The sequence below is a fragment of the Castanea sativa genome, chromosome 10 (genome assembly GCF_040712315.1).
Source record: "Castanea sativa cultivar Marrone di Chiusa Pesio chromosome 10, ASM4071231v1".
In the NCBI taxonomy this organism is placed as follows: Eukaryota; Viridiplantae; Streptophyta; class Magnoliopsida; order Fagales; family Fagaceae; genus Castanea; species Castanea sativa.
In genome coordinates this window covers 11441485-11565542 of record NC_134022.1, presented here as the reverse complement: position 1 = coordinate 11565542, position 124058 = coordinate 11441485, and the positions used below count along the sequence as shown (strand labels likewise).

Here is a 124058-nt window from a genome sequence, read left to right as displayed (position 1 = left end):
ATAAAACATATGGAAAAGCTTTTTGGAACACCAGGGGATCGAGTGCAGTGCAACACAAGAAAATGGATCACTTTTTACGTGGAATAATAGAAAGATATATGCATGGATGGCATTAGTTAATCCATTATTCCAACATATATCAGTCTAAAGATATGCAAGATAAGGTTTTTGAGAGGGGAAAAGGAAAACGAAAACGAAAGATGAAAACCCATTTCGGAGGCATTAATTATTTAATAAGACTTGTTTGTCCGTGTCACTTCACTCCCTTCTTCAAACAATTTACAAGCCATTTGTTGCTTGCCAAAAAACATTAACATTATATTATCCTATTTTCCATTGATGCAATGAACTTAAGATGTGCAGTATGCGTTTCACTTTTGGAATTTTCCAGAATAAAACCCTCGCTTACTTTTGTTTATGTGTTTATATATAAAAAATTGCGACAAGTATTTATTCTAGGCAGTTACCGACACACCTATCTCACCTGCCAATTGAAAGTTTTTTTTTTTTTTTTTTCTCTCTCTCTCGGAAAAAGATAGATTGCAAGTTGATGAGTAATTTGTAAGTAAAATCTCTTTTCAAAAGATTTTGTGCGAGGAAATAGTACTGTTGCAATAAAATTTGTTGTTCATTCATAGTTACATATTTTAAGGAAAAGAAAAATAATAGCATGAAACTTCAAAAAAAAAAAAAAAAAAAAAAAATTAATAATAATAGCATGACCCCTGCGACAAGCCATTAGCTGTCAGATTCAAAGGTCAAGCTTCTCTGTGTCAGATTCAGAGAAACTGCAAGATGCATGTGAAAGAAATATTTCAGCAATCTATTTCCGTCTTATTTTCTTGATGAATATCAAGTTATAAAATTCAATCAGCTCAATTCGATCGTCTCCTTCTTGCCCAAAAGAAAACAAACAGATGACTTCTTTAGTTTTAACTATCAAAACCTTCTGTATAACAATTTAAAAAAAAAAAAAGTAATTAAAAAAGCTTTATTATTTAAGAAATTTTACCAGTTAAATTATTTGAAACTTACTCTAAAACCTATATTTTCATTAGAGTTTCTTTTTTAGTAAAATTTTTTTAGTTGAGTTCAAATTACTCTTACTCCCTCCATTTATTTATGATGTTTTAGATTATTTAAGACATTAATGACTAATTTTTCATATATATATATATATATATGTATATTCGTAAATTTGATTATATTTCCTAAATGTTGTTACTTTGTATGGAACACAGTCAGATTTATATTTTCTCCTAGTTTTGTACTTGAATTCATCCTGTTCAAAGGAGAAAGTATCATTATTTTCCATCAACTATATATTGAAAGATTGCTGATGACTAGCTAATAGACAATGTAAATTAAGCAATGTACTTACAGACATGACCAACTGCCTTTCTGATCCTACAATTCTTAGTTACCACACATTTATAGATGCGCAGGAACTATACAGTACACTTCTAACTATCATAATAAAACTCAGATGGAATAAGATAAAGATACCTGCATGCCTCCCCCATATGGTACAAATTGATTGGACTCATGAATTATTGCTTTCAAGTTGCAACAATAAAAGACCCAAGCAACAATATATTGCTCCAAACACGATTCAAGGAATATGATTTTTTTTTTACTTTGTGTGGCTTTTTAACCTGGCAATGTGATTAGCAACAGTCACAAACAAGAATGGAAGAAGAAATACCATGATTTTCCATTCACACAGGAATATTCCAGTCAAATATTGTAGGGCTATGTCGCCATAGGAGTGTCATGCACAACTATAATTAGAAAATTTTGTAATATATAATGGTCTAAAATCAAAGCTGGCCACACTAAAGCCTTCAATAGTTGAAACCTGTCACCAACAAGGAAATTGAATCTACTGTGTACAAAGATTGTACCACTTCAAACATTTTTGCCTCGAAAGAAAGATAGCTAGTATGGGCAGGCACATGCTTTGCTGGTGAGAAACATTTTGATATTATATAAAATAAAAATTTGATATGATTGCGGAGCATTGGAGTGTATTGCTCCATCCATAGAGGACATAAGCAGCAGTGGGGACCTGTTGCTAGTGCTTCAATGAGTTGTTTCCCAACTGGAAGTTTGGTTATCTCCATGGAGAGAAATTGTTCATTGCCTGGTACTTGAGAAACATGGATTTGATTGCCCCTGTTGTTGCTTTCTTTCCAATTCCAACCCTTAACCTACCGTCACGGTTATTTCATGCCATAATTCATTATTTTTCATCAACTTTTTTTTTTTTTATCTGTATTTTTCGTCAACTTTATACACCACATTGGATGCCCCACCTCATCAAATCCAAACTTGGTGCCTTATGTTTTGAACTTTATATATCTTCACAAAGTTAAGAGCTTAACTCCATTAATGCATGTGCACCTCAGAATGTAGTACCTTGATTTGCTTCTATCACAATTTTTTATGTTTCTGCAAGTTTTCACCGCCACTGATCTCGTGTTAGCTGTATCAGTAGGACGAGGGAGTGGGACAGACTATGCCTGTCCATTAAAAAAGAAGCAACAAACACTAGAAAATATCAAAATAAAGAAGTTTGTACTTCAATAATCAAACAGGAATTATACTTGAAATTGAAAGACTCAATTTTATGATTAGGATTTTAATCAGTTGATCAAATAATGTAAAGAGTATCACGTAATTTAAAATTTTAAATGAAGTCACTTGAATACACTTATAAATTTAAAATATTTGATTTTTTAACACATCAAGCAGTGGGAAGTTGGAAACCAAAACTCTATTAGATCAACTAAAGAGAGAGCTTAAGATCATTATAAATGAACTACGGTCCAGCAACTGTTGGATATTGACATCTCGAGTGGATATGATCATGGTTTTTTGTGAACTAGAGGTCCTGTGTGGTCCATGATATCCATGGCTGTACTAAGAATCTATATCGTGGTAGCTAGGTTGAAGGATCAGACTGTCTCAATATGAAAGCCAGCATTTTGTTATGTCCTCTAGTCCAACAAAATGCTGCTATAAATTATGATTATGTCCAATAGAAGCATTTCTTAGTTCCTCGCTTAGTTTATATATTTGGTAATCATATATCTAATTAGCTTGATTCCATCAGATTCTGACCTCAGTTCTAGCAGTTGATTTGCGAGAATACAAAAAAGGAAAAGAAAAGAACAAGAACTATCCCCCGAGTACAAAGTACAAACTACAGAGTGTACAACCCACATGAGTAATATTACCTTTCTGTTTTTTTGTTTTTGTTTTTGTTTTTGGGAAGAATTCAAATTACTAACTCTCCCCTTTTTTTTATGCTTTCATGTCTCCTGCTTGAGTCATCACTTGCCAGCATGATTATATACAATACTCAACATATCCTGCATAAAGCTTCCTTTAATAATGCGTATCATTTTAATAATGAAGTGTACACTCTCCCATATAACTTGGAAATGATGCTCCCATACTTGGTGCTTCCAAATGTACCAACAAAAGCAAAAGCTATTCTCATTTAGTTGAAACCATAATCTGAATAAAGAAGACGTCCATTCAGTCCACTTTTAGAAAGGTCACGTACTCACATAGAAACTCGAAGAAAAAGAAAGATAAAGGTAATTTACAAATTACAACTAAGCTTAAACCCTTGAATGCTACATTAATAAATTTTTTTTTCTTGAATGAATACAAATGGTACATTACTCTTCTGATGAAGACGCAATCCTTTTCCTTATCGTTACAGTGGATACCGAGACTAATTTATACAGTTAATACTAAAATATGAAACAAAAAATAATTATCACCGTGTTGGATTTCCTACAAAGTTTTCAAATACCAAAAAGTATCCGGATCAAATAACTTTTTAACACAGTTTGCTACGTTGCAATCGCTCATCGATTCGTTAACTATTTGCTTCAATAAGGCTGTGGCTTTAATAGTTCACCGCAATGACCTTGCCACCACAAAACTTCTACATTTTGGGCTGTCTAGCATCTTTGAAATTGATTTTTGGGTGGAGACTATTCTAAAGGGAGAAATCTTGATAATGATAAATAGTGTTGTACGTGCCATGTGCTATACATATGCATGCAATAAATATGTTATATTGTCTGTGTTTCTTTAATATATGCATTGCAACCAATTACGCCTTGCGTCATGAAACCTTTTGTGGGGCTCTTTCTTTCTTTCTTTATTTTTTCTCCCCCTGATAAACCTAATTTTTAGATTCCATATTGATGATATGAAGAAAATCAGTAGATTGGATACTTCGAATTTGAAAGGCCTACTTGCTGTCTTGATAGTCTGAAAAAGAAAGAACAATGATCAAAAGTGACCAAGGTTGCCAACCAAAAACCCTCCGATGACAAAACTAGTTTTCTCTCTATAATTTTGGCGTTCAAACTTTTCAGGAAATGTCAAAACGTACATTTGTTTGGTCTAAATGAGCGTTTATATAATGTCCTAGAAACAGTTATTAAACTTGTAACCTTCCATGGATTTGAGGAGGTGTGAGGGCTCAAGGATAACTTCCATAACTATTTAGGAGTTACATTTTTCTCACATAACGGTTACTGAAAGTTATACGTGTGATAAGGAGTTGTAGTACACATTCAAGAATTTTCCTAAGTGTCAAGGGCTCGTCCAGGGGTCCTCCTGTCGAGCGCACCTTGCTTCCAAGGAAGGTCGTTCCTCTATGGACGACCTTCTTCAGGACGAGGTTGATGGCTCCCTTGGACGAGACGATGTGAAGCTCGTCCAAACATCTTCCTGCAAGGACGAGCTTTTTATAGATGAGATTCTTACAACCTTTGCTTTCCTAGTCTTGTCCTGGACGACCTTCATGGACGATGTTGGAGTTATATTTTATCATACCCCATCACATATTATCTTATTAGAAGAGTACAAAGATAAGGTAAGGAAAAAGCGATTGAAAATAAAGCGTTCTTTCTTTTCTCATATTTTTTGTAAAGTTGAAATGGTAGAGATATTTTTAATATCTATAAGCTTGCCACTAAATTAGCTTATATTGATGAGTTGAATTGTTTATTTGTTGAAAATTAACAAAGCATATAGTTCTAAGAAAAAAATATATATACATAGACAAATAACTTAATAATTAGGGCATTAATTCTCACATGTATGTTCTTTATTATACATCTTAAGTTCCATGTACACATATACACACATATATACACACATATATACACTTAGATTAAGTTAGAGTGGAATTTCTATTTTGTAAAAAAAAAAGTTTAATGCACATTAATAATTTTGTGTTTTAAATGTGAAATTTTATATTAATTAAATATAGATGATTTTATTACGTACATTTATGGAGGGTACATCAATAAGCGTTTGAGAAAAATTTCTCTAATAAATAACAGAAAAATAAAAAAGGCATATTAACTAACAAGTTGCAGCTAGCTTCCATTACCAGTAATGAGTGCATTAATACACGACACTCTGGTTGAGAGAGAGAGAAAGAGAGAGAGAGAGAGAGAGAGAGAGAGAGAGAGAGAGATCTATGGTGATTTCACATCATTATTCAACCCTTGTGTTAAGGCGTCCTCCCCTCCTTTAAACACATGACCATGTGGATCCCCACCTCTATCAGCCTCAAAACCCCACAAGCTTCACTATTTAGACCAATATTTTACGTTCTAGATAGTATAAAACAAGCATATACCCATCTCAATCAGTGCAAGTTGCCTTCCAAGAGAATGAAGAAAAAGACTAATTCATAAAAGTTGCAAAGATAAGTAAGAAAAAAAAATCGATAAAAAATTTTTTTGATTTAGTTTTATATGGTTGTGAAGTGAGATTTAGTGTTCCCCCATGCTTAAAGAAACTAACTTTGCCTTTTGAAGATGATGGTTCAGAAGCGACTTGTGATTGGTACTATCTTAAGCTTCGGTAGGGCCACTTAATATAGGGTATTAACACACTCTTAATACAGACACATGGCTAGAAGATAACAAGGATAGTTTTGGTCTCACAAAGAGATGACACCATTATTGTTAAGGGGTATACGTAAGTTAAGTGTTGCGATTTTATTTGCTTATTTGATTGATATGTATTAAATTGAACTGCATGATTGATTCTGTGATTCGTGGGATTATTCATATAAGACATGCAATCAATTTTTGTATTTTTTTTTTTTGTGGTGTAAATTAATTGTAAGATATAAATTACATCTAATATATATAACTTTATGAAATGTTGTATAATTGAACAATAAGATGTCCTCTTAACATATTTTATCCGAAACTGTTGTGTTTAATAGTTTTTAAAATTAAAAAGACATAAATTTAGATATTTTAAGAAGAGATAGTTTTTAATCTCATTTCATTTTGTTAAATGAGTATGATACACATATAGAGGTCATATAAATTAATGGTAGGTTTGACAAAATGTTGATCTAAAGAAAAGTTATAAAGATTGCAATATTAAATTTTCAATATATTTAACTTGAAACTTACCTCTTTTTTTTTTTGTTAATAATTAGATGAAAACCGTGCTACCTACTTACCTCCTTAAACCCACTTTAATCTGTTTTGAACTTGGGGCTTTCTGAATGAGTTAAGCAACCAATAGTCCCTGATTCCCTGAATAGTAATGCACCCAATTATTTTATTTTTTTAATTTTTGGTTCTTTGATTAGATATAAAACTAGTACTAATTTTATTCCCATTCCATTGCTGTGCACTTACAATTTTTAATCTATTGAATCAATTTTTTTATTTTAATTATTAATTAATAGTAAGAATTAAATCATCAAATCATATACTCTTTACCAATCAATGCCTATATCAAAATGCTCATACGTGGAAATTTGTCATTCAATGGAAACAGTCCTTCTTTTTCCATAAAGCATCATCAATTCACCATGTACTTTTTAATCACCCAGAGAGAGAGAGACCCTTTTTCCACTTAAGCATATGACAGGTATATTCCTCATTACGGATTGCGGCTCTAAATCTTGTAACTCATTCCATAAAATAAATATAAAAAAAAAAATAATCTTGTAACTCATCGTCTAGTAAGGGTGGCAAAATAAGCCCAAACCCATTTGCCCACCCAAACCCACCCACTTTAATTGAATCCAAACTCACCCAATTATTAGTTAGATTAAATGGGCATCAACCCAATTAAACACAGTAATTATTGGGTTTTAACTAAAAACCCATTGAACCCTATTTAACCCAAAAACAATATCTCCAAATTCAACCCAACTCTTCTCATAAAAAAAAAAAATTTTAAAAATTCAACCCTCAGACATTTCAGTGTTTCACGAGGGTTCATTTTCAGATTCAAAAACAAAACTTTTCTTTTCCCAAATAGTTTTCTGGGAAACCAAACACATCTTTACCACAAAGAAAAATCGGGAAAAAAAAATTATAACTGATGACGTACATAGAATCGAGACAAGCCACAGCCATGGCTTCACGGAAAATCGTTTCTCTCATATCTAAACACCGGAAAAATAAAAACAGAAATAAAACCCAAAGCCAGACCTTGAAGCTCTTGACGATCTGAACCTTGAAGCTCTTGACAATCTGCCATTGGTGGTGAAGTAGAGGAAAATTCGACAAAACCCAAAGCCGGACCACCTGATCATCGCCGGCCACATCTCAGCCCCCCCCCCCCTCTCTCTAAAGTCTAAACCCAGATCATTCTCTCTCTCTCTCTCTCTCTCTCTCAAGTCTAAACCCAAATACAAATATCTGATTTTTTTTTTTGAAAGCAATATCTGATTTTAAGATTTAAAAAATTAATTTAATTAAATTTTAAAATATTATAAATTCAGAATTTTATTTTTTATTTTTTGACGTGACTTTTTAAAAAAATTAAAATGTTGATGTGTCATTTAAAAAATGCAAATTAAAATATTTTGGTCATTTTTTAAAATTTTAGAGTAATTTGGTCATTTTCACTTTAGGGGCATTTTGGTAATTTTGATAATTGGTAATTGGGTGGGTTGGGGTTTACCCATTATAATTGGGTTGGGTTGGGTTTGGGTTTGGGTTTGGATTAGAAACAATTAGTTAAATGAGTTTTAACAAATGAATGAGTTTTATATACCTAACTCATTTATGTTCACCCCAAACCCACCCATTTGACACCCCCATCGTCTAGTGAGGGGAAATGACTTACCTGAAGTGGTGCTCATAGCCACATAAGATTATAACTATGATGTGATTGATGGAGAAGAAGTAGTAGATCTTATATGTGAAAGTAATTATCCATCACTTACAATTAATTACTTCAACAAGTTGTAACTAATGATATAGTCTTGGAAGAACTTGATAGACAAAAGAAGTACACAACAAAGGTCAAATGTGCAAATTTAATAACTTAGGCTGCCCTCTGAAAATGTTTGGAGAAAATAATTTGTTTTTTAGTGTTTAATTGTGTTCCTAAAAATTCTCTAAAAAATATGTTGGAAGTGTTTGGCACGTATGGAAAATTTTTAAAAATTGAACACAAAATTCATCATGCCAACAAGGGAACTCGATTAGAGAGTCACGGCGGTTGAGACGGCAGCTGAGAGTTTTAATCTGGCTATAGATTTGTTGCAGGAGCAGGGGTGCTCAATCTGTGCTAGCTTTTTCCTACACTCAGAGGGAGAGAGAGAAAGAGATGAGTTTGTCGCTCATTTTAGAGGATCCTCGTTGGTAATGGCTAGGCCACTAAGGGTTGTCACCAATCATGGTGGGTTGTGGTGGTGGGTAGTTGACTCAAAGTGAATTGCGTTTGGGGAGGGGATAAGATCAATTTGTCTTAAGGGGCATAAACCATTTTACGTTGCATGAGGCAAAATGTAATGATTAGCCTGAAAAAAGTTTCAATTTGACCAACATTTTCATCCACATAAAACACATAAAATTGAGGAAAATATTTTCAAAAAAATTACGTCAAAACATACGTAAACTTAATTACAAACACAAGAATTAGCAAAACTCGTTGAGTCTCAAACAAACAGTTCAATAAAAATGAAGGGCATGTATCATAGATAACTTCTGTTCCTTCTGGCAAGGTCTCATATATGCCAAAAAAAGTGATTCTCTCCATTTGCTTAAAATAGAGATAATGTATTCCACAGTCAAGATTTTATTTATTGAATATAATATGATATGAGAATGATAAAATTTTAAGTGACGTACTATTTGTCTCTCTCTCTCTCTCTCCCTCCTCTATTGGTTTTGCTCTTTTGTATGGATTGTTAAAAAAAATTTAACAACAACATTTTTGTGTAGTTCCCAAAAAAAAAATCACACAGCCCATTCCAGTGTTAGTTTGTATGCTTTTCCCTTTGAAATCTTACAATGACTAGATTTATAATTCCAATATTTAGTTTCTCAAGTGATTCCATCCAAACAAAACACACTTCTACCAAAACCTAATAAATCCCTAACCTCCTGGTGCCTTTCTTTTTTCTTTTCTTTTTCTAAGAATACAAAAGGGTGCTATTCCTTGTGTATTCCATTGTGAAAGTTCATATTCACTCTTTCTTTTCTTTTTTCTTTTCTTTTTTTGTAAAAGTTCATTGTGCGTTGCTCAAACTGGTGGTTTCTTATTCTTTTTTTCCCTCTCATTCTTAGTCTTTAAACTTCATATTTTTATCTCTCTCTCCTCATCATCGTCATCATCTCCCCCAACCCTTAAAATTAATCTTTTTCTCATCATCATAAAAAATTTTCCTCATATTCATAGCTATATATATTTTTCTCATTGTCATCATCTCAAAATTTTCTCCTAGTTTACTTTTTCTCTTACTTTTGGGGTTAGGTGCCTGATAAGTTGTAACAACATTGATCAGTTTCTATAATGTCATACTCATACCTACAATTATTGTTATGGAGTTCTTTTTATTAAAATCATACCAAAATCGACTATTGTATGAAATTTTAAATTGAAAAATATACACATAGCCTTCTTAATTTATGTATATTAAGTCTTGAAAACTTGAAAAGTGTTCAAGGATTTAGGTTCCACTTATGCTGAATAACCAATTTTTTGGCCAAGTTGATTATTAATTCAATAGTGCATAGATCCTAATTGATAAACACATTCACCATACCACATAAGTAAAGGGCACAAAGACACACAATATGGTAATGCAGGAAAAGCCAATAGAAAAACTGCTTCATAGTAAAAACCACTGCGAGAGCTTAACTTATAAACCCTAGATGCAAAACGAATCTACTATGTAGAATTGAAGTTCATATAAATAGAATAACTCTACTTTAATTTGCTACCTTCTGTAGTACTTATAGACGTAATCACGCACAACTCTAAAACCACAAACTCTTCTACTAGTGATCTTCGTTGCACATGAATACTCCATTCAAGACTTCAAGTACCCACTTGAAGATTCACAATAGCAACTATGATGTAACCAAACTGCAACAACTTTGTCCTGATCATTGGATCTTCAAAAACTTGAACTTGGAACACTAGTTGATGCTTCAAGAGATTTTGAAACAACTCCTATGCTTGTGTACAATACACGGCTCTCCAAAATTCTTGGATAACATACCCTAGGATTGCTTTTATACCTTGGTTTGAAAACCATGAAACCATAGTTCATGATGGCTGATTGAAACATATTAGAAAAATTAATCTGTGTGAATCTTGATGAGTTGAGATAAGCCGAGCTCAATCGGTCTAGTAGGGATCAAACTGGAGTTGAAATTCCCAAAACTCTGATCTTTTTAATGCTTGAACCTATGACTTATTTTGAACTTGAAATAAACTTCAAATAAACTCAAGACACACAAAGATTCCTAATACTTGTATGGTTACGGTTTGCCAACCTAGTCCTATGAACTCAACAATCTTTCCCTTTGGAAATCCATGGCAAAATCCAATACAAAAGATAACCCAATTACGTAGTTAGCCTAAACACATAATACAATCCTAACCTACTACACTTCAACCTGAGAAACTGTAAGAGTAATGTTGAATGTCTTGACCATAAGTTACATGTCTTACCAAGAACGCTCAAAGAGCACATTACATGCATGTGTGAAAGCAAGACAAAATACAAACAAAGGCATAACAAAAAGAAACTCGCCCTAACAACAAGAATAGTAAAAAAAAATCTCCTCCCAAAAAATAATGAGCACAAAGCTCCTCCTCAACACACTCACTCCCCATTTTTGCCACTATTATCAAATGGATCACTCATCATCATCATCATCTTTATCCTCTCCAGCAACAACAGAATAAGTAAATGCACTATCCCCTAGGTGGTAGAATGACTAGAATCTCTTATTCAACCGGCTTACAGTGACGTGTAAGTCGTCAATATCATCAGCCATGTTGATATAAAAGCTAACCATGAGTAGCCTGTGTCCGTAATAGATTGCAAAAAAAGTCATGATCGAGTGAGGAGATGGATTAGCATCATTTCAAATAGCTTCTACATTAGTAGCCTTAAAAGCTTTATTTGTGGCTTGCTGTTATTAAATTACTAATTCTTGCAAATGTTTAAATTATTAAAAATGGTAAATTCAATAATTTAATCACATAATTTTAACAATCTCCCTCATATATGGGTTCAAACTCCATTTTAATAGGTGAAGCTTAACAAGTAAGATTTTTAAACAAGATGAGACAAGAAACTTTTGGGATGATCGAAAATTTAACTTGTTATCAGAGCATAAAATCTCAAGTTCAATTTGTGTCTTAGTTTTGTGTGGTCTTCTTGAAATTTTAAAACAAGAAATAAATAACTACACTGATTGATCTTCAATTTCCTTAAAAACCTCTAACTACTGGCCTATATGTCGCCAACAATTGCCTCCAATAGTGTGGTAAGTTTGGCACCGGTCGGATTTCTCAATTATAGTCGAAACTTGTATGGGCATATCACATAAACCAAATACTCCTAAAAAGTTTTTTTTTTTTTTTAATCATTTCTCTTCTCATTTGTCTCCTCCCTTTCCTTTCCCTTTCCTCCTTTATGTGTTTAGTCAAGAAAATGTTGATTAATAGAGAACCAATAATAGGGTTTTTGAGTGGCAACATTATTATTTAAAGGAAAAAAGTTAACAAATGTCTGTAGGACATTTATTAGTGAATTATTTGAAAATATATATATATTAGAGAAAAAAAAAGTAATTAATATTTTGACAATTTTTTTAATTTCTCATAAAAAAATAATTTTTTTTTCATAAAATAGTTTATTTTTTTTAGAGAAACTCATAAAATAGTTTATTAGAAATTGTTGAAAGAAGACGTTAACTTTACCCTTATTTAAATTAATATGTTATTCTCTCTCTCTCTCTCTCTCTCTCTATATATATATATATATATATATATATTTGTAGCACTCAATTAGATATCACGCGCTTCACCGAACGGTAGTATGAAATCGCAGACCTCGAGAGGAGAAAAGAATGCCGAAAGGGTGTGAGAACTGAGAACCGTGTGGAGTGGAAGGCCGAGCCACAGCCACATGTGGCAGAGAGAGAGAGAGCAGCCAAATTTATTCCTGATGTTACTTCAGCTTTTGCTGACAGGTTTCAGTGGATTGTTTTTGTTTCACCACCTACTTCGGCCCTTTCTCGCCGGACCACTATCGCATTTTGTGCTCATGCAAATGCAATCCAAGGTTGCACAAAATTCCTTCCACGTTTCTTATGTATATTGTTGCAGTACTCGCACTAGCTTACAACTTCTTTGTTGTATCCATATCTTTGTCTCTTTCATCTACATATGCAATATTGCAGTGATACTTTCTTCAAAAAGCCATTTTCCTATGTCGTATGTATTTGTATGTTTGTGCCTATTATAGTAGATAGTTCAAATTTTTTTTTTTCACCTTCAAAGTTGTTTTCTTGTGAGGGCACTACTAGCTATGGGGGCAGCACAGTACGGACAGTGGTTGAATCAAATAAAAATTTATAAAGGGATCAAAACCTAATGGACACGGGTGATTGAGTATAGATTGGCCAATACTCTTGATATGTTAGTTTTATTTTAAGAAGTTGTTTTTGTTTTTTGAGAAACAATTTCAAGAAGTTGTTGAGTCACAATAATTATATATCATATTACTTTTGAAAGAGAATTGCACCAAATGATCGAACATAATTAACTTAAAAGTTAAGGTTAAAATATGAGAGGAATTATATTTAAATTACAAGTAGTCAACATGCAAAAAAAAAATTTGTTTTTTTTAATTGACTTTCCATTAAAAGCTTATTTTGTTTATTGTATAAATGTAAAGTTGTACTTACAAAAAAAGTGAAAATCTAAAAAAAAAAAGTACATAAGATATAAGTAAAATAAGTTCGATCATCAATATAAATTTTAAAAGCATTCCCATCTAGAGATCTAAAAAAAAAAAATCAATTCTACACTCTAAAAACCTACTTGATTTATTTTACCATACCATTTTACAACTCACTAAATATCTTAGTTTTTATTTTAACATACAACTCAGTAAAATATTATAAACTACCCTATCAAATAATATAAACAATCCACTTCTCTCTCTTCCCTCTCTTTCTCTCTTCCTCCATCAAACCCACACAACCAGCAATCACCACCAAATCTAGTCCCACGATTGCCAACAACCACCTACCACCAAAAGTCAACCATCACTACCACCACTAAAATACCACCGAATTGAAAAAGGCAGAAATCACTTTTTCGTCCCTTGTTGGACGTGTTCTACCTCCGGGGCTGGGTGGGGTTGTACGATGGGTTTTACATCACGGTCGAGGCAATGGGTCTCTGTGGCTTGGCCGATACGTTGGTCCAGGGTGGTGTCATCGGCGGCGCCGGTGAAATGCCTGAGCAAAATTGGTCTAATTTTTTGTCCATTTTTCAGAAAATGCAAGAAAGGAAAAGTAAAATTTTAATTTTATGGGCAAGCTTAGTTGGGAAGAACACATTTTCTAGGCAAGCTGAGTTTTTCATGTTCTTCCAAAAAAAAAAGAAAAAAAATTAATTTAACTAATTTCTTTTTCTTTTTTTTAAATAATTAGGTTAGAAATTTTTATATTATTTTTATCTAATATGGCTTTTTAAAAAAAGTTAAATGGTTGATGTGGCATTTTTAAAAACATAAATAATTTTTTTAATATTATTTTAATGGACACGTCAGCATTTACTGTTGGACCGTTTGCCATGTAGGATAATTCTGTTAAATGAGTAACGGCAGAGACCAAACCGGGAAGCGTTTTTCAGGCTAGGGACTAAATCCGGTAAAAATAGAATGTAGGGACTAAAGTGAGAATTGATTGAAAATGTAAGGACGAAAAAGTGATTTTCGCTATTGAAAAAAAAAAAAAACCGCCACCGAACCGCCCAATTGAACCAGCTACCTATCGAACCACAACTAACCACCACCATTAAATCACAACAACCCACAAACCACCAACCACCACAATCACAACATTGCCTCACCACAAACCTAGAAAATCAACAAAATTTTCAATTACCACTGTCAAACCCACCACTGAGATCCATCATCATTGTTTTAAATCCCACTCCATTTAAAACATGCTCCGCGAACACCACCCAATCTTATCGCCGCATCACCACCCACTACTGCCAAACCCACCACCGAGATCCATATATACCCACCAAACCCAACATTCAGATTAGAGATCCACTTCATTTAATACATGCTCAACCAACACAAACGTAGAGACGACTGACATGAGAGAGGCAGAGAGAAGTAGAGAGAAAGGAGTAACTGATTTGTGAGTGAGAGAGAGAGAGAGAGAGAGAGAGAGATTTGTTATTAAAATAATATATATTAATTGATATATTTTTGAATTTATTGTTCACAATTGCTAAAACAATTTAGTAATATACATTCTGGTAAAGCTTATTTTAGACATGTCTATTTGTAAAATAGTAATTATAAGAGAGTTTTACACTCCAATGCTAATCTACGAGAAATAATGCGTATATAATAGGATTAACAATAGATTAAATATCCATACGAAAAGATTCAAAAATCTAGAAAGAATCACCTCTAAATAATGGGAGTACGTACGTAGACCATAGATTCTGGATCACACTACTAAAGGTAGGTCTGAGAAGTCATAGAGCAATGGCCCCCTCCCCCTGCCAGCGTTGTTGGGCGTTGGCCCACAGAACTCTCACATGCAAATATAAAACTATAATTTGTATATCTCGGGTTAATTATCAGGATTACACACACTAATTTTTATTTCTTTCCGTGATATTTTTTAGCAGGGTAGCTGGGTGGGGGTAATATAGGCATCCAAATTCATCTCTTAAATATATTTATTATTTTAAAAACTATTTTCCTTGACACACTCACATATCTATAATAACCAAATTAAGGTAATTCTATCAAAATGCGAAGTCTCATACAAGAAAGGCATTTTTAAGGTGACAAGATTTCAAAAAAAAAAAAAGTGGACAAATTTTCAAACAAAATTTTGGATGATTAAAAAGGTGGACAAATGATGTGTAATAAGTTGTAAAACTTCATGGCCCACTGATTGAATGCACTTTATGCCAGGAGCACGCTCGATTTAAATCAATGAAACTTGAAAATGCTTCAGGTTTTTAACCTTTATTTCTTTCCTGTTTATAAGAATACAACTGTATCTTTTCAAAAAAAAAAGAAAAAAGAATACAACTGTATGAAATAAATGCCGAGGTTGAAACTTGAAAATTCTTCGAGCTTTGGAATACATCTATATTTAAAACAGATCTACATCTACGGGCTCGTGGGTCGTGGCAATGTGTCCCGGAGTTTTAAGGAGGTGGGGAGCTACCGAACTAGCTAGGAGCTTATTAAAGTTTGGTACTGTGAAGCATGTAACGAGAGCTTGACTAATAGCCATACGGCGCTTTTATTAATCAAACAGCTAGCTAATAAGGCAAACAAATGATAAGGACATCCTTAACTGAAAGTTATCGTGTAACGCTTACGTACATTGGAGCAATTAATATATATTTATAGGCTATATATGTTACACATTGAAAGCCTACAGTGTGTCATAGGTGCCTAGCTGAAGCAACTGGAGTTGGAAATGTTCAAATGTGACAGTGAACCAACCACCAAAAACTCTCCCACTTGTTCCAATTGTCATTATTGCCTTTTCTCCCTTTTGCCTATTGCTGGCAATTAAATTGGCATGGCCTCATGATACTTAAATTTCAATTTTAAGACACAATTTACACATTTATTAATGTATGATTGATTTATTATTTATATGTGGAACCACCATTGGTATTTGTAAAAATTAACCTAATCATAATTTAACATGTGTACTAATTATGTCAAATTGCGTATTTCTGAACTTTTTACTCTAAATTATAGCCTTATATATTCATACTTTTGTCATTTCTAACCCCCACTACTAAGGTTATAAACTTTTCATTTACAGTAGTATCCACATTTATTAGTTTAATCATTCATCATACCAACTGGAGTAGATTGCCATTTGCCTAGGCGCTTAACTATTTGCCTTGGCTCTGCATTAATTTACCAAGTTACAATGTTCTCTTACCCTACTTGCTACAAGCTAACAGCTTGGATTTTGTTGTGTACCACCTAATTTGTCAAGCGTTGGAGGGCACATTGCCATGTCAAAATATATATTTTAGTCCAGATTCTAATTAATCTGATTTATGAATTATCAATTATTTTAATTCAATCAAGATTTTAAAAATCTATTTGTTATCCTTACTTTTTATATATATATATATATATATATATATATATATATATATATTCCGATGACAAAGTGTAGAGTTTCTGTACATAAAACACTTGCGCTAGAAGAGTAGACAGACTTAAAGAAACGGTAAGGCAGAAAGGTTTGTGAAGTCTCAAGAAAATTAACTCCAAATATATTTATTCAGGCCTAGATCATTTGTACATAACAATTTTTAGGGTAAAACTCATCCAATTTGGTCAATAAGGGAACCCCTAGTCTTTTTAAGTGTTTAGCATAACTCTTTTCTTTTTTTAGAAGATTTTTAACATAACTCATTAGATTAGACCGTATACAAATTTTACAAGTAAAAAACGATGGAGAGTATACTACTGACTTCTTCTTCTTATTTTATTTTTAATATACTAACTAACTCTGCAACCTATAATAAGTCAGATAACGTGTGTCCTAACATGTCATTTTAGCACTTCAAGAAAGTGTGTAATTTACAAAAAATTCTATTTTACTATCTCAAAACTCATTTTATCATTTTACAATATACCTAACATCCCAACTTTTATTTTACCATTCTACACATTAAAATAATATAAAAATATTTCTTACTTCTCTCTCTGATCTCTATTTCTCTTACTCTCTCAACCACCACCACCGTCCAGCTTCTCAGTTACACCACCGACCTCCACTGAGCAACATTGTTACACCACCCACCCACCCACCCACCCACCCAAAATCCTATTCTCGTCACTCAACCAAAATCCATGGCAAAATCCATAGCAAAATCAAAACCCAAAATCCATAGCAAAATCAAAATCCAATATCCATAGCAAAATCACCACCACCACGCCAACAAACCAAAATCAAAAAACCACCAATCACCAACAAACCAAACTCCAAAATCCATAGTCTAACCCCAACAAACCACCAAATATGAGAGAGAGAGAGAGAGAGAGAGAGAGAGAGAGAGAGAGAGAGAGAGAGAGAGAGAGAGAGAGAGAGAGAGAGAGAGAGAGAGAGAGAGAGAGAGAGAGAGAGAGAGAGAGAGAGGGTCATACTTCATTGGCGGCGGCCAAGCCACCAGGCCCATGCCACCACAATCCCCTGCCCTTGCCACCGCTACACCACTTGACCTACGACCACATTAGTCACAAACCTACAATCCCCTGCCGAATCGGTCTCAAAATTTTACCCAAAAAGACACAAAAGCTTAAGCTTGCTCCGAATCGAGCTCTCTGAAGCTTGAGGTTGCTATCTAGTGTTTTGTCTCTGATGTGGTTTTGTTTAGGTTTGATCATTGATGTGTGATGTTGGATTTGGGAGGAGGATGGTGTTCGGGTCTAAAGAGAGGAGAAAGCAGATGAGAAAGAGAGAAGGTAGAGAGAGAAGAGAAGAGAAATAATGAGAGAGAGGAGAGAGAAATTTCGGAATTAAAAAAAAAAAAAAATCCGTACATACCATAGTGCTACAGTACCTTCATATATTTACGATGGTACTGTAGCACTATGGCAATTTTTTTTACAAGTTTACATGTTTAACATTTGGGTTGCTGAGCTATTTGGGCCAACTATGCTAAATCTTTCTTACATTTGGAATTTGGCAGTTGGATTGTGGATGCTCAATAAGCAGTCTACCATATTATTATTATTATTATTTGAGATAGAAATTATATTTTAGTCTAATCTAAGTGTATATGTGTGTAAAACTCCCTCCTTAACCCTTGCACTTACAAGTATTTATATTTGTAGAGTGACCATTACGCTAAAAGTGTGCGGTGGTACCATATTATTATTAAGTGTTTTCATATATATTTTATTTTTTTTTTATTTTTTTAAAAATTTATAAATTAAAGACTAAAGAGAATCCATTGATAGTTTAGGATAAAAATAGACTATACTACATTGTTCAAACATAATTGAAAGCATATTTTGGACTTTTATTGAAGGGTCTAGTTAATGATGTTCTTAGGATATTTATTAATGGACAATTTTAGGAAATTTTTAATATAATTTTTATGAAAAATGTAAATAGCCATAAAAAAATTAGTTTTTTTTTTTCATAAAAAATTTCTAAAAATATATTTTAATCAATGCCTTTAGGGAATTCGTTAACTAGCTATCTCTTCAAATATGGCAAATTAGAGCATCTCCAACATATATCTCTTCAAATATGGCAAATTAGAGCATCTTTAAAATATGAGACATATTTCCGAATAAAATTAACTTTTTTTTTTTTCGTTTTACTTACTTTTTTTTTAAACATACTTTCCAACTGGTTGTATATATTTTCTCTTTTTCATTTATGCTTTATTTTTTTTTTTTGTGAAAAAATAGAGATAAGGATGAAAGATAAACTATTTTTGAACTCTTTTGAAGGAGTATTTTATTTTTATGGTTTTACCTTCTAAATTTGAGAGGATTTTGTGAGATGTTGGAGATGCTCTAAGTAAAAGACACAACCAAGAATCTTTTAAGTCAACTCATAATTCTTAGTATTTCTAATGAAGACATTCAGGATTCAAATCCTCTATCCTATATATATATATATGTGTGTGTGTGTGTGGTCCCCAAACCTGCTTAAACTATGGCACTAACAACGGATTCGTGGGCTTCACTGCAATCCTATAGGTGAAGCTCTGAACCTCAGCTAGGTAGTCCCAACTATCCTCTCTTCCAAAGAACCTTTGTTTGATCCTCACACTCTCCCCCTTTAATCGTTCTTCCCACACTGTGTTTTATCACTCTCTCTCCCTCTGTATTTTCCCCTCTTTTTCTTCTTCCTACCACTGTTTCCTTGTGTTTTTCCCTCTCTTTCCCAGTGCCTCTCCCAGTGTTTTCTCAACCAAAAAACCCCTTCATTTTCCTTCTTCCCCCTTTTATAGTCTCTCCTTAGTGGGACACTCATCATTGTTATTTTCACCAATTCATACATATCTCCACTTACTCTAGAATCCCAAGGAATCATCACGCCTTCTTTGGATTCCCTTGAGCGTTCGGTGGCGAGTTTCCCAAAGGCATTAAATGTGCTTGGTTACCGGTCTGAACTTGTACGTTCCCTTGACTGACCCCCTCGGTTTATTAGTCAGTATTAGGCCTAACTTGGCCTCGAGCATGATAAGATTCTCCCGAACGATAATCATTGGTCCTTTGCACATTTATCAGTGGGCTAGTTCCTAACCCTACAATGTTAGGCCTTGGTCACATGGGTTGTAATTGGTTACTTGAGCCCAAGCCCCTACAATATATATCAACCAAGTCATGCTCAAGCCAATCTATTTTTTTTTTAAGTGTGGCTTTTTCATTATTTATGAATAATTAATAATGAGTTTAATAATAACTTTCACTCCAAACCTACTTATTGAGTTCAAACATGCAAAAGAATTTACCGGTTAAGCTAACCTGACTCTCATTTGATTATTTCTCAAAAAAAAAAAAAAAAAAAAGACTCCCATTTGATTGCTATTATTATTTTTATATTAAAAGGATAAAAAGGCAAGATTTAATTCAAATGTAGCTAATAATTGATTTTCCCCTTTTTTAAGTGCAAAAAATTAGAAAATTTTGTGCACGTGAATCTAACGTTATAAACATTTCATTTTCTATTCTTTAAAATATCAATACATATACCGGTCATTTTGTTCTTGCTTAAATGTCTTTTATTTAAAATTTATTGAACTATATAAAATTTAAATCCTATCCTATCTATTATAATAAAGATGATTTTAAAACTTTAGCACCATGACTCAACGTTCAACCCTTGCAAGTTGCAATTTATTTATTTATTTATTTTTCGTACTATTGTTCTACCACGGGTTGGGTCTGGCAGGCGTGTGTTTCACCTTTGAATTATGAGAAAAAATAATGCTTAATGTGCCAACTGAAAAAATAAGTTCACATCTTATTCGTCAAAAAAAAAAAAACCCAGCTTAAAAAAAAAACAGTAGTACTATTCTCCAACAAGAAAAAGTTTAACACCACAAAATTTTTCATAATTTTTATAAGTAAAAAAAAAATTTTTTACTACCATAAAATTGTGGTAAAAAAAGTTGTGAAATGATTTAGGATAGTAATGGTCAAAGCGACAGATTAAAAAAAATCATGATTTGCGCAGCAAATTAATGCCATTGATAAAAGCGCCTCAGTTTCCTATTCATTAAAATCACTCACTGCCACACTCACCATCGTCTTTGCTTATTTATCCCAAAACTCATCCACATAAAAATAGTGTTAATTATTTACTACCAATTTAAACACGCCCATCACAAGAGAGAGTTTCAACAACAAAGAGCGAGTCGTTCTCAACCTTTTGGAAAAAAATGTTAGCAGTAGTGTTATTCAACAACAACAACAACACTATTTAATTACGTTTCTGCCACCGCCTTTATTTCCAACTGTTCCTCAACACACAGAGATACAGATATAAATATTTGGCGTGTACTACTTTGCCACCAATTTAAGTAACAAAAACCCCCATTATTTTAAGTAAACAAATCCCTCAATTTCTTTCTCTTTCTCTCTCAGTTTCAGAGCTCAATCTCTTTCTTTCACCTTCTGATTCTTCTCTCTCTCTCTCACATTTTGATGCTTCTTGGTTTTCGCTTATGGAATAAGTGGAAAAACTGAATGAGATTTGGTGCAAAAAAATGCGAGTGAAGGAAATGCACCCGCTGTGTTGTATTTCGCTGGAGAGTCCCGGAGGTAGTATTAGGGATCAATCGCCGGAGCCGCCATTGTCGGCGTCGCTATTGAGAGCGAGGAGTTTGCCGGCTACGGCGATGGCCGGCGGATCTGACGGCAATGCGGGACGATCGGAGGCCTCGGTGGCCGGAGTCCTCTACAAGTGGACCAATTACGGCAAAGGATGGAGATCCAGGTGGTTCCTTTTGCGTAACGGCGTTCTTTCCTATACCAAAATCCGGCGGACCGAGAATCTCAACCTCCTTGTGTCTCCGACCTACGACGACGTCACGCTGATCGGAGAAATCTCCGCCAATCGGCTCTCGAGATTGGACAGTAGTGGCAGACGAAAGCACCACCAGAAAACCGTTGGCATTGTCCATCTCAAGGTACAATTTTATCACCGATCGAATCGCCGCGTTTGGCACAGAAATAGTTCCATTGTTTTCGTCTCTATCTGGAGATTTTTCTTTTCCTTCATAAGAATCTGATTCAATCAGAAAAAAAAAAAAACAAAAAAACAAAAACAAAAAGAGTACTAATGAAAACAAGGCTTGGATATCCGAGCGTGCTTTAAGTTTATGAACCAATGGTTTCTTGCTTTGTTCGCCATGTTTCTGTGACTCTCTCTGTTCGTTGGACTTTTTGTTAATTAAATTTCAATTTTCCACTTTGTATTTTTTTTTTTTTTACAGTTTTAAGTTTTAACTGGTTGTCAATGATATAACTATAAAAAATAAACTGTTTGTCAATGTTGAGTGGGTCACATCAACAGGTGTTGAAATAGGGGGATTGTGATAGGCTACTTTGTAGGCATAGGTTTTATTATCCTGTGGTCACATCAGCGATCGATTTGTAATGTATTGGTTTCATTTTTGAGCTCTCATTCATATGTGAACCTTCTTTCTCAGATTCATATATATATTTTTTCCACAAATGCCATCTCGTAAATAATCTCTCTCTTTTTCTCGTTACGTTCGGTAGTCTTTTTCTTTTCTTCTACTTGTTGTAAAGCTTTCTGGGTGCTGTTTTTTTTACTCAAAGGTGAGGAGGTTTTTCAAGTTTTTTGTTTTTATTTCTCTTTTTGGGGTGCGTCTATAATTTTCTTTAAAAAAATAATACTAGCTTTCGTGAACAGTGTAGTGATCAGAATCAGACGGTAGGGAATTAGGGAATAAAGTGGGTTTGCATTTCTTACTTTCTTTGAGTTTGACTCATAATTGGGTTAAATGGATTTGAGTGGTTAGTGGTTGCCATTAAGTTTTAATTAAACATCATGATATTTTTTAGGTATGATTGGGTCTGGTTTCTAGCGTTATAAATGAAGGGAAATGTGGGGACTTGACACCACGAAGTGGGGTTTCAATCTTTTCAATATTGAATTCTAAGCTATACCACTGTTTAGAGACGGGAAAAAGAATAAAGAATATGTATTTTAAATCTGGGTCTACTTAACTGGTTGTCTTTATGGTCAAAATTCCAATGGTGCTTTACTTTGCGTTTTTGAGCAAAGATTTGGTTGTAAAAAGAGTGAGATCCCCACAGTTGATTATTTTCTGGTAGGTGGATAGACCGAGTCTCAGCTTTGCTTTGTCTATAATTGCTGCATATCGTAGTGTGTCTATTAATATACATTATCTGATACAGACAATATTTATATTTTATTTCATTCTCAAGGCAATTTGTCTTCGATTAGTTACTCTCTTAATTGCTTTTGTTTTCTGAATTAGTGTTAATTTTTTAAGAGACATACATGTTTATCAAATGTGCTGGTGGTGCCACTCTTATCTGTGTAGCAGATCTCATCTTTTCGGGAGAGCAAATCTGATGATCGAAAGTTCTACATATTTACAGCCACAAAGACCCTGCATCTGAGAACTGATTCGAAGAGCGATCGGGTGGCTTGGATTCAAGCCTTGGTATCAACTCGGAGCCTATTTTTACTTAGACCAATCAATGACAATCTCTCCCTTGTGCCAAATGATATATCTATATCAACCGAAAGGCTTAAAAGACGCTTACTTGAAGAGGGAATAAACGAGAACCTTGTAAATGATTGTGAGCAGATTATGCGTTCAGAATTCTCAGAAATAAAAGGACAAGTTCAAGTTCTTTATGAACAGCGATCCAATTTGCTTGACACGTTAAGGCAGTTAGAGGTAAATTAGTAAATTGCTATGCTTTGTCAATTTATGCAAACTTTAACTATTTGTTTCTGCTAATTGTATGTTCAACCTAGGATCCTATTAAGTGACTGGGTTTTTGAGGGTTGTTAATTTACTGAACACCATGCTTTCCTTAAATCCTTGACCTTGAGCTTCTTATGGTGCCAATACTGATCCAGAAAACTGTTTAACCATTATTTTGTTTTTGTTTTTCCCCTAATTCTTTCTTCTTTGGATTCATCTTCTCTTTCCATTTGCACATCTCAAATTTTTTGTTTCTCATTTTGTAAACATATTACTTGATTGCCATGGGGTATAATTAATGAGGGCCTGGGACAGGCTAGGGAGGAACGGAATGGGGTATGGAACCCACCATTCCTTGTTTGAGATTTTTTTAATAAATAACACAAATAAAAATAGAAAGGATATGATAGTCAATTCACATACTTCTCCTTCCCATTATTTTATTTTATTCCCTAATAATTCATCTTTTCTTTTTTATTCCAATTCTTTATAAACTCATAAGAGCATTAAAATTTTTGAACAGTTCTTTAAATATTCTTTTTGCAAAAAGAATCTACATTTTTAATTAAATGATGCCCCCCTTGTCATATTATATTGTCTAGGCACAATTTGAAATGAATAGAAATTCTTTTTCAAAGTAAAAAATATACTTTCTGAGCAACTGTTCTTTCCCTTATTATGTTATTAAACATCAGAGACTATTATATCATATTATATGCATCATAGACAACATTTATAAGGTCATTTAGATGATTAATATTATTGGAATATAGGGATTTTCAGCAATTAAATAATTTGGCTTTGGTTCTACTATTATTACTGCTTCTCATGGTAATAAATTGGACTAGAACTTTGTTATAATACCACCATGCACCCTTGGCGTGATGGTCACTTCACAAGAACTTTGGGGGGTGGGGGGAGAGGGGGCTGGGGCAAGGGCTAAGATTTAATTCTCTAAGAGGGAGCTTTAAACACATATATACTTAGATTAGGCTAGAGTAGAATTTTTATGTTGTGTATATATATAAAATTAAAAAAAAAATCTTCATGGCACTTAAAAATAGGGTGCGGGACTCGCCAATTTTTGAAAAAGTAGGGTTCAGGTGCGGCGGGTGTGGCGATTAAAAAATTATTGAAAATATTTATATTTTTTATATATTGCTAAGCATATTTTTTCATATAATTGTAAATATATACCAATTTAAGAGTAATAGTAGATAATAACTAAAACATGATATTCATAAATTAGAATACAACCCACAAGTTTATTTTTATTATTTTTTTAACATGTATTTCGGCCATGATTTCGGCTGATATCATATCAGCTGGTTTTGGCTGATTTCGGCCGGAATTGGCACGAATCGGCCTGTATTGGCACGTATTGACTCGAATCGAAAGAAAAGAAAAGAAAAGAAAAGGCCAAATCGGTGTGTCGGAGGAGTGTCGCCATGTCGCTGCGAGTCCGATGCGGGTGTGGTGGCCTTGGAGCCACACCCGTGCTTTCTACGATTTTGGTCTAGTATTGCATCAAGTTGGTTCCATGATGGTCTTAATTAGAATAATTGGTTCAATGCCATTTATTTTTAAATTTCTAAATGTGATGAATTTTCATTCTACCATTTCTTTATGCAGTGAACATATGATTCCTAGAATTAGCTTGTTTATCTAATACATATACTTTGCATATGCAGGCAGCTAATATTGAAGCTGAGGCCTCTGGGATTCATGATGGTGAATACCAACTGACCAAACATGAGTTTTCTGGTCTAGGGCGTGGAAAATACAGTGGTATGTATTATATGTATACTTCTAATGCTTTCATTTCTTTATACTCAGTTACTTATATGCATTAAATTTTCACTTTGGTTGGTTGTGGAAAAAAAGAAACTAGTCATTGTTGGGTAAACAGAGTTAAGTTGAACCTATATTCAGGTCGTGATGATCAAGAACACTGGAAATGGAACATTTTGGCATGCCTCACATCAAATAGCTTGCTTGAAGACTTTTCTTATCTGATTTTTAGCTAAAAATTTCATCAAAATTTGAAAATAAATTCACTTAAATCTTATAGCTTTTATATTGAAAGTCTGTTTTATGAAAATTTTGCTGGCACCATATAATTGTTCTGTCGAGACTTTTTATTTATGTATTTATTTTTTCCTTTTTCCTGTCTATTAGCTTTCTGAGTTCTACCTGTAAATTCTAAATAATCTATACATTATGTATCCTTTTGATGATGAGAATAATAACCTTTGTATTTTTTAACTATCTCTCATAGATAGAAGTTTATATTCTTAAGAACTATGCTAATCTATCGTATAGAATTCCACTTGTATTTTGATTTATTAATGGTTTGTTTGACATCTGATGATTGAGCACTCTCATGGAGTACTAGGTAGACTGTAGACTCTCTTTCTGCTTCAATAAGAAAAGGTTACTTATTCACTTGTGGTTTTTAACTTTGGCCGTGATTGAATTAGTTAAAATTGGAAGCCAAATGGTATATTTGTCTGATGTTTCAATTGTCAAGACCAAAACTGGTCAATTCATTGATTTCTGCTCTCTCCAAACTGCTCAATAAAGTCATCTGTGCGTATTGCATGGATGATGTGGCAAGTTTTCACTTTCTACAACTGCCAACATCCAATTATATATTCTTGCTTCTTGGCATGTATACCTATTTCTTGACATTTATGGTTTGTAGAATGCAGCACGACTGAATCGTCTGATGATATTGAGAAACAAGAGCTTGAGGAAGTGTCAGATGAAGATGAAATGTCCTTTCATGACTCAAAAGAGTATTTTACCGAACCCAATGTTAGCTGTGAGTCTATAAAAGAAGTTTCCAGTCACCTCGATAATTATAGAGAAGCTGAAAGTCAATGTGATGTGGAAAAAGTTCAGAACAAGAGTGAAGTTCAAAATTCTAGATATCCACACATTGAAAGGCGGATAAAGCTTCCGGATCCAGTTGAGAAGGAGAAGGGGGTCAGTCTTTGGTCTATGATCAAGGACAATGTGGGAAAAGACCTCACACGTGTTTGCCTCCCTGTTTACTTTAATGAGCCAATATCATCTCTTCAAAAATGTTGTGAGGACTTAGAATACTCTTTTCTTTTGGATCAAGCATATGAGTACGGGAAAGCGGTAAGTAAGATTGATATACATTACTTATCTTTGGATCAGTGATATGAATTTAACAGTTTCTTGGCATACGTTTACTTGTAATATGACTTAATGTGTTTATGGTTGTCCAAGCTGTTGTGCTCCTTTCCTTTTACTCTCTCCTGAAATTTTTTCTTTTAAAGGATTTTTTGTGTTCTGCAATATATATAATGCCTATTAATAACCATCATAATTATTTAATTTCATATTTAGACAAAAAATATAAGCAAGAAAAAAAAAATTATGTTAAACTGTCCCGTGCATTGCACAAGTTACTGACTAGTATTTGCATAAAAGAATTGCTGCAAGATATTGGGTGAATGACTAGTGGGGTATGTTTGCTGTAGAAGTTGATTGGGTCCATTATGTTTCACATAGTAATAGAGATTAGTTGTTTGGGCTTTTGGTAAAGGCTATAATTTTTTTTAATATTTTTTTAACAAAACAATTTGAGTGAAAGATTGTGTTATATCTTCTGTCACTGTGCCTGTCATCAAAATAAATGCTAATTTTTGAGTAGCCTCTGAAAGAACATAAATTTATTATCGCTGTTCCGTTAATTGCATGAGTATCTGCCCTAAGTAACTACTAGTATACCATATTCAATTCATTTTCATATTGGATTGTTTAGGATTGTGCATGCATGCAGTCCAAGCTTGGCCTATGATGATTATGAATCTATGATCTTCTAAGTTCCAATGCTTTTCATAAGAAGACCATTGTAATATTTAAAACCTCTCTGTGCATTCTTTATAGTGTAATTTTCCTACACATTTAGACTGGTATTCCTATTGTTGGAGATGTTTCTATCTGTAATTGATTGTTCTTAAAATGTGCATTTTTCTATGACTTCTTTGGCATGTTTAGTGCAGTAAAATGCTCTGAGAGCATCAAAAAGGTAACTGTTCAGAAATTGTGAATCTGACAATTTGCTCCCATGGGTTCATGCATTGTGTAATCAGGGGAACAGTCTTCGGAGGATTCTGAATGTTGCTGCTTTTGCGGTTTCTGGATATGCTTCCTCTGAAGGTCGACATTGCAAACCATTCAATCCTTTGTTGGGGGAAACTTATGAAGCTGACTATCCTGAGAAAGGAATTCGCTTCTTCTCTGAGAAGGTACAATATTTAACTAGTTACTTTACTGAGAAAGGAACAAGTAGCAGTTACAGTGATCTTAAAATGGAAATTGTTTGATAATTCAGTTGAGGTCAAGATATGATTTTCAGTTTTAGCAAGAATTCAGCTTTTGGCTTCATAAGAAATTCTGTAACTTCGATAAAGAAACTTTGGTTGGAAGATTCTCAATCATGAAGAGCAAATTGGCAGGATGTATCATTTTCCAGAAACTGAGAAAAATGATGTATATTAGCTGTGAGAAGAACATGATTTACAATTGAAGAGACAGGTGGCACCAACTTTAAGTAGTCCAAATTCCACAAATTCTGATCCATTATGAAAAAAGAGAGCTCCAGTTGAAACCCTTACTAGTTGTTTGGTTCGGGATAATCTTTTGCGATTTCCAAGAGTACTTTTAGGATTCCCAAGTATTTCTATGTTTGGTTGCAAATAACTCAAGATTAACTATATGCACTTGGAATCCCATTTTGGGGGTTTATGAATTCTCTTTTAAAAATGTGGGCACCCACATTCCCATCGCTTGGGAAGTTATATTTTTTTAAAGTGACGATTATACCTCAAATTTAATATTATTTTAAATATAACTTTTTCTAATAAAGTGTTTATGCTACGTATTCAATTTTTTTTAAAAGTATTATTGTTATATTTACCTTTAAGAATTTTTTGTTTAACTTCAATTTTTAATTCTGTTTGTAATTTTGTAAGAAAATATATAATTTTGATGAAAGAGGCACGGTGCTTTGATAAACCATAAAAAATTGGAAAAATTATTTTGGTCTTGTATGTGACGATTGGAAAGTGACGATTGGAAAAATTGGAAGTTATATTTTTTTTAAGTGACGATTATACCTCAAATTTAATATTATTTTAAATATAACTTTTTCTAATAAAGTGTTTATGCTACGTATTCAATTTTTTTTAAAAGTATTATTGTTATATTTACCTTTAAGAATTTTTTGTTTAACTTCAATTTTTAATTCTGTTTGTAATTTTGTAAGAAAATATATAATTTTGATGAAAGAGGCACGGTGCTTTGATAAACCATAAAAAATTGGAAAAATTATTTTGGTCTTGTATGTGTTAATTTTAGACTCCTTTTATTATTATGTAAGATTTGACTTAATTCACGGTTCATATTATTTTTCTTATTATTTATTTGATGAGTAATACTTTTACATTGTATTTATAAGGCTAAAGATATTATGAGAAGAATAAATGATTCCTATAATGTTTATAGGAATAAACCAAACACAGAGATCTTACATTTGTGGAAACCTATTTAGATTGCTAATCAAACCAAACATGAGCATACTTACATTCTCAGGCATCCAGGTTTATTGGAATCACATTTCTAAGAATTTCGATGCCAGAGGGGATATTAGATTCCCTGAGTTTCAGTCCAATGGCTATTCCTTATGACAAGAAAAATTCCATGAATTTTTGCTCTAGGAATTTTGAAGATTATGTTTGTGTTTCATGAGAATAGCAAAAGAAATAAATTAATTGAAATGTGATGTGTTTTTGAGAACTTAATCCATATGAGGAGGCTTAATTACACATGAAGAATATGTAATGCTGCTGTATGTAAATGTATGTTCTTCAGTCTTTTAATCACTTTCGCTAGTGTTCATTTGAATAAATACAGTACTCATAATCAAACAGTTAAATGTAATCTTCAATCCAAAGTAACTTGATATCATGTTGATTGCAACAGGTCAGTCACCACCCAACACTCATTGCCTGCCACTGTGAAGGCAGAGGGTGGAAATTCTGGTGTGACAGCAACCTCCGCACAAAATTTTGGGGGCGGTCAATTCAGCTTGACCCTGTTGGAGTCCTTACCTTAGAGTTTGATGATGGTGAAATTTTCCAGTGGAGCAAGGTGTGCATTGTTGTGTGATTACATTTGTGCAAAATATTGACTGCTCAGTCGTCTTGATCTTGTGCTTTTCTTTTCTTTTCTATTGGTGCTTCGTTGATATTCTAAAACATGATCATGCTATTCTTATTAGGTCACTACAACTATTTATAATCTTATCCTCGGTAAAGTTTATTGTGGTCACCATGGGACAATGCACATACATGGTAATCGCGAATATTCTTGCAAACTCAAGTTTAAAGAACAGTCTCTTCTTGACCGAAATCCTCGCCAGGTTAGTACTGCATTTTACTTGTAGAGAATTCCATTCATATGCTTGCATCTTGACCAAAATATCTGGAAAAGTTATAAAAACTTTTAAATTCCATTTACTTTTTGATCACCGTATATCTGCATGGGCTACATGCTGTATCACTATTCCTGATAGAACCTATTTGTCTAATTTAATTGTAATTTACTGACATGATTAACAGATTCATTTAATTGTATCCTACATCTACACAGGTAAATGGATTTGTTGAAGACGTTATGGGAAAAAAGGTTGCCACATTATTTGGGAAGTGGGATGATAGCATGTATTATGTTAATAATGATGGGAGTGGCAAGCCCAAGGATTGTACTTCCTCTTCTGATGCATCCTTGCTATGGAAAAGGAGTAAGCCGCCTCCTAATCTCACTCGGTACAACTTAACTTCGTTTGCAATCACACTAAATGAGCTGACACCAGGACTACAGGTAGACATGATGTATCAAATCAATTTTCTCAGCATTTTCATTTCCCTCTTATGCATCTCTAATTGTTTTTTTTAGTTGTGTCTGATCCCGGGTATTTGATCACGGATTAAGGAGAAGCTCCCACCCACGGACTCGAGGCTTCGTCCAGATCAACGACATTTGGAAAATGGTGAATATGAGAAGGCAAATGCGGAGAAACAGAGGTTGGAAAAGAGGCAAAGAATGGTATGCTTAGTACCTCTTTCTCATGAACGCTCACGCAAACACATCTTAGCTTCATTTGCTAAATTGTGTGTTCCTTTTTCTTGTCTGATTTTTACACTCAGAAGGCAAAAAATGTTCAGATTGCTGAGGTGGCATGTTTTGATTGGTGAATAATAAAAGTAATGTTAGCGGTCGGCCTATGTGAGAGTGATATTACACCAATCACACCTTGTCACTTTAGCAAGTTGTGAAAAAAGCTGTCCATAGCATTGCTCTTCTCAAAGTGGCATTGACAAATGTCAGCCACAGGTTGGGTAGGCTTTTGCTCTTAATGGCACTTGCCTGCCTACCTAATGATATGATTTGCTGATCTTGCTTATTAAACTTGGTTTTGTACCAGGGTTTTCTTAATTTCAGTTTAAGTCTCCCGTAATGGGTTCATGTAAGCTACACTGTCATCAGCTTATATAAATATTATGTTTGCTATACTTAATAGTATGTACATCTAAAGTCCATGCTATGGTCAGATATATTTATGATGTATCTTTCTCGAAACCAAGTCTTCATTCTAGAATGTAATCATTTTTTTTTTTATGAATTGATAAAGAAAGCCTCAGTTACACTGACATGAATGTCTCTAGATTTATATCTGGACTCATCATTGAATGTCTCTGGTTCTGATTTCTGTTTATAATAGCTTTATATCAGATGCCAGTGGCTGGTTACAATATATGTTCTATGAAAATTTAGCAGTTGTGGACAAAAAATCTGCGTATGCACAATCATTTTGATGTGGATTTATGCTGTAGCTTTTAATTTATTTAAAGCTGGAAGCTTAAGGAATTAGGAAAATATTGTATCATGGTTTCCATAGAAAATTAGATAACAATTTGTTTGTTGTTGGCTTCTACTAAGATTAGATCTTGAGAAGGGGATGCTGAATGGTGTGAAATTCTGCAAATTAGCATGTTTTGATCTTGTCATACTATGTTATTGGATTTTGTGCATTATGGATAAGAAGGGGATGACCCATATATGTCTGTAAAGTTGTATTCCTTGGACTAAATTACCTCTGTTGTTAAGGCCATTATCAGTTTAACCTGACTCTTTGAATACAACTGTACCTCCCTGCACCTTGGACTAAAAGGCAATATCATGTTTTCATCCAAATTGATGGAAAATAATATCAAAATGACAAATACATGCATTTCCCTTCCAAAAACCTGTAACACCAAGAAATGGTATTTTGTCATTTTCTTGCCATTTTCCGTCAATTTGGATGGAAAATATGACTTTGCAATTTAGTCCAAGGTACAGGGAGGTAAAGTATAACATTTAAAAATTCAGGAGGGTAAACTAATAATGGCCCTAATCACATGGAGTTATTTGTCATTTACCCTCAATGTATATAGTCATATGTTGTCTTGCAAGTGCCACAATAGACTGAATTAATAGTGAATAGTGTGGCTGATAGTTACCAGTGTAAATTGAAATGAGTCTTGTAACAAGTGACATGAAATTCTCAGGTTTTTCTGGGATCTCATATGTCCCCCAAGAACTACATGCTGATTCCCCCAGCTCTATTGATTCTGGTTGTCTTGTTGTACTTCTCTGATCTGTTTTACTGTTTGTTTGTTTTCAGTTCTCTTTGTGGTGATTTTTTTTTTTTGCGGGAAAAAGAAAAATATAGAGATTATTAAATTTGAAGAATCGTAAAGCCTATATCTAATTTTACTTAGGCAGGCAGGAGCTGGTTTAGGTTTTGTCCATATTCATTAAAGCATCGTTATTTATCTTTTATCAGTGATTCATTTTACTCATTTGACAGGCAAGGAAAATGCAAGAAAATGGGTGGAAGCCCAGATGGTTCCAGAAAGAAGAAGGTGATAATGGACCCTTCCGCTATGTTGGTGGATATTGGGAAGCTCGGCAGCAGGGCAAATGGGATGAATGTCCAAATATATTTGGTGAATTCAATGAAGACCTTGTTGATCCTTTAGAAGTGTCATGATCTTAGTTCAGGTGTGTATGCCATCTGGCTAACCATTTGTTCTTGAAGTTTCAATATGCTGCTATCTTTTGCTGCTTTCATTAAAAATCACTTTTGTGACAAAACCTAGCATAATTGTGCTGTTTATGCTACTACCACAGCTCAACCATAACTCAAAAGGCTTTTATCAAAAGAAAAAGATCTGTCATCCAGTTATCATATACATTCATCACTTAATCAAAATTGCATTATACAGGCATAATTTAACTATGCCCCTCTGCAGCTTAGGCCTAGCACATGTCACTGAATGTGTTCATTACTCATTAGAATTGCCCTGAAAAGTTGTTAGATTGATTGTTTTGCTGATAATGCAGGATAGGTAGAAAACCTTTACAACTGTTAGAGAGTAAGCTGAGCAAGAAATGACGTGGTTGTCCATGTTTTTCATCCGTATGTACCAGATTCCTAGTCTAAAGTTGGCAAAATTGATCCCCACATGCATTCGAGTGAAGAAATCATCTTTCAAGCAGATGGCAATGGTTAGGTCAGAAGTCTAGTGTATCTTTTTAACATTGCCCATGTCTGCAGTGGGGGTTAGCTTGCGTAATGTAATCTCTCTCTCTCTCTCTCTCTCTCATTTTAAACTGTGCTAGCCCTTGGCTGAGCATTTATTTCATATTTATTTTTACTTTCTTTATTTGAGATAATAAAAAAGAAACAAAGATGTATTTTTTTTCTCCATAATTTCGAAACTGCAAGTTCCTTGTTCAGGCGAATAAGAATGTCATTTCTTCTTGACTATCCAACGTGCTAGCAATCAACCAATAAAATCCGGAAATGACTGATGTCATAAAATTATGCCTTGACCAGGAGCACTTCATCGTAAATATCTTGTGACCAGACCTTTTGGTCCTCATGCCTCTTGATATTTGACGGGCTGCTAGATTTTGCGTTCTTATTTATGTGAAGCAGACTTGAAGCAAGTCTCATAATAGGAGCTCAATTATTGTTATACTCCATCTTAGATTAAAAAATTTACATTAATTCACAACTTAATTTAGTTTTAAAGAAAAAAAAAATTAAGAAAAATATTTTAATTTTATTGATATGCAAAACATTTCATTAATTTCTATAAAAAAATGTTACAAGGCTTTGATCTTAGGTTACAACCTAAAGAAAACAAAAATTACATGGCTTTTGACTTTGTTACAATCTAAATAGAGCAATATTTCAAGGATAAAACTTTATTTTACATCTTTAATCCGAAGGATAAATTAAAATGTAAAAATCTATTAGGAACTTTCTCTATCAAATCCAAAAATAGGTCCCTTGATACGTAATTGTCGTTGACAATCTACCCATATACAATTACAACACAAAAAGAATTACAAGAGAAAAGCGTTGATACCGTCACAAGTCATGGGAACAACACAAGTGACATAAATGATAGAAAAGAAAAGATTCTTTTATCATGAGCAAAATCAAGGTAAGATCAAAATATGAAATTGAGTAACCTTTAATTTATCCCATATACAATGATGCATTTATTTATTTTAACTATGCATGAACATGATTTTAACGTAAGAAAATCTCACAATATGATGTTTTGACTTAAGACTTCATCATGAAAACCTAAACGCCTATGTGGATGTCATAATTTCATGTATCACTTTTCAAAACTAATAATGTCAATTCTACTAGCTAGGTAATGCGTGTGCATGTTATAATGATAATGGAGATCACTTCATGATATTTTCTTTAGAATTGACCTTTGTATTTTAGTGCATTTTTGTCTTAAAGTTTAAGAACTAGTCATAATTAATCATCACAATCATTTAGTCCTAGATTTCAAGAATTCATCTTGTCTTTTGAATCAATCGATGGTTTGATTTTAGCACTCAAAAATCAAAATGTTGTTTTGATTGTTGTATGCTCTAATGTTGTTTGAAATTAAGTTTTTGTTCATCTAACAACTCAAATAACATTTTTACCATATATTATTTTATTTTTGATTCATGAACCGACTTTCCGGTTATAAAATGGGGTGTTCACATTGGATCAAACACGACTTGTCAGCTAAAGAACCCTTCTCGAGTTCAACCTGATTTATTAACCAACCCATGTCTAACTTGATTAATTAAACCATCCCAAATCCACTAGGCTCATTAACCTTCACAAGGCCAACATTCAGATCACCCATACCTTACTTGGTTTAGAAACATTTCCAAAACCATCAAACTCAACCAAACCCAGTTTAGGAGCTAGTATATGGTGTACCCGGCATATATGCCGAGTCACTCACACACTGGCGGGTCCCACACACTGTGGGGCCCGCCTCTGTGTGAGAGACCCGGCATATATGCCGGGTACAACATATAATTTTCGCCAGTTTAGAGCCAACTTAACTCATGCTCTAGCCTTGTATTAAAAACTGTTGGAGAATTTTTATATTAATTAATTAAAATGAATAAATATTACAACATAAATGTGAAGATGTGGGAATGAATATGGAAGATAAGGAGCTAGTAAAAACGTTTAATCCCTCATTGAAAAGGAGAGAGACTAATATGAATTGAATTAGATATTGGGCTAGATATGTGCGCAAGGAGGAGGTGAAGGGTGGAGGTACCATTTGGGCCTTTTCATTCTTCAGAAACTTCTTATCTCACCATTAATTGTGTGATTCTAGCCCATCAGATTAATATCCAGCAATTAATCTTGTAACACCCATTAGATCAAAATTATATACCTAATTAATCAGATTAATTTGGGTAGTAATTTCGTGAGGCCCATTAAGCTTATAAATAGACTTATTTAGACCTATAACACCCACTAGATCAGAATTACAGACTTAATTATTCAGATTAATATGGGTAGTAATTTCTTGAGGCCCATTTTTATTTCCAATATTATTATTGTGTTTACACCAACAATTTTAAGGAGATTCAATACATGGAGCCTACACAAGAGAAACCAAATGAGCCAGTTGGAAATCTCAACAAGCCCTTTCGCTTTAAGGGAGCCCTCTTCAAGAGGTGGAAAAGAAATGTCCTCTTCTACTTGAGTCTTCTCAAAGTCGCCTACATCCTCACTGACAAGAATCCATCAAAGGTTTCTACTGATGAGATGAGTGAGAAAGAATTTAGTCTTCATCAAGAAAAAATAGATAAGTATATAAAAGATGAATATAATTTTTTCTCTTATCTTTTGAATTGTCTTGCCGATCATTTCTATGATTATTATGATACAACTTATAATTCTGTTAAGAAAATTTGGAAAGCTTTACAAAGCAAGTATGAGGCTGGTGCAAAAAAGTATGCTGCTAGTAGATTGGTGGTGGATCAAGCACAAGGCTTCCAAATGATTGTGGCAAAATTGAGATCCGAAGGCATAAAGATTGGAGACAATTTGGTAGTAGCTGGCATAATTGATAAACTACCACAATCTTGGATGGAGTTCCAAAAGACTTGCGGCACAAACAAAAGGAGACATCCTTAGAGACTTTGATCACCTGCATTCGTGGAGGAGGAGGCTAGAGGACAATATACACTCATGACACAAGAGAGTAATGGTAATTCCACCACAAAGGTAAACCTTATTTCAGCCAATAATAATATGTCCAAAAATCATTTTCCTAAAAATGGTCAATTGAAGCCTAAAAAAAGAGCCTTTAAAAATAATAATAGACCTCAAGGAAGGGGAAATCCGAATAAAAATTACAATAAGAACCAAGGACCCCCTTCACAAGATCAATTTTAATAGATCCTGTTTTGTCTGTAGCAAGAGTGGGCATATTGCTTGATTTTGCAAATTTCGGAAACATGAATCTGTCCCACAAGCTAACGTAACCGAAGAGCCTTTAGTGGCTATGATTACAGACATCAATATGGTGCAATATGTTGAAGGGTGGTGGGCAAATTCTAGTGCTAATAAGCACAATTGCTATGACAAAAATTGGTTCAAGTTGTACACTTCTTTTAAAGAAGAAAAAACTGTTATGCTTGGTGACTCTAGCAAAACTAAGGTTCTTGGGAGTGGTGAGGTTGATTTGAAATTCACTTTTGGACGTGTGCTAACATTAAAAAATGTACTTTACACTCCGTCTATGAGAAAGTTTTTTTGCTTAACAAGGCTAGTTTCAACTTTCAAGCAAACTATGGAATTTGATAACTATGTAATCACTAAAAAAAGATTATTTGTGGGTAAGGGTTATGCTTGTGATGGAATGTTTAAATTGAATATTGAGAATAATAAAACATCTACCAGTTTAGTTTATATGCTTTCTTCTATTAATTTTTGGCATGCTCGTTTGTGTCATATAAATAGTAGATATGTGGGAATCATGAGTAGTTTAAGATTAATTCCAAGATTGTCAAAATATTTTGAAAAATGTGAAACTTGTAGTCAAGCTAAGATTACAAAAAGGCCTCATAAAAGTGCTGTAAGAAATACCAAATTGCTTAAGTTAATTCATTTCGATTTATGTGAATTTGAGGGAATTTTAACTTGTAGGGGAAATAGATACATTATCACTTTTATTGATGATTTCTCAAAATATACAACTATTTATTTGTTGAAAAATAAAAGTGACGCTTTTGAAAAATTTCAAGATTTTTTAAAAGAAGTTGAAAATTAATTCGGTAGGAAAATAAAAAGAATAAGAAGTGATAGAGGCCATGAGTATGAATCAAGTGCATTCAACTCATATGTTCAGTATTTGGGAATTATCCATGAAACTATTGCACCATATTCACCTGTTTCTAATCGTGTGGCTGAAAGGAAAAATAGAACTTTAATTGAGTTAATAAATGCCATGTTAATTGAATCTAGTGCACTTTTACATTTTTGGGGTGAAACTATTTTAACTGTATGTCATGTTTTGAATAGAGTGCCACATAAAAAGTCACATACCACACCTTTTGAGATATAAAAATGACATAAGCCAAATTTGGGATAATTGAGAGTATGAGGTTGTCTTACTTATGTAAGGCATACTGACTCTAAAATATCTAAATTAAGTATAAAGCTACTACTTGTGCTTTTCTTGGTTATGCGATTAATAGTGCAGCTTATAGATTTTTTGATCTTGAAACAAAATAATTTTTGAATCTAGTGATGCAATTTTTCATGAAGAAAAATTTTCTTTTAAATTGAAAAATAGTGGTGGTGAAGAATATTTTGTTACAACCTAGTTCTTCTACTTTTCATTTACAAAATTAAGAAAATTTTGAAATGGAACCTAGAAGGACTAAAAGAGCTAGAGATGAAAAGGATTTTGGTCTTGATTATTATGTTTTTAACATTGAGGAAAATCCCCAAAATATAAAAGAGGTTTTAACATCACATGATACTATTTTTTGGAAAGAAGCTGTAAATGATGAGATAGAATCTCTAATTTTTTTTTTTGATTGAAGAATCTCTAATTTCTAATAGAACTTAGAAGTTAGTTGATCTTCCACTGGGTTGTAAGATCATAGGTTGTAAATGGGTCCTTAGAAAAAAGTTGATACCGGATGGATCAATTGATAAGTTTAAAGCTAAACTTGTTGCAAAAGGATTTAAAAAAAAAGTTGATCTTGATTTCTTTGATACTTTTTCTCCTGTAACAAGATTTACATCTATTAGATTGTTAATTGCTATTGCTGTAATTTTTTATTTGAAAATTCATCAAATGGATGTAAAAGCTGCTTTTCTAAATGGGGATCTAGAGGAAGAGATTTATATGGATCAATCTGAAAGCTTTGTAGAGCCTGGACAAGAAAGCAAGATATGTAAGCTAATTAAATCCCTATATGACTTAAAACAAGTACCTAAGTAGTGGCATGAAAAGTTTGATTCCCGCATGATTGAGAATGACTATAAATCAAATGAATGTGATAAATGTATTTATTCTAAATCATGGAATAATTTATATGTTATTATTAGCCTCTATGTAGATGATATGTTGATTTTTGGCTTAAATATGCATGTTATAAATGAGACAAAAAATATGCTTAAAAGTCATTTTGATATGAAAGATCTTGGTGAGGCTAATTTTATTTTGGGCATGAAAATTACAAAAACATGTAATGAAATATTTCTTGATCAATCACATTATGTTGAGAAAATATAATTTTCATGATCACAAAAGTGTAACTACTCCTTTTGATTCTAGTGTTCATTTATTTCATGTGAATAATGATGATGAAATTTTTAATCAAAAGGATTATGCTAGTATCATTGGCAGTTTGCGATATGCTACTGATTGTACTAAACCTGACATTGCATATGAAGTAGGAGTGCTTAGTAGATTTCTAGTAAGCCTAGTAAAGATCATTGACTAGCTATTGAGCGAGTTATGAGATATTTAATTGGTACAAAAAACTATGGCTTATTTTATAAAAAGTTCCTTGCTGTGATTGAAGCTTTTAGTGATGCCGATTGAAATATTTTGTTAGGTGATTCTCTCTCTACCACTGGTTATATTTTTACCTTAGGTAGTGGTGCTATTTGTTGGAAATCTAAAAAGCAAATAATAATTGCTAATTCAACAATGGAAGCTGAATTAATAGTATTAGCTTCAGCTAGTGAAGAGGCAAATTGGCTTAGAGACTTGTTATATAAAATTCCACTTTGGGAAAAGCCAATTTCACCTATATTGGTTCATTGTGATAGCATTGCCAGAATTGGTAGAATTAAAAACCGTTACTACAACGGTAAATCCAGACCTATAAAAAAAAAGCACAGTATTGTGTGATCTTATTTGAGTAGTGACATTATAACTGTAGATTATATTAGATCTAATGATAATCTTGTAGATCCATTTACCAAGACTTTGGCAAAAGATAGGGTTTGGATTACATCAAGGGGGATGAGACTAAAGTCTAAAGAATCATGAGTCATTTATAAGGATACTCAGCCCAAGGACCAGAGATCCTGAGAATTGGATTCAATGGGAAAATAGAATCATACGATGGTCATAAAAAATACACTATTTATTTATTTATTTTTGATTATTTATTTTGTAAATAATTTTTTAAATTGTTCATCCTTATGATGTAAGGGAATTTATGATCCATTTATGAGGATACCTAACCCAAGGACCAGAGATCCTGAGAATTGGGTTCATTAGGAAAATCGAATCATACGATAGTCGTAAGAAATGCACTATTTATTTATTTATTTTTAATTATTTATTTTTTAAATAATTTTTTACATTGTTCATCCCTATGATGTAAGTGCATTTATTCTGTAATGTAGAGAGGTTGAGTAAAAAACTATTAATAAAATTTGTAGCTCATATGAGTGGGGTGTCAGAATTACAGGAGCACCCTTAACAAAATTTCACCTATGTGAGTGTGGGGGTGTGGCCACTCCTTATGAGATTTGGACTTAATCTCAAATATACTCATGAAATTGGGATCAGCACACGGCTGTAAAATGCTAGCTATAAAAGCTCATGTCAATACTTGGATTGTTATGTGTAAGCAGTGATGCTTAATTTCCCTAAAGCAATCCTAGTTCAAATTGAAGACCACTACAACTCTGGAGTTGAGATCACTGTTTTACTAAGTGAAGGTTCAATGCAGAGCACACCTTCATGATGCATAGTGACCCATCTTTGCTTGGTAATCTCTCTTTAACTAAAAAATTTAATATTAAAATGAGTGGGGGATTGTTGGAGCATTTTAATATTAATTAATTAAAATGAATAAATATAACATAAATGTGAAGATATGAAAGTGAATATGGAAGATGAGGAGTTAGTAAAAATGTTTAATCCTACATCGAAAATTGGAGAGAGACTATTTTATTTTTTTTAATTGTGGTGATTAATGGGCTAATATGAATTGAATAAGATATTGAGCTACATACCTGCGTAAGGGGGAGGTGTTCTTTTTGGTGGAGTTTTGGGCTTTAACACTTTGTGCATAAGTTGTTTTAGCCATATGACACTTGTTAGGCTGTTGTATCTTGAGGGAGACAAGTTAGAGAAGGTCTACACGGGTTACAAAGTTTAGCCAACCAAAGGCTTGAATCTCCTAAAAGAGAGCGAGTGCTGCGCCTCAGTCCAAATAGTGTTGTGTAATTTTTGTTCTTTAAATTAATAATATTAAGAAGTATTATTCAGTTTCTCATTGTGTTATTTCTATTATTAATGTGTTTGCATGAACAAAAACTAAACTAACAGTTCTTTAGTATAAAACCTTGGGAAGATAACACTTTAGGGAGACGTCAAGTTTGTCTTTAATATATTATGTTGAGACACCATTTAATCTAAAACTCTAAGCTTATGAATTTGGAAAAAGTTGTATTATATTGAATATTGATTGTACTCCCATCCCCACTCTATTTCTAAAAGGGATCACCATCATCCATCTTGATGATCTTGCCACCTTGTACTATCACTTGTTAGGAAGATAATGTCTTGGAAAAATTTCACGTGAAGCCTTAATATATTAGAACACTAATTATCTCAAGAAATTAATTTTATGGGTTTGAGTTCAATTATGCAAAGTATATTTCTCTCTCTCTCTCTCTCTCTGCAAATACTTATTGCTCTTTTTTTTTTTTGGTTAAATAAAAATTGAAAGTATTCACTACAAAAAACGCGGGCTATAGACCTATCAGACCCATAGTCATGTGGTATAGGCCATGTTTAAAAACGTGTCTATAGAAATGCGGCTATAGACCAAATGAGGGCCATAGCTATATTTTTAGGAGTTATAATTGCGTTTTAAAAATGCGGCTATAGCTTGCGTTTTTTTGTAGTGATTCGACCCTAGATCTAATTTTACCGCTACTTAATTACTACACCATGATTCTTGAGATTTTTTCCCCTTCTATATTAATAGTTTTTGCATCATTGCATGGTTATGGGAAATAATCATACTTTTTCATTTTTTGGTTCCGACCAAAAAATTCGTTCTTCTGGAACTTTGGGGATTTTATCCTATGGCCAAGAAAGCTATTGGTACATGACAAAAACATTTTAAAGGCATCTTGTTTAATATATTTACTTAGCACATTCTACTTTAATCCCACTAAAACTCTAAAGATATGATGTAAGTGAAAAGCCACAAAATAGAACACATCTTCTTTAAGATGATAGTCCTTGAATCTATAGAGAGAATTCTAGAATTCACTAAAAAATAAAGGATAAAACTCTCTGAAATTTTACTAATGAGAAAACTGATTTGCGGCTATAATGCACTTAAGTAGGAAAAAAAAAAAAAAGGTCTTAGGGTTGTTATGAAGCTCTTAGAAAACTCAAAAATCACTCCTAGGGTAGCTAGAAAATCCTAACTCATATTAAACAAGAAATTAGGCTAGAAAATAGGAAAATTAGCCAAATACTACAAAATTGAGAGAATTACAAAATTAAATTCTACGGTTGCTAGGAAATGTCCTAGAACAGCGGAGTTGTGGGCCTTAAGAGATGGTATCAGGCTCTGTATTGCTTTAAAAATTCCTGCGGTGATCATTGAGTTAGATGCTCAGGTAGTGGTAGACCTCTTGAAAAAGAATACTAACCATTTAAGTGGCATTGGGGCTTTGGTAAGTGATTGTAAGAATGACCTGAGGGAGATCCCAATGGTCCAAATAAATTCAACATTGCTACTGGGAAGCAAACAAATGTGCTGATACCCTTGCTAGGAAGGGTGCTCTTTTGCCCCAAGATTTTGTTATTTTTTAGAACCCCCAGCTGAGTGCTGTTTTTGTTTAGTTTGGATTTTTCTGGGATGTACTCTTAATGTGTTGTTCCTGTTGCTTAGTTTTTAATAGAGCTTCCTTCCTTTCAACACACCCCCCCCCCCCCCCCCCCCCAAAAAAAAAAGCAATTAAAGCCGTACAAAAAGCAACCTTTTCCCCCACAGCATCAAGATAACATATTTTATTTAACATAAAAAAAAGAGTGAAACTTTCATAGTCTGGATAAACTTGTCTTATATATATATTCGAGACCTGGCCAGTTGGTACCAATGCTTTTCTCTCTCGTGGAGGTAAAAAGGTTTTGCACTCCACTTTTGAAAAAAGTAGACCAGGCTAATGCATGGTTTGGTGGTAGTATCATGAACACAAGAAATGATTAGTGAGTATTAGAAGGAAAGCTAATTAATATGAATGTGCGGGTTTGGTTGTTGAAATTGACATTTTATGTTGAACAGTCCTAATCCTAGTAGTCCTAGTACATTTTCAATACGAAATGAATAGCTTTACAGTCGTTTGACAGCAAAAAGATGAATTGGTCTTGAACATCTTTAAGTCAACATTCGCTCGCATAAATGAACTACACCTTGCATGATTCATCATTTATTTATTGATTTAGCTTGCGTGATCGATTGTAATGCTACTTTATGTGGTCCTCGAATTATTGAGAGGTTGAGAGGTAGACTAATTTGGGCATTCATGCTAATGATTTTTATTTTATATTTGGATGGTGGGACTCTATCTCGATTTTTTTTACATGACTGGAAAACAGTGCATGTTTACCAAAAAAAGAAAAAGTTTCACGTAGTCTCACATTGCTAAAGGTGTATTATTCTCTTGATCTCGGCCCAGTTAATACCAGCCTTGGAGATCACGATTAAGGATTTGGTTGATACCAATCTTAGAAATCACGAGCAAGGATTTGGTGTGTTGTCATTCTTTATGCAATTCCGTGGTCTGCAGAAACATGGTGCTGCTTTTGATAAATATACAGAATCTGGTTAAAAAGTGGTGTACAAGATGACAGTGGCAGAGCCACTTGAGGACCCAAGGGGCCTTGGCCCCCCTCCAAAAGTTTTGAAAAAATTTAAAATTTATTTTGAAAATATTCTAAATAATTTGTAAATTTTTTAAAAAATCTTATACATAATAATATACATATATATATATTTAAGAAATTTTAAAAATAAAAATAATTTTTATTTATATAAAATATAATTTATAAATATATATGTCAAAAAATTATAATAATTAAACAATCAGCATTTTTAAAATAAATATTTTAATAAATAAGAGTGAAAAAAATTATATTTTTCATCCAAACACATTTAGCGCTTTCTTATATACAAACAGTAGAAAAATTGAAAAGTCAAAATCTTTGTTGCTGTGACACGCCACCAAGTCTCCCACACGATTACAAAAACATTCTTTCTCACACAATACTCTCTCTCTCTCTCTCTCTGTCTTCGTTGGGGACTAGACTTCTTCTTCCTTTTCTTTTTTGCCTTGCCTTCTTCTCACCATTGCTTTCAGTTTTTTTTAAAATTTTTTTTGGCCTTTTGGCTTCTTCTCACAACTGCCAGACTGCCTTTGTCTTCAATTGGCTTCTTCTTTTTCTTTTTTTTTTTTCTTTTTTTTTCAGACTTTCAGTTCTTTTCTTTTTAGACTTTTAGTTTGTTTATTATTTGTACTATTTGTTCAAATTACTACTAGACAACTAAGACAAGAAAGAAGAAAGAGTGGCTCAATTTGTGATTTGTCATTGTCTTTGTAAGTGCTGTGGGCTCCTCAATTTATGACTCAATTTGTGTGGCTGTGGTTGTGCCACAGCCAGCGTCTCGACCAATAAGATGATGTCATTTTATGTAAATGTATGTGTGAGCTTCCTAATCTATATAAGGAATAAAAAAAAAAAAAAATACCAAATGACCTAATAAATGTATGTGTGATACTTCTAGTGGACCTGATAATTTCTCCAACCCCTCATCCTTGACTGTCACACTGTGCAGTGCTCTATCTATGCCCCTACTTAAGACCAGTTGACCCATAAAACTCTTTCCCAGGTTAGGTAGTTTGCATTTGTATTGTTTTGATTTTTATTTTACTTTACTTTTCATAGCTTTATTTTTATATTCCTTATAATATATTATTTATTATTATAATAATCAATATATTATATACAGTATATACTACTATACTAACATGTATTTAGTTGTTTTTTTATAAGGACTAAAAATCATGCATAGGACTAATGCCCACTATGAATCCATTAATTTAAGGTCCAAAATAAAGAATTTGTAGAGCGAGAACAAAACAACAAAGGACAATAACATCCTGAGGATTCCACTCAAAGTGACAAGAAATAGGAAACGCTTGTTATTAGGTTTTCCCGAGGAGGAATCCTTTACATTCTAATATCAATATTCTCTTTACTCTTAGAGATGTGTTTCACCTCTCCTCTCCTAGCCTCTTTATCCCTCTTTATACTCCTTGCTCTTGTCATCTCAACCATCCATCTCCCACTTAACCCTATTCTTTTGTTGACACTTGTACGGTTGCTTGTAGAAGGTGGTGGAAAGAAGCTGCCTAGCTATGATTTGCACTGTTCATGTTACCTCTACATCAATATAGCTAATAAAGCCGTTGTTCCTAATTTAATGCGGTTAGGAAACTAGGTACAAAGTATTCAATGTGGAGTTCACAAGCTATCTACCCTCAACCTTGATATTTTCACTTTCTTTGCCATATATCACCAGTTCCTTTGTACTTCTCCATGCAACCACGTCCTTACGTCCTTGGGTCCTCGGGTTCTCGGCCCTCATCCTAATTAAGATCTTCTTCGCTCCTTGATCTTCATCCTCGGTCCCTGGGCCCCCACATTTTTTATTATATTTTTTTATGCATTGACATTTGAATGATTGTTTGTCTTTTATTTAGCAATTTTTTAACTATTAGTATTTTTTTAGTATATTTTTTAAAATCTCAGTCATTTTATTTAATGAGTGATAATTTAATTTGATAAATCTAGGTTTATGGGCAAGTTTAGGACTATTGACTCATTCTTCCAAAAAAAAAAAAAAAAATGAAGACGGTAATTCAGAAAATAGTACACTTTTTGTTTATAGTATATATTGAGTTATAAAATATTGTATATTACTATTTTACATTTCATATACAAAATAAAAATTATATATAGCCCCCAAAGATAAATTCCTAACTTTGCCACTGCAAGTTGATATATAATAATTAATTTATGGGCTTTGCACAAATTCCTCATCAAATTGAGCACCTCGTTAGGCTCGTTTGAAAGAAAAGTTCCATACTTCCTACCCCAACCCACCCATATTGTTTTCCTTTCCATGTTTCTCTCTTCTTTTTATAGCTACTTAGTGCTTAGAGTCATAAATGAATGACTTGTTTATAAACAAGTTCAGGTTCAGCTCGATAGAAAAAACTTACTTAGGTTCATTTACTTAGTCAAGTTTAAACATAATAATGTGTTTGTGAATATAAAGTGTATAAATGTTTAAAAATATGCTTATACATACTTAATGCTATATATAATATTCATGAAAAAGTATTAAGATTTGAAATTTGTGGAAAATAATGACATAGGTTAATTATTATCTACATTTATGATCTTCCAAGAAAAAAAAAAAGCAATAGATATATAATTTCAAATTAAGTATGATGGTAGATATCCATTTTTGAAAAAATATTAAAAACTAATTAGGAAAAAAACTCATTATTAGTGTATTGTATATCACTTTATCTTTCTATATCAAAAAAAAAAGTGCTCTTTTTTGTTAATCCATTATAGTTATGTGCTCTATTTGGTTAATCCATTATGTTCATCAAAATTTTGGATTATGCAATTGGCATGTTTACATTTCAAAACATCTTAATCAATATTATTCTCATTATGTCAGATTTCAAGTCTCTCTTTCAAGTTTTTGAAGAAGTTCACCTTCAACATGTCCTGCTAAATTATGATTTTTCTCATAACATTTGTATTGGCTTATTCCATGACAAAAAAGTGTTGTAATTTAATTAATTTATCTCGTTTTTTTGTGGGATTTATTTGTATTGGGTTTAGTATTAAGTGGTAGAGATTTGATCAAGACAACTAAAAGTCACATGAGGAGCACATGTTAGAAGCTGAAGAGTCAAGTGCTAGCTATGGGAGTTGAATAGTCATGTGTTAGATGTGCCAGCTATATCTTGCGACTTAGGTGACCCGTGAATTTTCCCTATGAGCAAAAGTGTGACTTTTCGTATTCCCTCTCCACTCATACTATATATACCTTCATTACCAGCAAAAATGGTGAAGATCCTATTGAGAGAAAACCCCTAAGAGAGGTCTCTACAACACACCCACTTTATTAGAGAGAGAGCTACTCACTTTTAGAGAGAAATCTTTGTAGTCTCTTCTCCTTTCCTCTCCCATTGTTATACCCATTGAGAGAAAATTTGTACCCAAACACAACTTACACCAATTTAGAGTGTTGAGAGTGTTTTTGGAGCTTGAGAAGCATTGGAAGATGCCAAGGATGACGGATGTAATATGGAGCTTATTACGGGATCCGGAAAGCTAGAGAAGACACGGTTAGACTTAATCTTGTTGGGCAAGAAGCTTGGAGGGTCTATTGCTATTGGTGTATCCCAACTTTATTTTCTAGTGGATCATTTTATTGCTTGGAGGGCGGCGGAGAGGTTTTTCGTCGAGTTCTTCGGTTTCTTCTTCGATAACACATGCTGGTGTTATCCTTATGTTTGCATTTCTCTTCCTTTACTCTTTAACCTTTAATTGCTGCTATGTTTGTGATTATTTAAGTGTTGAAGTAGTTTGCCAAATTGGGTATAACTTATATTTATCATTCCACACATATATTGTTTAAATATAAGCTTGTGTTGGTTAATTTGATATTAGGGGTCTAAACATTCACTAGTGTTTTACACACTATGTGAACTTTCATGTCCTGCACGAAGAAAATTAGTATGTGAATATTTGGCGAAGGAGGGAAACATTTGTAATGAATCCTTTGTGTTTTATTCTAAGCCTACCCATTGCACAAAAAGAATATCAGTATGTGAATTTTTCGGCAGAAGAAGAAAACATTTGTAGTGAATCATTTTTGTTGTATTCTAAGCCTACTCATTGTATTTTGTACTAGCTTTTGGATGATACTTGGGTGATATGTACTCTAGACTTTGTAGTTTATAGTACTTAATTTCTTTTAATCAAATTTCCCATTTCACCAAAAATGAACAATTTTTTAGGAGTTCTTTTTGGAGTTGTAATGTGATCTTATGTTTTTTAAGCACATGTATATACATTTGAAATATGCTAGAATATTGATTTGTAATGTATCAAGTTTCTATTATAATATTCAAGTTTCCTTCATAAATAATAAAAATGAGTTATTTTTATTTTTTTTTCTTCGATGCTTTTCATGCACTTCTCAAATAAATTATTTAACTGTTTTTTGTATTATAAATAAGTTTTATATTTGATCTTATATCTCTATTTTATATAACGGCAAGTACATACCTTATATGTGTAATCCAAATTTAATAATATTAGTATGATATAAATCTATATTTATCATTTGTTGCGTGAGGTAGGTAAGGTGCATCGTCAAGTTCCCATTCTCTAAATTTAATAGATTTTGGCTTTTCTCCGATTTCTCACATAATATACCTTCTACTTTGGCTATATATTTTTTTATCTTGTGGGATTGCATGTAGCTATATTGCCAACCAATTCATCCATAACTCTCATAATCTTTTCTTTTCTTTTTTTTTTTTTTTTTGAGAATGTCATTGTAGGGTCTTGGGCTTCGGCCGAGATCTCGGGCGTGAGTAGTCCGAGTCCGAGGAGGAATATCTCCTCGGATAAGCTAAATGTAGATCAAGTATAGATCCTAATGACCAAAGTGACCTCCCAGGAAGTTCTAATGATAGGGACGAGCATCATGAACGTACAAGAGGAATAAGGACTCAAAAATATCTAAGGGAAAGTTGCTACATCGTATTGAATGCCCTGCAGCTAACTTTCTGACCGCATTTATGTGAAAAAAACCCCTGAACAGTGCTACCTTGGCAACCACAACTCACAGAAGGCCAGAAAGGGTGTCCGATGAACAAACACTCAAGTGGTGGCTCAAAAGATCAACAAGTGTAGGATTAAGATCATCCAAAAGGAACTATATAATGGAAGAGGTCCTTCATGAAAAGGGGAGAGAAAAAGGAGAAGAGAAAACACTGTAGCAATCTCAACAACTCCTGTAACCATTGTCATCCAATATATACTAGAACAGAGCTCCTTGGACTGTGCCGAGGACAAACTTTCTCGCATAAACAGGGTTCAATTCTCATTGGCTCATCATCCAAAACTATATTAACTATTATCCATGCACCAAAGCCTAGCTTTCTGATCCACTCTCTACAAATTTATTGTATTGGGTTCACTGGGTCAATATCCTTTACATTTTGGGCTTGATCTGAAAATCGTGACCCTACTGTCATAATCAACTTTAATGGAAGAACATTTTGAAAGGAATATGTGAGTGCTTTTATAGTCTATGATAATATAAACTTCATGATTAGAACGGTGCTTTTCATCATTATTGTGTGTTCCCCATATAATGTGAGAATCACCACCCAGCATGTGTCAAATGAGTCTCAAAGTAATGACTCAACCAATGTAATTTTATCCCCTAGATCAAGGCTTTTGCATTGGAGTTGTCATTTATTTATTTATTTACAAAACAAAAACAAGACCAAAAATAAATATATCATTAGAAGTATAAATATGCTTATACATATTTAATATTAAATTATGTAAATTTGTAATTAAGTTCATAAGCTATTAAATTATTACTTGTAATTAATAGATGATATAAATAATCATTTTTTTAATAAAAATATTTATAACTTTTAACTGTAAAAAGATTGGTGAATCTAGTTGTTATACATTCATGAACAAAAATCAATATTCCATCTAATTAACTCAAGTAATATACTTTCAATTATAATGGTTATTAATTATTATCATAAATTTGTGAAGAAGAAATGAATTTTAGTCATAGTTTTTATTGAATATGTAAAAATAAATAAATAAATCAAGTAGCTCTTGAAACAACTTGAGTTTGTTTGTGAATAAAATAAACCAAGCTTGCACATATAATCTAGTTTGACAATAAACTCGAGCTTGGTTTGTATTTAAAATAAATTTAAATGAAAAATAATGAACTTTAATATTTTAATTTATATTTAAATTTAAATCAATTCATTCATTCTTTGACATTTTTGTTTATTCCTGCTTTCCATATTCTTCTTTGGTACGTAAAAGGATAAAAAAACACTTACATAGATGTATTATAAATCTAACGTAAGTTATGATACGTAAGGAAGTTGGTTTGTGTTTTAAATATGAATTGTCCCAAATGAAATATTTTACAAAATTTTTTATGAGTACATATATAAATTAAGTCAAATATCCTAAAAAATAATGTTACAAACGTCCTCAAACTGGCATTATTTTTCTTATCACTATATATCCTAAACAATTTCTTCAACAAAGAGGAGGACTTGCTTTAAGATTAAAACTAAAACAAAGTGAGAGAAACCCTTATGCAATACAACTAAGCTCTGTTTCTTCCAACTCTATCCCCTCCTCAGCAAGCCTCTTGTCCTTGTACACATACCACTTAGCACAAAACAAATATATCACGAAATTCAAAGCACTCAATATTGCCAAAAGCCAGTAAAAATCGTAAAGCTTCCCTTGATTCAGATTGTCAGCTAGCCAGGGCCTCTGGTTCCCAGTCACCTTGCGCACTATAGTAACCAGTATAGAGCTAACGAAAAACCCTAGCGAAAGTGTGCTCAAAAACAGGCCTGTGCTCAAAGTCTTCATCCCTTTTGGACATTCCCGTAGGAAGAAATCAAGCTGTCCTATATAAGTGAAGGCCTCCCCAGATCCCACAAAGAAAAACTGGGGAACTAGCCAGAACACGCTTAACGGGATCTCGGCCGTCGGATTATTCACTAAACCATGTAATTGTGCGGCTTTCAAACGCTTTACTTCAGTGAATGCAGCTGCCACCATTGCAAAGATTGAGAAAACAAGACCAACCCCTATGCGTTGCAATGGTGTAAGACCATGTGGATTTTTAAGCACTTTTCCAGCTGTGGGAGCAATGATTCTATCATAAATTGGGACAGTCAAAAGAATGCTACCAACAAAGAAGACAGTTAGGGAAGCTGCGGGGATTTGAAAGGAGCCAATGTGGCGGTCCATGGTGGTTGCTTGTGAGACTGAGAATGTGGTCATTTGGACATACACTGTCCAAAACATGATAGTGGTAGCCCACATGGGTAACATTCTAATGATCAATTTCACTTCTTCAACATCTGTTAGGGTTGATAGATACCACTTGTTTACTGCAGTGATACCACCGGCCATTTTCGGGTCCTTGATTGCTGCCTTGTCCAAGAAACTGCATAGTGCATATGCACCATTAGATTTTGAATAAAGAAAATGATACTATTCAACATTCTTTTCAATTTCTCACACTGAATAATAAGGTAATGAATGTAATTAGTAAACTTTAGTAATATAATAAATAAGTTTTAAATTGTAGTTTTTAGAAATGCTAAAACTGTTATAGATTTATAAGCAAAAATTTATAAATAGATATTAATGTGATTGGTGGATTTCAATAATTCAATAATTAATTTCATTATTAATTTTTTTTATTAATGATGTATTAGTTTGTAAAACTTATTTATAGTACCTTTAGTATTATTCTTTTTTTTTTTTTTAGTTGGAAAGCTATTACATATTGTATTAAATATACTTTACAACTAATATGATAATGTGATTGCCGAATTTTAACCACCTAATAAATGAGTGTTTTTTTTTTTAAGTCATGACAATGATTGCTCGTTATTTATTAAGATTTATATAATAAAATTTATAATTACTCTACAAGTAGCTTGTATGATGGTACACCAACTTGTGAATTAAATTGCAGTTGCATATGCTGATCAAAATGAAAATGACATGGCTAGATTTGGAATCAAGGACAACTGACAATGTGATTGCGTCCTCGTTAAAATAAAAGTAATTTTATCAGATGGTATTAGCAAACAAAGAAAAGAAAAAAGTAATTTGTTTTTGTCATTTTGTTTGGCAGATCAAGATCAAGCCAAAATGTGGATGTAGTATACCAAGCATTTGATGTATTTATTTTTCCTCTCACATGTATTTAATGTATATTTTCTTTCTCTTATGTGTGGAGTCCATTTTTATGTTAAAAGGAGGAAATATACATTTGATGTATGGTATATTTTATCATACTGTGAAAGTAGGAAAGCGTAATTCTTTCCCATTTGAAGAATCTCATGGAATAAAAGACAACAAAGCTAAACCTTTATTTATTTTTAATTAAATCAATACATTTTTAGAAAATAGAATCAAAATTATTTATAAATATAAAGAAATTATATATTAAATTAATTTTTTGTACATATAATAAATTTATACGTAGAAAACTAGAAATTAATAAATTACTGATATATATAAAATTTGAGAGACAGACTGCCATATATGCTGCAGCCGCCCCTCGTGATATTGCTTTTGATTCCATTGTAAATCTTAGCGTGGTGCCGTAATTGAGATCCTCGTTACACACACTAACAGCTCATACTATATAAGTTTTATATAATTATATGGTAAATTTTAGATGCATGATTGACAAGTTTGGGTTTTGATGCTAGGATTATGAAAGATATAAAGAGATAAATACAAATGGGATTATTCACCCAAAAAAAAAAAAGAAAAAAGAATGAGATTGTGAAGGACCCTAGAACATAATTTTTGTCCCCAATCATGTGTCTCAAAGATGTAAAAATTATGATTTTTTTAGATGATTAAAAATTTGATGAAATTTTTTTGATAACAAAAAATTTTATTTATTTTTAGATTCTTATATTAAGAAATACTAAAGGATGTAAATTTTATGAGTTTAAGTTAGCTTATCTGATAAAATACGTAAATTGAAAAAATTATATCTATATATATGTATATATATACCTGGCCACTCATTTAGCATCCTAGATCAACAATTTTAGTGTCTGATTGGCAAATTGCATAGGTATATGCCACTATATATGCCTCAGCGAAGAGATAAGCCTAGTTGTTGGGTTTGAGACTATCATGCTTTTTATGCATTCAATAAGGGGTATTCTTCTTTCTTCATTTTTTTTAGAAGAATAAGGGGTATTCTAGTGCGTGTATGGTTTTTTGTGCATATTTTGGACGGTTAGAATGCTTGACTAGTATCTTAATTTAAATATTGGATCATGTTAACGGGTGTCCTTAGGATAATTGTTAATAAACCATATTAGGAAAGTTTTGATATTATTTTTATTGAAAATATAAAAAACTATCAACAAAATTATTGCTTTATCATTTTTCCATAAAAATATTTCTAAAAATAGTTTCTAAACCAATGCCCTTAAGCCATGCTTTAACATTTCCCTTAATTATTAACCATTAAAAAGTGGACTTACTTTAAAAACAAAAAACACGAAGACCTTTTTTCTAGAAAAAAAAAATTTATACCAATGAGAGCACTAATGCATTCCTAAAAAGATGCTTGAACGAAAATAGTATATGGATGGAAACAAGGACGGAGCTAGAAGTTCAACCTAGGGGGCAAAGTAAAAACAATTTATTTTCATATAAATGTAAATTAAAATTCATTTAGAAATAACAAAATTCCACCAACAAAAAGGACACAAAATAACTATTTTTAAATACTTTGCAACACAATTATTTATTAAAAGAGAAGTCATTCTTTTAAATGTCAAAAATCATTACAAAATGTAACAGCAATTTGTCTAAAAATCATCTTCAATTTTATTATGAATGCTATTTTTTACTCCAAAAAAAAAAAAAAAAAAAATTGCCAACAACAAAAAGGACACAAAATAACTATTTTTAAATATTTTGCAACACAATTATTAATTAAAAGAGAAGTCATTTTTTTAAATGCCAAAAATCATTACAAAATGTAACAGTAATTTGTCTAAAAATCATCTTCAATTTTATTGTGAGTCCTATTTTTAACTACAAAAGCTAATTATGGTTGCTAAATAAAAGAAAACAAGATAATAATTATAAAAAAATCAACACATAATCACAATGTCACAATAGTGTCGTAGTGCCGTTGTGGCTCCACCTTTGTAGCATGTTATTAACTAGTTATAACAAGTCAGATTTTTCTTGAGTTACTAATCTAGTCAATTTAACGGCTTGACATTAACTAGTATAAGGGAGTCTAACTTTCTAAAGGGAGAACAGTGAGATATGCTACGTGTTTTGCTATTGTGGCTCCACCTTTGTAGCATGTTCTTGAAGATGTTAGTTAGATGAGGGCATCTGTCCCTACAACTCATTTATTCGACTAAGGAAAATTTCATGAGGTCAGGAAAGGGAGGGGGGGGGGGGTTAGAGCCCCCTTGGTCAATACTTAGCTCCGTCCTTGGATGGAAAAAATATTGACTTTTGTCCCTGAAGTTTACATAAATTTGATTTCATCCTCGAGCTATGTCAGAAGTTACTTTTAAAAAAAATAAAAAATGTCAAAAGTTTTTATTTTTTATTTATTTATTTTTTTTAAATTTAATAACTTTATCTTCATCCTTAAACTATTAAAAATATTATACAATCTCGTTACAATCCATTCAATCTCGTTAACTTTCTATCCTCTGCATATATAATGGAATGCTTAGATAACATTATTTAATAATAATTTTGTATTAGTTAATACGAGTTAGAGACTTAAGAGGTCACAGACAGCACTAATTTTTCTTTATATATATAATATATAAAAGGCCAATATGAGTTGCATGATCTGATTGGTCACATTCAAGATCGAACAATTGGCCATATACATACTTTAATTAATGTTGTCACTCCCCAAAGTAACAACGACATTTGGAAAATTGTTACATTAGAGTAAGAGTCTCATCAAAGATAGTATCATCATTGGTAGAGGAAAAGTTCAAGATGGAAGACCAATTGGCTAAATATATACACTAATTAATAATGTCACTCCCTAAAGTAAAAACTAACATTTGGAAAAAAAAAAAAATGGCGTGTATGGAAAAATGTGTCCTTAGAGTAAGAGTCTCATTAAGGATGAGACCATTATTAAGAGGGAAAAAGTTCAAGATGTAAGGGCACGGTTAGGAGAAAGGAAAACATCCTCATACACTCGTTTGAATCCACTATTTTACATTATTATCTAGAATTAATGCTAAAATATTCATATTTTAATACATGAAATTGATGTAAAAAAAAAAAAAAAAAAAGAGAGTGTAAAAGTATAAAAGCAATGGGAAAATAGGTAATTGAGATCAAAGACCCATTGTAATGCGCATTACTGTTGTTGTCATATGACACGACAAAGGAGGCAACTATAGTCTATGATATTATTCAAACCAAGTCAGAAAACAATAAACCAATCATTATCTCAAACTACAATTTCGATGAGTCCTCACAACATGTCATCTTTTTATTTTATATAATAGTTATGTGTGGCAAATCAAATTGCACCACTTGGTGCCTTATTTATTTATTTTTATATCTTCTGGCCCATGTTTAGATTAACTCATGCCAAATAACCATTAAATAATGCCACCTAAACATTCTATTATACATGTAGGATAGATGGTTAATCAGTATAGACAGAATCATTAAAATTATAAAGTTTTTTACAGTTTAGGAATGGTAAATTAGAACTTTTGATATTTTAGGGACTAGAAACAAAATTAAGGGAAATAATATTATAGATTATTTAAAAGAATTGTCATCTATTAAGTTTGAAAACACATTAAAATTTCATAATTTTTTCTAATAGTATATAAGATGGCAATTTGTGATGATGTAAAATTATTTTGGCATATTAATTTATGGGCAAGACTTAGGTATAGTACTTAGGTGTTGTTCTTTATGCTCCACTCTTAAAATTTTACCATATGAATTATTGTTCATAAGATGAAACTGTATTTTTTAATTAAGTAGTCACATGAATTAATCTTAAAAAGAAAACTTAAAAAATAACACCTAAGATACTTTACCTAAATTTTGTTTTTAATTATTAGAGTAAATCACAATTTATCACAAGTTAAGGAAAAAACGGGGGTGAAAATAACATCACAGATTCACAGTTACTACGGTTAAAAGATTGGTGAAAAGAATGGTTTGAGAAATCACTCACCGCAGCAGCTTGGTATGGGGCAACCTCTGCTTCTTCTTCCTCTGTCCCTCGTCAAGAATGTCATCAGCGTTGAACAGCAAAGATGAATCCGAAGGTAGTTCCAAATGCCTCTTCCTGCACGCCGCGACAAACACCGCAACAATCTGCGTAAGCGGGCTACCCACAAGCTTCTTGAATCGGTACCTTCTTGTGCCCGACAAGAACACAACCAAGCCAAGAACGATTGCACACACGCAAATTCCATAACCCCATTCTCTCCCCAGGTTGTCTTGAATGTACACAAGAATTGTCACAGCGCAAAGCGAGCCTATGCTTATGAAGAAGAAGAACCAACTGAAAAAATTTGTCATTCGGATTTTTTCTTCTTTGTCTGAATCATCAAATTGGTCCGAACCAAAGCCTGACACGCTCGATTTTAGACCACCGGTGCCAAGAGCTGTGAGATATAGTGCCAAATAAAGAACTAGTAGCTGTTTGCCACTTGCGGGGATGCAAGGTGGGACTGTGTCCGCAGCGCATTTGGGTGGACGGAGGCTTGGGATTATGGTTGAGATTGTCAAAATTGTGACACCCTGATCACCAAAAAGAATAATAAAAAATGACCAATTTTAAATATTCAAGAAGCAAGATCAAGAATCTTACAGTTGCTTGAACGCTGGCGAAGATGGCAATTGTGCGATACCTATTAGGAGAGGAAGCTAATCAAGGAAAGAAAATTTTTAATGGATTTTAACTATTAAACGCAAACCAAGCTTTTAAGATGGAAGAATGTATAGAATAGATTGAATTTTGAGAATTCTCAACCTGCCAAGAAAGGTGTCGGCTATAAAGCCACCAAGTAAACAGAACATGAAAGAGGTGCCAAGGAAGTTGGTGACTGTGTTGGCAGAGGTAGCATTGCCCAAATGCATGGTAGCAGTCAAATAGGTCACCAGATTGACAGCAATACCCAGCGTCGTTAACCTTTCCATTGCCTCCCCACCTGTGGAAAAATACCCCATAGAAGAAAGATTAATCATGGATTATTATTATATGCTAGAACTACAAGAGAGTAGGTATAGAATACTAATAAAAATGGGCAGGGGAGGTGTATGTGAGACCTAAAATCATGGCAGCCGCGGTCCATCCACCGGTTTTAGACCGCTCGGCTGGACGGCCTTTGTAATCCCAGGCATCTGGGAGGGTTTTCCCTTGTGTTTGAGGGAGGGCACTCATTGTTGGAGCTGTACTTCAATTTTTCTGTGGAGTTAGAATAATGGTTGAGAAATATGAGACTTGAGGGTTGCAGGAACATGTACAGGCCTTGTAGCCTATTTATAGAGCTCAAAAACCTTAAATTCAATCAAGAAATTTCATTTTGTCTTGAACTGACACCTGTAAGCTTAGCTTGATTTCATATATTAGTTACTAACCTGCATTAGAAAAGCTACTAAATATAAGTTTTGAAGAAACTGTGTAGTGTGCATTAAATTGGAAATTATAATAACACTGTATAATTAAAAGAAAATAAATATTTTTTTCTCAAATAAAATATACACAAGAATATAAAATACTATTTAAACCATATATTAATAGTTAAATGACATTTTTTTTACAATTATCAAGAAATTAATATACATAATAATCATTTAACTATTTATGCAGGAAAATTTTGATCAACATGGCATTTATTACTATTTGCAACACATAGAAAACTGATGCAACATACATACATGCATACACACACACACACATACACACACACACACACACACATATATATATATATAATTGTAAATTTATCGAAATTGCTAACACACCTATAGGAATGGCAATAGGGCAAGGCGGGGTCGAAGGATGAGGTCTTCATTTCCGCCCCGCATGGTTTTGTCTTTTCCCATCCCCCCTCGACCGGCATAACGGGGAAAAATTTCTAACCGCATCTCCGCCTCTTGGGGCCCCACGAAGCCCTACCCCACCCCGTAAAACTTTATTGTTGTTAATTTGCTTTACAACTAGTACAATTTTTTTAATGAAACCTATTTCATTAATAAAAATATACTTGAAATTACAATTAAATTTATCTCATCAAATCAAATCAATTTTTAAGAAAGCAAATTAAATAATACATCCAAGCGTTTAACAAGATAATCACAAAAAAAAAAACTCATAGTATAACACATAACAAAATAAGCTAATATTGATAGAATAAAATAAGCTAATATTGATATGTTTGTTTAAATAGTAGGGTTTTAGGGTATGAAAAATTTACAATTATAACCCTTGGTAACGCGGGGTGGGGTGAGGACGGGGACGGGGACGGGCGGGGCAAGGTGGGTCTAAAAAGTCTAAACCCATCTCCGCCCCGCCCTTTGGTGCGGGGCTAAAATCTTGCCCCATCCCTGCCCCACCACCTTTATGGGAAAACCTGCATGGGGTGAAGCGGGGAGGGGTGGGTTAAGCGAGGTAAGACAAAATTGCCATCCCTACACACCTAGATTTGCATTTGTTTAGTATGCAGCTTTTTACTGCAATTGAAAATAGAATCTATAAATAATAACCTTTTTTTATAGATACATAAAGGGAAAAATATAAATCAATAACTGTTGTGAGGATAAATGAGCCGAGTAGGAGTGTTAGGCGTGGGTTATGCTTGAGGGCATATAAGAGCCCGAGTATGGTCGAAAGGTTTGATAAATTTTGGGGTCAACGAACTGAGGACAAGGAAAGATAATAACAAACTAGTGATAGATCCCGATGAGCCTAGCTTCCTTGGGAAAGCATTGTGAAAGGTTGGAATCCAGCCACATTGGGAATGCTATACAAGAGGTAACTATTCTATTGAGGATAAGCTTTAGGAAAGGAAACCAACAATAAATGAAAAAATAATTGGGGAGAAGGCTGCTACCACCATATTAAATACTCTGCATCTAACCAACTGACCACATTTATTTGGAAATAACACCTGGACAGTGATATTTCAGCTTACAGCTATTCACAAAACTTCTAGGAGGTTTGTGATGGGACAAGCATTCAAGAGATTACCTGTAAGATCAACAAGTGGAAGGCTGGGATGAAGAATGGAAGAACTATATAAAGAAAAGGCCTCCATAAAAAATAGGCATGCAATCGAGAGGGAAAGAGAAAAAAAAAAAAAAAAAGAAATAAAATGTATTCATATATACTTGAGTTGTTATAAGAACGCCTAATCCTTAGACTCGACTGAGGAATGTAACTTTCCTCAAATTGTGTCTCTAATCTTGTTAATATGAATCCTATTATCTATAGTTCCTAATTAACTTGTTAAGTTGCCTTCTTGATAAACTCATTTTCTAACAAATATATTGTTTTGGGCTCTTTGGGTTGTCATTCATTGTTCTTGATGGGTCGTGGTTCAAAGTCTAGTCCCTACAACTTTCATGAATGGTTTTCCTAGTTTGAAAAGGAAATGGTTTTCATGTAGTGATGAAAGAGAGAGATGGGGAAATAATTTTATTATTTTCTCATATTGTAAACTTAAACTTAATTTCATATGAACAAAATTTAATTACAAAATTAGTTGTAACCTTGGACTACAACCTTATTCAATATCTTTTTATTGGAGGTGAATTTTGACAAATCCACAATTAGATTACATCTTCATCTTATATCCTCTATGCTTGTAAAATTTCTAGAAAATTAAAAATCAATAGTTATGTTATCAATAAATTATTTAAATTGCAAGTTTTTGTTGTTTAAAATTATATATAAAATATAACCTTTTAGATCATATAGTAAATAATATTTGATTGACACAAAATTTGACATGTGTATTGAGAGCGTAAAGAACATACAATTCAACGGTTAGATTTTCAAAAATATGTAGTAATGCTTATTTCATTGAGTAAAGTTGTACGTTTAGGCTACAACAAATTTTGTAGCCAAATTTTGTCAATTTCATATTCAATTCACATGAAAAGTGTTTTTTTTTGGGGGTGTGGGGGGGGGGGGGGGGGAGGGGGGATTATTTTAGAATCAAATTAATTTTTGTGTTAAAATAATTAAGGGTTGTTGTTTTGGGCTTTCTATTTGTTTTCTACTGTTTATTCTGATTTTTGTTTTTGTTTGTTTTTATTTTTTTTATTTTTTATACTGCTGTTGTGCATTGTTGCCTTTTAACTTGCTCTGGTTGACTCTCTTTTTTTTTTTTTTTTTGTTTATTAGGGTTTTTAAAATAATATTGCGGACGAAAATTATATTTTAGTAATAACCAAATTATGAGAGATAGAGAAAGGAAACAATTACGCTATTCAAATTAATCTCTAAACTCACATTTATAAGACCAAGAAAAACCATCACTCAGCTAAAGTCAATAGAAGCACGTAGCTTAGTTTAGTTTGATTTATTCATTTCTTTTGAAATAATTCAGCAAAAAACAAAGGAATCAATGTGGTATATTTGTTTTTCCTGGATTTTAGAAGTGACGACACAAAAAGCAAAAGAAAGAAAACTGAGAACCCAAGGTGTAACGTGGATTGTTTGAGATGGGATTGCATTGTCATCATCGAAGTGCAAACGTTTTTGGGTAATAGGTTAGGCTTACGGGAAATCAGGACTAGGAGACTAGGGCTGTTTGGTATGGCATTTCAAGCAACAGTTTTTAGTTTTTAAACAACACTACACGTATTTTCATACACTTTTTTATTTACATGTATTTTCTAAAGATACAAACAACATTACTAGAACAACGTTACCAAACCGGCCTAAGAGTTTGAAAATTTTGTCATAGTATCCCACTGAAAATAAAGTCAAAGAATTAAAGAGAGGAAAAAATTAAATAAAAAAGACAGTAGAAGCAAATTTTGTAACTACCCAACTTGTAAGCGGGGAAAGATGTAGTTACGTACTGGTGCAATTTGTAACTACTCAATATAAGGGGTGCACTCTGTACTGGTGCAATATATAACTACCATGTAATCAGAACAATGCAAACTACATTTTTAGTTATAAGTAATGCTATAGCTACGAACTATATAGCAATACTTTTACAAACTATTGCTATGGTTAATTCTTAATGATTTTTATTTAGACTCATCACTAATATTAATTTTTCACTTACTAATAATTATTCATCATATTAATAGCTTGTACCTTATATATATATATATATATATATATATATATATATAAAAAAAAATAACTTTACTATTATTTAAAGAGTTTTTCCTGTTTAAAATCCTCATTTTTTAAGTTCAAAAATGCCCTTATATTCTTTTGTTTAGGTAGAGACAAAAGTAAAAGACAATCTGGTAAAATACAACTCTAACTCCCACTAAAACATTGCCTATAAAACAAGGCTACTCTCCTGTTGATTTTCAAATTATTTTATTCACTTATAAATTAGATTCTCAAAATAAAAATTATATATATTATAAAATAAAAACACAGGTTTTTTTTTTTTTTTTTTTTCTACAAAATAGGACCACTAAACCCAACTTTTTCACTTTTTCCCCCATTATCAAGACTTAAACGTTTCTTTTTTCTTTTTTCGGTTTCCTTTCTCTATATATATATTAAGCTAGCCTCATGACATCCCTCATTGTATTAGTAGTTTTAAATATATAATATTAATGGAAAAACGTATAAATCTCAAATTAGAATGAATAAAAAATTATGACACTAAAAGAAAAAGCCTCACCGCACATACCTTTATCAAGACTTAAACGTTTTTTTTTTTTTTCTTTTTTTGGTTTCCTTTCTTTATATTTGTTCATTTTTTGAAGCTAGCCTCATGAAATTCTTGGTCGTATTAGTAGTTCTAAATGCATAATATTAATGAAAAAAATGTGTAAATCTCAAATTGGAATGAATGAAAATTATGACACTAAAAAAAAAGCCTCATCACACGCACGAAGCTCGTGTGTGATAAGGCTAGTATGTGTGTGTACATATATATATATATATATATATATATATATATATATATATATATATATATATATATATATATATATATATATATATATGGTTGGGTTTCAGTTACACTTCATGTAACTCTAAGTAATGTTATACCACCCAATAACTTATTATAGAATTCATATTTTGAAGATCTTATCATTGAATTATATGTTCTATATGTTCTTAACAATCATGCTAATTTTCATGTCAATTGGGTGTTATTTATCATTCGATTCATAGACTCACCTTTTATGCTTTATTTTAAGCTACAAAAACTTAAATTTAGACAATTGATTGATGACATAACTATTAATATTTGATCATCTTGAAATTTTGCAAATAAGGAGAATATACGAAGATAATGTAATCTAACAGTGTATTTGTTAAAATTCATATCCAATTAAAAAATATAGAGTGATGTAACTTGAACCCTATTATCTATATATATATATATATATATATATATATATATATATATATATATATATATATATATAATTTTTCATTTACTCAAAACGTCAATTGCTACATTTAATTATGTTTACTTGGCTAAGAATGGGCGATGGTTTTTATTGATAACGTAGCAAATGAAACTCTACATGCAAACCAACTAATTAACAAGTCATTCAATACAAGGAAAATGAACCTTGGAGTTTAGACATCTCCATTAAAAATATAACGAAAGTATCACTATAGCAGCAAGGTTTTTGAGCAAATATATAAGTGGGGAAAAGTTAAAGAATGTTTTAATTAGATTATTGGTTTAACAGTTTATGCAATATTTTTAGAAACTTTTATGGGGGAAAATTGATTTTTTTAACAATTTTTTATATTTCACTTGAAATTGGTATCAAGAATTTTTTTTTTAAAATTGTTTATTAACAAATACTCTAAGAATACTCATTAAAAGAAACACATATAGGTTATGATTTTCTAAAGAATGTGAATCAAGTAGAATTTGGAATTATCACATTAGCTTTATTGTTTAAATCAGCTCCAACACTAATGGCCAACCAATGAACAGTGATTTGCAAGACCATCATAGATTATGAGAATTATTGTTGACCACAAATTTTTTTTAGGGGGGTAAGTGTCTGTCTTCAATTCGGAAGATTTAAACAATGATCTGCTGTACATTCCAAACTCCATATGTTTTTCAGTTCCTTCAAATCATAAGTCACAACATTTTTGCTTTGGACCACAAGTTTTATCATGTGAGTAATGATTGTTTTTAATAAGATAGCGGAAAATTCTTATTTTGATCAGATATACTCAATGATTTACGTCAGTTTGCACTACCTAGTACCTATAGCTCCCTTATAGAATCCAATCAAGAGTCTCTTCTAACCAAAATTCTTTGCTAAGTGGGCTTCCAATCTCACATCAGAACATTTAAGAACAAAGCTGACATCCCACTTGCGAAAGAAGCATAAAAGATATTTGACCTCATAAAACCAATGGTGTAGCACAGATCTTCTGGATTCACCAGAAAAGGCAAACTACCTAGCTACTTGTTGTGTATTGTTAGACATATTGTGGTCCAAGAGCCTCAAATCAGTTATAGGACATGTATACCTATGTGGTTAGCCGAGGTTAAATTTATAGGTTGCTCTAGTATATAAATCTACACTGGGTTCATTATAAACTATAGCAGCCATTAAGGGTTTTTCACATTGGACATAGTCCATCAGGCCGAATCACGTAAATAGCTAAGTTTACTCTCCCTTTCATGCTTCCACCCATTATTCAATCACTTACAATCAAATAACATCTTTAAAATGCATAATGCAAAAAATATAGTCACATGCAAAAAATTAATTCTTCAACTTAACATTTGTCCTTTCAATGTTTGAGCTTTGGCCTATAACAATTCACGTTCAAAATTTCAAACTTATTTTGAAAACAATTGATTTTTTTTTTCCCTGAAAAAAAAGTAATTATCCCAGATTCATTGGTATTTATATGCACCAACCCTCTCTCTCTCTCTTTAAAACTATTTTGCATAGTTGTAAGGTTAACTATGGAGGTGTTTGGTTGTGTTATTTAAACAATAGTTTTCGTTGTTTAAACAACATAACACATATTTTCACAATATTTTTTCACCCACATGTATTTCTATAACACTTAAACAACATTTCTAGAATAATATTACCAAACAGACCATATATGTATATGGTTGCCTAAAATTTTAAACCCACTTTTGTGTTAAGGAAATACAAATAAACTCTTCAATAGCTTCAGTATTATTAATTTTGATACGTACGTGGAATAAAAACTGGATGCATAGTACGAGCTAGAGAGTAGAGAGGAATATCAAAACTTCGAAATAGCCAATCCACCTGACAAAAAATAAACAAGTGGCTAAACGACAGCTGATTGGATATAAATTTATACACTCATGATTGGAACATTGATCTTCTTCAAAGTCCAGCTAGCTGCCCAGCAAAAAAAAAAAAAAAACGCATATCTATAATAGAAGAGATAGAGAGGACTTAGCTACGTGTAAGATAATGATGATTTGGTCCGCAAAATTATTGAAGAAAACAAAAAATTAGGGTGGTTCTACGTTTGATGTAGCTTGAAACCTGCGTGCATGAAGGGCACAACAATGAGATTCTCATATGTCATTAAGAAAGAGGAAAAACTACACTGTGCAATGCACAAAGGTATTCTATAAGCTTTTGTCAATTAAATTCAACTTACAAAATCATTTGTGGTGTGGCAGTTGGACAAAAAAGTTTATCGATCGATAATCTGATTTTTCTATTCGAGATAGAGGGAGAGATCATGATCGGGTTTCTGCCATGTCTTAATTATAAGATAATCTTCTCAAGGCCTTAGCCCTAATGTGGTTCCAACCTTGTTCTCTCGCTATTCTTTTTTCTTGTTTTTTTTTTTTTTCCTTATACAAGGTCCAGCCCATTGCAAACCCAGGCCCAACCCTTTAATACGCGGAGTTTTGGACTCGTCTTGACTCTTGAGTTCTATTGCGTAAACAAGGGTCCATGGGCTACCGAAAGGTGAAATTCCTTCCCTTTCTCGGTTATTGCAGGCCTGTCTAGCTTTGTATTTATTTTTCTTTTGTTTTCTTTTAAAAATTGGGGTTATTAAGAATGTAATAGACTAATTGCTAATGGCAATATTTTTTTTTTGTTCAAAATGCGTAAACATCCCTTGGAGTTTGGATCAATTGCAAATTGAACCCATAAGCTTTTAACTTTTCTTTAGTATACTCCCTAAAATTTTCAAATATGTGAATTGATTCTTGCAACTAACTTTTGTTTACTAATGACGGTAAAGAATTATATGACTATTATATTTATGACCCAAAAACTATTTTGCATCAAATAAAATATGAATAACAACAATGTCTGATTATATTGTTATTTGTGGTTCATTTTGGTGCAAATTAGCTAGTTGCATGGTTGTGTCATTTGATGGTCACATGATTCTTTTTTTGTCCCTAAGAATAACCAAAACTGGTTTAAGATGTGAATATGAAAACCTCAAAGTGTTATGAAGAAAATTTAAAAGTTCAGTGGTCCAAAAACCCAAGGGGTGTTTTTTTTTTTTTTTTGTCATTTGGGCCTCCTTTTTTTTTCCCTCTTCACAAAAGTTAAACATATCTTTATTCACTTCACTATCAAGACAATGAGTGAGACATTATAGGCTACATTTTTTTTTTCTCAACTAATTTTATTAGTTGTAACTAAAAGACTTCTATAATTAGAGAAATTAAAAAAAAAAATCTAATAGGATTATTAAAATTTTTTTCTCTATAAAAAATAAAAATAAAAATAAAAAACTGTTTTAGCAGTTACGTGTGGTTTAGGTACTTCTAGTTTTTTTTTTTTTTTTTTTTTTTGAGAAAAATGTATATTTAGTTGATTGTTTATTTGATGAAAATACTGTATAAAGAAGGGGGGGGGGGGGAATTGACTTCTTTAGGGTTTGCCAAATGTACAATTGTTTCCAATCTAATTCTCTGTGTTAGGTCCAATAGGTTAAGTGTTAGCAAACATGACAAATTATAACTCTTGTTGAGTTATAAGGTCTATATTCAAGCAAAGAAGATTTTTTGGTTTCTCAACACATAGTTGATTGATCGATAATCGTAGATGCAATTTTTAATCTAACAAGTTTACATTAAGTTGGTAATGCAAGTGGGTTTTTGTAAACCTAATTAGAGGGCCTATAGAAAGGCCAATTAAGCATGACTTTTATAGAGATTGTATATATAGAAAAGCTTGTGCCATTCAAGGACAAAACCCTAACCTCCACTTATTTAACCCCTGAGTTTAGAAGCAAGTACTTCCATACACTACAAAACACACGGCTCTTTGGCCGTGTTTTTTTAAGTCGCGTTTGTAAAAATGCGACTACAGACGTCTTATAGCTGTGTTTTTTAAAAATGCGGCTTAAAGAAAAAAACTAAAGCTGTGTTTTAAACATGCGGCCATAGAATGGGTCTGAAGCTGCGTTTTCTTGGGCTGTAGCCGCATTTTTGGGGGTGGAGCTATTGCCGCGTTTAAAACACGTGGTTATAGGACTTCGTAATTATTTATTTATAACTTAACTATGGTCTGAAACCGCGTTTTTTACACGCGGCTTTAAATTTAGTTTGTAGCCGCATGTATAAAACGCAGCCATAGGCAAAGCTGAACCCCATTTTAGAAAACGGGGCTTTAGCTTTGCCTATAGCCATGGTTTAAAAACGTCGCTTTAGGCAAACTATAAATACAACCACTAAAATTTTATCAAACCCTTATTTCACCAAAATGCCTCACCCTAATGAGACTACGACAAACCTCCACTTCCAAACCTCTCGTCTCCAAGCATCGCCCACCCACCGCCACCGTCCTCTCTAGCCTCCCCACTCAGTAATTTCAGATTCTCTCAATTTCTATGAATGTATGTGTTGGTTTCATGGAAATAAATTTTTTTTCCCAGGAATCCAGAAAGGGTTTCTTCTGAGAAAACCCCAAAGTGAGTGAGAAATTTCTATTTTTATTTATGTGTGTTTTAGTTTATTGGGTGAGTGATAGTTTGGGTGAGTGATCGTTGAGAATCAACCATATTTAACCGGCTTTTTGGAAAACCTAAACAAGAAACCAATGCTCTCTCCATGTTAGATAAATTTAATGAGGTATGATTATCATTTTTTTTTTGTTTAATGATTTATATGTATTTTGTTAATTTGGTAATTTTGATTTATGCGATTTTTATTTTGGAATTTGGATTATAGTTTGTTGTCGTAAAGGTAGGTTTTTATCAATTTTTGAGAATAGCAAATACCTTTATGTCAGATGGCATTTGGAGGGCCCTCCTCCTTCGGCAAAGTTCGTGGCAGCAGTGGACTCCGAGGTGGGTTTAGCCAAACAATCCTGGATCAAGTTCCGCAGAGAATCGATGCTCGCTCTCTACACGCTTTTCGTTCTCTGTTTGGCTTCTGGGAATCTTAGGGTCAAAACTTTCTGCCATTACATCACCTAAGATGTCTACTTTCTCCGCGCTTTTGCTCAAGCGTGAGTCTTTTTCCTTTTCCATTTCCTTTTTTAATTTTCATTGATTTGGTTATATCTCAGATTTTTTATTTTGTATTTGGGAGCGTTTTTGGTATGTGGGTCTGTTTAGTTGGTGGGAAAATGTGAGTGTAAAAATGGGTTAAATTGGATTACTCTTACTTTCCCATTTGATGCAGTGGAATGGTTAATCAAATTTTCTCTTCTTTTGTTTTTTCTATTTTGGTTGCAAAGCTTGATTTAGTAATATGATTATATTTTGTTTGGTGGGGGGGGGGGGGGGGACTTTTTTATCATGTGGGTCTGTTTGGCTGGTAGGAAAATGTATAGTGGAATTGGGTTTATTGGATTTTGAATCTGTGGGTGTGTTTCAGTTGCTAGGAAAGTGTGGTAAATAAGAAAAAGAACTAACTGTGAAAGAGTGGAATAATATGATGTTGTGGAATCCTGATTGCTGATTGCTTTATTTGTATTTGAAAGGAATTGGGGTCTTAGTAAGTTTACTTTATAATTAAGCTTTTGGGAAGTACCTACTTGCCCATTTGATGTAATGGGATGGCCATTCAAATAAGAATTGGGCATTGGGGTTTCCTTGAAATGGTTCTGATCCATTTAATGGTCAAATGTAGATCCTGAGTTTCTATTTTCTGTTGTCTCTATAGCACTGTGCCTATGTGCCTTGTTTTCATTATACTTTCTTATTTTAAGGTTCAATGAAGTTTATTACCTTCTTATATATATAGAGCCTGTTTGGTCCCCGATCTCTTGGGGGAAAACTAGCAACTTCTAAATGATAATGCGGAAAACTTTGGCATTTGTCTTTGCAGTTTTTAGAAAATTGTGTTTTTAAAAACCGGATAAAATGATTGTTTTAAAGTTGTAGCTCATGGCATTTCTATATAAATGAGATATTTGGGGTTATGGATTTTATGATAACAAATTTGTCTCTCTATTCCCTAGATAAAACCTTTGGTGAAGCCAACACGAGACATAATGAGGATCCGTCATATTAACTATGACTGGCATGAATTTTTCCCTAAAGGTAATCTATATGCTGTTGCTTGCTTCTTTTTTTATTTTATTTTTTTAGCTTAGTTTCCAGTTTTATGCTAAATATTTTCTTGCCAATGCAACTGAAATTATGGTAGTGACATTGCAACCACTAGACTTTAACGACCAAAAGAGACTAGTATTGGCTTGGTAAGTTTTTTTAGCATTGTCTTTTTTAGATTTTTGAATATGGTGGTCATTTTAAGAGAGAGAGAGAGAGTTGCCAGTTATCTATAGAGAGGGAGAAGATGAAAAAAAAAAGCCAAAGCCAAAAGGCTTATATGCTTGATCATTTGATACGTAGATAAAATTAATTACTATATAGAATACAGAGAATAATCATCTTTTTTTATAGAGAAATTTGAAGTATCATTTCTTCAATGGACGAATATCAATTTGCACTTTCACCCTCAACCTTGTTCTTATAAGAATAGGAGATGCAATATAAGATAGAGGTTATTGGCAACTTTTCTTAGTTTCTTTGTCATTACCTTCTTAATCTACTTATAATTTAGATCCCCAGGTCATTGCACCTTTCACATGGACAAGCAGTAACTAGAATGTCTAATTGTTTAATTGCCATAATGATTGACACATGGCTAATTTTATGCACCTTTTAGCTGATACATGCTATCTCTCCATACGGCTTAACTGACCAATTTAGTGGATGTTTTGTAGGTGTTTGCTTTGTCTCCAACAGAGGTAGGGTCTATGATAAGCTTGGGTCCAAAAGATTCTTATGAATTCTTCCATGATTCATCAATGCTGTCAAGGTTGACTTTTTTTCCTTGACTCACTACTCTCATGGAAATAATTGAATAGCTTGAATATGCTACATTTTTTTCCTTCATCTGGTTTTTGCATGAATTACTTTTATAGCTAAATTGTGGGGTAGTTGTTATAAGTATCTCTATTGTGCCAACTGAAGGAACAATCAATTTTGTGTAGTGTAAGCGTACACAGTTTATGCAAGTGTCAATGTCATTGTCAATATAGCTTAGGCTAATTTATATTGTAGTAGCCAATAAAAAATAGGAAAAATAGGACCCACTAAACATTACCAGTGATTAGCTTATCTATTTTTCAACTTTACTCAGTACATAGGGTCCAAGAAAACTGATCAAAATGCTGTGCTGTGACTTTGTTTGCTGGTATATGTCAGAATTAAGCAATAAGCTATCTCTAGTATAGAGATACATATTTTGAAATTTTCAATTGCTTCATTCTTTTTTTCCCCAGTTTTTCAGGAGTTACATATAGAGATACATATATGGCATCCATTGAATTTGACGCCAAGGTACTTTTTTTGATTATTAATTGTCAAGCTGAGAAGTTCATACAAACTTTATTAAAATGTATTAGATACCCCTCTTATAACTGTTTGAGGATTTGTTCTATATTGTATAATTAACAATTCTAACACTTGACAATTAATGGTGTTTTTAAAAACCTTTTTCTTTTTCTTAACACCTGACAATTAACTTTTGTGTCTTACCAGGTGAGAAAGCCCTCAGGAAAACCCCAAAGTGAATTGAACTTCTCTTACAAGTTTGGTGAGAAAATCTCTAATGTAGTAGCGACTCCAAAGGTCTATGGCCGCGTTTTTAAAATGCGGCTATAGCTTTCACATATAGCCGCATTTAAAAAACGCAGCTAGAGTATGTCCTATAGCCGCGTTTTTAAAAATGCGGCCATACACTTTTATGCGCTATAGCCGTGTTTTAAAAACGCGGCTATAAGACTTTTTTTTTTTGCAGTGTCTATTATATAAATTTCAATTTTAAGTGGATTTTTTTTTTTTCATTTTTGGTTGCCATTGATTTTTCACATTGTAGTCATATTTTCATGTTATTTATTTTTTGCACTTGTTTAATTTGCGGTTTTTGGCAATATTATTTGTGGTTTGATTAATCCTAAGTTGAATTCAATTACATGATAATTGATTAATTAATCAGCTCCGTTTAAAACTGGTTACTTTGGGTTACAATGAGGTCTAAATTTTCCAACACTGTGTATAGCAAACCAAACGTGACCACAAGTCTATAACACAACTAACATAAAGCTAGCATCGCATTTTATGTCGTTCCCCCCTATTCCTATCGTCAAAAATAAAATTCTAGGGAAATGACAGATTTGTCTCTTTGTTTCATTTGTGAAGCTTTACATGTGGATGGGGGCATCAGCCATCAAATACACAGTCCTTGTAAATCCAAATCTTGATTTTAAGTGGTCTGCATCCAAGATTGCATTTGGACGTGGAGAAAATCCTTTTTCGTGTAACACTGTTGATTCACATGTTGAAGTTGAACACAGCCTAATTATTCTTTCTCTCTCCCTCCAATTTTCAATATGAACTCGTGAGTTAGTTCACATTAGCGTTTTATATTAAAGTTCCTCATTTAATTAATTAGTGTTTCTTGCGAGGGAATTTCTGTGGGCTTCACTGTTTTTTCTTGTGACATAATAATTTCGAAACCTACAACTTGCACTGAACATGTTATTTGGTACGAAAGAATCTGGTAAAGCAAACTCCAAGTAGGTGCAGGCGATATTGTCGTTCAGATATATTATACAAATGCCAAAGATGAACTAAATGCATATATATATATATATATGAAATTTACTCGTGTGATATTCTAGATTGCATGGGTATAGCGATTTGTGTTATGGGAGTGCTTGCTAAGATTTATATCAAGTGTTTATTAGGTTGAACTCAATATAAACAATTACAATGAGCCATAATTTTAATTTGACTAGTCTTTTTGGGTATAGCGATTTGATTGGATTCAATTGTAACAATGTGTTATTGAGTCCTCATATTGGTTATTTATTATTAATTTTGATCATAGATATAGATGGTTATGAGATTCTTAATTATAATTTGACTAATCTTTTGGGGATATGGCACAAATATATATATATATATATATATATATATATGACAAAGTTTTACTCTATATACACTGTGTATAAACATAGGAGGTGATCAAAGAACATGATGAGCACTTACCCTTTCCTTCCTACTAGTTTCTTACCATATACAAACAAAGGGAAATGTTAACTAATGTCTAAGAGTATTGGTTTATGAACTATATTTAAAAACATTTTATTGGGAGAATGATAAAATAATAAATGTTATTGACAGCTTTAATATTTTCTATAAAAGTGATGCCAAAAATTTCCTATTATAGTTCAATAACAATTGCCTTAAGGACATCCGTTAACATCACCTACAAACAAAAGATATAGCCAATTACAACTTTTGTGTCATAATTTTTGACACAACTTACTAAAGTAGTCAATTATAAGTGGTGGGAGGAAAAAAAAAATTAATGAGTTCATGCGTAAATGATTGTCCACCACTCATAGTTAACTTCTCTACATGGTTGTAGCAAATGCCATAGTTGTAGAAGAACCCTAAATATACTTTTACATGGAAAACACCTTACGATATATTCCTGTAAATATTCCTTGCAAACTCCCACCCACGTGAGACTTCAGGTTCAGGGTATAGTACTTCGCAGAGGCTAACCTCTTGAACTTGCTAGGTTCTAATACAGTTCCGCTTAACACTGTGCTAATCTTGGTATACTAGTTAAGCTGCTAATATACTTTGTCGAGGAAGCAATTTAACGTTGCCTCGGTGCAGTTAATATTGTGTCAAACAATACAAAAATCCGTTATCCAGTTATCCTGCATTTTTGCTTGTCCTAAAAAATTATCCTGCAATTTCATGTCATCTCACGAAAGTGGTTTTTTCTTTCTTCAGCTCATCTAGATGTCACTCAGTTTAGCCTGACCAATTTGCCATAGCAAAGTGAATAATGCATGCTTTTAATAACATGGCATACTTGCTTGTGCGTACTATGCAGAATCGTCGAAGTGCACATTTGAGTATGGACACCAACATATCATATTTAAGTTAGTATACTGAATGGTCCAAGACTTCTTGGCGCCACTTTGTTTATGTATTATGAACAATTATTCATGAAGATATGATCGTCTTTTTTCCTTATTCATCATTCTTATTTAGCCTAACAATAAATCAAGATACACAGTAAAGTATAATTGCCACTGCAGAATGAAAATCAGTCTAAGCCCACAATTACAATGCAGAGTCGTAAATTGTTGGTTCAACATTATTGAACACTTGCTTCAAAACAACTAGAAAACACAACATGAATGAAACCCAAAAAAAAAAAAAAAAAAAAAAAAAAGTCCCAGCAACATTACAACAGAAATATATATATATATATATATATATATATATATATATATATATATATATATATATATAAAGAAATCCCTAGGCACATTGGAAGTCAGAGGGGAGCTTCTTCCCACAAGTATTGATAAGCAAGCTAAGTGAAATGGGAATGTTAAGGTTGATGCCAAGAATGTTGGCTTTAATGGCAGTGCAAAGGCAAACAGCAGCTTCAAGATCGACAAGCCCTGCAAGTAGTGAGCAGCATGGGGTATCTGGTGGGGACCCGATGACTGTCCCAACTGCTCCATTAAGCACCTTAGCACAGACCCCTAGCTTTAGTGCATCTCTGGGGCAGCTCTGCGGGACAGTAGTAGGGCTTGGTTTAGGGTTTGGGTTTGGATTAGGCTTAGGAAGACTAGGACAAGTGTAACAACCACTAACAATGGCAAAGAAGAGAAGGTTAACTGATATGAACAAAGCAGCTGACAGAGATCTCTTGGAATCCATATCTCAAACTAAACTTCACTACTAAGTGTAAAATTGAGTAAGATCAGTACTAATTAGTACCACAGTGATTTTGTTGTGGTGGTAAAAAGACTGGCCATGTGACCTGGTATTTATACAGCACTGCAGTTAAGTACGCTTGGTTTCACTTAGACAACATGAGAGTGGATGCATGTTATTGTAAAGCAGCGCTGGCCTAAAATTTAGCTGGCAAAGCATGAGATTCTAGGCCAATAATAGGAGTGTATTTTTTTATATATTTAATATTTTAATGAAGTACTTTTGATTCGTTTGGACCACAAAATTGACCAAATTGCCAAGTTAGTCACACCCGTGAACCTTAATGGTTTATGATTCCATTTTTTAAGGAAGGATGACTAATCATGTCTATAACCAGTCAAGAGATTCAAAACTCAAAAGGTCTGTGTGGGTAAAGCTTATTTAGAAACTCAAAAAAAAAAAAAAAAAAAATCACATTTTTAGATTTATTTATAAAACAATATTAAAAACTTACTGTAATGTACGTAGGCTGCCTTTTTACAAATTAGATGGAGAATTAGGTATAGGAAATATTTATAATTATTTGCAGCTTACTATTTTTTAGGTGTCATTACTATAACATAACATTAACATCCTTAATTAAAAAAAAAAAATTGCTTGTGAAGTAAGCCAGTTCTTAAAAATATAAATAAATAAAATGCTTTAATGAGTCTATTAAAAATGTCACATAAGAATTTTTTGTGTTTCTCCCTTCCTTTCCTTTCCAAAGTAGTAGCTCAGGGAGATATTTTCCAAAAAAGAGGCTTGTACATGAATTTAGAAATAAAAGCATTCAAAAACATTGATGTAAATTATCTTCTTTTTTTTTGAGAAACTATTGATGTAAATTATCAATTGTTCAAAAAACTTAAATTATTAAAAAATAATGAATATAAAACATGAGATTTTTTTAACTTCTTAAATTGGAGGTAAAATAGGGTCATAGTTTGAATATTCATAAACCCTACTCTGATATCATGATAAATTACCAATTGTCCTAAAAATTTAAACTATTAAGAAATGATAGATTGCTTGTGAAGACATAATTAATCAAAATGTGTTACAAAGATAAATGGATATTTTTAGTTTAGATTTTCAACACGTGAAATTTCTTTGAGGGAGAACTTTATATTTGCTAGTTATATGGGTCACATTTTTGTAGAACTATTTGTCCAATAAATGGTTTGAATTTGAGAATTCATATATACAAGACAATTAATGCCTATGATTTCGAGTATGTAATGGTAACGGTTTCTTTTATAGCCTTAACCATCGATATAGTCATTAAATTGATGTAGTGGGTTGCCCATGTCTATCTTAAAAATGAGTCCTCACATTTACAAATAGAATTATGGAATCCACACAAAAAAAAAAAAAAAAGAAGAAAGAAGGGAAAAAGTCTCTAAAATTTTATTAATTAAATTTGGGTGCCCCATGGGCCTAAATGAAATAATTTTCCCAAAAAGTGGAGAATATTATGCTTACATGCATGAGTTTTGATCCTCACGCCAATTTCTTTCGGGTCACCGAAATGTCACATGATTCCAAATCTGGCCCAAAAAGTGGGGTAGATTGTGCTTATGTGATTTGATTTTTGACTTTTGATGATCTCTTTTAAAAGAAAGTATGTCCATTCTACATCATTAAATATCAATCTTGGTGTTTCAGGTTTCCACCTGATTTGTAGTCATCTAAAAGCTGGCCAAAATGGGTTTTTACCCGTTTCTCACAAATTTTCCAACAAAATATCTCATATCTGAAACTAATTAGGGAAATACCCTTATTTTGAAATTCAATTTTCTAAAAGTCGAGTTTCAAATGTATAACTCGATTTTTGGAATATCGAGTTATAGTAAACGTGGACTTAGAATTTTTTTTTTTTTGAACTCGAGTTCTACTTAAATTTTTTCAAGGAATTCGAGTTCCATGAACTCAAGTTTCAGAATTTTTTTTAAAAATTTTTCAGTTTGCTATAACTCGATTGTCTAAAAATCGTGTTTTAAATTGATACTTGATTTTTAGAAAATCGAGTTTCAAAATAGGGGCATTTTCTTAAATAGTTTCAGAAATAGGGCAAAATGTTGGATATTTTTTAAAAAAAGGGCAAAACCTCATTTTCTCCTCTAAAAGCTAAATCACCAAATATTGCCCAAAATTTAGTAAAAGCAATGGCATGGCCCTGTGTACCATATTGTAGTTATTGTAATATCTAAGGATTGGTTTTATGGGATAAATTTTACTATTGAAACAGGCTGAAGAACAATACCAATTCAAGCAGCTTATTTAGCTATCTAGCACACAAAGAAAACGGAAGCATATTACAATTTCAACCTGAAAATTAAGGAAACAACTGTACAAGCTTAGTGAATTATCTTTAGCAGTTATAAATTATCGAGTGAGTATAGATAAAGTAGGCTCATTCCAACATCCAAACTTACTTCAAGGCCTCTTGAAGGTTTTTTTGAGATTGATCCTGCAGTGATTTTCAAAACCAAGCTCCATTAATCAATGATCATTCAAGGATATCAAGATGATTTACCTAGATCTCCTCTCAATGGATTTAGGGGCAATTGGAAAAGGGTGAAAGTATGGAGGCTACAATGGGTGTTACCCTTATGGAATACGTAGCTCTCTCACACTTCTCTCTACTGATTAGGATGTAAATTCAATGGTTTTATGAGATACAAAAGAGGGGTAAATTGGTTGGGAACAACAAAAAACAAAGGCAACTGATTTCTCTTAAGTTTTGAAAAATGCTCTGACTAACAGAATATTAAAACTTGTCCGCTTTGCTCGAAACTCGCCTAACACGGCCAACTCACTTGAGCGAAATTCTAAATTCTATTACTCCAATTCAACTTCTAATCCTCTTATATCTCAATTGCAAATACAATTCTATACAGAACAGATACATGGATATGATTTGCAAATATAATTGAAATTTGGCATGGAATTAGCCAACACTAGAAATTCTAACATTTAAAAAAGAAAAAGAAAAAGAAAAAGAAAAAGAGAGCTAGGGTGGAGACATGATTCACATTCAAGATCTCTTCCTCTAATACTATGTTAAATTACTAATTCTCCCAAAAGCTTAAATTGTTTGAAAATAATAAATTTAATCATTTAACCATAATTCTAACCCCACCTCTTTAGATATATCTCAAATCCACGTGATTGCTCACATATAAGATTAACTGCAATGCCTCAAATCCACAAAATTATAAAATTAAGAGGGTTAATTGCTCAAATGAAAAGTTTAGAGAGTGTTAGGTAATTTAGGTGTTAGATAATTCCATGACAAATTTAGTTGTAATCTTTACAAATATTTTACTTATAATGATGAAGTTTCAATATCATTTGTAATCAAGGATAAAGTCAAGTGGAAATTGTCACTATGCAAGTCTGGAGAATTTTAGTCAAGTTCACCTCAGTTTTGATCAAGTGAGCCTCTTATGGAAAGCAACCGACTTCGCTTTCTCGATTCAGTTGTAGCCAATTAACCCATGATTTGTACACCTTATAAAAACAAAAAACACAAAACCTAATATTCCAAAGAGAAAGACAACACAAATATTGAATAAAAAAAAAACTTTACCAAAATGTTCAAGTCTTTCATCCTGATCACCGATTGATATACACATGAGAAAAGATTTCAAAAAAAAAAAAAAAAACAGATCACCACCTATGTTGTTGGATTGCTATTGTGAAACCATAGAATCATTACAAAATCTTCAAGTGGTTTTAAAGTAACCGAGATATTGGTTGACATTGGCGGTCAGCAATCGGCTTATGACACCAAGTCACTTTGAAGACTAAAGCTGGTTCAACAGTTGCAGCCAAAGCGGGGAACTCGGATACTGTGTCTACTACTCATGCTAGAGGTCTAGTAAGTTATTTTGTATTGCAACAATTTTTATAGTAGATTAGGTGAATTGGCTTTTGCCCATAGTGTTTTTACCATTTTGGATCTTCACTCTATGAACAAGTCTTGTCTTGCGTGCATCTATATTTATTTATTAATGAGTTATATGTTTTTATCAATATTATATATTGTGCTTGAAGTCTTAAATAATATTGATTAAGAATGTTATTAGAAGTTAAAGAAATAGAAGGGATATTAGGACATATGTGATTCATGTTAGGAACATATGTCAACATTTTATGTAATTGACTAATCCTTTGACAAAATGCACTTTACTTGTAATTGGGTAGATCTAGAATGTATTTAATATTTCAAGGAACAAGGTTTTAAGTTCAAGTGTTAAAGCTATGCAAGTATGTTCAAGAATTAAGTAAGAAAGTGCTAGATTTTAAATCTCAACAGCTAGTATCTATCAAGGTTTAAAAGCTGTTGAAGCCCGTGGCTCGACAGCTATCTCAATAGATGGCTATCTATTGAGGTTTACGAAACTTAGTTTTTCAGAGCTGTTTTTCATCTAATCTGTGAGTATGTGTTTGAGTTTTCTTTTCTCACAACCCTAAACATATATAAGAATTATTTTAAGGGCCGTCAAAGGTGACACAAGTAGCACAAGTGTAGAGCAAAGTTTTGTTCATACAAATTGTGATCGGAGATAGAGTTTGCCCTAGTTCATCTTTCTCTTAAAGAAGCTGCTATGTTTGTATATCGTAGGGTTTTGTGACCAAGCAACTTTGTGATCTTCATCGTATGATGAACATAAGAACTTTGCAGCCAACATCCTTCTTAAGTTGGTGATCAAGTCGCGTACTAGGATCCACGTATCTTTTGGTTAGTCACATACTGGAAGCTGTGCAATACAATGAGAGATTGTCACTATAGAACAAGCCCAATTGGGTATTGGGGTAAAGGTTCAACTGTAGGTTATTATAAGGTACTAGGATTCCTTTACTTGTAATGACTTGTTGTGATAATAGTGAATTCTTGGGAGTGGTGACCTTAAAATCACCCGATGGGGTTGTTGCTGTGTAGGTTTTTCCCATTCGTAAACAAATTACCGTGTCATTTAATTTCCGCTGCATATTTAGTTATTTGGTGATTTGTTTGTGCTGTCATATACATTGCATGTTAATCTAATTAATTAATAAACTTGGCTAATTAATCAATTAATATTTCACAAAGGTCAATACATTCTTGGCCTATCAATGGAGAAGTATGCAGATTAGAAGTTGCAGAAAAGGATGTAGGCTAAACGGATAAACGGCAAGTAGGTTTTAAGTAGTCTTGAGTAAAGCTACATGTAGTTCAACCCTTGTTAAGTAAGCATGTGAGAAGCATGAGTGTATAGTTTGTTGTGCTACTCTATTTTTGTTAGTTATAAATCATTATTAGCTATTAACCAAGTTAGTTATAGTAGTTAGTCTCTCCAACTCTCTCTGATTGTATATAAACTATCATGTAATCATTATTTGTCTAGTTAATGAGAATTGATTTTCATTCTTAAGAAATTTCATATGGTATCAAAGCCATTTTGCTCTATTTTTCCCTAAATTCTCTAGGGTTTTCATGAAAGCTTTGAAGCTTCTACAATGGCTTCGATTCTTGATTCTTCTTCTTCCTTTATGCAAGATCCTACATTGGTAAAGGACATTTCAAATCCTCTGTTTCTTCATCACGCAGAGGGTCTTGGAGCCATGCTCGTATCTGAGGCCTTGATTGGTGAGAATTATCATGCTTGGGCACGATCAATGAAGAAGACTTTGATTGCCAAGAACAAGTTTCGTTTTGTCAATGGCAACATCACTCTTTCTTCTCCATTGGTGAAAACTCCAGTAACAATTGATGCTTGGAATTGTTGTGATAACATGGTAGGTTCTTGGCTGATGAAGGCAGTTTCACCTCAGATTCAAATTAGAATTGCTTACAGAGATACAGCATTGGAAATCTAGAATGATCTTAAAGGCACACATTCACAAGGCAATAGTCTTAGGGTTTTTCAACTTTAGAAAGACATTACTTCAATCAATCAAGGTGATTCCTCAATTACCACCTATTTCACTCAATTGAAGGTTTATTAGGATGAACTTCAGAATGTTAGGCCTATTCCAACTTGTTCTTGTGGAAAGTGCACTTGCAATTTGACTTAGAAGCTTGAAGATCTTCATCTTTAAGAGTCAGTGATGTAGTTTTTGATGAGGCCTAATGACTCTTACTCTCAGATCAAAGGACAAATCTTGTTAATGGATCCAGTGCCATCTATTAACAAGGTTTATTCCCTATTGATTCAGGAAGAGAGGCAAAGAAGTGTGGGACATAGCAATTTGTTTCATGTAGAATCTACTACTCTAGCAGTGAAGGGTTCTAGTCCCAACTTCAACTTCAAGTTTTTTGGTTTTTTTGGTAATTCTGTTGTTTTTGGAGGAAATAATTCAAGAGGAAAGGATAGGCCTATCTGTACACACTGCGAGAAGCTTGGTTATGTCATGGAAAAGTGCTTTAAGTTACATGGCTTTCCACCAAGTTTCAAGCCTAAAGGCAAGAACTTTGTGGTGAATCAGGTTAATGCTCAAGAAGATCATGCAAATAAAGATTCCACATCTGCTCAGTTTCCTTTCACTCAAGAGCGATGCCAACAATTCTTGACCGTGTTAGGCACTCAAATGCAAGCTACTCAACTCAATATTGGAAGCAAGGAAACTCACATGGGCAATAATGTGGTTAAGGCCAATTCAGTTGCTTCCTCTTCATCTAATGCCACAAAATGCTCTCACCATGCCAGGTATGATGCATTCTAATTGCTTGGTTTTGAGGCATTTAGTCTTTTTTGCCAAAATTGTAATAGGATAGCCTTTGGTGGTGATACTTGGGCCATTGACACTAGGACAACAAATCATGTAGTGCATTATGTTCATTTATTGATTGATTATACTGCTATTTACTGTGTCGTTGAGCTTCCTAATGGTGAAACTGCTATGGTGATTCATATTGGTTCTATATGTCTCTCTGAGACCTTGAATTTAACCATTGTTCTTTGTGTTCCATCATTTTCCTTCAACCTTCTGTCTCTCAGTCAACTCACCAAAAGGGTTTCTTGTTGTCTTATCTTTCTATCCACTTTTTGTTTTATACAAGACCTCACTTGTTGAAGGACAATTGGTGTGGGTGAAGTTCATGATAGGTTGTACCTACTCTAGCATAGCGCCTCTAATACTTGTGCCATTCCAATTATGTCCCAGGCTTCTCCTTTTCAGTTAGTTTTTAATTTTGTCTTTTAATCTGTTTTCAATAATACTCAGTCTCATATGATCAATAATGTCAAGATTCCAACTTCTATTTGGCATTTTAGGCTTGGACATCCCTTTAATGCCAAATTTTCTGCTATGTAAAATGTAATTCCTATGAATCTTGTTTCTAATGAAATTTGTGAGATTTTTCCTCTTGCTAAGCATAAAAGGCTTCATTTTCCTTTTCATAATCATTTGTTTGATTTTGCCTTTGACATAGTTCACTGTGATATTTGGGGTCCTTATTTTGTGCCTACTGTTGATGGTCATAAGTACTTTCTCAGTACAGTTGATGATTGTACTAGATCAACTTGGGTCTATCTTATGAAATCTAAGTCTGAAACTAGACCTATCTTACAATCCTTCTATATCATGATCAAAAATCAATTCGATAAATCCATTAAAGTTTTTAGGATTGACAATGGACTTGAGTTTCAAATGGTTGATTTCTTAAAGCTCAATGGCATCATACATCAACATAGTTGTGTTGCCACTCCGCAACAAAACTCAATTGTGGAAAGGAAGTATTAACATATATTGTGTGTTGCAAGAGATTTAAAGCTTCAATCCAACATCCTCATTGCTTATTGGGGTGACTGCATTCTCACTGTAGTACACCTCATGAACAAACTTACCTATCCTCTTTTAAATAATAAATCCCATTTTGAACTTCTCTAGAACAAAACCCCTGATTACTCACATCTTAGGGTATTTGGTTATTTGTGTTTTGCTTCTACTCTCTCCCACAATAGAGGAAAATTTGATCCTAGAGCCACTAAGTGTGCTTTTTTAGGCTATCCTTATGCAGTTAAAGGGTATAAACTCTTGAATTTGCAAACCAAATCCTATTTCATCTCTAGAGATGTTGTTTTTCATGAGTCAATATTTCCATTTCAGTCTCTTCCTTCCTTCACTCCACTATCACAAGATGATCTTTTTTCTCAAATTTGTATTCTTGATGCACCAGCATTACCTATCACTGATTCCATTCATCATTCTATACATATTCCAGATCCTTCAACGCCTGTTGACAATCAATTTCTTGAAGATCATTGATCTCCCTGATGATTAGTCTGTCTTTATTCCTAATGATATTATTGATACTACTTCTCTCAATTCTGAGTCCATCCCTGACAATTCTATTTTTGAATCCACTCCTGTCATGCCTACTAATTCTTTACCTATTTCCACTCTTGCTATGCCTGTTGATCCTTTACCTAGGAGGTCTACTAGGCTGTCCAAACCACCTTCTTATCTTCAAGCCTATAAGTGCAATGTTGTTTCTACCAAATATCCTATTGCCAATTATGTTTCCAATCTCAAATTGTCTTCTACCCATTCCCATTTTTGCAATAGTATTTCTACTCTTAAAGAACCTGTGCATTACCATCAAGTAGTTGGTGAGCCAAATTGGGATGTTGCCATGGCAGGTGAACTTTAGGCCTTAGAACTTAGTAACACATGGTCTCTTGTCACTTTGCCACCCAATAAACGAGTTGTTGGTTGTGAGTGGGTGTTCAAAATCAAGTATAGGTCAGATGGCATTGTGGAAAGGTACAAAGCAAGGTTGGTTGCCAAGGGTTATACTCAGAAAGAGGGTTTAGACTACATCGAAACCTTCTCTCCTGTTACAAAGATGGTGACTATTAAACTCTTCTTGGCTTTGGCTACTATACATAGCTGGACTCTTCATCAATTAGATATCAACAATGCTTTTCTTTATGGTGATTTACATGAAGAAGTGTACATGTCTCTTCCTCCTAGCCTGCACAGCAAGGGGGAGCTTGTTTGTAAATTGAATAAGTCTTTGTATGGCCTTAAGCAAGCCTCAAGACAATGGTATTTGAAATTTTTAACTACTCTGTTGTAGCATGTTTTTTTGCAATCAAAAGCAAATTACTCCTTGTTCATCAAGTAGACTAGCACTTCTTTCATGGCACTTTTGGTATATGTAGTTGATATACTCATTACCAGCAATGATCCTCAAGCTGTAGCAGATTTGAAGGTGGTCTTGGATAAGAAATTTAAGTTGAAAGACCTAGGAAGCTTGAAATATTTCCTGGGTTTGGAGGTTGCCAAATCTAAGAAAGGTATATCATTGTGTCAAAGAAAATATGCACTTGAAATAATCAATGATGTTGGGATGCTTCGCTATAAGTTTGTGAAACTCCCATGGAAATCAATTTAGGGCTCAGCAAGGATGAAGGGAAGTCACTGCCTGATGCTAGTGTGTATAAAAGGTTAATAGGAAGGTTGTTGTTCCTTACTATTTTCAGACCAAACATTACTTACTCTGTACATAGATTAAGTCAATTTATATCTAAGCCTAGAGAGCCTCACCTCAAGGCAGCATACAGGGTAATTCAGTATCTCAAAGGAACCCCATGTCAAGGGCTTTTTTTTTTTTTTTTTTTTCATCCGAATCCTTTTTGCATATAAAGTATTTGCTAATGTAGATTGGGCAACATGCATTGACTCAAGGAGATCCATTATAGGTTATTGTGTTTTCCTTGATGATTCTTTAGTTTCTTGGAAATCAAAGAAGCAAAATACAGTGTCAAAATCTACAGCAGAATCAAAATACAAAGTAATGGCAATTGCAGTGTGTGAAGTGACTTGGATTTTGTATTTGCTTAAGGATTTGAATGTCAAGCATGATCAAGTTGCCTTACTGTTTAGTGATAGTCAATCAGCAATTCATATAGGCACTAATCCATTGTTCCACGAGCGTACAAAACACATAGAGATAGATTGCCACATTGTAAAAGATAAAGTGCAAGTTGGTGTTATAAAGTTCATGGACATTAGGACACAATCCCAGTTGGCAGATCCATTGACCAAGGCTTTGAATTTGAACCAATTTTCTAGTCTTCTTATACCAGGATGGGCATTCTCAATATTCATTCTCATGATGTCCATCCTAAGGGGGAGTATCAGAAGTTAAAGAAACAAAAGGGAGAAGTATGCAGAAGCTGCTGCAAAGGATGTAGGCTAAACGGCAAGTACTTTTTGAGTAGTCTTTAGCAAAGCTACATGTAGTTCAGCCCCTGTTAAGTGAGCCAGTGAGAAGCATGAGTGTAGTTGGTTGTGCTTCTTTGTTTTAGTTAGTTACAAGTCATTATTAGTTGTTAAGCAAGTTAGTTATAGCAGTTACTCTCTCTCTCTCTCTCTCTCTCTCTCTCTCTCTCTCTCTCTCTCTCTCTCTCTCTCTCTCTCTCTCTCTCTCTCTCTCTCTCTCTCTCTCTCTCTCTCTCTCTCTCTCTCTCTCTCTCTCTGATTGTATATAAACTACTCTGTAATCATTATTTGTCAAGTTAATGAGAATTGATTTTCATTCTTAAGAAATTTCATAAATGTGACATCTCAAAACTTTTAATATTATTTCTCATTTTTGTAATTTATTATTAGATATTAAAAAAATTAAGATCATATTGGCTTTTAATCTTTGGTTGTACTTGAGCAAAAATCCTTTTTCTCTTCTTAAAAAAAAAAAAAAATTTTGAAAAAAGGTGATTTTTTTAGAGGGAAAAAAAGGTGATTTAAGTAGGGATACTTTGGGAAATAGCCTTGACCCGTAATTGCCTACTGCTTATTTATTTATTCTACTTTGGTGTTGTCCTAGTACTCTCTATGTAGCTGCCAACCCCCTCTATATTTTCTGTCTCTCTCTTTCTCCCTCTCAAGTTAATTAAGCCAGTGTTTGTCAATTCCGATAATCCATGCCTAGTAGATAAAAGATGGTAATTGAGTCGTAAACGTTGAAACTCTTCTGCCAACGCTCTCATGGCTTGTTTATAAAACCTACTCAGGTTACTTAGATGAAAAGCAAATTTGTAGTTAGTTATCAACCTGGCGGCCATAGTTCAATACTTGTTAGGACTCATATTAGATAAGACAAGAGTTAATTGAGTCCTTACACACTGATGTCAACTCTTTTTGGCCGACCCTCTCATTGCTTGATTATGAAACCGACTTTGCACGCGACTCCCCTTGCGTGAGTGCATCCATATTCATCGATGAACGTGAACCCATTCGATATTCATTATTGATAAATTTTCAAGTTTCTTGAATATCCTTAAGGCATTGGGATTTTACATATTGTACGTATCATTATTTATTAAGATACCTTTAAATATCATATTACTTTCTTATTACTCTTGTGCTATTGGCTTTCCAAGCCTAAATTGATATTGCTTGTACCCATCATAATGGAATCTTTTGCCATGACATTATGTCTATGACCCCACCCTGCATGGGGTAAGAGCTATTTATTCGAATTATGTAATTGGTGTTATGGAGGTTGTGATGTTTTGATGGTAGATGGGATTTTGACTGGTGGTGAGTGGTGACATATATTTTTAAGTAACCTTACCCATAAGGGCAATAAATAAGAATGATCATTCCTACTAGGGAAATACACAAGACATGGTATCTTGGATTTCATATTTGTGATATCGTGCTTAAACTTTTTATGCAGTATGGCCAATAGTTTCGTAATACACAACTATCGTGTTCCTTTTGTTTCCCTATATTTTTATGTTGGAACATTCTGAATTTATCAAGCCACTCTAGTTGATATTTTATTTGCTTATTGTTTCACTCGAACACAATGCCTTTTATATTTATATCAGATTAGCTAATCAGACATTGCCATAGGAGGTTGCTAGAATGTGATCCTTGCTAGATATCATTCATCACTCAAATGATTCTTATATGTTAGAATTTTTTTTGAATAAAATTTTACTTTGAGAGGAGTTATTTGAGATTTTTGTTTATATTTGAACAAGAGATCTAAAGTTTGAACTCCTTGCACATCAAAAATTGAATGGTGTCTTGATCTTATGATAAAAAATAATTATTTTATAACAGACACTATAAGTTAAAATAATATCAAATTTACCAAAAAATAATATAAATTTTTTAATTAAAATTTTCGGGCATTACAAAGTAACTAGTTTGTAATCTACTACCTACCCGTTTGAATAATTGAATAAATTATTAAAATTGGCAGTACCCCATTGTAGTGATCTAAACAGCGATTTTCAGCGACAAATTGGAGAATATTGCAATTGATCATCCCATAGTTTGGAGTGAAAATTTGATTTTACTGTAGTTCTAGATATGTTGAAGCAATTACTAGCTAGTTAAAGTTAACCTCTACATTTTTAAGCTAGCTCTGTTTAATATCACACATTAATTACTCATAAGTGGGTTAAACATATCTGCTGTTCAGGCCACACTTGCATCTAAAATGTAATGGTGGAACATTTAGGAGTTCTATTATTATAATCTGCTAGCTAATTAAATATTCAAACCAAGCACAAACCCATTGCAACAAGAGATGTAACGAATTGATATTGTTTGTGCAAGCCAGTCATGTATATAAGTAGTAAAAAATCGTGCATAATACTTAGGAAATAGATTAATTGCCGAACTTAGTAACGTGAGCGTGTAACTATCTAGAGCATTAAAGTAGATGAAGGGGCATTAAAGTAGTTTAAAGTAGGGTGGATTCAGCTAGAGGTGGGATGAGGTGACTGTTAGTTTGTCCCGCAAGGCATACAGGGTCTTGTGGTTCTGGTCGTGCTATGGTTTTGGCCGTGCCGTGCTATAACAAGAGCCAGTCTCAACTTGCCCTCGCCCTGGTGTGGGTAGTCAAATATCATAAATAAAATATTTAAGAAATATATCAAAATAGCTAAGCTTAGTAACTAATGTAAGCGTGTAACCAAACAGGCCAGGGCATTAAAATAGTTAAAGGTAGGTAGGTTGGAACCAGCTATATGGGATGAGGTGGTTGTTAATCTATCCCGCATGGCACACAAGATCTTGTAGTTCTGGCCGTGCCATGCTACAACGGGAGGCCGTCTCAACTTTCCTCTCGTCCTTCTGTCAAAGGGTATGCCCCATCCACCGATGGAGGGTAACTCTTCGTATCCAATTGAAAAAAAAAAAAGTCAATAGGTTCATATTAGTCCCTAACAAGTACCGTGGAGGCAACAAACTTCCCACTCGCTACGCATCATGACAATGGATGTCTACCTCTCGCGAAGGGACGTATTATAAACTTTAGATTAATATAATACTGCAATTTGCCTTTGCAGCCAAAAAAACAATATAGGGTATTATCTTATAGCTAGTAGAATTAAGATGGCTCCACTTGGTACGGATTGGATAAAAAAAACATATATACTCTAGACAGTGTTTGACAAGGGATTATCGGCCAGATGCACAATTTTGTATGAAGTGCAATATAATGGAGCCCATGGTTGGTTTTAGGGCTGCCCGTGACACTTCCTTGCATCAGCAAGTTCTGATTAGAACATGCCGACCTTGAAGAATTTTTGGAATGTTTGGTTGGAGGGGTGAAAAAATGGAAGGATAGAAAATATAGTAGGAGGATAAAATTTTTTTTTAACTTTTTTTTTTTTTTTTTTGTTTGGTTGAAAGTGAAAAAGTGAAGTGATGAAAAAAGTGAATTTGTTTAAATATACTCATATATCCTTATTAAAAAATTATGCCCAATTAAAACAAAAAGTGACAAAAAATTTTTTTTTTCCCAAATTTATTAAAAAAATAAAAATCATGTCCCAAAAAAATCACGCCTAGTTATAAAAAAAAAAAAAAAAGTACTGTCACGCCCATGGCCCCTAGAAATCAAAAAAAGAAAAAGAATAAAAAAAAGAAAAAAAGGAAGAGGCAACGTCCAAAAAAGCGTAAGGAAAAAGAAAATAAAAGAAGAGCCAACGTTGCCCAAGAAAGCAAAAGCTTAAAAATAAAAATAAAATAATGCAACTAGAAACCCAAGCGCATATGGACATTTTTTTCAATCAAGCAAATCAGACTCTCCCTTTCAATTTTCTCCCTATTTGGGGGAGAAAACATTTTGTTGGGTTTGAGAAGAAAACACATCGGCCCTACCAAATTTTTTTCCTCTCTCCCTCCCAACCAAATACCTACTAAAATTTCTTTCTCTCCACTTTTCTCTCCTAATTTTTCCATCCTCTCTAAAATCTCTCCAAACAAACATACTCTTAATTAACTGCTATATATAAGAAGAAAGCAAACTTATAACCACTTAGTTAAGTTGATACTCAACAAGGAAGGAATAGCTAATAGCTTAATTTGTTTATAAGGTGAACTAGTTAAGTGAATGCACAAGTTAACCAATTGCAATATGGAAGATATTCCTCCATTAAATTGAAAGTCTTTCACAATCATATTAAGTGTTCTTAGCCCTTCAAGGAAGTTCTCTTTGGATGATCATGATGTAATTAAGTTTTCCGGAAGTATAATTAGATTCGTTTGGCTATAGCTGCATGGTTGATCATTAAGTGCAGTCAAGATTGGCAGAAAATCAAAAATAGAAAAACGTGAGAGTGAGCGATCTGTAAAATAGATTGTGAAGTGACATCAAAGAAGACTTTTATTTTTCGCAATGAAAAGTAAAAATTAATAGGATTTTCTATTAGTCGTTGGAAGTATACAATTATGATGTAGCCTGATTTGGAAGGAACCGTTAGAAGAATCGGCTTTGATCAGAAGGCTAGGGAAATTAATGATCCCACGATTGATGCTACCAAGAGAGATTCAAATTCAAACATCTTGATTCTGTGAGGTGCACTTGATTAGGGGGATCACAATAGTTCAAATAGATTCCACGATTGATGCCAGGTCTAGGCCTTAGTAACATGGCAATTTGTCAAGACCCACCTCACATGCATCCAAAACTTGGCCTTGAATTTGCTTGCTTTTGCCAGCTAAAATTTCAAGATGTGTAAGACACATGGTGTCAGTGTTTATTTCATGATAATAGTTTAAATATATTCTCACAACTTCGCATCAAATACCTCACCCTGCTTGAACCCTATAAAAACCCTCCTCTCACTTCGAATACTCCATCCTCATCAGTACTACTTTAACTTTTTCTATTCTTCTAACAACAACTAGGGTTCGGAAATGGCTTCCAAAACCTCTGCCTCACTTGCTCTCTTCTTCTCACTCAACCTTCTCTTCTTTGCAATTGTGACTAGTGCATGTAACTCATGCCCTGGTACTAACCCAGGAAGAGGCCCAAACCCCAACCCCAACCCCAACCCTGGTCCTTCTGGCCAAGCTTCATGCCCTAGGGATGCCCTAAAACTAGGCGTGTGTGCCAACGTGCTCAACGGTTTGCTTAATGTTACCCTTGGCACCCCACCAGTAACTCCTTGCTGCTCTCTCATTCAAGGCCTTGCCGATCTGGAGGCTGCTGTCTGCCTATGCACTGCTATCAGAGCTAATATTTTGGGCATTAATCTCAACATCCCAATTTCCCTCAGCTTGCTTCTCAATGTTTGTTCAAGGAATGTTCCAAATGGTTTCAAGTGTGCATAGAAGCACTTTTTAATTTCGTTTCTTAATTTTCATACTATGGCTTTTGCTTGTTTCGCAACTTTAAACTTACATGGCAAGTGTGTGTGTGGTGTAATAGGGAATTGCTCGTTTCCCAAGATACAGTAGTCTGATTTGTGGGATACTTATGAATAAGTTTCCCTTAGTGATGTTTGCTTATGTACCTCTCTATGGGAAATGGAATAAATTTATCAGTCTTTCTTTTATTTTCTCTCTCTGTTTCTTTTTTCTTTCTTTTTTTCTTTTTATTTTTTATTTTATTTTATTTTATTTTATTTTATTAAGAAAAAGTTTCAGTCACTTTTGGAGAAATATCATCCTCTGAAGTAGGACCAAGTCACTTTACGTGCATTGATATTGCATGCCACATAAGGTCCATTGTCCATTTTGACCATGAAAGAGCTTATTGTTAATTTGTCTAATAGCTTGCCTTCACTAGGTGGCGAGATCCATAAGAAAGAAGGAATAATGAATGACATTCAGCCATTGGTGCAACAATTGCATTCCCTCTCATGCTTGAAACAAAGTTAAAAAAAAAATTATTGATCAATTAAAATATTTGGCTAGGAAACAGATGAAGTAACTTTCAATCACAAAACATAATAGAGTCTCTTAACATCAACAGCTTTCAGGTCAAATGATATTTTTTGGCGTTCTCAACAAAATATTTCTAAGATTCAAATCTCTTTCTCCCACTTAAGAAATTAATTAATTAAAAAAAAAAGCCTCCTAACAATTAATTTGATTTAATGTGAATTGTTATATGACAAAGTATTAATGATATGATAATTAAGGAAAGTATTTTGGATGGACTTTAGACCCAAAAAAAAAAAAAAATGCTCATACGTTAAAGTTGGACATATAATTCACGCAAGCCAGACATAATGCCGCCATTTGGCCCACAAAGTGGATGGTAGGATCATCAAAACACGTCAATGATGTTCTAAAATGTCGTTTATTCCTTGGGAGTACTAGAGAATTAGAGATACACCTTTCTAGCTTTAGTGACTGTACTACTTTTTTTGCTTCATTTATGGGCCATGAATTGTAAAAAAGTTAATGGCAAATGGGAAACCACTAGAACTGTTCTCCCCGTGACTGAGAATTAGGTGTGGAAAATGCAAACGTATCACATGGGAGAAGGAAGAAAAGGAATGTTTATTTCTCTTCATCATACTGTACAAAAGAAAGATTCCGTGCTCCATGATTTGATTTCGACTTTCCAACGATTCTTAAGTTCAAACTATTAATCATACCGATAATCTGGACAAGAGATTGGAAACTTTCTTGCCAGTGGTTTGGTAGTGGGACGTGAATGTTGGGTAGCGCCGGGAAAGATGTTGGTAATGCGATTTAGCTCACCAAATTTGATTAGTAATCTTATGCAAAAGATGCTATTTACCACTAAATTTAATTGGAAATAAGCCAAGAGTCAAGAGTTTTGTAAATTAATTAACTAGCATCTCTTTATGCTTAAGGGTCTAATGGAAAAGGGATTCAAGCTAAGGGAAAAGGGGTGATTCAATTTGATTCACCACGCTTTAGGATATGATAGAAGTAATCATTAATTTGATCTGCACAAAATCTTGTTATTTTTACTTCTGTTTTTTATTTATTTATTTTATTTTAACGTCTCATCTGATCATCTACTCAAAAAGCCATTTTTTCCGTATAAAAAGTCAGGATCTACAATCCTTAATTGTAGATTTCTAACTTTCCTCTTGAACATTCTTGATTATATAGATTAATTAATTAATTAGATGGTCCCCAATAACTACCACTTCACTCCCGTGACATTTTTTGTCAACAAGCCCATAAAATAACAGACAGAGCAAAAGATAAATGACTTTTCAAGCTACTCATTGTTATTTAATTCCATATATGGATGAATAGAAAAAAATAATTTGCATTCCTGCAACACTAAGCTGATATATCAATCCGCGGAATAATACAAGAAGCAAAAGCCATGTGAATATTTTGTTCATAAATGGTATATGAACTTCATGGGATTAATATGTTTCTTCTCCCCTCGACTGATCGTAGAAGATATGGTATAATCGCATAGATATATCTGCCAAGAAAAAATATTAATCACAATTAGCTGTTTAATTTAAACAGAACTTGATTTGCTGAGAGTATCATCTTTTTAGTAGAGAGTCAAAATGGTCTTCCTTTGTTCTTCGGTTAAAAAATAGAAAGAATTGAAATAAATAAATGCAATATGGAAAGTGACACTGTTCTATAATAAGCCATACCTTTTCATTTTTTTTATCTTTTATTATTAATAATGAATGAAGAGAGATCTGCCAGGAAAAGAGAAACCAAATAATTAGACCTACGTCCCAGCATATATGTTTTTGGGTAAAGCAACGTTAAATAGTCACAATGATAAACAATATAATCAACGACAAAAATTTACATGATTTTGATTCTAAAGCTCGGAAAAGGATCTCTCTGTGCCTTGAAATATAGAGAATTCATTTCATGAAAATTAGAAAATTATTTAGTATTTCATTAACTTAAAAGTATATATAATGTCACTTAATTTAAAATCCGGCCCTATAAAATATGATAATTATAGATTTTAAATAACATCACACTAAATTTTTTAGGTTTGTGAAATAATAAGTTTTTACAGTGAAATAAACTATCTCCATTTTAAGATCATAATCCTAAAAATATATGGTAAATCCAACAAATAAAGTTTCAAAATCATTTATAGAATTATTATAAGTTCATAATGGGCAGTTTTTGTAAAAGAAAAGAAGAGTTTAGACACTTCGCGCTGTGGAGTTGTAACACCTACTGCTTCATGACTTTTATCATTTTATGGACAGTATTTGTAACTTAGCGCGTACGGTCCCTGTGGCTATTACCGTTGGCTTAAAAGTCAAATTTTTTTACTATTTAACTTATTTTTATTACTATTTATGGATCTTATTGTACTTTTTGATACTATTTATGAATTCTATAATACTATTTCAGCTGTTTTTTAACTTTATTTATAGTATCTTCAATAAAAAAAAAATTCAGTTTTAACTAAATAAACTATTTACAAATGAACTTTTAGTTTGATTTAATACAGTCCCTATTTACCACAACAACAACAACCCAAAAAAAAAAAAAAAAATCCTAAACAACTTAAGCTTTGAAAATAATTGCTAATTTATCAAAAAATTAGCGTGAATAGTCTTTTGTTCAAATCCTTTCCTCATTTTACCTCTTATTTAAAAAGCTAAAAAATTTATGCATTTGACCCTTTTATTATGGGAAAATCTAAGCCGAATTTATAATTTATCACTGAGAATAGAAAAGAAAAAGAAATTGATAGAAAAGATATATTTCGTTGCCACTAAATTTTGTCTTTTTAAAAATAAAAAGTTTGTGACTTGTGCTTTTGTAGAATTGCGTATTTTGCTACTATGGTGAATTTTTCCAAATAAAAAAGATACTCAGTGTTGTCGAGTCATTCTACATTGGTAAGGTATGATATTGAGAAGGAATTTATCATTTACTCTGTGATACTAACTGCCGCATGCAATTTTGGTGTTGGTGTGTGAGTATATTCCCTTATTTCATCTCTCTTCCCCAATATATGTGTGTGTGTTTCTCAAATAAATAAATAAAAAAGATAGCCAAAGTTCAAATATTTGCTTCTCCTTTGTTATAACCATCAAATTTATAAAAAATAAATAAATATATAGATAAATTTTTCTTATAATATAAATAAGGAAACTTTGACCCTGGAAATCTAAAACCCACAAAATAAAGCAAATGCTATGGTGATTTTTTTTCTTCTTCTTTTTTTCGCGATGCATGATGATTGCCTTATTGATGGCATTATACTTGAAAACTTATCATTTTTTTGAACTTTAACGAGTATACACAAGTTTGTTAGCTTGCTATATAGGTATGTTTAAAAAATCACCATCATTTTATATTTAAATTTTTTTAAAACTATCTTATTCTTCGAAACATTCTTAACATTAAATCTCCTTAGCTTAGCTTTTTCATTTAATATTTTGAATCTCAACCAAACTTAACACAATAGTCTTAGCCCTAAAAAAAAAAAAATTAATCTAAAATTTCATATGTTACACATCCATAAATCAAACTTATTTACATAACTCATAAACAATTACAAGAAAAATCCATATTGGATCTGATGAAGTCCCCAACCCACAAACCCATGAATGATTCAAAGTTGATAGGTATAAGAGAAAGTTGTTCTTATTAAACATTCACTAATTGGATTCAACAAGCAGCTAGACTCATCATACAGGAGATGAAAAAGCTAAAACAATAAATTTTATTCTAGTCTTACTCGTTTTTTTTTGGTGAGTAAAAAATGAGCAGTTATATATATATATAAACAAAATAATAGTAAATGCACTAAAATAGATAGTTCTATACTTTGTAAACATAATTATAATAAATTTCTATTAATATTTATCATAGTTATCATATTCATATTTAGTTAAATTTAAAATAAATAAAAAAAATCTTATTTTACATTGTACTAGTAATATTGTACAATTTTTATAAATATGTACTGGTACACATTTTGTGTGTCTAAAATATAAATTTAGATTACTAAGAACTTGCATGTGCATTGTACAGTTCCCAACTAAAAAACTCAGCCTTTCTTTGGATGCAATCATTCGGACAACTGTGTTTTGGAGACCACTTCTTTTTTTCTTTTTCTTTTTCTTTTTTTGGGAGGAAATCTCCTATTTTTCTTTTTGAGGGGCCAACTCTTATTTCTAGGATCTAATACTTAAAAGAGCTAGGTTGTAAAAATATCAACATTATAAAATGTTTTCAGGGCCAAAGGAGGCTCCGAACTTAATCAAAATTATAAACTTTCGCCATGCACTAAACTCAGAGATATACCCTTCTTAACCATTTTGTAAACCCGTTTAATATCATATTAACTAGCTATGGTATGAGAGAGAGAGAGAGAGAGAGAGAGAGAGAGAGAGAGAGAGAGAAATTAACAGTCATCAGCAAGTAGAAGTAAAAATAAACTCACACATGAAATTTTTTATGACTAGGATTTTATAAAGCTTAGAAAAAGATAAACCCTAAGTATACAGGAAGTATACAGAGTTCTATCCAGCAAAAAGAAGAAAAGCAAATAATGAACATCAACTCCCAAAATTTAGAACATCCGAGATTTCTAAGACGGCATGCAGTTCGATCCCTTGATGGCTCTACAACTATGCTCTTTTCAAATGCACTTAATGGAGCCATCCTCCAAAGCAACACAGGTTACACCTTTCCTTCCTATCCCATGTCAACACCACAATAATCAATTATTGAATGAGGCATTAACTCTAGAAACTAAGAAGATTACCGACACTAGTAGCTAGTTCAAGTCACACAATATACCACACCAAAAAAAAAAAAAAAAAAATTCGTTGTTAAAAACAAACAGCTAGCCTTAGTTAACCTCATAGTAATCTCGTACCCAGTTTGAAAATGAAAATGCACTTAGAGAGGAGGACACACAAAACCAGGGGGAGGAGTCAGCCCACAAGTAATTAGAACTTGAAGAGCAAGAGGAATAAAAATGTTGAGGTTGAGAAGCTTAAGCCTTATCGTAGTGCAAAGACAAATAGCCGCCTCAAGCTCTAGCAGACCTTTAAGTACCGGACAGCAAACATTCTCAACTGGGTCACCTAATCCAATATGCACCAAACCACCGAGCACATCTACACAAAGCCCTAGTTTAAGTGCATTGATGGGACAAGTTGGTTGTGTAGAAGGTGGAGGGTTGAAACCAGGAACACCACCTACACCGCCGCCTCCGCCGCCACCACCACCTCCAACTCCTCCTCCACCACCACCTCCACCGCCGCCACCTCCTCCAAAAGGAGGATTACCAGTGTAAGGTGGGTAGGGAGTAGAAGGTGGTGTAACTATTGGGGGTAAAACAACTACAGGAGGGTATTTCGGGTGTCCCGATCCATGTTGTGGTGGGTGTTTTGTAGTTGGTGGTTTTGGGTGAGGGTTTTTTGGATGATGGGAAGGTGGTTGTGGCTGTGAACATGATGGAGTACAAGCTTGTATTGGTGGCAACACGTTCAACATGAAAATCATGATGATGAAGAACATGGCTGTAACTTTTGGACTCATCATGGCTTTGGGGCTCTACAAGCTTACTACTAGTTCTAATTCCTATTGAGTTTGAACCTAGGATTATATAGCTGAATTTTATGAGCAACCCGTGACTATTTCTTCTGACATGGCTGGAAGCAAAAATGAAAAATGAGGGCCCTATGAATTTAGAAAACTAAATTGCAAAAAAACATGGAAAATTTTAGAGGATTCCCAATAGTTCCATAGAGAAATTAAATCGGAGAGTTTGTAGTGTTGTTTCTTTTTTGAAGGAGTTTGTAGTGTTGTTGGTACTTTGCGAATATCGAAACCAAGTCCGTGACTGCCTGATCAGTACAACTGTGACCATGTTCGATTGCAGAACCCGTTCAGTTTCACAGATTTCCATGGCTCCTAGTGTCTTTTTTTTTTCCGTAATTTACTATCTCTATCTTTCTTTCTTTCTTTTTTTTCTTTTTTTTGGGTAAATTATCTTTCTTTCTTAGAGTCTTGTTTTTGTGGGTTTCTTTAATTATCCTCACTCTCTGTGGGCTGTCTTTTGATAATAATTTTGCATGGTTTTGAACTACACTTTGAAGTTACAGCAAGGCATGACCCATGAGGTTTAGGTTTAGCAGATATAGCTTAGGGTTTGCAGTGAAGACTTGCATTATTTTTGAGTTTATTTCACGATGTGAACGCGTGAACGTCCGTATTTTTTCTTCTTCTTCTTTAACCCAATTATTACAATTATGTACTTTGTATACCTTTTCTGTTGCTTAGGGAGAGGGGAAAAAGAACGGAAGGCTTCAAACTAAATCTTCTCCCTAAAATATTTATGAACTAGATCATTTTTTTTTAATGAATAAGAGTGCATTGGATTTATTCAGGCACCACATGTATGCATGTTATCTATGCTAAACTTTCTTAGTCTCTGGCACGTAATTTTTAATCATAAATTTTGTTATAATTTATCTTTATAAAATCTTTACAAAAATAAATAATTTTTAAGAACATGACAAATTTTAATTTTATTATATAAATTTTCTAAATTGTAAATAAAAATAAACATATATTTATAACTAGCTCCCCCCCCGCCCCCAAAACCCAATTTTTTTTCTCTCCATCATTACGTTTTAGATTTTCTTAACGTATAACTCTCTCCTTGCCCTAGAAGAAAACAACTGCAAATTTTTTAATTTCTAATAAATGATTATTGTTCTTATTTTAATAAACAGAAATGTGTTTATTGATACTTATAATATACATATTAGTCACGTAAAAAAACGACTAAGTATTCGTTTTGTAATTTATTTGGATTTTTATGATTATTGTTAATTGATAGTAGACTAAAATATACTTTAAAAAGTGAGGTTTTACATAGATAAAATAAGTTAAATATTAAGTAAAAAAAAAAAGCTTTCAAAAAATTCGTGGCAAATGGATCTTAAGCAAACTTTTATTTTATAGAAGCAATTTTTTTATTATCCTTATTTGAAATAGCAGATGCACTTACATACAGGTCCCCTTAATGTGCCACGTGTTGCTTATCTAGCTTTCGGTGTTTAATTGTGTACCAGTAGCGAGGCTGACACTTGACTTGGAGTCGAAATTAGGAAACATCCAAATAGCTTTCTTATACTTTTTCTTTTATTTTCTTCTTATTTCCTGTTTTTTTTTTTTCAGCATGAGCTGTAATAATGTGTCACATAGTTTTGATGACACCTTGTGGGTCAATTTTTTGTACTGAATTAGCACCTTTCTTACTCTTGTGTTCTTCTTTTATTACTTTCAATTTTCTTAAATTTTAGATGTATCTAGAGTGTCCACAGGTTAAGTCGGATCAGGTTTTGGTTGAACCCGCTACTTGATTCAATAGCTTCGGTTTTTGAAACGTTAGACTGTCACCGCCACGCACTGTTTTCTTTGAAATCAACCATCGCTCGTCTGTAAATGCTTCAGTCAAGCCTTAAGGATTTTAAGAATTTTATTATTGAGACAAGTGTATTTAGTTTCTTGTGGTGACCGGCTATGTATGTTGATATATATCAAAGCTTGGTTCCTTATCCTAGTCTGATGGTTGATGAACGTGACCGTAGCAATTCCGTTAACGAAGATCTCAAAGGAGAACTTCTTACAAGAAACGATTTCCTTTAGTTTCAACGTTACACCCAGTAAGCCATACGTGATGTAAATTGAAGTTAATGTGTACGATACGAAAACAAGAACTCACCAATCTCCTCAGGGCCAGCCCAAATGTTTCGGAGGCTTAAGATGAAATCTTCAAATGGGGCATTTATATTATTAATTAAATAGTATTTAAATAGCATTTTATATAATATTTTTTAAAGAAAAATCCTTTTTTTTTTTTTTTTTTGAGAAACCATTCTTTTTACTTTTTAATATGATTTTTTTTTTGAAAAAATGTCAAAGTTATAACAAATTTTATTACAAATTGATATTGTAATGGATATGATCAGTGACATGAGGCATACAAAAATACTAGAGATACTATAAAATTTACAACATGGGAATTACAAAGATACATTACCAATCACAAAAATTCATTCAAAAATATATTCAATAATTTGTTGAAGTTCACCTATTATATTCATTGTCATATCAAATTATAAAAGTTATGTAGACCACTGTGCGCCCTTGAAAGTTGGCGCCATGGTCATTCCACAAGTATAAGTGCTTGTGAGGTGTGAGAGGCAATGGTCAAGGTTCAAGCTTCTAAGAGAGAATTTTACATACATATATACTTAAATAGGCTAGAACAGAATTTTTATCTTGTATAAATATAAATAAATAAATAAAAGCTATGTAAAAAAGTTTATAATATTTTTAACATTTTCCTACTTAAATTACTTGTAATTAGTAACATGTTTATTTGTAAGACCTATTTGTTTAAATTTGTCTTATTTTAATTCTTTGAGCCTTTTTAATAGTGAAAAAAATGTAAACTAAAATTATTTTAATATCTCCCAAAAATATTTATATAGAAAAAACAAAAACAAAAAAACAATTTTTACCCCCCATATTTGGGGCCTTTCTCTAGTAGGGGGCCCTAGGCAATGGCCTAATTGGCCTAGGCCTAAGGCCGGCCATGAATCTTCTTTGCTAGGAAGACAACATCAGAGGCAAATTAGAATCGTGGCAACAATGGTGGCAAAGAATTGTGGCAACAATGGTAAACCTATTTATAGATGCATTCCTAAACACCAAAGAAAAAATATGGCCTGAAGAAGCCAAAAAAGTTATGGTATTCGAGGTATTTGTTTTCGTAGAATGGAAGAGATTACGGATCCCAAATATGAGCTAAAGGACGTGTTTTTCCAAAGAGAGAATTTGTTTTGAGAATACTAAATATATTTAACACACACACGGAGAGAGATTAGAAGGTTTTTAAATAAACTTACAGTAGTGTATATCCAAAATAGTCTAACTCTTGGATACACAGCATATGTTTTAAACCTCTTTAACTCACACTTATTTTCTAATATGAGATTAACTTACTGTTTTTCCTTTTGAGAATACTAAATATTTTTAACACATACGGGGAGAGGGGAGAAGGTTTTTAAAGAAACCAAAAAGAGAAATTTGATGTAGGATAGAATATATTGTTTAATATTCTTTTTAATATTTTTGTAATTTTCGAAATTTCCTAGAATATAATTTTATTTTCCTTGTTTTAGAGGGTTTTTAGGATTATTTTAGTCAAACGTGATTCCTTATATGGCAGGGTATTCATTAGAAATTTAGAACCTGTTAAGATATTTTTTCATGATTTTTCCCTTCTTTTTAAGTCTAATTTCATGCCTACCTCGAATTTGGGTTCCTTTAAAATTTCCTAGACGTTCTAGAGTTACTCTAATGTTTTTGTATATAAATTAGTGGTTGTAGCCCAAAGGCATTCGAGCTTTAATTGACAAATTTTTTGGAGTTTTCCTTGTAAACGTAAAAGTCTCTTCTTCAAACAAAGTATTTTGTTTCTTGTAGAATTAAAAAAATGTAACTTGTGCAGTATAGTCTATATGGTTTTCACATGTTGATCATTGTTTTTGGTGGGACTGTCCTAGTCATAGAGCTCCACAATAGTTCGTGTACGAAGGGGAAAGTATAAAAAGGAAGTACGTTTAAAAACTTATGTGACAGTGAATTAATATAATTGGTAAATTTCAAAAACCTAATAAATAAATGTATGAGTTAATTAATTTTGTATGCTTTGTAATACATTAGTTTATAAGGATTATGTTAGTAAAATTTGTTGTATATATATATCTCTAACATCACTCAAAATAAAATAAAACAAGAGGCACTTGTTTTTTAGCATTTGTCCAATACATTAAAAAATTTCCATTTTGATGTTATGCGATGCCAACCTCTCCCAACTACAAAAGAAAATTGAATCGTCCAAATCCAACTATACAAGATCACATTTCTATTACAAATTGAGGGGGGCTTGAAAATTACAAAAGCAGCAAAGCTACAAATTTCACATAATGATAGCATCTTTCCGTCCTATATATCAAAGGACAATTGCTTCGCATTTCAAGAACTCATATACGAAAGTCCAGCGATAGTTTTTCTACACCGACACTGAAAGCCCCATGGCTTCATGAATGGCAACCTGACACCCTGTTTGGCATATGAGAATTCTGTGCATGAACCTACAAACAAACCATGCATTGGCTAGGGTAATTTTTTAATTAAGTCAGTACTTCATCCGTAAAGGACAGTTCAACCCCTCTAGAGTCTAGACCTCCCATTCCATGCACTCCAGCTCACACAAGCATAAGGGTCAAATTTGGATTTTTGACCGACTTATAATGGACTGTCATGTCGCAACCATCCTATCCTTGTAGCAATCAAACCGGGACAAAGATTTTTTGTAATGACGTTTAGCTAGTGATGAGGACAACTCTTCACTTCAACTCAACCTAGCTAATTCAACTTCTTAATTAGACATTAACATTAATGACTAAAACTAGACATGGACCACTATTTTGATCATCAACAAACTTAATGGTGGACTGTCAAAGACTCATTACGTTAATGTTATAATTATATCTGTCATAATCTGTGGCGGAGCCACCAAGAGGCAGTTAAGGTTTTTTTTTTTTCTCTGAGGGGGAAGGGACATATACACATTGAGAGTTTCTAGTATTTGCAATTCACGTTTCTTCTATAATCGTCAACAACCTACAATCTTATTTCAATTCCTAATTTGATTCGCAACAAACAAACAAAAAACAAATTATAGCTGTGAGTGAATTTTACTTCAACTCCTAACTTGATTCTCAACAAACAAACAAACAAAAATTATAGCTGTGAGTGAATTTTTTTTTTTAGGTACAGTGTTGATAAATCCATGACAATGTTAGTTTGTTTGACTTGTAATGTAGATATTCAATTGCAAGACCAAATCCAAGATTCAGCTCAAGTTAATTAAGGTAGTCTCAGATTTCTCTACAATCTCTCAATCGACTCGAGCTAGATCAATCGATCAACTCTCGACCAAGTCTCAATCGTTTGAGAATTGAGAATTCTAAAAAAATCCATTAAGTCAGCTGTTTAAGTAGGATTTAGTACCTAGATGCAAAACTATATAAGGGTACATAAGTGTCAACTAAAAAGAGATTTTTGGAGACATCAAAAGAAACCTTAAACTTTTGAATTCACCATCATGAGATTATCAAGTGAATTTAAAAATTGGTTGTTCACGTGAGTGATCAAGGCTAAAGCAACAACAACTTTAGTGTGTTACATGCTTATAGCAGAGAAGAATTTTTCAAGGTGGTTCTTGAAATCACAAATAAGATTCGTGTCGAGAATTTCAAATTAGAAGAGTCCAAGTGGATTAGAGTAGAATGTGTTCACATCTATAAGCTCTACTATAATTAGCAATTATTGGAAATAAGGGTTTGTTTATTTTAATTGTAAATCTTCAATTCTAATAATGGAATTTTCTTTAGGGCTGGTGGTAACCCTTGTGGACAACTAAATTTTGAGTTTGAAATAAAGTCAAACAAGTAAAATAGTTTCACAAATATAAATTTGTATTGATGAATATGTGGTACAATTCTCTGTGATTACAAAAGAGTGATCTTCTAATTCTATCTCCTTGAAAGACTTGTTGATTGAAATTGTAATAATGTGATTTTGACTCAAACACCAAATATCCTTTAATTTAGCTGAAGGATGGATTAAAGACCCTTGAAACAGAATTACAATGAATCTCTAGCTATGAGCTTGATAGAAATTTTTTGTTCTTTGTGTTCTTCATATGTTTTTTTTGTTCTTCGTGTGTTATTCATCTTCGAAGGTTTAGTGGTGGAAGTTCTTCGGGGCTTTGGAGGCTTGAATCCGTTGAGCTTCACCAATTTGTGGTTTCTTGTAGTTTCTAGAGGTTTTTTGAGCTTGATTTTAGTAAAATTTGAAATCTAGGAAGATAATTTGGACAATTTCCCTTTGAATGTTCTTCGTATTCAAGGTTGAAGTTTTTGGAGACTTTAGGGCTTGATTCCAGCAGAGTTTCTATACTTTTGAACTTCTTTGATGCTACTTGTGCTCTAGATGTCTTGGTGCCTTATTCCAAGATTTCTCCCAAGATCTCTTGGTGCGTGTCCCAAGATGTGTTGGTGTGTTGAAATGCCTTAGGAAAGCTTCTATTTATAAGAGTTTGGGGGTGGGTGAGTGACACGTGGCGAAGTCTGATTGGTGACATATGTCACAGTCTGATTGAAGGAGTTTTAAGACTTTTTCTCCAAGACATGTGGTATCTTTTGATTGGCCAAAATGTTTTGATTTTCAAGGTGACACACGTTAGCACCCGACTGGCTACCTATGTCATCGCTTACACGCGTTGGGCTACTTATGTCATTGCTTACACGCACTGATGTGTGATTAGTTTTTGCATGCTTTTTATGTCTTTATTTCAATGACACTTAACAAATTTCTGTTGGTTTCTGAATAGTGATAGCAAAACCTAGTAGCAATACGTGGTGCTTTGTAATTGGTCATACTTTATGGACTTGGTAGTATGATGTGTCAGTTTGTGATAGGTTCGAAATTCTCCCTCTCCACAACCCTCAAAGTATTTTTTTCCTTCAGATTAGTCCATTGGTTTTTCACTTCATCAACAAATCACCGGTGTTAGTTACTCTAGATTAATGTGTGTTCACATCTATAAATTCTACTATAATTAGCAATTGAAAATTGCTAGGTTCTAAGACTTTAAGGACTAATGTATTAGAACTTTAATGTATATTGTGTTGCAAACCATGATCAAAACATAGAGTCTAGGTTTAGGCTTGCAAAGTATGTTTTATTTTAATGTTGGAATCGAGTGACTGCAAAACTTAATGGACTAAATCTACAAGTCTTGATCAATTGAAAATTAGACTTGATTGATCGAACCCCATGCGGATTGTTTTTTCTACAGAATTTTCAACTCAGCCCAAGCTCGTTTGATGTTTAGGGTTTTATGTTTTATGTCTCATATAAAAAGAAAAACCCTACCTACGTTTTAGAGGCTTTTTGATATACTGTGTGTTTGAATCTCTTATGAGATCTAAAGGTATTTACCTTCATATACACTTAGAGTTATCAAGATCGTGATTGATGTCAAGAGTTTGGTGATCGTTTCAGTTGCTACACAAAGAATATTCACAAAGATCAAGATTCACAAGTAGGAGAACTTGTGGTTACAGTGGATCAAAGAAAGAAGTAGCCCGTGGACTCGGAGCTGTCACGTGGTCGTGGTAGTAAGTTTTCTACTCGAGGTAACAATAGGATGTTAGTGGTTGTTGAGGGGAAAATTTTGATGTTCTCGAATAGAATATGGGGTAACAAAGCTGAAACTTGACAATGGGCTCTTGAAATAAAGTTAAAGGCTTTCAATGTCATGTAAGCCCGCCCAGGCAAGAGATAGAGGCTACACCCTAACAAGAAGACAACAATAAAGCCCAATAAACACATTTTAGAGGCTTTTTGATATACAGTATGTTTGAATCTCTTATGAGATCTAAAGGTGTTTACCTTCATACACACTTCGAGTTATCAAGATCGTGATTGATGTCAAGAACTTGGTGATCGTTTCAGTTGCTACACAAAGAATATTCACAAAGATCAAGATTCACAAGTATTACAGTGGATCAAAGAAAGAAGTAGTCTGTGGACTCGGAGCTGTCACGTGATCGTGGTAGTAATTTTTCTACTCGAGGTAACAATAGGATGTTAATGGTTGTTGAGGGGAAAATTTTGATGTTCCCGAATAGAATATGGGGTAGCAAAGCCGGAACTCGACGATGGGCTCTTGAAATAAAGTCAAAGGCTTTCAGTGTCGTGTAAGCCCGCCCAGGCAAGAGATAGAGGCTACACCCTGACAAAAAGACAACAATAAAGCCCAATAAACATGTTATTGTTGTTAGTTTGTTAAATTATTAGTCCTTTTACAATATCATAGTTCAAATCAGTCCTTCAGTGGTAGGGTAATTTATATTCAAATATTAAATAAATTTAATAAAGTATTAACTTCAAGAAATTATTGTGTATTTTGATCAATAGGGTCCACAGTACTCTCAGCCATCATTACATTAATATGAAGAAAAAATTCCAAAAAGTCTCAAATACATTTTAGCCTCCCATAGTAAAACAATAAGTAAATAGTAGTGGCTGCATGGTGATGAATAATGAGTTATTTGGCATGGTATAAAGGGAGAGAGAGATCCCAGCTCAGTGCAGCAAGTATTAAACTAGGATTTTTGTGAGTATGTGTGCATAAGGCTTCGTTTGGAAGTTCATAAGAGAATGGAATTGAATGAAATGATCATAAGGGAATGGAATGGAATGGAATGGATTTAAGTAAGGGGAAGGAATGAAAAAGAATGGAATGGAATTAAGTAACCTTGATTGGATGTTTTAAAATAAAGGAATAGAAATGAATGACAATGAATGGAATGTAAGTAATCTTGTTTGGGAGTAACATGGAGGGAATGGAATGTAATCATTTTATGACAATATTACTATTAGACCCCTATTTTAAAATAAAGAGTTGAATATATAGGCGTATTTTGGGAGTTTTAGTAAAAAAATTCTTTATATCTAATTTCATTTCCTCCTATTCCTCCCAATTTCGGGGGGAATGAAAATTTGAAGTTTTAAGAGAATAGAGAAGAATGAGTGTTCTCTCATACTCATTCCATTCTCTCTCACTTAAACTCCCAAACAAGGGAAGGAAAGAATATTCTAAAATTAGACTTTTCATTCATTTCCATTCCATTCCCTCCTCTTAAACGAGGCCTAAGGCATGAATGAGGTAATGTGGGCTGTTTTGAGAGAGTGGGATGGAGTTAATACTGAGGTTAAGGCTTTAATAAGTAGTGGGCTATTTGTGACTAATTAGGAGGCATTTATGGGCCATGATTATGCAAAAGAGGAAAGGAATGTCTGTGACTAGGTGAGTATGGATTAAGGGGAATGATTTGTGGGCTTGAGGAGAGCTGAATTACAAGCAAAATGGAAAACAAATCAGAAAGTTTCAAAGGGAGTAGCTGTGTGTTTGTGGGCTGAGGTGCTTATTCTTTTATAATGGAGTTTAAAGAAGCATTAATTAACAAGAATCCAAAAAACGTAGGTCTTATTCAGGGGAGCAGGACAGCTGAATTAATAACCTGGATTTGGCCTAAAAATGGGAGATTTGCTTTTGGGGCGTTTTGCTTCTTTGGGCAATGTCACACATGGGTAGTATTTGGGATAATCTTGCATTAAATGCTAAGCTTGCTGAGATTGTAGTCAGCCAATGGGATTAAGGCAAGTATTAAGGAAGAATCTTAGTGTTGCAACTGAGATTTGGACCCTAGGAAGTAGGATTCAACACCCCAAGCCAAGTGTCAAAGTTTAAGTTCACTTTAGAGGGTTCCGCTGGAGATCCCTTTATGCCATCTAAACCACATGTTCCCAAATTTTCCCTTTTAGGATTCATGGGCTTGGTTCATGAACCAATCACATACATTTTTAGTAATAAAATAAGCTATTTGGTTGAGGATTTCATAAGCTTGGAGGTCTTGGTTATGGTTTCCTTGAGTTGTGACCAAAATTTGGGGAAGAAGGGTATTTATTGCCCATTAGCCCTTAGGTGTCAGCCTCTAGTACTGTTCACATTAGTGTTGGCAGTGGGACAAGTGGCCAGCTCCTAATTTGGTTTGGGAGCTTGGTTGCTTCTTAAGGTGACTTCCAGCAGAAGGCGGAACTGAATGGAGTTCTCCAATGGGGCTAGTTTGCACACATGGGCTGTTTTGGCTGAGATTTCATGTTGGGCTTGGCCATGAGGGCTGAGTATTTTGGTGGACCTCTAACTTGGTGGTTCTCTCCACTTGGGCCTATTCTTTGACTTTATCATTGTGAGCTCTACAAAATGAACAATGCTACCATATATTGCCATGGATTTTTATTCCACATGGGCTTTAATTGTTAGTAAAAATAAAAAGAATCCATGAGCTTTAATAAATGTTTATGATAGATTTTGGGTATTAATTTCCATGGGCTTTAAATAACAACTTGTATAGTTTTTCATAAGTTTTGCTATGGATTACTTTGTAAATGATCTTTGGAGCTTTTTAAATAATGACCTCCAATATTTTCTTGAGAATAATATTTACCATGGGTTTTAAATAGAGGCAATATCCACTATAATGGAATAATTTGATATTCTCTTGAGTTTTTCTATAGATAATCATAATGGGCATGTAGGATGAATAATTACCATGAGTTTTGGAAATAAATATTATGAATGTTGTGATGTAAGATAGATAGTGAACATGAGTTTATAATATGATATGAAATAAATCAATGTTTTGGGTCTAAAATAAATAATCATAACTTTCCATGGGCTTTTATAAGATGATTGCTATGGGTTTTGAGAATAGATAATTCATAAATTCCATGAGCTTTGTTAGGACATATGTGATTGGATGTTAGGAATAGGGGTGTCCAGACCCGACCGTGACTCGCCAAACTGACCAACCCGCCCGATCTCCACCCGAGTTCAGCCCGAACCGACGCTCCCATCGGTCAGTTATGGGTTTCCACGCTCAAGGCCCGACGTCGGCGGGTCGAGTGGCGGGTTTTCTTCTCCAAAACCCGAGCCACCCGACCCGACAAAGGTAATAAATAAATCCGGTGAAATCACGCTCAAATCCGAGGAGATCCAGTGAGTTCTCAACCATATTTGGTGAGATTTATCCAGATCTAGCCATTCCCAGCAGATTTCAGCGATTTTGGTGCAGATTTCGGCGATTTTGATGCAGATCTAGTGAGTTTTTACATTTTTCGGCGATGATTTACAGATTCTGGCGATGATTTCCAGATTTCGGCAATGATTTGCAGATCCCGGCAATAATTTTTCAGCTTCGACGATGATTTTTCAGCTCCGGCGACTACCCGATCTCCACCCGAACAAACCTGACCTCTACTCGAACCCAAGATCGACCCCACCGATTGACGGCTGCAATCGGTTTCGAGTCACTCTTTTGTCCATCCGACTCCGACAAGTTGGGTTCGAGCTGGGTCGAAAAATGACCCGGCCCAACTCGTGGACACCCCTAGTTAGGAACATATGTCAACATTTTATGTAATTGGCTAATCATTTGACAAAACGCACTTTACTTGTAATTGGGTAGATCTAGGATGTGTCTAATATTTTAAGGAACAAGAGTTCAAGTTCAAGTCCAAGTATTGAAGCCATGCAAGTCTGTCCAAGATTCAAGTGTGAAAAGTTCTATTCATTAAAGCTCGACAGCTAGCATCTATCGAGATTCAAAGAGCTGTTCTAGCCCGTGGCTCGACAGCTAGGGTATCTGTTGAGGTTTATGAAACTCAGTTTTTTTGGACTGTTTTTCATCCAATCCGTGATTATGTGTTTGGGATTTTTTTTTCTCACAACCCTAAACATATATAAGGATTATTTTACGGGCCGTATCTAGTTACACAACTGAGAGCACAATTGCCAAGAGCATAATTCCACAAGTGTGACCGGAAACCTAGTTTGCCATAGTTCTTGAAGAAGCTGCTGTGTTTGTACACCATAAGGTTTTGTGACCAAGCAACTTCACGATCTTTATCTATTGAAGAGCAGAAGAACTTTCCAGTCAACATCCTTCTCAAGTTGGTGATTAAAGTCGCATACTGGGATCCGCGCAATACAAGGAGAGATTGTCACTACAGAACAAGTCCAATTGGGTATTGTGGTAAGGGTTCAACTGTAGGTTGATATAAAGTACTGAGATTTCTTTACTTGTAACTACTTGTTTTGATAATAGTGGATTCTCGGGAGTGGTGATCTTAAAATCACCCGATGGAGTTTTTGCCGTGTAGGTTTTCCTCACTCATAAACAAATCACTGTGTCAATTTAATTTTCGTTGCATTTAGTTATTTGGTTATTTGTTTGTGCTACCACGCTCATTGCATGTAATTGAACCTAATTAATTCACTTAACTAATTAATTGGTTAATTCATCACAAGGGGTTAATACATTTTTGGCCTATCAAGCTTGTAATATTATAGTAATAGGTTTAATAATTTAAAGTATTGTTCATTATTGGACTTTTAAGTGAAATAATAATGATATAGTATTTTGCCAAGTATTAATAACCTAGGGCTTTTGATAAAATAGTGCCAAGTAGTTAGTTTGAGCTTTTAATAGTGCCAACGTAAGTTAGGCTTTTGATATTGCCAATGAGAATTGAGCTTTGATATTGCCAATGACATTTGGGTTTTAAATATCGCCAGCGAGAACTAGGCTTTGATGTTGCCAATAAGAATTGGACTTTGATGTTGCCAATGAAAATTTGGTTTGATGTTGCCAATGAAAATTGGGTTTTAATATTGTTAATGTGAATTGGGTTTTGGATAAATAAATTGCCATGGGTTTAAATCATGGGCTTTGATTATGGATTTGAATTCCATTGATAAAATTGTTTTTCCATAGACTTGAATCATGGGTTTTTCAAACATTGTTAACTATAAGTATTCTTGGGCTTTAAATAGGATAGGATGTGTGTATTGGGTTCATAGAGCCGATTCTGTGTTTAGCTAAATAATGATAATAAAATTGGATAAAATATGAGTTTTTGGGATTTTGTAATAATTTAGATCATGACCCAATTTAGATAATGAGATATGAAACATTTGTGATTAACATAATAATGGAGCAAAAAATATTTGGGAAAACACAATGACTTATTAGTGGTATTTGAAAATAAATAAGAGGTACTCAAATAAAATTAGGTGAACAAAAAAAAAAAAAAACCCTAACAGTGGTCTAAGTCTTATTGTATAAACTTAATTCTTTTATAGTAGATCTGTTTTACCTTGAGGATAGTTAGGTTAAATCATCTCCATGTTTTTTATCGGTTTAGTTTTCCTAGGTCATCAGATCTTTGTGTTCTTTATATTTTTCCGCATTATATTTTTGTTACACATGTTGGTGGAACCTAGTATTAATTAACAAATCTGTTAATCAACTTGGCTTAATATTAGGATAAACATATTGTGATAAGGGGTCTAAAACTCTACAGAAATAAGGGTTTGTTTATTTTAATTGTAAAATTTCAATTCTAATAAGAAATTTTCTTTAGGGTTGTTGGTAACCCTCGAAGTATTTTTTTTTTTCTTTAGATTAGTCCATTGCTTCACTGCATCAACAAATCACTGGTGTTATTTATTCTACTATGCATTACTTCATTTTTGTGATTTGGTTACTGTGGCTAGTTTACTGGAATTCCATTGAACATCATAATTGGCTATCATAATTGGTTAACTTAATATAGTTGGTTGAATTCTACTAAAATCAATCATTATTGGGGTCTAAACAATCCTATCAATAAAGTACTTTTTCATTGATAGCTGTTGGGAAGCGGCTAGCTAGCTGAAACAAATGTTAATGATGAAAAAATATGCAAATGTATAAATGCTTCTCTCTTCCATCTCGTGGGTACAACAAATTTTCTTCCTCTTTTCTTGATTGGAACACAGGAGTTAGGGATGTTCATGGTGCGGTGCAGTTTTGGGCCATTTTTAGTATCGTACTTTGCGGTGCGGTTTAGTTAAAACCATAATTGCACCACACCTTATTTTTGCGGTCACATGTGTAGTGCGGTGCGGTTTAAAGTTTAGCTAAAACCATAACCGCACCACACCTCATTTTTGTGGTCACATATGCGGTGTGGTGTATAAGATGCGGTTTGAATGATTTAAAGTTGATATATTTTTCGAATTTCGGGCTTTTTCTACCCAGTCCAAAACTAATTTTTCCCTTTGTTTTGGTCTAAGTTTTAAACTATTGAGCTAGTTTTTCTTTATTTTAGGTTGGCTTTCCTAGTCAACACTTGCTAGGATTATCAAACTTTTTTTTTTTAAACTAGGGTTATTAAACTATTAATAATATATTTAATATTAAAAATATTAATATATAGAGATGGTGCGGTGTGGTGCAGTTTGTGCAATTTTCTTATTATAAAACCGCAAACCACACTGCACCATGCGGTGCGGTGCGATGCGATGCGGTGGCACTATTACTTGCGGTGCAGTGCAATTATGCTATTTTATGTGCGGTTTTGGTGCGGTTTATGCGGTTCGGTGAACACCCCTCGGTGACCATTATTTGATCTAGCTTTCCGTAGTACCAAAATTAAAGCAAATGCTAATCTCCTCCAAAGAATAAATTACTTTCTAATTAATCAGAAGTAATCATAAGCTATATAAAGAGAGCAAGTAGGTAACATAATGAAATAAATTCATTTCTCTTTGAAACGATATCTGAGGTTATTTTACAGCTTTATTACCCCAATTTCTACTAAAGCAGAAAAAGGTGAGGGACCTTCCATCCATCAAAACAACGAAAACACCAAAAAGAAATTATTGATAAACGTTTATAGCATGCGCCAATAAACAAGCAAATGTCCAAACACACACCAGGGGAAAAGGGAAATAGGAAAACAGCTATAGGATAGAACGATGGTAATAACTAGTGTAAATTTATGCGCACTGGAAGCCAGAGGGGACCTTCTTTCCACAGTAGTTTAGCAGCAAGCTCAATGACAACGGAACGTTTAGGTTGATCCCCAAGACATTAGCTTTGATGGCGGTGCAAAGGCAAACAGCGGCTTCAAGATCAACAAGACCCCCAATGAGGCTGCAGCAAGGGGTCTTAGGAGGAGTACCAACAACAAGGTGTATCAAGTCATTCAACAAGTTAGCACACACACCCAACTTAAGGGCGTCCTTGGGACAAGTGGGCTTAGTTGATGGTGGGTTCTTGGGGTGGGGTTGTTGTTTATGACCCTTTGATGGGGGTGATGTGCAAGGGCAATTAGTAGAGCTGACCATGGTGAAAAAAAGGAGGTTGAGGGAGAGGAGGAGGGCAGTGGAAGCCAGAGCCTTAGAAGCCATATTTCACAAAGACACCAAAAGTTTTTGATGGGTTGTGTAATAGGGGAAGGTGTATAGAGGAAATGTGAATGATGAAATTGATGAAGTGAGCTAAGGGTTTTATAGGGGAAGCTCGTGGCTTTATTTCCTTTTTCTTTTTCTTTATCTTGGCCTAAAGAAATTAGAATGAAAACCACATGTGGGCACATTGGAATGTAATACCTAGCGGCCAGCGCAACCTGGCAGTGCAGCATGAAGGATAAACTTTTGCTGCGTCGGCTCCTGGTGTTTTCTGCAATTGGTAGTTGTCAATTCACTCTCTAACAAAGAAAATAATGTCAATGGGTGAAAAAAAACATTTTGTACTTTAACTATATGATGAAGATCAGATTTGAAATTTGATAGCTAATAGTTTCCTGTTTTCTTGATCTTTGGCATTTAGTACTTTGTTCTCTTATGATGAATATGAAAAACAAAATAATTGACTGAACCATATCAACTTAGATTCTGTACACATGATGATGTAGAACAGACCGCTATGACCTTTCTGGACTCTCACACACAACTAAAATCATTGTGCAAGGCAAACAAGCACTAGTAGAAATTGTGGGTCTTAGAGTCAGAATCGCATGAAATTTAGCAGGCTGATGCGAAACGGCCTTCTGAGTAATAGTCATTGTTTTGCCATGAGATACCCCCTGAAAATGACAAATTCTTTCATTTAAGCCCCGAAAACTACAATTTTGCCGTTTATAGTAATTTTTGTTTCTTTAATAACTTTTTTTCTCAAAAGTCAGAATAAGGTTTTGCTTATTTTGGGACGACCCTTAAGGTCAGTAGTTTATGATTTTGTATTTAACTCAATTTTCCCATTTTTGGTAAATTTCAGTATTTTGTCACCTAATTGCGTAAATAGTGCAAATTCGGGTTTCAAATGTTTTTCTCAGTATTTATATGTTTTGTAGCCGTTAGAGGCAAATTAGATTATTATCAATAAATACAGACTTTTGTCAAATTCTTTCTCTGGTAGATTCCAGTTTATCTCCTTGTGAATTGAGGGAAAAGCCCTCGCGCATTCGAGATTTACTACTAGAAGTTAATAATTTAGTTTCTGTTCCATCAAGAGAGTATCATGTGTGCTCTCATCAGGCTTTCGCGACATCACATGATTCAATAGTATTCTTTTTCAGGGGAAACTCTAACACTAGAGAAGCCATCAATTAGTCTCATTCGTAAGGGAAGTAACAACTTAGCTAGACATATACATTGTTAGGTCCTTAGTTTAGTGTAACGATGTCAAATTGTAACTCAAAATATAAGTCTTGTGGGGTTTTTTTTTGCCATTTAACATAAAATTACTAACAATATCGTTAGTTAACAGGTATTAAAAACTATTTTGCAAAGTAGCATCTCGAGTATGTGGGTCTCGAGTTGCTTGAAGGAACTCGAGTCTTAGTTCCTCTGCTTTCTTCTTCCTTATTTCATTTCTTTCTTCTTTATCCAGCTTTCTTCTTCCTTCTTTCTTCTTTCTCCAGATCTCTTCTTCTCCTATCTCAAACATCTAAACCCATTTCTCAAATACCTAAACCCAAAAATTAGAAAATACTCATTTTTCCAAGCCCAAATCAAAATACAACACCACGGTACTGAAGCAGTGGACCTTTTTTGAGGGTTTCGATCTCGACATCGGAGCGATGGTGAGCAGCGATGATGGCTGTGGTGTTGGGGTTTTCCACCGGCTGAGTTTTTGGCTAACATTGGGTTTGTTTTTGGCTGACTCTTTTCTTTCTCTCTTACCTTAGATGGTTGTGGTGTTGGGGCTTTCCGCCAGCTAAGTTTTTGGTATAGAACTCGAGCCTTAAAGGCTCGATTTTGATAAGAAATCTCAAGTCTAAAAGACTAGAGGTGCTAGTTTACAAATATGTTTCATAAGCATGCTAACTAACAAATTTTTTTCTAAAATCATGTTAAAAATAAATAAATAAATAAATAAAGCTCAAGTCTTGTGTGTTGAAGATGTGCATTTTAAGATCAAGATTGAACACAAAAGAATAGCTGAAGATAAATGATTTTTTTGTCCTGGCAATAGCTACCTTGATCAATCGAGATAAGCTAGCGATAGCCACCTCAATTAAGTCTCGATTGATTGAGATGCGTCAAACATTATTTTTATTAGGCCTACAAGTCAACTTCTAATTGGGAATTCAAGCCCTATTTCTTAGAGTATATAGGGGTTGATTAAAGTTGACCTAAACTGAGTGAAGAGAGACTTGTTTCTGTACACTAGGGTTTCTATACCAAAGTTCTCTCAATTCACCATTAAACCAAAGATACTAAAAATATTAATATCAGTTCTTGAAAAATTGATAGAGTAGCTAAAGTCACGATACAATCACAGCGCAATTGATGTGCAAACCTCAAGATAGTCCTTAAAGTCACAAATAGGGAGTTCATGTAGTGGAATTCAAAGTAAAAGAATCCAATCGAGTTAGAGTTGCGTGTGATCATGTGAGTAAATCAATATTAGAGATAGCATTACAAATTAGGGTCAATTGATTTTTATTGTAAGAAATTCAATTCTACTTAGTGAATTTTTCCTTGGGGTTGGTAGATAAAGCTTAATTTGGTGTGTTTTTTACATTGGTTGTTGCTAGCCATTTATTTTTCATATTGTAAATATTTTGATTTGTTATTTATTTTCTGCACTTTACTTTTAGTTATATTGTTTATGTAGTGAAATTAACCATAATTTAATTCAATCATACATAATTGGTTAATTAATCAATTCAGCTTTTCCTATCCCAAAAAAAAAAAGAGTCAACTCAGCTTTAGGGTCTATTTGGTAGTGTTATTCTAATAACGTTATTTAAGTGTTGTAGAAATACATGTGAGTGAAAAAGTGTTGTAGAAATACGTGTTTTGTTGTTTAAATAACGAAATCTGTTATTTAAACAATACAACCAAAGAGACCCTTAGTTTCTCATGTAAAAAATCAACATGGGTCTAAACTCCCAACATACATAGAATATATTAAGCATGTTTCAATTACTTGTCGAGATCAACTCACAAAAAAATTACTTGTTGAGATATTTGGCAGCTAGGGAGTCACTTATGATACACATCTATTAAAAAAACTGCAAACCTATAAGATAATTATGGCTAAATTTAGGTCCTCGATCTGTCATGTAATTATGGCTACTGGTTATTAGCGGTTCACTCTCTTCTCAAAAAAAAAAAAAAAATACGTTTGATAGGCCAAGAATGAATTGGCCCCTTTGGTAAATTAATTAATTAATTACCCAAGTTAATTAATTAGATTCAATTACATGCAATAAGCGTGGTAGCACAAACAAATCACCAAATTATCTAAATGCAGCAGAAATTAAATTTGACATAGGTGATTTGTTACGAATGGGGAAAACCACCGAGGCAAAACCCCACCGGGTGAATTTAAGGTCATCACTCCCGAGAATCCACTATAATCAAAACAAGCGGTTACAAGTAAAAGGAATCCTAGTACCTAATACCAACCTACAGTTGAACCCTTACCCCAGTACCCAATTGGACTTGCAATGTATTGACAATCTCTTATTTCAATGCACGGCTCCAAGTACGTGACTAACCAATTGATGCACCGATCTAAGTACGTGACTAACACACCAACTTGAGGAAGATGTTGGCTGCAAAGTTCTTCAGTTCATCCAACAATGAAGAACAAGAAGCTCCTTGGTTGCAATACCCTTGATGCAAAGACACAGTAGCTTCTTCAAAGAATATAATGAACTAGGGCAAATTTTCTCCGGTCACAATATATGTGTAACCACTATTGCAACAACCTTTGCATCACTTTGCATCATCCGAGACGACCCTTAAAATAATCCTTATATATGTCTAGGGTTGTGAGAAAAGAAACCTTACACAAATACACTTGGATATGCGTATAATTAGATCTGAAAATCTGAATTTCGTAGTTCTCAACAGTACAGCTTCTGTCAAGCTGCTGTTGAGCTCCAGTATTAAACCTCGATAGATGTGATCTGTTGAGCTATCTATTGAGCTTTAATGAACAACACTTCTTCACTTATTTCTTGAACAGACTTGCAAGGCTTCAATACTAAGCTTGAACTCTTGTTTCTTGAAGTACTAAACCCATTCTAGATTTACCCAATTACAAGTAAAGTGCGTTTTGTCAAAGAATTAGCCAATTTACATAACATATGTCTCTAACAATATCCACATATGTCCTAACAATCTCCTCCTTTGACAATCTGTGACAAAACCATAACAAACAAATGAAATATGAGAGAAGTCTTAAATCACTAAACTCATAACCACTTGTTGAATACAATAAAATCTAACCCTAACACACACTCTTGAAAAACTTTGCAAGAAGAGAGTTCATGGCATGATAGATTTTCACAACCTGTCTTTCTAAAACACTTTAAACAAAACTCATCAAGGCATCTTAGTGTGAAACAGAAATAAAGGATTGCATACATAAAGAAACATGTGTATAAAAAGAGAAAAGAAACAACACATGGAGAGATAGGTGAGAAACAACATACATCATCATATATATAAACGAAAATAAATACAATGTATGTCATAAATAAATGGTCACAAGACCTATACACCGGTCTAATGTAACTAACAAGAAAGAAAAGAAAAGTACATATACATCCCTAAAAAAGTATAGACACTCCCCCTAACAAAAATGTCCTATACTAATATTCCCCTTAACAAAAATGTCCTATACTAACTCTCCCCCTAAATACAAGACTACTCTCAACCAAAAATACTCCCTATTTTTGCCACGAATGACAAAAGGCAAGTCACTGAGAGGGCGTCATCTCTACATCATCGAAAGAGCTAGCATCCTCATCACCATCGTCATCACTACCATCCTTATTTGATGAAGCCTCTAGAGAGGGAGATGGAGAAGCGGTGAAACCACCAAGGCGAGCCTATCGTCGTGCTATACGACCAACACGAGTGTTCACCCGACACAACTCATCAGAGAGAGTGTCAAGGCAAGTATCCATGCGCTAAAGCTGCACCATGATGGCCTCCAAGGTTACAGCACCGACCGAGGAAGAAGAAGCAGAGGTAGACAGACCAGCAAAAGCTATAAGATCTGGAGTCTTGAAGTATAGCCTCATTCCGACGAACTGTACTGGCATCAATGGCACCCATTATAGGATAGAAAGGGGGGTATCAGGAATCTTGATAGAGAAGTGGTGAAGGATACACGTGATAGCAGATGGAAAAATAAGCTTATCACGTGTAGTCGTATCCTGATAAACATCGATGATCGATGTGATGAAATGAGAAGGGAAGTTTATAGAAAGGTCCTCCATCAAAGCAAAAAGGAAATGAGCAAAAGGCTCAGTGATGGAGTTATAGTGAGACAGTGGAGTAAATGCAAATGTCATCACCATGTTATTGAAGCTCGGGCTTTGCCTTTTGCAAAGCCCGAGCTTGGAGTGTTTAGCTTCCCACCCCATAGAGAAGGAGTCTCACAAAAGTGAGAGATGAGTTCATCTCTAGACTGTTCAGAGACAATCACAACTAGGCTAGTCAGGATGCGCTTTCCTAGGTATATGTAGTACCTCAAATATAAGATCCGGGGTAACTCTGATACGTGTGCGTCGAGTGAACGTAGCAAACAAGGGCACCGAGGTATCGATGTCGTGTATATTGGAGTAAAACTCCTGTATAATCATGACAAAACATCTCAAAGGACCCTCACATAGAGAAGCCCAACCCTGAGTCCGAATGACTGTGGGGAGAGAAGTGTCGAAAAAGTCCGACAGAATGACTTGCCATTCCAAATGAATGCTGCGCTGCTGGAAGTTCTCCAAGAAGTCCTTTTCGGCCTTCTCATCGCGGACTTGAACGTGAGGAGGGGGAAGAGCAGAAGAAAAAGACCCAGAACCACGAAAAGGGTTTTAATAAAAAACACACATCTAAAATGCATGAAACATTGTGAAAATGCTAATGGAATGCAATGCATGATCATATAGCATCAATTAAACAACACCCAACCCAAAATTTCACAAAGATCTCAAAATTTTCAAAAACTTTGAAAAACACCAAAACCTAGGTCAAATATGCATGAATGTATGAAAACCCCCATAAATCTCGGTGGATCGAAGATCTGTCGAGATGCTGTCGAGATAGAAGAGAGAAAGCTCGATAGAAGAGATAGCTATCGAGATTAGTCGAGGAAGCTATCGAGCTTGAAGAAAAGGAGTTTTTAAGGAGGAAAAACACTTAAAGATGAATGCAACAAGCAAGCAACTCAGACAAATATCCAATCAACGTATTAAGCTCTCAATACATCTCTTAACATAAATGCAAAGCATTCAAGATCCAAAACACATACACACGCAACAAGTCTAACCAATTTTATATTTCAAAAGCAAGTTAAGACAGTTTAGTGAATATACATTAACACATGTATTCCTTGTAATGGCCAAATCACATTGTACCTGCACATGTATCAAAAGTAGCAAAGAATTTGCGTGTTGTGTGTGAAAAACATGGCAAGAGTGCATAAGTGTCTCATATTATGGCGATTTGAGATATGAGAGAATCAATGTCACTCACACACAATCATAACTGCTTGATGAGGATTATCACCTTTGAGGTACATCCTATAACTCTCACATCTCCTAGAAACATGCTTGCAACCATATTTAAAAGCATTTTGATTCTTTTTGCTTTTATATTTCTTTGCATATTTTTCTTTTGAACATATCATGCATGGGCATATATAGAGAGAGAAGAAATACCCAATTATGTAAGCCAAAAACATCACAAGTTTGCAATGCCGAAGCACACTGATGTTATTACATGATTGGTGGGCTTTAGTGGTGAGATTGTTATTTATGTCTTTCTCTTAGGATTTTCTAGTCCTTCCCGTCAAAAAGAGTGATATGAGTGTTAAATATAAGAGATAACTTAATCGTACTCATCACAAACACGAACCACAAAGCTTACTTGCTTAGTTGTGCATTGAGATGCTCATCTAAGCTAAAAATTATACAAAATTTAGAAAACGTTGTTTCAATGGCCATCCAAGGTACTCAAGTACCAAAGTACACAAAACACACACTGTTTTTGTATTTTTTGTATTTTTTTAATGAAAAAACAACATAAAGCAAAACTGAAAATAAACAAACAAAAACATGTTAAACAAAGCAAAGCATAAAACTATATGCAAATGCATGAGAGAGAGAGAGAGAGAGAGAGAGAGAGAGAGAGAGAGAGAGAGAGAAAGAAAAAATGACTAAATCACTTTGAGCCTTTTTCCTTCCACACCTTGGAAGAACCTTTCCTTTGTGTGAACCCCTGAACCGGAAGTAAGGGGAAAGAATTGAAACCGTTCAAGTTCGAAAGGAACATGAAGGCCTTGAAAATATTTCCAAGAGGGGCTGAAGAGGATGGAAACTGATTCTAGTTTCCAAATGAGTGCATACTATTGTTTTGTTAAGTGGTTAACCACTTGTAGCAATTTGGACGAGTATGCCCTGAAGCTCCACAGTGATGACAGAGATGTGGCTTCTTCGGTTGAGACTTTTTGTTATTTACCTTCTTAGTCCTAGGGTTTCTAGTCTCTTTCTTTTCAAGCTTAGTGGGTGCTCTTAGAATAGATTTGCCATTGTCTACATTCTCTCTAGCTATTTTAGTTTTACATTCATTGTTCTCAGAATTAACATTATTAGCAAGTGAGACAAACATAGTAGTACTAGAGGAGGCAATATTAAGAGAGGAGAAATCATACCCCAAGCCAGTTCTATCAAAAGCATATTTCTGAGAGCTTAGCATCTCATCGAGCCTTGCACTGAAAGTTCTCTCCAATCGAGCTCTAACCTGGAACAGATCTGCTTTAAGCTTCTTTTTATTTTCGGCAAGAAAGTTGTTCTCAAACCGCAAAGCCCCAATGGTTTGATTTGCTTCATCAACCTTTGTAGAGAGCTCCTCTCTATCTAGCTCTACATCACTGAGCTTCTAGGTGGCCAGCCTATAAAGTTTCTTATACTTCTCGGAAACCTTGTACAACTTAGCATAAACTGCATGGATGTCATCTTGTTCATCCATTTTCTCAAACTTAGACTCTACCAAGTCCTCTTCTTCATCTACCTCTTCAGTGATCCTCTCAGTAGGATTCATTGTGGTAGCGAAGGCCTTCAAGATTCTCTCATCATCATTGTCATCTGACTCATCCTCAGGCTCGGTGTCACTCAAGGTAGTAGCAAGAGCCAGCTTTTCCCAATTGTCCTGAGATATGTTGGACATTCTTGTTTCATGTGTCCAAAACCTTGACAGCCGAAGCACTTTGGTCCGCAAGGAACAATGTACTGACTGCCATCCTTAGTATCTTTCTTTCCTTTATCTTGGCTCTTGAATTATGAAGAACTGGATTGCTTTTAGTCCTTGTCGAATCCTTTTGCATTGGCATTCTTCATAAACTTCTTGAATTGCCTAGTGATGTAGGATTTCATCTTGGAATGTTCATCATCGGAAGACTTATCGGTCTCATTGCTTTTGGCCCTCAGCGCCATGCTTTTACTTTTACTTAGTTTCCCAATCCTAGTCAAACATAACTCATAGGTTTGCAAGTTGCCAACCAGCTTTGTCAAAGGAATTTTGTCAATTTCCTTTGATTCTTCAATGGCTGTGATCTTGGCATGAAATCACTTAGGCAGATATCTGAGCACCTTTCTTACAACCTTGGGTTCAAGAATAGTTTCCCCAAAATTAAAGGCAGAGTTTACTATGTCCTTCAACTTAGCATAGAAATCATCAAACGACTCATCCTCCTCCATCTTAATCTCTTCAAAGCTCGTAGTAAGCCTTTGAAACTTTGAACATTGACAGCCTTAGTCCTTTTGTAGGTTTTCTAGAGGATGGTCCATGCTTCCTTTGCAGTTTCAGTAGAGGATATCTTCTTGAACTCCTCATTAGTGACCGCACTAGATAAAGCATTCAATGTTCAGCTGTTGAAATTTGCCGCTTTGATCTTGGCATCATCCCAATCAGCCGACACTTCCTTTGGCTTAGTCTAGCCAATCTCCATAGCTTGCCACACTTTCTCATCTAAAGACTACAAGAAATCTCTCATGCGTACTTTCTAGTATGCATAGTTAGTGCCATCAAATAAATGAGGTATAATTAGAGATTGTCTACTATCCATGACAAACAAGGGTTAATGGATCATATAACAAAGATCAACCCTAATCAAAGTGTGTCCACTTTAATACCACTTGATAGGCCAAGAATGTATTGACCACTTTGGTAAATTAATCAATTAATTAGCCAAGTTAATTAATTAGATTCAATTACATGCAATAAGCGTGGTAGCACAAAAAAATCACCAAATTATCTAAATGCAGTGAAAATTAAATTTTACACAGGTGATTTGTTTACGAATGGGGAAAACCACCGAGGCAAAACCCCACCGGGTGAATTTAAGGTCACCACTCCCGAGAATCCACTATTATCAAAACAAGCGGTTACAAGTAAAAGGAATCCTAGTATCCAATACCAACCTACAGTTGAACTTTTACCCTAATACCCAATTAGACTTGCAATGTAGTGACAATCTCTCCTTTCAATGCACGGCTCTGAGTATGTGACTAACCAATTGATGCACAGATCCAAGTACGTGACTAATACACCAACTTGAGGAAGATGTTGGCTGCAAAGTTTTTCAGTTCACCCAATGATGAAGATCAAGAAGCTCTTTGGTTACAAAACCCTTGGCGCAAAGACGCAGTAGCTTCTTCAAAGAATATGATGAACTAGGGCAAATTGTCTCCGGTCACAATATGTGTGTAACCACAATTGCAACAACCTTTGCATCACTTTGCATCATCCGAAATGACCTTTAAAATAATCATTATATATGTCTAGGATTGTGAGAAAAAAAACCATACACAAATACATTTGGATATGCATGAAATTAGATCTGGAAATCTGAATTTCGTAGTTTTCAACAGATACAGCTTCTGTCGAGCTGCTATCGAGCTCCAATATTAAACCTCGATAGATGTGATCTGTCGAGCTTTAATGAACAGCACTTCTTCACTTGTTTCTTGAACAAACTTGCAAGGCTTCAATACTAAACTTGAACTCTTGTTCCTTGAAGTACTAAACTCATCTTAAATCTACCCAATTACAAGTAAAGTGCATTTTGTCAAATGATTAGCCAATTTACATAACATATGTCTCTAACAATATCCACATATGTCCTAACAATGTTGCTCACTCAAAACCGGTTATATTAACTACAATTCAGAATGCTAGCTAAAGACGTCCAAATTATTAAGCATTTGAGCCCCTGGTGCGGTTATTGTCACTTAGCTAGATAGTAAAAACGGAAATTGGATGGTGGCTGACGACTGACCAGTTTGCAGAAATGGGAATGTAGGAACCCACTTTGTTATGTACTGTAATTGGCCAAGGAAGCACATGCCATAGTACTCTGTAGATGCTCAAGATTAACTATGAAGTAGTAGCTTTCTTATGCTTCCTTTACACTGGATGCAGTCACACAAAAAAAAAAAAAAAAAGGAAGAAGAATAAGAAAGCTATAGTTCACTGGAACTTAGTGAGTCATGCCAAGCTGGAGTCATTTAAACTTGGATTTACCGCAACCCAATTGATGCAAAGAATCTTAGTGATCTAGTATAGAGGGACTATTCAATTTTATATTTTCAAAATTTTCAGAGAAAACGGCAAACCCATGTGAAAACATGTGTGATTGATTGAAACTGAAGGTGGAAGGAGGTAATAGCGAAAACAAGATAAAATAAAGCAGTGAAACATAAAGGTTTAAACATATATTCGATTTCATTTCATCGAGGCGGAACCACATCAAACATCAAGACAAATAATTGGCGGGTATAATCTCCTAATCCGTAAGAAAAAGAGGTGTGAAACCATCAAAATTAATACATCACTCTTTTATAATTCAATAGTTGGAAGATGAAAATTTAAACTCTAAATGTCTTTATTAGAAATACCAAAAAAAAAAATTTAATCAATTGAATTACAAGGCTCTTGATATAACAAACATGACTCTGATTCTATTGTAATTATATTGTTCTTATGTCGTCATACTATCCATTATTCTTATGTCGACACACTACTATTCATGCACCAAGAATCAAGATGTCCTCTTTGTGATGCTTTGGGCACTGATGTTACACATAGTTTAGACATGATCCTGTGGCACCGATAACTTTGACCTCAATTTTCAATTCTAGCTATGGGAGGCTCAATATGGATTAATATCCACACACTAGCTAGTAGCTACAATATAATATGACAAACCTATCGGCGGTGGTGTTAATCAATTGTCAAGGTCTAGAATAGTTAGATTTGACATTGAATGTTGCATTGTGACCTTCCTTATCAAGGTCTCATTCTAGAGCATTAGTGTCCATGAAGGTAATCAGTCGGTAAATGAAGTAATCGAATGGCAGAACAGAAAATAAACTAACGCTGAAGTAGTTTGTTTATTTGTTTGGGTTTTTTTTTTCTTTTTCTTTTTCTTTTTTTAAATGAAAAGGAAAATCAATTAAAGCAAGAGCTTAAGTTTTTTTTTTTTTTTTTTTTGAGCAAAAGGTTAGAATTGTATTAAAATAACTCTGTTGTTGACACGTATAGCCAAACCAAAGGAATGGCATTTGAGGGGTGCAACTACACCTTAGTCAGACCCCTGATGGACTGAAATACAAAGTCTATCCAATAACAAGCAAACGCAAAGACTAGCTCTAACATCGTATCTGCTGCGCTGCCACAAGGGATTGGTACTTATTCAAAAATCCTACTGCACTTTCCATGATCCACCGTGGCTGTGACTGAACATGCTTGAAGTGGTAACTATTTTGTGCGTTCTAGATACTCCACGCCGTGATTGCCCACCTATCCAGTTCTGTTGGCTCCAACATTTCCTGCATGTGTTTGAATAGTAGGAAAAAATCCACCACGTCGTTGCTGCATTTTTTTACGTGCTCTTTGACCAACGCCCATACATTTCTTGCGAACAGGCACTTCTAGAGAATGTGAGCAATGGTTTCAGGTTCCTGGCAGCAAAGCTCGCACTTTGCCTCAACCTGGACCTTTCTATGGCACAAATTGTCCTTGGTTGGTAGACAGTTTGAGCATGCCCTCCACATAAATGTACGCGCCTTAGGAGGTACATTGAGCTTCCAAATCTTTCCCCAGGTAACTCCGTGTGTCCGAACCAAGGAGTGTTCAGCCAAGGCAGCAGATTTCAGTCTCAGAGCTACTCTGTACGCAGTCTTCACAGAGAAAATTTTTGCTTGATTTTCAGTCCATACCAACTTGTCTTGGGAATCCAGATGGTTGAGGGGCAAAGATAAGATTTGCTTGCAAGTTCTTGGGGTGAATGTTGCTGCCAGTTTACCCCTATCTCACTACCGTGAGCTATGGTCTATCAGCTCGCACACCTTCATCCCCACATTGGGCTCATGTAAGAATGCTGGTGCATTTAGGAGCCATTTATGAGTGGCAACCCCAATTCTTCTCCCATCTCCAATCTGCCACGTGGACCCTTCTCTTATCACCTCTCTTGTAGCCAACAGTGATCTCCATACAACTGATGGATTAGAGCCCAACTCTACCATCAAGAAGCTATAGTTAGGAAAATACCTCGCTTTGTACACCCTATAGAAGAGTGATTGTTCATTATGAATAAGCCTCCATGCTTGCTTAGCTAGCATTGCCAAATTGAAAGCTGATATATCTCGGAATCCCATGCCTCCCATCTTCTTATCTTTACACAATTTTTTCCAATTAATCCAATGCATCTTCTTTTCATCCTTGGTTTGGCCCCACCAGTAATTAGATAAGAGGGAGTTGATTTTGTCACAAATGGCATTAGGCTGTTTGAATAGACACATGGAGTAGGTGGGTATAGTTTAGGCAACCGTCTTAATCAGAATCTCCCTACCTGCCTTCGATATAAGCTTTTCCTCCCACCCCATCACCCTTTTAGTGATTTTTTCTTGAAGCTCCTTAAAGGTATTAACCTTTGATTTTCCACACACCATAGGTAGTCCCAAATATTTTTCACAATTCGCCATCGCCCTTGCCCCCATCCTTTGTTGTATATCCCTTCTCACCTCCGGTTTGGTGTTAGTGCTAAAGAATAGAGATGTTTTTTGTTCGTTGATAGATTGACCAGATGCAGCTTCATAAGTCCCCAGTAGATCCAGCAACCTTTGACACTCCTCCATAGTGGCTCGGCAAAATAAGAGGCTATCATCTGCAAACAAAAGGTGAAAGATACACACCCCATGTTTGCTAGAATTTTTGCCCCTTAAAGTGTTGCTCTCTTCGGCTTTTCTCAGCATGGCAGACAAGCCTTTAGCACAAAGCAAGAACAAGTATAGGGAAAGTAGATCCCCCTGCTTTAGTACTTTGGTTTAATGAATCCATGTGGCTCTCCATTGATTAGGACCGAATATGAGACTGTTGTAATTGTCTCCATGGCCAATTGGATCCACTTGGGATCAAAACCCAACTTTAGCATTATCTGACAGAGAAAGCCCCACTCCGCTCGGTTGTAGGCCTTGCTAATATCTAGCTTGACTACCATTTGTCCCATCCTTCCTTTTCTTCAATTCCTCATCCTATGTAACAACTCATATGCTACAGTAGTATTATCACCATAGGGAGGACAAGTTTAAAGCAGCTAGCTACAACTTTGGAAAAAATTATGGATATGACATTGCCCAAGCTTATTGGCCTATAATCAGACACGTTTTTCAATTCATTGTTCTTTGGAATTAACACAAGATGTGTAAAATTCATTTTTTGCAGCATATGGCCAGAATTTATAACGGAAAGAACTGCTAATGTAACATCTTGACCAACTATATGCCAATACTTTTGAAAAAAGAAAGGGGGGCATACCATCCGATCCGGGAGATTTTTAGGGGTGCATCTAAAACAATGCTTGCCTTACTTCCTTAGAACTGTACCTTTGGAATAAGGTTGTGTTCATATCTAGGGTGACTACTTGATCCACTGT

At 33.8% G+C, this 124058-nt stretch overlaps 6 protein-coding genes across 10 annotated transcripts; 2 read left to right on the top strand and 4 right to left on the bottom strand.

Annotated features, from left to right (window-relative positions):
- The first annotated feature begins 21123 nt into the window (after positions 1-21123).
- On the top strand, positions 21124-33439 carry LOC142613406 (oxysterol-binding protein-related protein 2A-like). 5 transcript variants are annotated; one of them, XR_012840276.1, is made up of 11 exons: positions 21124-21726; positions 23134-23496; positions 25218-25314; positions 26231-26673; positions 27654-27809; positions 29545-29712; positions 29843-29983; positions 30214-30444; positions 30520-30669; positions 32477-32670; positions 33018-33439. XR_012840276.1 is itself a non-coding variant. In XM_075785766.1 (11 exons), the coding sequence occupies exons 1-10, from the start codon at positions 21304-21306 to the stop codon at positions 32657-32659; spliced, it is 2325 nt and encodes a 774-aa protein (XP_075641881.1). In that variant the 5' UTR covers positions 21127-21303; the 3' UTR covers positions 32660-32670; positions 33013-33439. The 5 variants fall into 5 exon arrangements, 4 of the variants coding, with proteins under 4 accessions (XP_075641881.1, XP_075641883.1, XP_075641882.1 ...); XM_075785766.1 differs by having other exon boundaries at positions 21127-21726; positions 30550-30669; positions 33013-33439; XM_075785768.1 differs by having other exon boundaries at positions 21129-21726; positions 23137-23496; positions 30556-30669; positions 33013-33439.
- Positions 33440-49751: 16312 nt separating this feature from the next.
- Positions 49752-56963, bottom strand: LOC142612678 (protein NRT1/ PTR FAMILY 6.3). Its single transcript, XM_075784810.1, has 5 exons — positions 56724-56963; positions 56428-56605; positions 56266-56305; positions 55624-56195; positions 49752-50832 (listed from the first exon to the last, which is right to left on the bottom strand). Exons 1-5 carry the CDS (start codon positions 56836-56838, stop codon positions 49962-49964), a joined length of 1776 nt encoding a protein of 591 aa, XP_075640925.1. The 5' UTR covers positions 56839-56963; the 3' UTR covers positions 49752-49961.
- A 15454-nt stretch (positions 56964-72417) lies between these two features.
- Positions 72418-72898, bottom strand: LOC142614061 (14 kDa proline-rich protein DC2.15). Its single transcript, XM_075786596.1, has one exon. The coding sequence runs from the start codon at positions 72823-72825 to the stop codon at positions 72418-72420; it is 408 nt and encodes a 135-aa protein (XP_075642711.1). The 5' UTR covers positions 72826-72898.
- Positions 72899-87922: 15024 nt separating this feature from the next.
- LOC142613340 (putative lipid-binding protein AIR1B) lies at positions 87923-88662 on the top strand. The gene has a single exon (XM_075785650.1). The coding sequence runs from the start codon at positions 88024-88026 to the stop codon at positions 88438-88440; it is 417 nt and encodes a 138-aa protein (XP_075641765.1). The 5' UTR covers positions 87923-88023; the 3' UTR covers positions 88441-88662.
- Positions 88663-90743: 2081 nt separating this feature from the next.
- LOC142612978 (uncharacterized) lies at positions 90744-94639 on the bottom strand. The gene is made up of 2 exons (XM_075785158.1): positions 93929-94639; positions 90744-90761 (listed from the first exon to the last, which is right to left on the bottom strand). The coding sequence occupies exon 1, from the start codon at positions 94597-94599 to the stop codon at positions 93952-93954; it is 648 nt and encodes a 215-aa protein (XP_075641273.1). The 5' UTR covers positions 94600-94639; the 3' UTR covers positions 90744-90761; positions 93929-93951.
- A 14695-nt stretch (positions 94640-109334) lies between these two features.
- On the bottom strand, positions 109335-110104 carry LOC142614133 (14 kDa proline-rich protein DC2.15-like). Its single transcript, XM_075786676.1, has one exon. The coding sequence runs from the start codon at positions 110009-110011 to the stop codon at positions 109598-109600; it is 414 nt and encodes a 137-aa protein (XP_075642791.1). The 5' UTR covers positions 110012-110104; the 3' UTR covers positions 109335-109597.
- Positions 110105-124058: the final 13954 nt, after the last annotated feature.

Excerpts from the sequence above, each read along its gene's own strand:
- LOC142613406 (XM_075785766.1), top strand. The coding sequence starts at position 21,304 with ATGCGAGTGAAGGAAATGCACCCGCTGTGTTGTATTTCGCTGGAGAGT. Across the intron at positions 21,727-23,133 it reads TTGGCATTGTCCATCTCAAG|CAGATCTCATCTTTTCGGGA; the intron begins GTACAATTTTAT and ends TTATCTGTGTAG. Across the intron at positions 30,445-30,549 it reads AGCTGACACCAGGACTACAG|ATTAAGGAGAAGCTCCCACC; the intron begins GTAGACATGATG and ends ATTTGATCACGG.
- LOC142614061 (XM_075786596.1), bottom strand. The coding sequence starts at position 72,825 with ATGGATTCCAAGAGATCTCTGTCAGCTGCTTTGTTCATATCAGTTAAC.
- LOC142614133 (XM_075786676.1), bottom strand. The coding sequence starts at position 110,011 with ATGGCTTCTAAGGCTCTGGCTTCCACTGCCCTCCTCCTCTCCCTCAAC.
- LOC142613340 (XM_075785650.1), top strand. The coding sequence starts at position 88,024 with ATGGCTTCCAAAACCTCTGCCTCACTTGCTCTCTTCTTCTCACTCAAC.
- LOC142612978 (XM_075785158.1), bottom strand. The coding sequence starts at position 94,599 with ATGATGAGTCCAAAAGTTACAGCCATGTTCTTCATCATCATGATTTTC.
- LOC142612678 (XM_075784810.1), bottom strand. The coding sequence starts at position 56,838 with ATGAGTGCCCTCCCTCAAACACAAGGGAAAACCCTCCCAGATGCCTGG. Across the intron at positions 56,606-56,723 it reads CGCGGCTGCCATGATTTTAG|GTGGGGAGGCAATGGAAAGG; the intron begins GTCTCACATACA and ends ATTTTTCCACAG. Across the intron at positions 56,196-56,265 it reads TCGCCAGCGTTCAAGCAACT|GGTGTCACAATTTTGACAAT; the intron begins GTAAGATTCTTG and ends TTTGGTGATCAG.